This window comes from Coregonus lavaretus (genome assembly GCF_964263955.1).
Source record: "Coregonus lavaretus genome assembly, chromosome: 24".
NCBI classification, from domain to species: domain Eukaryota; kingdom Metazoa; phylum Chordata; class Actinopteri; order Salmoniformes; family Salmonidae; genus Coregonus; species Coregonus lavaretus.
This window is the reverse complement of record NC_140011.1, coordinates 30820588-30964766: the sequence shown is the minus strand read 5'-3', so window position 1 is coordinate 30964766 and position 144179 is coordinate 30820588. Positions and strand designations below refer to the sequence as shown.

The window sequence follows — 144179 nt, the reverse complement described above, 5'->3', positions numbered from 1 at the left end:
ACGACAGGTACAAGTGCTGAGCAATCAGACATTCAAACAGCAATGATTAACTAGGCTACTAGGTAAAAGCACTTACATTAAATTGCCCTCGCAAGACAATACCAACAGATACTTATTGAATCAAAAAATATACTTGCTGATCTTGTAAGAGTTGATCCCCTTCCAAACTAAGACTGGGGCCAAGTAAGACTCCTTAAACAGTCAGGGAAGACAGGTAAGGCCACTCCCTCTTAAAACACCCAACAGTTACCAAGGGCTATTACACAAATTGGCCTGAAACTAATCCAAGTCCACAACGACAGTCACAAGTTCTGAGCAATTGGACAGTTCAAACACCAATGATTAACTAGGTGAAAAGATGGAAGCTTGTACAGAATAAAACTATTGCAAAACATGCATCCTGTTTGCAACAAGGCACTTAAGTAACACTGCAAAAAAATTGGCAAAAAATGAACCTTTTGTCCTGAATAAAAAGCATTATGTTGGGGAAAAATCCAACACAACACATCACTGAGTACCACTCTTCATATTTTCAAGCATGGTGGTGGCTGCATCATGTTATGTGTATGCTTGTCATCAGGGAGTTTTTTAGGATAAAAATAAATGGAATACAGCTGTGGAAACGCACAGGCAAAATCCTAGAGGAAACCTGGTTCAGTCTGCTTTCCAACAGACACTGGGAGACGAAATCCCCTTTCAGCAGGACAATAACCTAAAACACAAGGCCAATTCTACACCGGAATTGCTTACCAAGACAACATTGAATGTTCCTGAGTGGCCTAGTTACAGTTTTGACTTAAATCGTCTTGAAAATCTGTGGCAAGACTTGAAAATGGCTGTCTAGCAATGATAAAAAACTTCACATAGCTTTAAAAAAATACGAATAAATGGCCAAATATTGTACAATCCAGGTGTGCAAAGCTCTTAGAGATTTACTCAAAAAGACTCACAGCTGTAATCGCTGCCAAAGGTGCTTCTACAAAGTATTGACTCAGGGGTGTGAATACTTATGTACATTTAATATTTCTGTATTTCATTTTCAATAAATGTGCAAAAATGTCTAAAAACATGTTTTCACTTTGTCATTATGGGGTATTGTGTGTAGATGGGTGAGAGAGAAAAATCAATTTAATCCATTTTGAATTCAGGCTGTAACACAACAAAATGTGGAATAAGTCAAGAGGTATGAATACTTTCTGAAAGCACTGTAGTTCTCAAAATCTGTGGTAAACAAACCAGTTTACATGTAAAATCTATAGGTTTACAAAACGTCACTGAGCTCTTCAGTAAGGCCATTCTACTGCCAATGTTTGTCTATGGAGATTGCATGGCTGTGTGCTCTATACACCTGTCAGCAACGGGTTTGGCTTAAATAGACGATTCCACTTATTTGAAGGGGTGTCCACATACTTTTGTATATATAGTGTATATACAGTACCAGTCAAAAGTTTGGACAAACCTACTCATTCAAGGGTTTTTCTTAATTTGTAAAATTTTCTACATTGTAGAATAATAGTGAAGACATCAAAACTATGAAATAACACATATGGAATCATGTAGTAAGCAAAAAAGTGTTAAACAAATCAAAACATATTTTACATTTTAGATTCTTCAAAGTAGCCACACTTTGCCTTGATGACAACTTTGCACATTCTTGGCATTCTCTCAACCAGCTTCATGAGGAATGCTTTTCCAACAGTCTTGAAGGAGTTCCCACATATGCTGAGCACTTGTTGGCTGCTTTTCCTTCACTCTGCGGTCCAACTCATCCCAAACAATCTCAATTGGGTTGAGGTTGGGTGATTGTGTAGGACAGGTCATCTGATGCAGCACTCCATCACTCTCCGTCTTGGTCAAATAGCCCTTTCACAGCCTGGAGGAGTGTTTTGGGTCATTGTCCTGTTGAAAAACAAATGATAGTCCCACTAAGCGCAAACCAGATCGGATGGGGTATCGCTGCAGAATGCTGTGGTAGCCATGCTGGTTAAGTGTGCCTTGAATTCTAAATAAATCACAGACAGTGTCACCAGCAAAGCAACCCGTACCATCACACCTCCTCCAACATGCTTCATGGTGGGAACCACACATGCGGAGATCATCCATTCACCTACTCTGCGTCTCACAAAGACATGGCGGTTGGAACCAAAAATCTCAAATTTGGACTCATTAGACCAAAGGACAGATTTCCATCCATGTCCATTGCTCGTGTTTCTTGGCCCAAGCAAGTCTCTTCTTGATTTGAGATGGTTTGGGATGAGTCGGACGGCAGAGTGAAGGAAAAGCAGCCAACAAGTGCTCAGCATATGTGGGAACTCCTTCAAGACTGTTGGAAAAGCATTCCAGTATATATACTGAACGAAAATATAAACACAACATTCAAAGATTTTACTGAGTTACAGTTCATGTAAGGAAATCAGTCATTTGAAATAAATTCATTAGGCCCTAATCTTTATATTTCACATGACTGGGAATACAGATATGCATCTGTTGATCACAGATACCTTTAAAAGAAAAGGTAGGGGCGTGGATCAGAAAACCAGTCAGTATCTGGTGTGACCACCATTTGCCTCATGCAGCTCGACACATCTCCTTCGCATAGAGTTGATCAGGCTGTTGATTGTGGCCACTTCAATGGCTGTGCGAAGTTGCTGGATATTGTCGGGAACTGGAACACGCTGTCATACACGTCGATCCAGAGCATCCCAAACATGCTCAGTGGGTGACATGTCTGGTGAGTATGCAGGCCATGGAAGAACTGGGACATTTTCAGCTTCCAGGAATTGTGTACAGATCCTTGCGGTGTGGGGCAGTGCATTATTATGCTGAAACATGAGGCGATGGCGGCGGATGAATGGCATGACAATGGGCCTCAGGATCTCGTCACGTTATCCCTGTGCATTCAAATTGCCATCAATAAAATGCAATTGTGTTCGTTGTGCGTAGCTTATGCCTGCCATTACCATAACTCCACCGCCACCATGGGGCACTCTGTTCACAATGTTGTCATCAGCTAACCGCTCGCCCACACGACGCCACACACGTGGTCTGCAATTGTGAGGCTGGTTGTCCATACTGCCAAATTCTCTAAAACGACGTTGGAGGCGGCTTATGGAAGAGAAATAAACATTAAATTATCTGGCAACAGCTCTGGAGGACATTCCTGCAATCAGTAGGCCAATTGAACGCTCCCTCATAACTTGAGACATTTGTGGCATTGTGTTGTGTGACAAAACTACACGTTTTAGAGTGGCCTTTTATTGTCCCCAGCACAAGGTGCACCTGTGTAATGATCATGCTGTTTAATCCGCTTCTTGATATGCCACACCTGTCAGGTGGATGGATTATTTTAGCAAAGGAGAAATGCTCACTAGCAGGGATGTAAACAAATTTGTGCACAACATTTGAGAGAAATAAGCTTTTTGTGTGTATGGAACATTACTGGGATCTTTTATTGCATATCATGAAACATGGGACCAACACTTTACATGTTGCGTTTGTATTTTTGTTCAGTATTTTCAGTTGAAGTCGGAAGATTATATACACCTTGGCCAAATACATTTAACCTCAGTTTTTTACAATTCCTGACATTTAATCCTAGTAAAAATGCCCTGTCTTAGGTCAGTTAGGATCACCACTTTATTTTAAGAATGTGAAATGTCAGAATAATAGTAGAGAGAATGATTTATTTCAGCTTTTATTTCTTTCATCACATTCCCAGTGGATCAGAAGTTTACATACACTCAATTAGTATTTGGTAGCATTGCCTTTAAATTGTTTAACTTGGGTCAAACATTTCGGGTAGCCTTCCACAAGCTTCCCACAATAAGTTGGGTGAATTTTGGCCCATTCCTCCTGACAGAGTTGGTGTAATTGAGTTAGGTTTGTAGGCCTCCTTGCTCGCACATGCTTTTTCAGTTCTGCCCACACATTTTCTATAGGATTGAGGTCAGGGCTTTGTGATGGCCACTCCAATACCTTGACTTTGTTGTCCTTAAGCAATTTTGGAACTTTGGAAGTATACTTGGGGTCATTGTCCATTTGGAAGACCCCTTTCCGACCAAGCTTTAACTTCCTGACTGATGTCTTGAGATGTTGCTTCAATATATCCACATAATTTTCCTTCCTCATGATGCCATCTATTTTGTGAAGTACACCAGTCCCTCCTGCAGCAAAGCCCCCACAGCATGATGCTGCTTCACGGTTGGGAGGGTGTTCTTCGGCTTTCAAGTGTCCCCCTTTTTCCTCCAAACATAACGATGGTCATTATGGCCAAACAGTTCTATTTTTGTTTCATCAGACCAGAGGACATTTCTGCAAAAAGTACGATCTTTGTCCCCATGTGCAGTTGCAAACCGTAGTTTGGCTTTTTCATGGCGGTTTTGGAGCAGTGGATTCTTCTTTGCTGAGCAGCCTTTTAGGTTATGTCGATATAGGACTGTTTTACTGTGGATATAGATACTTTGGTACCTGTTTCCTCCAGCATCTTCACAAGGTCCTTTGCTGTTGTTCTGGGATTGATTTGTACTTTTCGCACCAAAGTACGTTCATCTCTAGGAGACAGAACGCGTCTCCTTCCTGAGCGGTATGCTGGCTGCGTGGTCCCATGGTGTTTATACTTGCGTACTATTGTTTGTACAAATGAACGTGGTATCTTCAGGCGTTTGGAAATTGCTCCCAAGGATGAACCAGACTTGTGGAGGTCTACAATGTTTTTTCTGAGGTCTTGGCTGATTTCTTTTGATTTTCCCATGATGTCAAGCAAATAGGCACTGAGTTTGAAGGTAGGCCTTGAAATATATCCACAGGTACACCTCCAATTGACTCAAATGATGTCAATTAGTCTATCAGAAGCTTCTAAAGCCATGACATCATTTTCTGGAATTTTCCAAGCTGTTTAAAGGCACAGTCAACTTAGTGTATGTAAACTTCTGACCCACTGGAATTGTGATACAGTGAATTACAAGTGACATAATCTGTCTGTAAACAATTGTTGGAAAAAGTACTTGTGTCATGCACAAAGTAGATGTCCTAACCGACTTGCCAAAACTATAGTTTGTTAACAAGACATTTGTGGAGTGGTTGAAAAACTAGTTTTAATGACTCCAACCTAAATGTATGTAAAATTCCGACTTCAACTGTATATAGTGTATATACAGTGGGGGAAAAAAGTATTTAGTCAGCCACCAATTGTGCAAGTTCTGCCACTTAAAAAGATGAGAGAGGCCTGTAATTTTCATCATAGGTCAACTATGACAGACAAATTGAGATTATTTTTTCCTGAAAATCACATTGTAGGATTTTTAATGAATTTATTTGCAAATTATGGTGGAAAATAAGTATTTGGTCACCTACAAACAAGCAAGATTTCTGGCTCTCACAGACCTGTAACTTCTTCTTTAAGAGGCTCCTCTGTCCTCCGCTCGTTACCTGTATTAATGGCACCTGTTTGAACTTGTTATCAGTATAAAAGACACCTGTCCACAACCTCAAACAGTCACACTCCAAACTCCACTATGGCCAAGACCAAAGAGCTGTCAAAGGACACCAGAAACAAAATTGTAGACCTGCACCAGGCTGGGAAGACTGAATCTGCAATAGGTAAGCAGCTTGGTTTGAAGAAATCAACTGTGGGAGCAATTATTAGGAAATGGAAGACATACAAGACCACTGATAATCTCCCTCGATGTGGGGCTCCACGCAAGATCTCACCCTGTGGGGTCAAAATGATCACAAGAACGGTGAGCAAAAATCCCAGAACCACACGGGGGGACCTAGTGAATGACCTGCAGAGAGCTGGGACCAAAGTAACAAAGCCTACCATCAGTAACACACTACGCCGCCAGGGACTCAAATCCTGCAGTGCAGACGTGTCCCCCTGCTTAAGCCAGTACATGTCCAGGCCCGTCTGAAGTTCGCTAGAGTGCATTTGGATGATCCAGAAGAGGATTGGGAGAATGTCATATGGTCAGATGAAACCAAAATAGAACTTTTTGGTAAAAACTCAACTCGTCGTGTTTGGAGGACAAAGAATGCTGAGTTGCATCCAAAGAACACCATACCTACTGTGAAGCTTGGGGGTGGAAACATCATGCTTTGGGGCTGTTTTTCTGCAAAGGGACCAGGACGACTGATCCGTGTAAAGGAAAGAATGAATGGGGCCATGTATCGTGAGATTTTGAGTGAAAACCTCCTTCCATCAGCAAGGGCATTGAAGATGAAACGTGGCTGGTTCTTTCAGCATGACAATGATCCCAAACACACCGCCCGGGCAACGAAGGAGTGGCTTCGTAAGAAGCATTTCAAGGTCCTGGAGTGGCCTAGCCAGTCTCCAGATCTCAACCCCATAGAAAATCTTTGGAGGGAGTTGAAAGTCTGTGTTGCCCAGCGACAGCCCCAAAACATCACTGCTCTAGAGGAGATCTGCATGGAGGAATGGGCCAAAATACCAGCAACAGTGTGTGAAAACCTTGTGAAGACTTACAGAAAACGTTTGACCTGTGTCATTGCCAACAAAGGGTATATAACAAAGTATTGAGAAACTTTTGTTATTGACCAAATACTTATTTTCCACCATAATTTGCAAATAAATTCATTAAAAATCCTACAATGTGATTTTCTGGATATTTTTTTCTCATTTTGTCTGTCATAGTTGACGTGTACCTATGATGAAAATTACAGGCCTCTCTCATCTTTTTAAGTGGGAGAACTTGCACAATTGGTGGCTGACTAAATACTTTTTTTCCCCACTGTATTTTTGTCTAGGGTCTGGTCTTGTGTTTGTGGTTTACCCAGAGATCTTCTCCACCATGCCTGTTGCCCAGCTGTGGACCTTCCTCTTCTTCCTCATGTTGATATTGCTTGGCCTGGATAGTCAGGTTTACCTCAGAACCACACCAAACACACACACACACACACGCTTATCTCAAAATTAGTAATATTTTACTGCACAGCAAATAATCTCATCCAAGTTTTGAATGTTTTGAATGTTTTGAATCATGCTGTATTGTACTGTGAGTTTCACAATTATTTTCCACCCCAAAATCTGGTGCTAAGGAAAATGTCACAATGAATCTGTTTTTCCTGAAAGATGTTGTCACTTCTCCTCCTGTTACTCCCCTCCGGCGCTCTGATTCGCCGGTCTACTGAGCCACCGGTCTGAGCGCACCACCTCGGCAACACTGGAATGGAAACCCAACGCACCCTAATCACCTCCAGCGCACCTGCACCTCATCATCTCATCACCACCCCTATATAGCCCTGGACTGTTCAGTGTTGTGTTGTGTGTGATTGTTAATGTCATGTTGTGTACTCACTCTTTGTTGTTTTCTTGCGCAGTGTTAAGTAAACATTTACATTGTTGATTCCTGCGTCTGTGTCTGTGTCCTGCCTCTTCGTATCCTCAGTACTCGTCACAGATGTAACGTTTTTGGTTTTGTCATGATTGCACATTTGGAGCTCCTGGTGACTTGCATTATGGATACCTTGGATCCTAACATTGTCTGCACCCTGACGCATAGGTAGCTGATGGCTCTGTTACTCTGCCTCCTGACTTTTCTGCTTGGACTTCCCTGTGTGTGTGTGTGTGTGTGTGCGTGCCTCTATGACATTTGTATGCTACTCCACTTACTGTAATGTAATGTAATACTAGATATTATATCCTACCAGGGTAGTTAACCTACAGGGTGGTTACAAACAGCACAGGAATGAAATCATCAACATGTATTGATCACATCTTTACTAATGCTGCAGAAATTTGCTTTAAAGCAGTATCCAAATCCATAGGATGTAGTGATCACAATATGTTAGCCATATCTAGGAAAACCAAAAGTCTGTGCCTAATATAGTGTATAAGAGGTCATACGATAAGTTTTGTAGTGATTGTTATGTTGATGATGTAAATAATATTTGCTTGTCTGTGGTGTGTAATAAGGAGCAACCAGACGCTGCACTTGACACATTTATGAAATTGCTTATTCCAGTTACTAATAAGCATGTACCAATTAAGAAAATGACTGTAAAAACTGTTAAATCCCCTTGAATTGATGAGGCATTTTAAAATGGTATGGTTGAGATGGCAAAAGGTATGACAAATAAGTCTGTCAGCACAACCAATTGGCAAACGTACTACAAATTGAGAAATCATGTGACTAAACTAAAGAAGAAGGAACTATACTATGAAACAAGCCTCCTGTAGCTCAGTGGTAGAGCATGGCGCTTGCAACGCCAGGGTTGTGGGTTCGTTTCCCACGGGGGGCCAGTATGAAAATGTATGCACTCAAACTGTAAGTCGCTCTGGATAAGAGTGTCTGCTAAATGACTAAAATGTAAAATGTAATATTCTTATGTTCCTTTTGGTCTTTATTACAGGGCGGGGTTTATGTCTTCCAGCTGATGGACCAGTCTGATGTTATGTCAATGATGGTTATTGCTTTATTTGCAGTTGTTGCTCTCAGCTGGATGTTTGGTGTGTGCTCCATTATTAGCGCATTGTATCTGTTTTCCTCACCTGGCCCTAAATGATTGTGGACTGTTGTACAATATGACATTATTCATTGGTTTCTATCTAGAACAGCTATGTTTGCAAGGAAATGTCTGGCAATTATAAACTTTTCCTCAGACCTCATTATTTTTATGTAGACATGATGATGATGATGCAGTTCTTCTGTTTGACTATGTACCATTTGAACGCCTTTACTCAATATTATTGATTTTCAGGAGTACAGCGGCTCTCTATCATGGTAATGAGGATTCTGGGAAGGCCTCCAAACATCTTTAAGGCCTGCTGGTTGGTGATCTCCCCACTGCTCATTGTGGTTAGTCTACTAGATTTTCATTCATGCACTAACTATCCTATCCACTAACTATCTACACTTACAAAGGACCTTTCTTTAGAATTATGTTCATAAATCATATTTCATCAACTTCGTTGCCTATGAATAGTATCCTTTGCTTATGAAGTCTTGGCCATAAGACAAAATCTGAATATGCTTCTTTTACCTGCAGATTCTATTGGTCACGGCCATGGTCCAGTACACTCCGCTTCAATATGGGAAGACGTATCGCTACCCAACACGGGCAAACAGTGTTGCATGGATCATCTCCATGCTGTCCATTCGGTGGATCCCTGTAGGAGCCGTGCATGAACTGCTCAGCAGGAAAGGCTATTTTTTGGCAGTAAAGACTGACAAGCTTCTATGTGAAGGTGCATGAATCCACATCCACTGTATTGTATTATAATATACTCTGTCTCTACACATGGAGGGTCTGATCCTCTGTACAGCCTATCTGAGATCATTCCTCTTCGCCAGGAGAAAGACTGACCATTACATTTTGAGACATGGGGTCTCAAACCACTGAGGCCCCATTTATAATATCGCCCTACAGTATTTCATGTTGGTTTATTGCAAGATGATTTTGATATTTAGGCTATGTGGTGTGGTGGATGGTGTTGCAGCTTGTATTGTTGAATGTGGGTTTCATACTCTATTCATCCCGACAGTCTAATTAATATGAGATGGTTGTTTCTTAGCATCTTTATTAGTACCAAAGTCTGTTAAAAATGTCCACTGCCTGTGCCTTATGTGGACAGCAGTAGGATATTTAGTCTGCACACACTCGAGACCAACAATGTAGTTATATGTCTACTATGATTTAGGGCAGGCCTATGTGTTTATGTACAGTTTGTGTCGGTCATTGGATGCGCTCTACTGCTAGAACTCAATAGTACAACATATAAGGCATCCTGGAGGTCTGTCTAGATGTACGGTGGGGAAAAAAAGTATTTAGTCAGCCACCAATTGTGCAAGTTCTCCCACTTAAAAAGATGAGAGAGGCCTGTAATTTTCATCATAGGTACACGTCAACTATGACAGACAAAATGAGAAAAAAATCCAGAAAATCACATTGTAGGATTTGTAATGAATTTATTTGCAAATTATGGTGGAAAATAAGTATTTGGTCAATAACAAAAGTTTCTCAATACTTTGTTATATACCCTTTGTTGGCAATGACACAGGTCAAATGTTTTCTGTAAGTCTTCACAAGGTTTTCACACACTGTTTCTGGTATTTTGGCCCATTCCTCCATGCAGATCTCCTCTAGAGCAGTGATGTTTTGGGGCTGTCGCTGGGCAACACGGACTTTCAACTCCCTCCAAAGATTTTCTATGGGGTTGAGATCTGGAGACTGGCTAGGCCACTCCAGGACCTTGAAATGCTTCTTACGAAGTCACTCCTTCGTTGCCCGGGCGGTGTGTTTGGGATCATTGTCATGCTGAAAGACCCAGCCACGTTTCATCTTCAATGCCCTTGCTGATGGAAGGAGGTTTTCACTCAAAATCTCACGATACATGGCCCCATTCATTCTTTCCTTTACACGGATCAGTCGTCCTGGTCCCTTTGCAGAAAAACAGCCCCAAAGCATGATATTTCCACCCCCATGCTTCACAGTAGGTATGGTGTTCTTTGGATGCAACTCAGCATTCTTTGTCCTCCAAACACGACGAGTTGAGTTTTTCCCAAAAAGTTCTATTTTGGTTTCATCTGACCATATAACAGTCTCCCAATCCTCTTCTGGATCATCCAAATGCACTCTAGCAAACTTCAGACGGGCCTGGACATGTACTGGCTTAAGCAGGGGGACACGTCTGGCACTGTAGGATTTGAGTCCCTGGCGGCGTAGTGTGTTACTAATGGTAGGCTTTGTTACTTTGGTCCCAGCTCTCTGCAGGTCATTCACTAGGTCCCCCCGTGTGGTTCTGGGATTTTTGCTCACCGTTCTTGTGATCATTTTGACCCCACAGGGTGAGGTCTTGCGTGGAGCCCCAGATCGAGGGAGATTATCAGTGGTCTTGTATGTCTTCCATTTCCTAATAATTGCTCCCACAGTTGATTTCTTCAAACCAAGCTGCTTACCTATTGCAGATTCAGTCTTCCCAGCCTGGTGCAGGTCTACAATTTTGTTTCTGGTGTCCTTTGACAGCTCTTTGGTCTTGGCCATAGTGGAATTTGGAGTGTAACTGTTTGAGGTTATGGACAGGTGTCTTTTATACTGATAACAAGTTCAAACAGGTGCCATTAATACAGGTAACAAGTGGAGGACAGAGGAGCCTCTTAAAGAAGAAGTTACAGGTCTGTGAGAGCCAGAAATCTTGCTTGTTTGTAGGTGACCAAATACTTATTTTCCACCATAATTTGCAAATAAATTCATTAAAAATCCTACAATGTGATTTTCTGAATTATCTTTTCTCAATTTGTCTGTCATAGTTGATGTGTACCTATGATGAAAATTACAGGCCTCTCTCATCTTTTTAAGTGGGAGAACTTGCACAATTGGTGGCTGACTAAATACTTTTTTTTCCCCACTGTACATCATTGGAGGAGATGTACTCTAAGGTACTATACCTTACTGAAGTCTGTGAGATGTACTAACTCCTACTATATCATTGTCTTTTTAACTATGGACAATAATCAATAAAGATAATAAAGACATCTAATTGAGAGACCTTCAAATGTCAAGTCTTCTCTATTCCCTGTCGTTAAGGTCAGTCACAAACATAAGAGCACATGCTGTTCTGTCACCATGACAGGAACAACTGCCAGGAAGTGTGGGGGTGTGGGAGAGAAAGGACAGATGCCAGGCAATGAAGAGTGCTGCTAGAAATGTGGAGCATCATTGAAATAATGACTCAAATTGTACACTAAGATCAAATGCAGACCTTGCATTGGTTGAGCGAACAATGAGCAGAGGAAGTGGGTGAGAGAAAAAAATGACAATTAGCATAAACAATTAAACAATTAATCGTGAGCAAATAGTAAGGGGGATATGTTTTTCTAGAGAGGAGCAATGTTACCATTATGAGGCTGTTGACTGGATGCTGTTGTAGTGTCGAGTCAATGTCGCTAGTTATTGCTGATAAACAAAGGAGTCCGCTCATACTGAACCTTTGATCATACGTTTTATTCATATCACAAGATTCCAGCATAAGTTTACAGATGTCATGACCACCCGGAGAGCGGCGTCCCAGATTGCAATGGCCGCTCTAACCTATTCTTCGTTTTTACCCAGTATATATAATCTTCCCAAGATATGGGTGGCTCCCTCTACTGTCCAATCCCCTGTCTACAACACACACTTCCTGTCTGTTGTATGTGGCGTCACACTAAAACAATTCCCTCTGACACTAAAATAAACATCCTCTCAGGTTCCACTGAAAACATTAACAAAGTCATAATCTTAATACACTACACTGTAAACATGAATGGCAGTTGTGTAAGGTAACCATTGGAGACCCAGAGCAGTCTAATGCACTCTGGAGACAAAACAGACTGATCCACTCCAGCATCACCAGGAAAGGTCCTCTCAGTGACCATTCCAGGTAGGCTCTAAAATATAACACCTCTTTGCTTTGACAATTATACAATCCCTGATGCAAATATGGTTATATACAGGATGAATGTGTAATTTTGTGTTGATTGGTATAACTATGCTATTATTGTGTTATATAGTACTGTTAAATAAAATATAATTGGAAAGATCACTACTTTTCCAAAAAAAAGTAGTACTGTTGTGTACCGGAGTCCTAGCTAGCAACCAGTGTCCTTCGCTAACACCTGCCAAACACCTGCCTCGCCGTCATTAACAGAACTGAGGGAAAACAGTGCCCGACATGAGGGACGAAGGACACTGTCTACCGTTGTCCCTAGCTAGCTAGCTATCGGCGTTGTCGCCCATGCCTCTTCTGTGGAGTTTATCCAGAGCGACTTAAGTGCATACATTTTCATACTTTTTTGTACTGGTCCCCCTTGGGAATCAAACCCACAACCCTGACGTTGCAAGCGCCATGCTCTACCAACTGAGCCACACAGGATGTTGGATTCCAACATTATAGTGCATTACCGCCACATACTGTACTGGAACGCTCATATACTGTATATATTTCTTTCTCAGTTTACTCCATATTGGCTTAAATGTGTATCTGTTTTTTCGCTTCCCTCTGGAAAATCAGCTGTTAATATGAAATAAATACTAATAACTACATTATTTCTGTTGCCATTTGTCATTATTGTGTATTTTTACTTTGCTGTGTTATGCTGTATTATAATGTTGTAGAATAATGTTGCATAATCGCCTTCTGGTGTAAAAACAAAAAAATATGTTTTAAGTGAGAAGTAGGCATTGGTCTGAAGCTGAAAAAGAAAGGAAATTGGATACCTACTAACCCCAAAAAATATTTTACGAAAACAATTTTTTCCCCAATGACATGTTATGCTAAGTAAAAAGGTTTAAGTAAATGCATGCAGGCATCACATTACTACAATACAAAACAGCTCGCTCAATCAAGCATGAGCTTGTTTTCATATAATTCAAAAAAGCTTGAAAAGGTAGTGGAATGGGATTAGTGTGGTGTGTGAAGAATCCAATACTTGAACTTGTATGGGGTACAAATGTTTGAGAAGGTTTGAATGCTAAGCAACCTGCATACACATTGTTTGAAGTAATAGACCAACATAGCTACTGTAGTAGGTCAAAGCCGTGTACTGGAAAACCTTTGTAGAGCATGGGTGGAATAGGCATTGTGGTGCTCCTGAATTTCCTTTATTCTTTGGCTTCAGACCAATGCATACTTCTCACTTAAAACATAGTTTTTTGTTTTTAATACACACAGATATGTCAGACCAGATGGTAACCTAATTTTCTTGATACAAACTCAAAACAGACTTCATTAATTTGGAAAGGTTAGCATGACTAGGATTAGTGTGTGCACTTACATATGAAAAAAGGTCAGCACGCACATGAATGTGATTTGCAATTGAAGCTTCTATTGAATATGATTTGCAATAGAAGCTTCAATTGCAAATCATGTTCAAGTGAGTGCTGGCCTTTCTTAATTTGTATATGATTGATTCATTTGTTCCAAGCACCCAAATTACTTTTTTCTACAAGAGGATTTGGAGTTCTCTATCTTCACTTAGTGTGTGCACTATCTTACCGCCACATTTTTCATTAGTCGAAATGCTCTTTCGTAACCTGTTGATTGGAACTGGGCAAACAGGTCACTTGTGTACAGTCAGTTGTGGAAAAAGTACCATTAAAGATACCTTAATAGAAAATGACTCATGTAAAAGTGAAAGTCACCCAGTAAAATACTACTTGAGTAAAAGTCTAAAAGTATTTGGTTTTAAATATACCTAAGTATCAAAAGTAAATGTAATTGCTAAAATATACTTAAGTATCAAAAGTAAAAGTAAAACTATAAAAAATCCTTATATTAAGCAAACCAGACGGCACCATTTTCTTGTTTTTAAAATGTAGGGATAGCCAGGGGCGCACTCCAACACAGATATAATTTACAAACGAAGCATGTGTGTTTAGTGAGTCCGCCAGATCAGAGGCAGTAGGGATGACTAGGGATAAGTGTGTCTGTCCTGCTAAGCATTCATAATGTAACGAGTACGTTTGGGTGTCAGGGAAAATGTATGGAGTAAAAAGTACATTATTTTCATTAGGAATGTAGTGAAGTAAAAGTAAAAGTAGTCAAAAATATAAATAGTAAAACAGATACCCAAAAAAACTACTTAAGTAGTACTTTAAAGTATGTTTACTTAAGTACTTTACACCACTGTGTACAGTATAGTAGTGCTGTGTCGGCAGAGCATGGGGAATGTTCTAGACCTCACATTCAATGAGGTGCCATTTGTTGTCTTGTTTGTTTGTTGCCGTGTGCAGCCTTTGGTTTTGAAGTGCAGTGGCGTGTGTAATCATCAGCTTTAATTCCTGTCTTAATGACATAGATTACAATGGACTTGACGGACAGTCTCTGTACTGCTGAGTTTGTTTTGGTTCCCTACAGCTACAGTACATTGAATTGAGCTGTGCATTACTACTGTTCCTGTGCCTTCATCTCATTCAGAACATATCATTGACAAAACTCTAAAACATACAGTATATTAGAATTCTTCTTACCTGGGATCATTTTCTAACACTTGAACAATAGATTGTGCTCAGATTTGCTTACATAACATTTTACCAGTGTATTTTGTCTTTGCAGGAATCTCAGGTCATGATTGGCCAGCAGAAGCTTCTCCTCCTGTGGGCATGGATGTTGCTGGTGGCAGCGCTGTACCCAGGTGTCCTATGCAAAGGCTGGGGTGGATTCAGGGGCTGGGGAAAGAGTGTAGGGGTGGGAGGCAAAGCGCCCACCTCCCAGAGCGGTGGCTCCTCCAGACAAGGGCTGAAGATGGCAGAGGCAGCAGCCACCGGGGCACTGGGTGGGGCTGCCATTGAATACAGGCTGGGGTCACTCGGTAGGCCAAGACATGGCTACGGGGGGGTATGGCTACGACGCATTCTCATCTGAGGAGGACCAGAGATTCTACAATCCTGAAGGCCAAGTGCTTCACAACCAGTCTGACTGGCGCCGCTACAGAAACACTGCTGGTCCCGGACATGGCCCCATGAGTAACATCCTCCTCACACTGGGATCAATGGTGCCTTTCTTCTTAGGGGACTGGATGAGGGGCATCTGGTCATAAACCATTTCCTTGGAAGTGGATTCTATCTGAATTACTGGTCCGAAAGACTAGTGAGTGGACTGAATTTGAATTCAAACTCATTTTGAATAAGTCCTGATCTTGTTGTCCTTTGGCATAGGCCCACCACCCTTTACAAAGCTATACTCATAGGAACTTCATTAGGGAGGGGGGCTCCTGTCATATTGTGTTGTAAAATCATGTGTCACTTGTCACTGTCAAAGATCCTTTTTCAGCTTCATCCACTGTAATAACTGGATTAACTAAATTAGGATGCTGCCAATATGTTCCTATTAAGATCTACTTTGCTGTGATTTTGATAATGTTATTACTCATATTTGGTCATTGCAATAAATGTGTGATTATTCACTGGCTTTTATATCTGCAAAAAGCAAACATATGTTTTTTAAATTTAATATTATTTTCTATGGATTTGGTAATATGGGATTCTTCACAATGCTTGATTGATCTACTCTGGTCCACTAATAAAATGTAGATTTGTGTGTGTGTGTGTTGCTTTATTACGCTCATGTTCATTATGATGCATGTGACAGTAGTTAAGTTCAGGACCAAATAGAGACAACATGGATAAGTATAGGAGGAGCAGTAAATATTAAATAAAGAGTGTTTCCCTCCGCATTTGGATTAAATAAATAATAAAAGAATGTAAGGAAATCTCAACATAGTACTTTCAAATATAAGCCTTGTGTGCAAGGCTTCTGCGAAGAGAAAACATGTTTTTTTTTAACGTATCCCAGAAACACAAAAACTGGTTTTGATTGAATAATAGGGCCTTAGCTCACAATAAAATACATGTTTTTGTGTATGAGATGACTTGAGATCTTTGTGTTCTGTTGTAAAGATAGCTTAAGGATCATTTAACAGACAGTAATGGGAATTGTAATGCTGCAACTAGCAGGCAGAAACCCTGTCTGTTCGATTTTCTCACAGTAGTGACTGTTCTGTAACAATTTCCCTTGAGGCAATTAGACTCCTAGCAACAGATGTGTCTTTTAAAGCTTCAATGTGCTCTGTGAGATTGTCACGGTAACTGCCTTCATGTTTTTCTAAAGAGAGAATGGCTGATCATGTGTTTTATTTAGTTTTTATTCATCCTGTACCTGGAAGAATACATCAGTCAGATTTCAGCAATATTTAAAGGCCAAGTAACATTCACCATTTAGTTCTAGCATGGCAAAGTGGTTATTTTAAAGTTCCAAAACACATTAAAAGAATGCATGTTGTATGTTCCTCACTAAATACATGCTTGGGAAAAAAGGAAAAGAGTCGTTTATATCCATTCGGCAAGAGAAATAAGTGCACTTCTGATAACCAGGGGACAGGAGGACATGGAGAGGGAGACTAGATGGGGAGGTAGAGAGGTATGGGACAAGGTAATAGGACATTTTTTAACCAATTGCTGCAGACCACATAAGATGGACCCTTTACAGTACAAATATAAACATCACAGCAGAGTATAATGTACCGTTTAGTTCACAAAAAAACATTTCTGACCAAATTGATTTCCAGCTAATATCTGGCAGACAGGTGACATAATGCTTTATGTAACGTGGAACCACACTGGCAAAAGACACTGAATCCCCAGTCAGGTGATAGCTTCCTTATTTCATGTTCTATCACATAATAACACATAACAGGTTACAATTGGCTAAAATTGAAATTGGTTAGTGCCTACGTACAACCTGATAGATATCCAGAGTCAATAGAAAGCTTTATACTGTATGTCCTTGTAGTGTTTGTGTGTTAGTGTTATATACAGAGATATATCGTAATAGATACACAGATACAATATTAAAGCATCATGCATTTGGCATGACCTGACCAAATTAGTGTTTTACAGAACAAAATACAGTGATCAACAGAGTATTCTACCAGAAACTGCTCTGAAACAATGCAATGAAAAAATAAGTGCAATAGAAAAGAAGTCTAGAAGTACTACAGCGAAGATCCAAATTGACAGGGGATCAGTGCAAATGTTAGAGACACAAATGAGATGGGCCATTAGACAAACAGTAAAACTATATTTAAGCTCAAATGTCCCCATACAATCTGGAGGAAATTGACCTTATCGTGCACCTGTGTCCCTGGAAGTTATTTTCCACTGACTTCCTTTCCATCATAATGACACCTGATAAGTGAAAGGAGTGGTTATATCTCCACCTTACTTATTTAACCTATTCTCACAAGATATCAGTGGCATGATGAGGAAGGGGGACTATGAAATGAAGCTATTCCAGACAACAGGGACACACCTAATGTATGTCTCAGTGCAGCAGAAGAGTGCTGCTCAGGACCATGAGGAGGCTGGTTATCAGCTGTACCAGCCCCTGACCGAGGGGGTTGCTGCGACTGTTCAGATTTTTGTTGTTGTTGTTGTTGCTGCCGCTGCTGCTGCGTTCAGCTGTCTGCTTCTCCAGGAAGATCTCTGAGTAGTTTATGTACAGCTCCACACACTTCCGGTTCTTCAGCTGCTCCACCAACGCAGGGTAACCAATCTCTTCAATGCTCACTGTGGGGCCGTCAACCTCCTCCTTATCTTCTCCAGCTATCTCCCCAGGAGCAGGGGTGAGAGGCTTCACTTTGTCTGTTCCCTCCTGGTTGCTAGCTGGACTGCTGTTCCCCACCTCAGGAGTGATGGGTATGCTCTGGCTGTTGGATCCCTGGGGGTTGTTCATCTGGTTGTTAGGTGTGGCCTGGGAGTCTCTGCCCTGGTCCTGCAGAAGGTCTTTTCTCTTCATGCAGGTATCCATGAAGCTGTCGTAGGACTCTGCCCGCGGTGGTACTTTGTAGGTGTAGTCCCGGCCATAGTCGTTTTCGTCTGTGGAGCGTTCGCCGTATTTGCTGTACATGTAGTTGTTGTAGGACTGCTCCTCCTGAGGGTTGCGGAAGTTGAAGTGTGGACGAGGGAAACGCCCAAGGCCGTAGCCAACCGCCATACCTGCCACGGCCCCAACCCCTGCAGCCATAAGAGCCTTCTTAGCAAAGCCCTTGGACTGAGTAGAGGGGTAGTGTCCCATACCCTGAACTGAGCGTGAGAAGGGAGAGCCACCTCCCATACCTCCGTGCCCACCTCCATAACCATAGCCTCCACCATAGCGGGGACTGAGGATCTTATTGTTTGGGTTCCAGTTGGGTTGGTAACCTCCTCCCATCCCTCCACCAGGGTAGCCCCCTGCCTGCCCCCAGCCAGTATTTCCCCCTCTTACTGGGTAACCTCCAGCTGGGTAACCTCCGGCTGGGTATCCCGGATTGACTCCTCCTCTCCCTGGGTTCTGGTTGGGGTAGCCTCCTGCTGCAGGATAACCACCAGCTGCAGGATAACCACCCGCGGCGGGGTAACCTCCAGCTGCTGGGTTCTGGTTAGGATATCCCCCAGGATTTGCCCGGCCTGGATACTGCTGGTTGGGATAGCCACCTGCTGCAGGATTGCCACCAGCAGCTGGGTAACCTCCAGCTGCAGGATTCTGGTTTGGATATCCCCCAGGATTGGCTCTGCCTGGATACTGCTGGTTGGGATAGCCACCTGCTGCAGGATAGCCACCAGCGGCTGGGTAACCTCCAGCTGCAGGATTCTGGTTTGGATATCCCCCAGGATTGGCTCTGCCTGGATACTGCTGGTTGGGATAGCCACCTGCTGCAGGATAGCCACCTGCAGCAGGGTTTTGGTTAGGATATCCTCCTTGGTTGGTTCCCTGGCCTGGATACTGCTGGTTGGGGTTTCCACCTGCTGCAGGGTATCCACCGGCTGGGTTCTGGTTCTGATTGGTACCTCTCCCTGGATAACTACCTCCTGCTGGGTACGGGTTGGGGTTCCTGTTGGGGCTCTGGGGTTGTCTGGGGTAGCTTCCCGTCTGTGTGTTTGATGTTTTCGGCGGATTTTTTTCTGAGCCCCTGTTGTTGGATGATGTCTTTTTGCTGCTACTGCTGCCACTTCTCTTGGCCCATGTAGAGTCAGTATGAAGCAGAGCCAGGAGGGCCAGAGACACCAGGGCCAGCTCACACAGCTTTCCCATGATGACTGCCCTGGAAAAAAATATGATGATGTCATTAACAGTAAGTACTTGGACCAATATTTTTTCTGAAGCCTCATCTCGTTATTCCTGTTGACTTAAAACTGAGCTAACCCTCTCATGTCACTGACACTCCTGTCACTGACTGTATAATTGATTTGCTTAATTAGTTTTCTGGATATCAAATATAAGCCAAAGCCTACCATGTTCTGTTGCCAGAAGATTAACCTTAAAGTAGCCTAACAGAAAATTAATGTAACATAATATTATTAGGGACAAGATTTCCCTGATTGTTCAATAGGCTGCATAGAATTCCAGAGAATTCCCGCAGTTAGGCCTATCTTTTTCAGCTTTTATTTAGGCTAATCAGTAGGCTAAACATAATAAAATAGGCTACCACGGTGCCATAAAAGCCAACAAATATCCAGGGGCAGTTTGGCAGTTTTATTAAAAATAAAATATGAAATAGGCTATATATAATTTGCTTAATTCGTTTTCTGGATATCAAGTATAAGCCAACGCCTACCCTGTCCTGTTGCCAGAAGATTAACCTTAAAGTAGCCTAACAGAAAATTCATGTAACATAATATTATTAGGGACAAGATTTCCCTGAATGTTCAAAACGCTGCATAGAATTCCAGATAATTCCAGCAGTTAGGCCTATATTTTTCAGCTTTTATTTAGGCTAATCAGTAGGCTAAACATAATAAAATAGGCTACCAAGGTGCCGTAAAAGACAACACATATCCAGGGGCAGCTTGGCTGTTTTATGAAAAATAAAATATGACATAGGCTATATATAACTGGACGTGAAGGCAAATTACGCTATATGCGCAGTTCTATTTTTCGGAACCGGACCCGATATTCGCATATTATGTTACGGTCTTTTTCAATAAAATGGCGCTCTAGCGCTTTTACGCAGGACAGCCCGGGCTGTATGGTCACCTGCTACTCCTTTATAACTAATGTGAATATCGTAAAATAACCTACCGTTGGTGATTCGAGACGATTCTGTACCCTTTGTAGAAAAGTAGTATTTTTCATCCGTTTCTCTGTTATGGTTCTGTCGTTCGCTCACTACTTTCATTCGGAGGGGAGGTGTTCCTATTTATCACCGCACATAGGCTAGCCTGGCTACGTCAGTCATCATGGCATTACTAGCTATAATAAGTTTCATGTTTTACAAACAAAACCACATTTTCTTACCTTACACAAGAAATTGAACTATATTTTAAGACAATTAAATACTCTACCAACAAAAAAGCTGTTAGAATTATACATGTGTGTATGCCCCTTAAGATCCTTGTGTAATGTGATATTGTCCCCCTAGCCCAGGGTTTCCCAAACTCGGTTCTGGGGACCCCAAGGGGTGCACATTTTGGTTTTTGCCCTAGCACTACACAGCTAATTCAAATAATTAACTAATCATCAAGCTTTGATTATTTGAATCAGCTGTGTAGTCCTAGGGCAAAAACTCAAACGAGCACCCCATGGGGTCCCCAGGACCGAGTTTGGGAAACGCTGCCCTAGCCCAATTGTCCTTTGTATAGTCTTTATATATAATAATAATAATAATAATAATAATAATAATAATAATAATAATAATAATAATATGCCATTTAGCAGACACTTTTATCCAAAGTGCCTTACAGTCATGTGTGCAAAATTTTTACGTATATATACTTGTGTTCCCCCATGTACTTTTTGTATTGATTTGTTGTTAATAATAATATATTTTTTCATGCTTGCTGAGAGAATGCGAAGACTGTGCTAAGCTGTCATCAAGGCAAAGGGTGGCTATTTGAAGAATCTCAAATATAAAATATATTTTGATATGTTTAACAATTTTTTGGTTACTACATGATTCCATATGTATTATTTCATTGTTTTGATGTCTTCACTATTATTCTACAATGTAGAAAGTAGTAAAAATAAAGAAAAACCCTTGAATGAGTAGGTCTGTCCAAATCTTTGACTGGTACTGTATGTAGGCTGTTCATGAAGCGCTGATGTGTAGCCTAGATCAGGGGTTCCCAATGTGGGGTCCGCGGACCTCCAGGGGGTACTGCAGGAGGTCCAAGGCCAGATCTCAAAATATAAAATAAAAACATGTAGGACAACAATAATTTGTTCATGAATATTGCTAGCAACAACAGATTAAACAAATTTTGGACAAGGGATCCGTGGAAAACGTTTTGGTGCAATACAATGTAGGCTAATATTATTCATCCACAATTTATGTTCTTAACCCTTAAAGCTCAGACGCATAGGGTTGTCAAATCTTTGCCTGCCGACAGTACTTAGCACCTCTTAGTCTCGACAGTCAATTTATTTTGTGTTCACACAGCAAAGACCTTGCAAGTCGTCAGCCTTGTTAAAATACTCCAAACCAGAAGTTGGCAATAGCTTTGTTTGGCAATGCATATCATTGCGTATTGCTTATGGTCTAGATTCCAAGCTATCTGCGCCAATGTTGCTATTTTGCAGAAAGACCCTTGTTGATACTAGCCAGATGCCCACAGCTATATAACTACCTAGCAAGATGACGAGGAAACAATTTAATTCACTCTCCATAATCGCATACTGCCAGTGCCAGCCCATAGCCAAATGTTTAGCTAGCTAGCTAACGTTAGCATATTTGCTAAATAGCTAAGGACACTAACTCGACAGTTAACACATGCAGCTGTTTCATGGAAACTAGCTAATCCTGTGATTTAATTATAATGTCAATACTAGCTACAGTGGTTAGCTAGCTTGGAGAAAGTATTTAATATTGTGTGTATTGCATCTGTGCACTTAGCTAGCTACCATCCCATAGCCTACATAGAGCTCGCCAGCTTGTAGTCCTAAAATCCGGAAATGACTGGTTCGTTCAGCCATTCCTATGGGGAAAATTAATGTGGAAAGAATAGGGTTTGGGGATGAACGCCGAAAATAAGGTCTGAGATTAACAGAGGCTTAGAAGATCTAATACGTTTTGTTCTATGAGATAATATCAGTCAGTTATAGCATGACCTTTATGAATTATGAAGCCTTTATGTGCTTTTTTTAAATTACATAAATGCTTTACAATTTTACAAAAAGTGACATTGGCTGATAAAGATTATCTCACAGGATATTGGTATCCACAGTACTCCAACTTAATTCTTCTTGTATTCCCAAACATTTTTGTTTTGAACATAATGCACTGTAATTCAATCTTTAAAACAGCAAAATGTTATCTCTTCCCCAAGGCAAACATTTGTAGAATTGCAAAAAATTCCTTTAAAGCTGCAACATCTTCTCTCTGATGCGAAGACAGGGGCCTTTAAAATGTTCTTTCCCAGGGCCTGTCTTGCTTAGTCTGGCCATGCACTGCAGAAGTAATTGTACAACTTTTATTGCACTCTATGGACAGTGGAGACGTCATAATACCCATAAAACCTAGCAGTCAAACACAGAAATATTCAAATCATTTTTTCACTATTCATTTTTCCCATAGGGGATTTTAAAACCACTTCAAATAAGGTCTGTGTTTCATGTAGGCTTTCTCTGACGTGACGTTTTGACAACAGTGTAAATCTCTCTCGGACAAGGTGACTTTTATCAATATATTCGGCTCCATTTACTTTCAGATTCGAAAATTCTAATTTGCATCAAAGTAGACATAATGCAAGACTACAAATCCCTGCAAGTTCCTGCATGTCATCTCTAGCTAGCTACTACCTACCTTGATCCAAAATGAAAGATATATTGAACATTTTCATTTATTGTTCCATATTTGATATAACTAATATTTGTTGGCTTGTTTATGAATTTGGTTATGTCTTTTACAGAATACTATCCTAGTAGCAGTCAGATATTTACAATGTGCCATGAATACCAGGCTAGTTTTTTGCAAAGAAGCTAGCTAGCTACCTACATGATATTAGCAACATACCTTTATTTTACCAGATCCTTTTCTCCTTCAGCTGGTGGAGGAGTATACCAAACATTATGAGGATCTTCCTAATATTGAGTTACAAATGGAGAAAAACTGGATGTGTAAGGTAGGTTTAATATAAAATACTAAGTTAACTCCAGCAGAATGACAAACACACTTAACAGACCCAAAACAAGGAAGCCATGCCTAAACACAGCTATATCAACACCATTCTTGTCAATTTAACACTGTCCATGTTGCTGCTGACAATTGTGAGCAGCACATTTAACACTGCATTCAACGGGAAGGGAAAGGCGATACCTAGTCAGTTGCAGAACTGAATGCATTCAAACGAAATGTCTTCCACATTTAACCCAACACCTCTTCAGTCTGAACCCCAGAATAAGCAGGAGGACAGCATTACACAGGTGAAAAAAAGGTAGCAAAAACAGTACACCACAACACTTAAACGTGTTACTGAGTCTAGATGTTATCCAATTAGGAGAAGAACAAGAGAAGGAAGCAGCATGGGGAAAATGGGAGAAGGTAGGGTGGGTTTATAGAGATAAGATGGAGAGTTCCAAAGTGTCTGAAGTTGAGGGACCATGGGGCATAAAAGGCATAGTGTGGAATAAGGGGTAGCTAGAGGGATGGTTGGCCATGGAATAAACATAAAATGGGGTGCTGATGTGCTTCTGCACCCCTTTTAGGTTGTTGTCACAAATATCCGGCCCATGTCCAGTCATACTCGGGGTCTCAGCATGTGTCCCTCGACGTCATTCTGTCTCAGTTGCAACATTCATCGTGGTCATCGTGTGTCTGTGAATCACAACATTAAAGACGATGAATGATCACAGCATTTCCACAAATTGAGCCATACACAATACAATTTAAGCATTGAGGACAGCATTTTGTTGACTACATGGTGGTTTACATTATGTCTACTGTGTGTGAATGATGGAAGAATCTTGCCCCAGCTGTAGTGCTGCTTAAATGTCTTCGGGTCTGCATCTATAAAGGTCAAGTACAAAATGGAGGAAGTTAACAATCAGTGGCTTAGATTGAATTCAATGTTGACACTAATGATAAACTAAGCAATAAGATGCAACAAACTACTACACATATGAAAGACTGTACCACACAAGCTAGTACATTGACCTATAGATGGAGAGGAACCTAAAGGTACATACAGTAACAACCAATACTACTCACCGACAGTGCTGCCTTGGCTGCAGTTTTCTGGTCCGCAGCTGCTCCCTTCTTCTTGGCAGCCACCGCCTTGGCATCAGTCAAGTTAAACTTTAACTTGAGAATGGATCATGCATTATATATCAATACCATCTAAATGAATCCCACTCCCACCCTCAATTGTACACTAAGTAAGGTGGAATATTTTGCTGGTATTTTACAAATGTTCCGTCCCCAAAATAAATAACTTTTCTCCGGGGTAACCCAGTATTTCCCGCCAAAACCAGAAGTGTCATTCAAAAGCATTATAAAGCATATAAATAGGCCTATGTCTGGATTTGATTACAGCTTTGATCAAAAATTCAAGCCTGATGCTACCTGAGAAAAACATAAAAGCCCATAGACGTAGCTAGCTACATTCTCTCTTGGGTAAATAAATGAAACAAGCTCAAGTAAGCTAATCTTTTTGAGTGTGAACTGTATTACTGTACTGATCGAACCCGGGTCTGTAGTGACGCCTCTAGCACTGCGACGCAGTGCCTTAGACCGCTGTACCACTCGGGAGGCACCGCAAATTCTATTTTAATTTTGAAATATAATAGGGCCTATTTGTATAATTAGTAGGTTGACACATACAGTGCATTCGGAAAGTATTCAGACCCCTTGACTTTTTCCACATTTTGTTATGTTACAGCCTTATTCTAAAATGGATTGAATAAATAAAAATGAATCATCATCAATCTACACACAATACCCCATAATGACAAAGCGAAAAAAGGGTTTTAGAAATGTGTGCAAATGTATTAATATATAAAAAAACGAAATACCTTATTTACATAAGTATTCGGACCCTTTGCCCTAAGACTCTGAATTGAGCTCAGGTGCATCCTGTTTCCATTGATAATTCTTGAGATGTATCTACAACTTGATTGGAGTCCACCTGAGGTAAATTCAATTGATTGGACATGATTTGGAAAGGCACACACCTGTCTATATAAGGTCCCACAGTTGACAGTGCATGTCAGAGCACAAATCAAGCCATGAGGTCGAAGGAATTGTCCGTAGAGCTCCGAGATAGGATTGTGTCGAGGCACAGATCTGGAGTAGGGTACCAGAAAAATATCTGCAGAATTGAAAGTCCCCAAGAACACAGTGGCCTACATCATTCTTAAATGGAAGACGTTTGGAACCACCAAGAGTCTTCCTAGAGCTGGCTGCCCGGCCAAACTGAGTAATCGGGGGAGAAGGACCTTGGTCAGGGAGGTGACCAAGAACCCCCTGGCCAGACGGAAGTCACTCCAAGTAAAAGGCACATGACAGCTCGCTTGGAGTTTGCCAAAAGGCACCTAAAGACGCTCAGACCATTAGAAACAAGATTCTCTGGTCTGATGAAACCAAGATTTAACTCTTTGGCCTGAATGCCAAGCTTCACGTCTGGAGGAAACCTGGCACCATCCCTACGGTGAAGCATGGTGATGGCAGCATCATGCTGTGGGGATGTTTTTCAGCGGTCTCTGAATGTCCTTGAGTGGCCTAGCCAGAGCCCGGACTTGAACCCGATCCAACATCTCTGGAGAGACCTGAAAATAGCTGTGCAGTGACGCTCCCCATCCAACCTGACAGAGCTTGAGATGATTTGCAGAGAAGAATGGGAGAAACTCACGAAATACAGGTTTGCCAAGCGTGTAGCTTCATACCCAAGAAGACTCAAGGCTGTAATCGCTGCCAAACATGCTTCAACAAAGTACTGAGTAAAGGGTCTGAATACTTATGTAAATGTGATATGAGTTTTTGATTTTTAATACATTTGTAAAAATGTCTAAAAACCTGTTTTTGCTTTGTCATTATGTGGTATTGTGTGTAGATTGATGAGGGGAAAAAACAATTGAATCAATTTTACAATAAGGCTTTAACGTAACAAAATGTGGAAAAAGTCAAGGAGTCTAAATACTTTCGGAAGGCACTGTACACCTTTCATAATATTTCCCCTTATGTTATTAGCCTACCACCTCTTTTTCTCTCTAATGTTGCTTCATTCCTTCCTCGCTTTCAACAGTTAAATTAAATACGTTTCGTTGTCCTTATCTTCATCATTCGAATGACATGCTTGAATAATATATGACTAGAATTAGAGCAAGTCTCTTCTTCTTATTGGTGTCCTTTAGTAGTGGTTTCTTTGCAGCAATTGGACCATGAAGGCCTGATTCACACAGTCCCCTCTGAGCAGTTGATGTTGAGAAGTATCTTGTTACTTGAACTCTGTGATGCATTTATTTGGGCTGCATTTTCTGAGGCTGGTAACTCTAATGAACTTATCCTCTGCAGCAGAGGTAACACTGGGTTTTCCATTCCTGTGGTGGTCCTCATGAGAGCCAGTTTCATCATAGCGCTTGATGGTTTTTGCGACTGCACTTGAAGAAACTTTAAAAGTTCTTGAAATGTTCCAGATTGACTGACCTTCATGTCTTAAAGTAATGATGGACTGTCGTTTCTCTTTGCTTATTTAAGCTGTTCTTGCCATAATATGGACTTGGTCTTTTACCAAACAGGGCTATCTTCTGTATATCCCCCCTACCTTGTCACAACACAACTGATTGGCTCAAACGCATTAAGAATGAAAGAAATTCTACAAATTAACTTTTAAGAAGGCACACCTGTTAATTGAAATGCATTCCAGGTGACTACCTCATGAAGCTGGTTGAGAGAATGCCAAGTGTGTGTAAAGCTGTCATCAAGGAAAAGGGTGGCTATTTGAAGAATCTCAAATCTCAAATATATTTGGATTTGTTTAACACTTTTTTGGTTACTACATGATTCCATATGTGTTATTTCATAGTTTTGATGTCTTCACTATTATTCTACAATGTAGAAAATAGTAAAAATAATGAAAAACCCTGGAATGAGTAGGTGTTCTAAAACTTTGACTGGTACTGTATATCTTTACCATATCTATGCAAACTAGTATTCTTCCTGAAGATTTGAAAATTGCCAAAATTATCCATCTTTATAAATCTGGGGATCCAAGATATTTTACAAGTTATCGCCCAATATCTGTACTACCATGTATTTCTAAAATCCTAGAAAGATTGGTTTATACGAGAATGTTGAAACATTTAAATAAACACTGTATTCTATATGAGCACCAATATGGTTTTCGTAAAAACTACTCCACAGATATGGCTCTTTTGCAACTCGGGGATAAAATCTTTACAGCCCTTAACAACAATTAACACGCTCTTGGCATCTTTTTAGATTTATCAAAAGCGTTTGACACGGTTGATCATGAAATATAACTTTCTAAATTGCATTATTACGGTTTTCATGATTATACATATAATTGGTTATATAGTTATGTTTATGATAGAGAACAATTTGTTTATGCAAATGGAGGTGCATCTACCAAGGGCAAGATATCCTGTGGTGTGCCTTCTACCGTACTTCCCATTCTCTTTGCTGATGATACCAATTTGATTTTATCACACAATAATTTTGATTCACCAATTAATGAAGCCAACACAGGTATGGCCAACATTTCTGAATAGTTCCAGATAAACAAATGATAATTAAATGCTAAAAAAAAAAATCAACTTTATTGTATTCACTAGTAAGAATAAGAAATATTGTATAAAAAAATAAAAAGAATAAAAATAGGAGCCAGAATCTCAATTGTTGGGAATGAAATGGAACAAGTCACATCCACTAGATTCATTGGAGTTCTAATTGATTCAAAGTTATCATCTCGGAAAGATCATATTCTATTTGTCTGTAGCAAAGTGATGAAATCTGTTGGTGTCATCAGAAAGATGTGGTTTGGCTCATCATGATTGCTTCCTAACTCTATACTATAGCTTCATTTACCCATATATCTCATTTACTGTAATCATGTCTGGGCCAGTACATATGCCTCCTACCTACACATATTACTCATCATACAAAATACATTTGCAAGACTAGCCAACTCCTCTAATTACCTGGCTCTATCTGCACCTTTGTTTAAGAAACTCAATATCTTGTCTATTTACGACATTAATGTACGCCAATTATGCACTTTCATCTACAAATACTCATACCTCCCAGACAGTTTACCTGAACCCTTCAATGGATTCTTCCAGGTTAATTCTGAAATCCATCTATATAAACACAAGACACTGCGATAACCTTCACCCTCCCCACTGCCGCACCTCACATAGTCAATTCTCTATCAGATACAGAGGTACCATACTCAGGAATTCTTATCTTCACATTGCCAAAGCCTCATCATCCCTCAATAACTTCAAGCGAAGACTGGGGGTCAGCTTGATGAACCAAACTACCCAATAATCCCCTCCATGTAGCCTAACTCACACACTCACACATAATCAAACATTGTTTTTCTTTAACAGATTGAACAAACTTTTTTTAAAACTTATACAGTGGGGAGAACAAGTATTTGATACACTGACGATTTTGCAGGTTTTCCTACTTACAAAGCATGTAGAGGTCTGTAATTTTTATCATAGGTACACTTCAACTGTGAGAGACGGAATCTAAAACAAAAATCCAGATAATCACATTATATGATTTTTAAGTAATTAATTTGCACTTTATTGCATGACATAAGTATTTGATACATCAGAAAAGCAGAACTTAATATTTGGTACAGAAACCTTTGTTTGCAATTACAGAGATCATACGTTTCCTGTAGGTCTTGAACAGGTTTGCACACACTGCAGCAGGGATTTTGGCCCACTCCTCCATACAGACCTTCTCCAGATCCTTCAGGTTTCGGGGCTGTCGCTGGGCAATACGGACTTTCAGCTCCCTCCAAAGATTTTCTATTGGGTTCAGGTCTGGAGACTGGCTAGGCCACTCCAGGACCTTGAGATGCTTCTTACGGAGCCACTCCTTAGTTGCCCTGGCTGTGTGTTTCGGGTCGTTGTCATGCTGGAAGACCCAGCCACGACCCATCTTCAATGCTCTTACTGAGGGAAGGAGGTTGTTGGCCAAGATCTCGCGATACATGGCCCCATCCATCCTCCCCTCAATACGGTGCAGTCGTCCTGTCCCATTTGCAGAAAAGCATCCCCAAAGAATGATGTTTTCACCTCCATGCTTCACGGTTGGGATGGTGTTCTTGGGGTTGTACTCATCCTTCTTCTTCCTCCAAACACGGCGAGTGGAGTTTAGACCAAAAAGCTCTATTTTTGTGTCATCAGACCACATGACCTTCTCCCATTCCTCCTCTGGATCATCCAGATGGTCATTGGCAAACTTCAGACGGGCCTGGACATGCGCTGGCTTGAGCAGGGGGACCTTGCGTGCGCTGCAGTATTTTAATCCATGACGGCGTAATGTGTTACTAATGGTTTTCTTTGAGACTGTGGTCCCAGCTCTCTTCAGGTCATTGACCAGGTCCTGCCGTGTAGTTCTGGGCTGATCCCTCACCTTCCTCATGATCATTGATGCCCCACGAGGTGAGATCTTGCATGGAGCCCCAGACCGAGGGTGATTGACCGTCATCTTGAACTTCTTCCATTTTCTAATAATTGCGCCAACAGTTGTTGCCGCCTTCTCACCAAGCTGCTTGCCTATTATCCTGTAGCCCATCCCAGCCTTGTGCAGGTCTACAATTTTATCCATGATGTCCTTACACAGCTCTCTGGTCTTGGCCATTGTGGAGAGGTTGGAGTCTGTTTGATTGAGTGTGTGGACAGGTGTCTTTTATACAGGTAACGAATTCAAACAGGTGCAGTTAATACAGGTAATGAGTGGAGAACAGGAGGGCTTCTTAAAGAAAAACTAACAGGTCTGTGAGAGCCGGAATTCTTACTGGTTGGTAGGTGATCAAATACTTATGTCATGCATTAAAATGCTAATTAATTACTTAAAAATCATACAATGTGATTTTCTGGATTTTTGTTTTAGATTCTGTCTCTCACAGTTGAAGTGTACCTATGATGAAAATTACAGCTGTGTTGTTTTGATATTTTTTTGTGTGCTTTTGTTTTGTACTAAATTGCAAAAGAAAATACTTTAAAACTAAACACACACACACACACACACACACACACACACACACACACACACACACACACACACACACACACACACACATATATATATATCCCTTCCCTGGTGGACAGCTAGCATGTCACCACCCGTGGGGTCTGGGGAAAAGTCTACACAAACGATGAGCTAAAGTAACTAGCTAGCTAAACGTTAGCTAAATACCTCTGCCCTGGTGGGCTAACATTAGCTAGCATGTCATCATGTCGAAAAATGTGACTACACGAACGGTGAGCTAACGTTAACTAGCTGGCTAGCTAGCTCACAAAGGACTTGTGGGCACAATGTTTTCCCATACAAAACACAAAACGGTTTTGTTCCATGAGTGCATCTGTTGTACATGACTAATCAAATGACCTGTGAAGTCAGTTATACATGTCAGCAGGGATGAAAATTAAGCTAACCCGAGGCTAGTACTTTTCAGACTGGGCTAATAGACAATGTGCCAAACTAGCGTGACACAGCAGTGAAATGGCTAGTAGAAAATGTGCCAAACAAGCCTGACACTGCAGTGAAATTTTGCCTTTACAAACATTGCATCCCCCATTCTCATCGATGGGGCTGTAGTGGAGCAGGTTGAGAGCTTCAAGTTTCTTGGTGTCCACATCACCAACAAACTAACGTGGTCCAAGCACACCAAGACAGTCGTGAAGAGCGCACGACAAAACCTATTCCCCCTCAGGAGACTTGGCATGGGTCCTCAAATCCTCAAAAGGTTCTACAGCTGCACCATCAAGAGCATCCTGACTGGTTGCATCACTGCCTGGTATGGCAACTGCTCAGCCTCCGACTGCAAGGCACTACAGAGGGTAGTGCGTACGGCCCAGTACATCACTGGGGCCAAGCTTCCTGCCATCCAGGACCTCTATACCAGGTGGTGTCAGAGGAAGGCCCTAAAAATTGTCAAAGACTCCAGCCACCCAAGTCATACACTGTTCTCTCTGCTACCGCACGGCAAGCGGTACCGGAGTGCCAAGTCTAGGTCCAAGAGGCTCCTAAACAGCTTCTACCCCCAAGCCATAAGACTCCTGAACATCTAATCAAATGGCTACCCAGACTATTTGCATTGCCCCCCCTCTTTTACGCTGCTGCTACGCTCTGTTTATTATCTATGCATAGTCACTTTAATAACTCTACCTACATGTACATATTACCTCAATTACCCCGACTAACCGGTGCCCCCACACATTGACTCTGTGCCGGTACCCCCTGTATATAGCCTCGCTATTGTTATTTTACTGCTGCTCTTTAATTAATTTGTTACTTTTATTTATTTCTTTTTTTAGGGTATTCTTTCTTAAAACTGCATTGTTGGTTAAGGGCTTGTAAGTAAGCATTTCACTCTAAGGTCTACACCTGTTATATTCGGCGCATGTGACAAATACAATTTGATTTGATTTAGGACCTGAATGTTACACGGGCTAGTAGAAATTGTGGTCTGCTGGCCAGTGCCCAAAATCCTTATGTTCCATCCCTGCATGTCAGTCCCTTTCAGACGATCCCCCATCACTGTTGGTCCTCCTCAGTGACCTCACGGCTGATATTTTTAACTTTCCTCTTGAGAATTAGAAGAATCAGAAGTACAGTCGTATAGCTCATCGCAATATTTCACCTCTTCCCGCAAATAGTACCCTAGACTGTCCTGATCATCTAGTTGAGCATTTCAGATAATTCCTCCATCCCAGCAGAAATGTCCCATCCACATAGTAGGATTTTATATGTGCAGACCAAAGCCCAGTCTATTTGACAGTTACTATAGTCAAGTCTGTGGGTTATGGTATTTTAATATAGATGTTACCATTTTAGTAATCATCTTAGCTAGCTAGTAAAAGTAACTTCTTTTTTTTGTCTTTCAGATGGGCGGACTGGAAACCCAGTGACAGCACTCGGGTCTGCAGCTGCCATTTTCCGGTGGGAATGAGAAATGGCCCTGTATTTACCAGAAAGGTAGCGAATCCACCATTACAGAAGAGGAAGATCCAGACTGTTGATTGGGAAACAAAAACAAACAATGAGGCATGTTTGTCCAAGATGGGTTTGGTGTTATGATAAACAATGCATTTTTTGTCCAGATAAAGATGTTGATACGGCATTGAAAAAGACCCACCACTGACCAAACGTCTCTTTGTTTTCCAGTCCAACAGGAGTGCATCCCTCAGGCCTTCCGGTGCATGGGCATCCTGTGTCAGTGTGATCCGAGAGCAAGAGTCCAGTTGTAATGTCAAGGGGTGCTGAAGGTGGGTGTGGTGCAGGAATCAAGCGCAGGACGCAGAAGCTCAGTCCAAAAGACTTTAGTGAAATATTCACGCAGTAAATGAGCACAATAAGCCCGGAGGCGAAATAACGGCGCACACAGGCGTCAAACAAACGGCGCACTAACATGTGCGAAAACCTCTCCAAACACTGGAGGGAAGTACGTAGCTCAAACACCAAAACAGAAGAGCAATCACACACAACCACAGACACACACAACGAGAACTAAATAGGACACTAACGAGGACTAACTAGACACAGGTGTACAACATCAAGACAAAACCAAACGAACATGAAACATAGATCGGTGGCAGCTAGTACTCCGGCGACGACGACCGCCGAAGCCTGCCCGAACCAGGAGGAGGAGCAGCCTCGGCCGAAACCGTGACAGTACCCACCCCTTGACGCGCCGCTCCAGCCGTGCGCCGACCCCGGCCTCGGGGACGACCAGGAGGACGCGGAGCAGGGCGCGCGGGATGGTCCCGGTGGAACTCCGACAGGAGAGATGGGTCTAGGATGTCCCTCCGCGGCACCCAGCACCGCTCCTCCGGGCCGTACCCCTCCCACTCCACGAGATACTGGAGACCCCCCATCCGGCGTCTTGAGTCCAAGATGGACCGAACGGTGTACGCCGGAGCCCCCTCGATGTCCAGTGGGGGCGGAGGAGTCTCTCCTATCTCACCTTCCTGGAGTGGACCAGCTACCACCGGCCTGAGAAGAGACACATGGAACGAGGGGTTAATATTCTTATATTCAACAGGTAGATGTAACCTATAACACACCTCGTTCAATCTTCTCAGGACTTTAAAAGGCCCCACAAACCGCCGACCCAGCTTCCGGCAGGGCAGGCGGAGGGGTAGGTTTCTGGTAGAGAGCCAGACTCGATCTCCGGGTGCGTACACCGGCCCCTCACTGCGGTGGAGATCGGCGCTCGCCTTGTGACGACGGATGGCCCGCTGCAGGTGGACGTGGGCAGCGTTCCACGTCTCCTCCGAGCGCCTCATCCAATCATCCACCGCAGGGGCCTCGATCTGGCTCTGCTGCCAAGGTGCCAGAACCGGCTGGTAACCTAACACACATTGGAAGGGGGTTAGGTTGGTAGAGGAGTGGCGGAGAGAGTTCTGGGCCATCTCGGCCCAGGGAATGTACCGAGCCCACTCCTCAGACCGGTCCTGGCAATACGACCTCAGAAACCTACCCACATCCTGGTTGACACGTTCTACCTGCCCGTTACTCTCTGGGTGGTACCCTGAGGTAAGGCTAACCGAGACCCCCAAACGCTCCATGAACGCTCTCCATACTCGGGAGGTAAACTGGGGGCCTCGATCAGACACTATATCCTCGGGTACACCGTAATGCCGGAAGACGTGGGTAAATAGGGCCTCTGCGGTTTGTAGGGCAGTAGGCAGACCCGACATAGGGAGAAGACGACAGGCCTTAGAGAACCGGTCCACAACGACCAGGATGGTGGTATTCCCCTGAGAGAGGGGAAGGTCTGTCACAAAATCCACCGAGAGGTGGGACCATGGTCGTTGTGGAACGGGCAGGGGTTGTAACTTACCCCTGGGCAGGTGTCTGGGCGCCTTACACTGGGCGCACACCGAGCAGGAGGAGACATAAACCCTCACATCCCTGGCTAACGTGGGCCACCAGTATTTAGTGCTAAGACAATGCACTGTCCGGCCAATACCCGGATGTCCAGAGGAGGGTGACGTGTGAGCCCAGTAAATGAGTCGATCCCGAATCTCGAGCGGAACGTACTTCCGACCCTCAGGACACTGTGGAGGGCTGGGGTCGGTACGCAACGCTCGCTCGATTTCAGCATCGACCTCCCACACCACCGGTGCCACAAGACAAGACTCCGGTAGTATGGGAGTAGGCTCAACGGACCTCTCCTCCGTGTCATACCGCCGGGACAGCGCATCTGCCTTACCATTCTGGGACCCAGGGATGTACGTGATTTTAAATACGAACCTGGTGAGAAACATACTCCATCGAGCCTGGCGAGGGTTCAGTCTCCTCGCTGCCCGGATGTACTCCAGGTTCCGATGGTCAGTCAAAATGAGGAAAGGGTGTTGAGCCCCCTCAAGCCAATGCCTCCACACCTTAAGGGCCTGAACTACAGCTAACAGCTCCCTGTCCCCGACGTCATAATTACGCTCCGCCGGGCTGAGCTTTTTAGAGTAAAAAGCACAGGGGCGGAGTTTAGGTGGCGTGCCGGACCGTTGAGAGAGAACGGCCCCTATACCAGCCTCAGACGCGTCCACCTCAACCTGAAAGGGTAATGCGGGATCCGGATGCGCCAGCACCGGAGCCGACGTAAACAGGTCCTTCAGTCTCCTAAAGGCCCTGTCCGCATCAGCTGACCACTGCAGGCGCACCGGACCCCCTTTCAGAAGGGACGTGATGGGAGCTGCCACCTGTCCAAAACCCCGGATAAACCTCCGGTAGTAATTTGCAAAGCCCAAGAACTGCTGCACCTCTTTGACAGTGGTTGGGGTTTGCCAATTACACACAGTGGACACACGATCCACCTCCATTCTCACCCCTGACGCGGACAACCGATAACCCAAAAAGGAGACCGACTCCTGGAAAAACAGACATTTCTCTGCCTTGACATATAGGTCGTGCTCCAACAGCCTCCTCAATACACGACGCACCAGGGTTACATGCTCGGCTCGGGTAGACGAGTACACCAGAATGTCATCAATGTACACGACCAACCCTTGCCCCTGCATATCCCGGAAAATGTCATCTACGAAGGATTGGAAGACTGATGGAGCATTCATCAACCCATATGGCATGACGAGATACTCGAAATGACCTGACGTGGTACTAAACGCTGTTTTCCATTCGTCGCCCTCCCTAATGCGCACCAAGTTATACGCGCTCCTGAGATCCAGTTTTGTGAAAAACCGCGCTCCATGCAATGACTCCTTCATGGTCGCAATTAGAGGGAGTGGATAACTGTATTTCACAGTAATCTGATTGAGACCACGGTAATCAATGCACGGGCGCAACCCTCCATCTTTTTTCTTCACAAAAAAGAAGCTCGAGGAGGCGGGAGAAGTGGAGGGCCGAATGTATCCCTGTCTCAAAGATTCTGCTATGTAAGTCTCCATAGCTTTTCTCTCCTCTTGAGACAAAGGATACACGTGGCTCCGTGGGAGCGCTGCTCCTGCCTGGAGATCAATCGCACAATCCCCCTGTCTATGAGGAGGCAACTGCGTCGCCCTAGTTTTACTAAACACGAGAGCTAAATCCCCATATTCAGGCGGAATGTGCAGTGCGGGCACTTGGTTTGGACTTTCCACCGAAGTCGCCCCCACGGAAACACCCAGACATCGCCCCTCGCACTGAGCAGACCACCCATCGAGAGCCCTCTGTTGCCACGAAATAGCAGGGTTATGGGTGCTTAACCAGGGAATCCCCAGCACCACTGGGTACGCAGGAGAGTCGATCAGATACAGCTGTATAGTCTCTTCATGACCCCCCTGCGCACACATCCTAAGTGGTGCTGTGATCTCCCTAATCAACCCCGACCCCAACGGGCGGCTATCTAAGGCATGAACGGGAAAAGGTTTGTCAACAGGTAGGAGAGGGATCCCTAAATCTAAACAAAACGTTTGATCAACAAAATTCCCAGCTGCGCCTGAATCTACTAGCGCCTTATGCTGGGAATGAGGTGCAACCTGTGGAAAACAAACAGGTATACAAAAGTGCGCAACAGAGAGCTCTGGGTAAGTGGGGCGTCTACTCACCTGGGAGGGCTCCCCAGTGCGTGGCCTGTTGTCTTCTCCCCCGGAGAACCCTCCCCAGCACCTGGCCGCAGTGTGCCCTCCACGACCGCACTTGGTGCAGGAGACAGGCCCCCTCGGGCTCCTCCTCCTCCTTTCTCTAGCGCCGGCACCCCCAAGCTCCATAGGGCTCGGCTCGGAGGTGCCGGAGGGCGGAATGGATGGACCCCCCTCGGGACGTCCACGGGTGGCCAGCAGGGTGTCCAGACGGATGGACATATGGACCAACTGGTCGAAGGTGAGATTGGTATCCCTGCAGGCCAACTCACGTTGAACGTCCTCCCGTAGGCTACATCGAAAATGGTCGATGAGGGCCCGTTCATTCCACCCTGCGTCCGCCGCTAGAGTCCGGAACTCCAGCGCAAACGCCTGTGCGCTCCTCCTCCCCTGTCTCAGGTGGACTAGACGCTCCCCCGCCCGGACACAGGCGTCAAACAAACGGCGCACTAACATGTGCGAAAACCTCTCCAAACACTGGAGGGAAGTACGTAGCTCAAACACCAAAACAGAAGAGCAATCACACACAACCACAGACACACACAACGAGAACTAAATAGGACACTAACGAGGACTAACTAGACACAGGTGTACAACATCAAGACAAAACCAAACGAACATGAAACATAGATCGGTGGCAGCTAGTACTCCGGGGACGACGACCGCCGAAGCCTGCCCGAACCAGGAGGAGGAGCAGCCTCGGCCGAAACCGTGACATGTAAAGACTACAGCAGATCGAGCCTGTGGACGGACAAGTCAGTAACTCAAATGTGATACAACAATGAATTTGTAGATAAACAGTGTCTGAGCAGTATGTTTGTCATGTTTGTGTATGGCTCTCATTTCCTAAGATTGGGTGTTGAGGGACCACTTGTCACATTGCCCAAGGTGTGATTTTGTTATGATAAACAATGCGTTTTCTGTCCAGATAAAGATGGTGATACAGCATTGAAAGACCTACCACTGACTAAACGTCTCTTTGTTATCCAGTCCAACAGGAGGGCATTCCTCAGACCATCCGGTACATGGACATCCTGTGCCAGTGTGTTCCGAGCGCGAGCATCCAGTTGTGGAGACTACAGCACATCAAGCCTCTCTCTCTCTCTGGGGGTAAGACATAATTTAAACATCACAGATATAAATTCCCACTGTGCCCATGATAAAATGCAATGTGAATTGTGTTGTACTACTGAATGAAACTGAGGAGATGCACTCAGACCAGCCTTTGTGATTGAACTTACGTTAACCAATACTTTAGTTGGCTGCTTTGAGTAAAACTTGTATGTAATATAACCTATTCTGGGAGCATGTGTGTATGAACTATGCAGAATATTTTTGGACCATTGGCTTCTCTGAATTCAGGTACTGACAGGAGGACCTCTGAGTCTGTCAGAGGTCAGAGGTCATCACGCTGGATGGGAATGGTGGTGGAGGCTTTGGTGGTCCACACAACGAAGAAGCAGGTGTCCCTTCCAGTGATGTGCAGCTGACCTTGGACCTAGTGCCAGTAAGGATGGTCTTCACGGAGGCAGTAAGACCCTCCCTCCTTGATATAGAAATCCTTTGACTTAACTGCCTCTTCAATGGTAAGGTCCCTTGCACCATAGGGACACTTGACCTCGACCACTGCTGTGGTGCCACCAGACCATCCGGTTAGGCACCCAGGAACCCAGACCCCTGACTCCTGCATATCCATCCCTGTAGCCATATTGAATGATGCCTTTGATGCCCTCCTCTTCGTTATCTGTGCCCCACTTTACAGACAACACCCCATCCAACGACTTTGATCTGAGGACCCTTTTTAGCAGTGACAGAGTAACGCGTTTGGCCCTAACCATTGATCCATAATTGCTGGCCGTCAACCTCCCTCTTTTCATGGTGTGCCAGTTGGGGTTGGTGCGCTGTCCAACTGTTGCCTGCCATATAGCCTCCTGCTGCTCCACCGACAGCGCCATGCCAGCCAGGATGCCTGCATGCCCCAGGTGCCCTTGTTTTTTAACAATGTCCGGTACAGACAGGGATGACAGGGAGGGTAACAGTTGTTCTGCCTCAGGTTCAAGGAGACATTGCATTCCACTGAACCTGTCCCGGAGACGGTTCCTTAGCCACTAAAGATCCTCCTTGTAGTCTTTGGCCGGGTACAGGTCCTCCACTAACTGCACCTGGTTGGGCACGGCTGGCTTCCTCCACTCACATTTCACATCCGTACGGCTGATATTGTGAACCATCAAAATAGGCTGCATGGCTACACTTATGAGCTCCACGGAGGCATTTGCATGTGGTAAAGGGAATCAATCAATCTAATATATTTATAAAGCCCTTTTTTCATCAGCAGATGTCACAAAATGCTTATACAAAAACCCAGCCTAAAACCCCAAACAGCAAGCAATGCAGATGTAGAAGCATGGTGGCTAGGAAAAACTCCCTAGAAAGTCAGGAACCTAGGAAGAAACCTAGAGAGGAACCAGGCTCTGAGGGGTGGCCAGTCCTCTTCTGTCTGTGCCGGGTGGAGATTTTAAGAGTACATGGCCATTAAGGACAGATTGTTCTTCAAGATGTTCAAACGTTCATAGATGACCAGCAGGGTCAAATAATAATCACAGTGGTAGAGGGTGCAACTGGTCAGCACCTCAGGAGTAAATATCAGTTGGCTTTTCATAGCCAAGCATTCAGAGGTTGAGAGAGAGAGAGAGAGAGAGAGAGAGAGAGAGAGAGAGAGAGAGAGAGAGAGAGAGAGAGAGAGAGAGAGAGAGAGAGAGAGAGAGAGAGAGAGAGAGAGAGAGAGAGAGAGAGAGAGAGAGAGAGAGAGAGAGAGAGAGAGAGAGAGAGAGAGAGAGAGAGAGAGAGAGAGAGAGAGAGAGAGAGAGAGAGAGAGAGAGAGAGAGAGAGAGAGAGAGAGAGAGAGAGAGAGAGAGAGAGAGAGAGAGAGAGAGAGAGAGAGAGAGAGAGAGAGAGAGAGAGAGAGAGAGAGAGGCCAAATGACTTTGAACCTCGAGACTTCCTTAATATTAGAGATTGGGCACCAGCTGTTGTTAACAAAGAGACACACACCTCCCCCCTTAAGCTTACCCGACGCTGCCATTTTGTCCTGCCGAAGCATAGAAAAACCAGCTAGATGTACAGTGGGGAAAAAAAGTATTTAGTCAGCCACCAATTGTGCAAGTTCTCCCACTTAAAAAGATGAGAGAGGCCTGTAATTTTCATCATAGGTACACGTCAACTATGACAGACAAACTGAGATTTTTTTTCTCCAGAAAATCACATTGTAGGATTTTTAATGAATGTATTTGCAAATTATGGTGGAAAATAAGTATTTGGTCACCTACAAACAAGCAAGATTTCTGGCTCTCACAGACCTGTAACTTCTTCTTTTAAGAGGCTCCTCTCACAGACCTGTAACTTTTGTTATTGACCAAATACTTATTTTCCACCATAATTTGCAAATAAATTCATTAAAAATCCTACAATGTGATTTTCTGGAGAAAATAATTTCTCATTTTGTCTGTCATAGTTGACGTGTACCTATGATGAAAATTAAAGGCCTCTCTCATCTTTTTAAGTGGGAGAACTTGCACAATTGGTGGCTGACTAAATACTTTTTTTCCCCACTGTAGCTGTAGAATATTTAATAAACTGCAATTTTCACATGAGGACAAACTTTTAATTGGTAACTTGGGATTTTATCACTTGACATATCAATCATACAGTGGGAAGGATCCTATAAATCAAGACTGTGTGAATGCATGTACCACTCCAAATAAATAAATACTGTGCCTTTGAAGATTTTTCTTTGGTTATGCAACTACAATACAGGCTGGATGTCTAAACAAAGTCAATAATTGTGAATGTCAATAGATTTTTACATTCATTCACATCAATGACAACGTTCTGGAACGGACCAATCACTCACCTAAATGTGGTATCCGGGGTAATCTGGTTAATGATTTATATAATTGATTAAGTGGTTCCAGTGGCGGCTCCTGAAAAAATTCTCAGGAGGGGCAATTTTTCTGATGATTTAGGTGACCTACACACATTTTTAAAAAGATATGTCCAGCAACAACATGAAGACAGGGGCAGCATATAAGTCAATACCAGAAGCATTTATTGACTGATCTCAAAAGTGTTGGCTTACAAAAGCAAAATAAGTTATCACAGTAAAAATAATCAAGGGTGTTCTTTCACATTCCTCAACACTGCATAAACAATATGTATGGCTTTGTAAAAATGAACAACCATATTCTGGCCAATTGTATAGATTTGTAAATATGAACAACCATATTCTGGCCAATTGTATAGATTTGTAAAAATGAACATGAACAGATTTTTTTATTTTTTTATTCCTCTTTTTAGTCAGCTTTAGAATGTGTTCATACACTTATGAGCACCACTGTACAGTACACATAGTATATAAAATAAGATAGATTACACCACTGGCCATATATAATGACAATAATGTAATTTCAAACACAAATGCAGTCTCCTTTCATGCATACATTTTCAAATAAAGCTCTGCTTTGAGAAAGATCGAATTATATTGTTTAATCTTTATCTTACCTTATGGCCTGCACACTGCTTGCGAAGCTGTCGAGGGCACGTTTGATAAAGACAGCATCGATGTCCTTATTCTGTAGCTTCTGGTACGGTGGGCTGGTCAAATGAACCCAATGAACCCGTCCGGATGGCTTCAAAACATTCTATGAGGTCGTCTCGATTCTCGTAGACAGTGTTCACGACTCTGCTGTTGCTAACCTCATCGTTGTGGCGGCGGACAGCTAGCCTGTATCCCTCATCCAGTTGAGTGGCAATATTCACTCTCACCAAAGCAGACAATCTCAAACAGCTATCAATGTGGGTCTTTGACAGCTCATTTTTCTTAATCTTTTCTGAAAGATGGTGCATGTCGGTTACACCAGTCGCTGTCCAAGCGTTGCTGTCTGCCGTTCATGGTTACGTTACGTTACGTATGACGAAAGCGCGTAAGTGCAAGCCCTCAGACACCCATAGAGAATGTATTGAAAGCTCAGAAATTTGAAAAAAAAATATTTTACATTAGAGGCTATGAGAGACTTCTGGGCGATTTTCAACCTGACTGAAATCGCCCCAAAACGGGCGGGGACATTTGAAGCACGACTTTAGCCTGATTGGACATTTAGTGGCTGGCAGATCAGACGTGAACACTGAACTACTGTTGCCATGATATAATTGATTAGAAAAAAAATCCCTTCCTTTTCCCGTTTGGCAGTGCGTCGCCCATATCGCCCTATTGAACACACCGCCCATGAGTGGTTCTATCCTTGTTGAATGTTGACAGCTGTATAGAACACATTGTATTGCTAAGATGCTCAAACTTAACTTAATAGCTACTCTCACCAACACAGGATAAACTTTATCCCTCATGCTGGCCCTGACCAAACCGGTAAGTTGACCCTCACTATAGCTGCACTTCTCCACATGGCCAGACTTATAGTGGTCTTCTCCCCTTTTAATGCTCTTCTGCTCATCCTTGAAAAATGCCATAAGGTCTGAAATCGATACCAAAGTCGATATACTGTACAAACAATGATCTAGGCTAAGTAAAACAAAAGTATTTTTTGATCTACTGCCCTGCTTACTAGCTAGCTAAAGTGTAGTCAGTGGCTAGCTAAGACAGAAAGGGGATATAAGAAGTTCAACACTTTATTCAATTCATTTCAATACAGCACATGGGTTCATCACAGATTGGGCACAGAAGGTCTAATCGCACTGGTGAGTGAATGGTAGCTTACATTGTCGGCTAGAGATGACGTGCAGGAGCTTCTGCAAGAATTTGTAGACTTGCTGAGGACTCCTCTGTTGCTAATTAGCATTTCAAATATTTTTGAGTAAATTGAGGCGAATATATTGATAAAACTCACCTTGTCCGAGAGAGAATTACACGGTTATCAAAACGTCACACCAAGTTAAGCCTACACCAAACACATATTTAATTTGAAATGTTTGTCAAATTCACTATCTGAAAAATGAATGGTGGAAAAACGATTGGATCCATTTCCATGTTTGACCGCTAGGTTTTATGGGTATTATGGCATGCCCACTGTGGGGGACTATTGTGCAAATTTCAAACTTGCCCAAGACAGTCCACAGAATTGTCAATTTCTTCTTCTCTGATATAATGGCGTTCACACAAATTTTATGTGAATGCCGCCACCAACTGTACGGGTAGTGAACTGGAGAAAACATTTAAATCCATTACAGAAATGGAAAATAAAAACAACATCATACAAAATAAAATAAAATAATCTATCAAAAACCCCATCCCACTCATTCAGTTATAGTCCAATACAAATCACACCCCTGCACAGGCTCAGGAGCCTGGGAAAGGGGATCATCTTCAGTCAGTATTCCCTGCAATGTTTTAGCTGTTAATTCTTGAATAACCAAAAACCTTGCAGCCGCAGATACAATTATGTCCAGCTTCTTGGACTTCTTGCTCGTTTGGGCAGTACAATTAATCACTTGCGCAATAAATGGCACACAATCCACCTTCTTCACTATCAATGTATCTGTATCCTACAACTGATGTATGATATTCTGAATCTCAACTGGCTGCTGGGCATCCACTGCCATAGCTTCCTCAGCTCCACTCGCTCCTTCAACAATTTTCTGTGCCTCTGTGTAGGAGACCTGCTTTACAGCCCTGATCAGTGCTACTTCAAACTCCTTCACTCTAGCGGTGCACTCCATAAATTCGGCGACGTGATTTCCACCACAATTGCATCACCGTAGATCATCACGTTCTTCACCAACATATTGCTTCTGTCGTCACACACTTGATACATGCCATACCTTTTGCAATTTCGACACTGCAAAGGTTTATTCAGAAACGCTCTCACTGCGTATCTTATGTATCCCAGCTTCACATGAGTAGGCAGGTACTCCTCTTCAAACACCGATTCACTTTCCTCCTTCTTTCCATCTACTACACGGTTTAGGCGATGTGCTCCAACGACTCCTGGAATCTGCTTTGTCAGATAACTAGTCATAATGTCCAACGAGACTCCAGATATAACATATTTTATTGGTGCTTTGCTCCGAAAATCTAAACTTTCCACTTCAGATCCTGATCATTTATAGAGCCATAATGCTTTCTCCTTCTGCTCTTTCGAGATGCAGGAAATCAAAACAAAAACACTGCTGGTCACTCTGACTGACTCTACCTTTCCTAATGCCTCCTTTACCATCTTCGTGACCTGAAATGCATCCCCCAGAAATACATAATTGTTGATTAATCGCACTCCTACAAAAAACTGATGTTCGTTTACAACTTTCGCTCTTTTTGCTTCATTTTCCGTTGTCACTGTCTTCCATTTATTCGCACCGACTTCACTCAACTGCACGCCATGGACCAGCACTTCTGCCATCTCCTCTGACCCCGACAATCACATTTGAAATGCGTTGATCATTTATATCGCTGCAGCATAAACCATGGGGTAGTGTTGGTGAAACCATACAGGAGAGGAAGTACAGAACCAACGACGCTAGACGGAGAGGAATATGCTTAAGCAAAAGGCAGTTTATTAAACACAGAGATAGCTGGTACTGCTCGAGCTACATGCATGGGATCCTGCTAATTAACATGCATGGACCTAATCATATGCCACGCTAATGGTGTCAGCTGAGAAGGATCAAAAACAGAGTTTACAGCATTACATTATACAATGCAACATAAAGAAAGGGGTCCTTCTTCTAGTCCTTTGATTGGTTCCCGAGGCTTAGGAGGCGGGTCTGCTCTGTCCAGAGCAGAAGCCCCATTGGTGCACAGCAGAGTCCTCTGCCCTTGACACCCGACCAGTAGAAGGGGGGGTTGAGAATGAGTGTGCGTATGCATGGAGATGTGTGTGTGAATGTGTGTATGTTCTCAAAGGAAAGACTCGTGGTGAGCAACCAGATTGTGGCCTGTGGCGTGGGTGTTTGTCCTTGAGAAGATATTGGCTCTGTCCATTGTTCTTGCATAGGAACAGCATTGATTGAAAACAAGCTCCTAACATTAAAATGGGTCATGCACAAGATTTTAGTCAGACCAAGCTATAACATTTTAATATTTACTACGACAGTAGCAACTAAATATGCCGTAAACTCCACAACACATTTTTCGAACGGGGGTGGTGTCCGTCAAACTAGGAGACCGAATTATCAATTTAAACAAATGTAGGCAATTTTATTTATTACTAAATTTAGCTAACATTAGATAGTTAATCCAGAGATTCTTACCTTTGCCTCGATTCAGCAGTCTCGTCCAGCTCATCATGGCCCTGGCAAGTAATGTGAAGCTTGAGACAGGCATTTGTAGTTCTGTGTGATAGCCACATTATCCGCTAATTAGCATTTCATTTTGGGGGGGTTGGCGAATATATTGATAAAAGTCACCTTGTCCGAAAGAGAATTACACGGTTATCGTTATTTAAGTCATGTTTTTAACTAATCTGAGGGTAGATCTTTTGCATTTTGACTCAGAAAGTGATCTTGACTCAGAAAAGGTTGGTAACTATTGCCCTATGGGAAAAATGTCTGGTGGAAAAACAATTGGAACCATTTCTGTGTTTGAATGACTAGGTTTTATGGGTATTGTGGGGATCTATTTTCTTATAACTTGATGTGATGCCTAGCTTAGAAAGAATACATTAATGATTAAACATAATAGGTTTGTGCTGTACTGATATAGATTGTTTAACATAACAAGCTGTGATTAATGTGAGGAACCGTTATGGGGGTAGGCTGAGACAGACTTGTGACTCACATACACACACACACTGCCTCTTTGTTAAACCGCTCAAGGACGTGTTCTGCTACAAAGATGTCTGAGGTTGCTGACTCGAGACAAGTTGTGGAGATAACAACTAATGCCTGGCAACAGTGAAGCGCCAAGGGGCTGGGATCAGCCTGTGCGCCAACGATAGGCTGAGTAAGTCTAAAACCACGCTCAGTCTCTACTCTGATAGTTCCTGCTCTAAGCAGGCCTATCTCTGTCAGAGTATTTAAAGAAGAACTTATAACAGTGGCTCAGTTCTCTGACTGCCCTGCGTGGTTTTTCAGTGGGCCCGTATATACGAACATCATATTTACCATTCAAGTGTTTGCATTAATTAAAATACTAGTATATCTTAGAAGTCGTGTTGACCTCTTTTGTTCCAATACCAGATTTGAATTGACGCAACTTAACAGTATTATGACTCATACTGTGGTACTCTATAGGGCAGTGGTCACCAACCTGTTCTGAGTCAAGATCACTTTCTGAGTCAAAATGCAAGCAGAGATCTACCACTCAGATTTTTTTGGAACATGACTTAAAAAACGTAATCCTATTAAAAACAGTACTGTAGCAATGAGGTTTGTGAGGTAGGCTATAGGCCCAATACATTATCACCGCATATTAGCTTTGCTTGAATTGCCCTGCCAATGCATTGCTGTTTAAACCATTAAAAAATATATATATAATTTTTTTTCAAAATTTGAGGTAGGCTATATCATCACACCAGTAATAGATCCGTTGTTGTTGTATTACTTGTGAGGCACAGCTGAGTGAGCATACATTTAAATAATTTGCTTTTTATTTTTATTTTACTGGGCTGAAGGTGCCTGCTCCATCTGATGGTCAGTCTCAGTGGAGGGGAAGAGCACCAGACTGATAAAGGTCCACCTCTCAACATCCCTCCACTCTCCCTTTCCTCTGCTGATGCTGACCCGCTGATGCAAATGACACACTGTCTTCCAGCTGATGGCGAAACTCGAGTCGCACCGCATTATTTCTGCCTCATGCACAAATTCATGTTGTTACTCCTATGAACAGAGAAAGTGAAATATTCCTTGATATAAAAAAAAACACAAACCGATAATAATAACAATGCAAGCCTATCCATACACTTTACTACTCATTCATTACAGCTGCAGTACTGGTTGTCCCGTGAGTGGAAGTACGGAGAATGCACATTTTATGGCTTAAAAAAGTACTGAATAAAAAGTGTTGATAGTGCTGAGTAACAAAAACATGAGGGCACCGGTAAAAGGTGTTATTTCTGGAGTCCCGTTGGACATTGATAATCAATATCTTAGGCTAAAAATTCCAGGAGTAGTTAATGCACGTCGCTTGACCCGTATGGAGAATGGGAAAAAGGAGCAAAGTTTATATGTATAATTTATGTTTAATGAGTATTTATCACCCTATGTAAAGTTGGGATATATAAGATACGCCATATGAGCGTTCCTGCAAAACTGGATGAAGAACATTGAAGGGGCAAGAGGCCACAGTTCTGAAGAAGATATGGCGGTGGCTGCACCACAACCAGTTGCAAATGTTATACTTCAATCAAGTGATCTGGATACACTTATTGTGAAAAAGGTGGCTTTTGTAGCATTTATAGCCACAGTTATTAATTGTACTGCACAAGTGTCACAGAAGTCCAAGAAGCTGGACATCATTATAAATGCAGCCGATTCGTTTTTGGGCCTCCAAGACTTAACGGCAGAAGCACTACAAGGACCACTGTCGCCTGGAAATGTCCCGCCATCACAGAATCCTTCTGAGCCTGTGTAGGGACCTGATTAAAACAGAAAAGCAGGCAGATTTAGTTTAACATTTCGTTACTGATAGTTTGTATGTCATTTTTAAAATTTATTTTTATGTTTTTAGACCCTTATTATCCACCTGTACAGTAGGTGGCGGAATGCATTTATAATTGTTGTGAACGCCATTATATCAAAGAAGAAGAGGAAGAGGCGAAGCGACAGGGTCGACTCCGCCCAAAATCTGTCCGCGCAGATTAAGCAGACCAAGGATGGTGTTTTTTTTATGGGGGCAATGAGTGTTACATTTGATCAAGTGAATTGCTATTTTGATAGGTGAGGCTTATTTGATCGAATAGAAGCTGAATAATGCTTAGGTTGTTACGAGTGTATTGGTATGTTTTCTACAACAGATCATTAACTAGACCGTTCCCACCTGATCTCGCCTGACATTCGCCTTTGCGGACATGTATTTCCATTGTTAGAGCGGTCAGTCGACCATCTTGTCAAGTATAATAGATCATCTTTGATTAATGTAGAGAGAGCCTGCATTTGCGTGCGCAGATGTGACGTCTGGCGGAGGAATCACAAGACTGGAGGACCGGTATTGCGCTGTCGGCGTGCATTTGTGTGTGACTGGAAACATGTCCGCAAGGATTGTGCACACCGGAAAATCAATGAAATCCACCAAAACCTAAAGAACCAGTGCAATTTGACCCTTCAAAAGAATTGGACATACTCCGGGACCCTTTTCTACGGTTGTGTTACCTCTCTGACTCGCGTTTTAGCCTATACAGTGGCAGAAGTATCCAAAACGAATGGTGGAAGTCGAATAGTCTCCAAAAGTAGGCTAGGCCGAGAGTGGAGTGGAGAGTGAAGGGCTCCGCAGGTAGATACGGGCGCTCGCTCTTGAGGAATGTTATCCGTACTCTCCTATGGAAGACTAGTTGCGAGGGCTGTCCTTAGCGGACTCTCTCAAACTGATGGTCGGGATTACAGCCTGGTCACAGCTAGTTGTGGGTTTGGGAAAGACTTTCGTAAAGGGATCTTGAAGAAAGGAATGTGCTACGGGGATGACGCTTGTTTCATTGCCCGGCATAGGTCCGCCGATGTATTGGGTAAGTCTCACTTTAATATTCCCATTATCTGTTTGGTAAAGACACCGTTAAAGTAACCTAATCGTTTATTATAAGAAAACAAAAGCCACCGTGAAATATGCAAGGTATTTTGGGGGATAATAGGCCTATAGCATTTTCCATATTTTACCTTAAATATGTAGCCTAGCACGTGTCGCCAACCCATGTCACGAAAACAAGGGGATATTCCCTATCCCTACCCCTTACCTGATTTAACCTCTATCGTCTTAAAAGTTGGCACTGTGTTTTCCGATGCTTGCCTTCTACGGTAGGCTACAGCTGTGGTCTGTAGGTCTATAAACCACCGAGAAACATTGCGCTAAGAGTTACAAAAAATTTATACTTTGTTGAAGATGAATTGTAAAGACCTTTCACCTAAATACATTTTTTCTGGACAAGCACTCCTACCAGCGCTACTAGTGGCGATACTGTGAACATGTATACAAAGTTATACAATGTATACACAACTATTTCATAGCGTGACAAATGTGGAAGTCGCAGGTTGATTGTGGCTATAAATTGTTAGCCTACAAATTGTGCCGCCATTCGATGCTAAGAACAATACGGTTTGTTGGAAGAGTTAAACAAAATGTATCGTTCTGTTATGATAGCCTATAGCTTAATATTCATTAGCCGTAGCCTATTTTGCTGTGGATTTTACACATTTCACACACGCTTAGGGGAAACTCGCTATCCCATGTTTTCTAAAGGTCAGAATGGTTGAGCATGGAGGCAGCCATGTTTCCAGGACACATTCACGTTTCACAGACTCATGAGGGGGAAGTGCTTTTGTCCTTACAGCAATCGACCGTGTGTTGTCGTTTTACCGGTTGTCCGACCATATCATTATCAAGATCTTATTTACCAGATGTCACACTTCACATTCAGAACGGTGCCTAAAGCAGGGTTGCACCACTGCGATATAATAAGGACTAGAGACTACGTCCGAGATGTCCGCCTGTTGTTTTCAAGGTAATCTACTGACGTTTGCATACGACGATTCATGGACCGTCTATATCCGGGTTGCATCCGGTGTATACGGACCAACATCACATAGGGCGGATTCGATTATGCTAAGCCACGGGGCACAAGTCTATGGCCCGTTAAACAATGGGCGAAAGGGGGAGGGAGGAGAGCCCTTCTCCAATCTAACAGTAATCTGTGTGGCTCGGTCATTTTGTCAACAAGGCTGTATGGTACATCATCCAGAAACATACAACATCTCTTTTCCATAAAATACATGTTTGAATTTCAAATTTTCATTGGGAAGGCAGGTAAAGACTTTTTATCAAAAAGCAATATTTTTTGCATGGGAACTCAGAATCCTAGTAATTACTACACATGCTTAATTACTTTTTTTGAGCGGACTTTGCCATGGGCATTGAAGGCGCATCTGGCTCACGCCCCGGAGGCAGCCAGGTTCCAAATTGGATGCCATCAACTTTCAGCCGATGCAAAACACGCCTACACGGGCGCCCAGGTGGGATTTATCGAACCCACTCATAGATACACAAAGGAGGCAGGGCTTAACGTGACCACGCCCCCGAGTAGGGTACAGCTGTAGGGTACTCCCGTTACTCCTGTTGTTAAATTGCCTACTTTACTCATAATCCGACAACAGCTTTATTCTTTTTTTAATCATTTGTTTATTTTCTCCCCCTTTCTCCCCAATTTTGTGATCTCTAATTGCGATCCAATTACGATCTTGTCTCATCTCTGCAACTCCTCAATGGGCTCGGGAGTGGCGAAGGTCGAGTCATGCGTCCTCCGAAACATGACCCGCCAAACCACGCTTAACACCCGCCCACTTAACCCGGAAGCCAGCTGCACCAATGTGTCGGAGGAAACACAGTTCAACTGACGACTGAAGTCAGCCTGCAGGCTCCCGGCCCACCACAAGCAGTTGCTAGAGCGAGATGAGCCAAGTAAAGCCCCCCCGGCCAAACCCTCCCCTAATCCGGAAGACCCTGGGCCAATTGTGCGCCGCCCTATGGGATGCCAGGTCACGGCTGGTTGTGACACAGGCTGGGAACGAACCCCGGTCTGTAGTGACGCCTCAAGCACTGCGATACAGTGCCTTAGAGCGCTGCGCCCCTCGGAAGGCCGTTTAATCATTCTATAAACATTTTGGATATGCTTGGTAGCCATTATTTATTTTTTTACATACTTCCATGTCATCTTAATCAACAAACTAAATCATACCTAAAAAACACTTTCATTCTAAACGTAAAAATGTTAGCATGAACAGATAGACTGTCGCGTGGAATGTACATCACGATTATCAACTGCCCTGTTCAGAATGAGCAGAATTACACATTTACATTTCAGTCATTTAGCAGACGCTCTTATCCAGAGCGACTTACAGTTAGTGAATACATTTTTTTTTTTATACTGGCCCCCCGTGGGAATCGAACCCACAACCCTGGCGTTGCAAACGCCATGCTCTATCAACTGAGCTACATCCCTGCCGGCCATTCCCTCCCCTACCCTGGACGACGCTGGGCAAATTGTGCGCTGCCCATGAGTCTCCTGGTCACGGCCGGCTGCGACAGAGCCTGGATTCGAACCAGGATCTAGTGGCACAGTTAGCACTGCGATGCAGTGCCTTAGACCACTGCGCCACTCAGGAGACTTACACAACATCCATGTGTAACAAATAACTAGCAGTTTTATGGAATACATTTCTATCTGTAACACTCTTTTGTACCTCATTGAATATAGTTAGGGTTAGGCTAGTTCATCATTTTAGCTTGGTTTAAGTTGCCCTGTTTTCTTGATAGGATGTAGGCCTAACTCTGCATTATGTTAAGGCAGTGAATGAGATGCCTTTCAAAAACATGCCCTATTTGACTGGTAGAAGAGCAGGATGAGACATTGCAACAAGTCGTGCCGAACTAAAATGAAATGGTTGGATGTCTAGTGTAGGCTACTGCCTGCCTCTACCAGCGGGAACCTTGGACCTGAAACATTACTGCAGCAAAGCTCTTCAGTATGCTCATTGTGTCTAGTGATGATACTTTTGGGAGTTTTTACATGGATAGCTTTAGTCTGCTCATGCTTTAGGGAAATACAGTGGTGCTCACATTCAGGTCTACTGATTTCTCATGATGGACCACATCAGGTCAGGGGCTGAGGCTGAGCTGCTTTCCTCTGTGGCTAATTAACTGGTCATGGAGACAGGAGACAGGATCAAACACCCACAGAGACTGCTGGCTCTGGGCTTATGTATACAGTGTCCCACCTGGGTGCTATATTACTTGTGTTTGGCTAACAAAATCTGTGGACGGGGAGGATTCCAACCTGGCCTCTGCTGATCATTATAGACCTCCCTATACCCAATATAGTTTTAATGTCAATGTAGTTTTTAATCTCTTGGAAATGCCCGTTTTGCCATGGCGAGAGTAGCGTTGGGCCTGTACTATGTGCTGCTGTGGAAGGTGGTGTAGGACATGCATCTGTGTGTGTGTATATGGAAGTGTGTGTTTGTGTTTTAGGCACCAACAAAGAGTGTTGCTAAGCTAGCAGAGGGGGCTCCGTGTCAGTGTTGCCAACTCATTTTCAGGGGCAGTTTCAAATAAAATAAAATACATTTTTATTGGCCCATGCGCCGAATACAACAGGTGCAGACATTACAGTGAAATGCTTACTTACAGCCCTTAACCAACAGTGCATTTATTTTTAATAAAAAAGTAAAATAAAATAACAGTGTTGAGGAAAAAAAGAGCAGAAGTAAAATAAAATAACAGTAGAGAGGCTATATATACAGGGGGGTACCGGTGCAGAGTCAATGTGCGGGGGCACCGGCTAGTTGAGGTAGTTGAAGTAATATGTACATGTGGGTAGAGTTAAAGTGACTAAGCATAAATAATTAACAGAGTAGCAGCAGCGTAAAAATATGGGGTGGGGGTGGGGGGGCAGTGCAAATAGTCCGGGTAGCCATGATTAGCTGTTAAGGAGTCTTTTGGACCTAGACTTGGCACTCCGGTACCGCTTGCCGTGCGGTAGCAGAGAGAGCAGTCTATGACTAGGGTGGCTGGAGTCTTTGACAATTTTGAGGGCCTTCCTCTGACACCGCCTGGTATAGAGGTCCTGGATGGCAGGAAGCTTGGCCCCAGTGATGTACTGGGCCGTACGCACTACCCTCTGTAGTGCCTTGCGGTCGGAGGCCAAGCAGTTGCCATACCAGGCGGTGATGCAATCAGTCAGGATGCTCTCGATGGTGCAGCTGTATAATTTTTTGAGGATCTGAGGACCCATGCCAAATCTTTTCAGTCTCCTGAGGGGGAATAGGCTAGTGGCAGGTCAATTTGTTGCTAAAAGTTGCATAATGACGTTGTCATTGCGTCATTACGTAGAATACACAATAACGTTACTCAAATTGACTGGCCATCTTGGTGGAAAATATGATTTGACATTTGTTAGTTTAGATTTGTTTGTTTATTATCACATATTTTTATTTGTAAAAGTTATAAACACAACACTTTATATGATCAACAATTCTTTTTAAAAACACAACACGTTGAATTATTGAAGAATTACACATTACATATTATTGAACAATTACATTTTATTAATTTTCTTTTTAACTAGTAAACCTACACATTCTGAACAAGTATAGTTTTAAGCAGTGTATTGGTAGTTAGTTAACATGCTACCTAACTGATCAACAATTATAGGTATAAGCTAATAACAAGGTATATATGTGATCTTATTGAACAAGCAACTTAACTCAAATAATGATGTGTGCGCTAGGCATCTCTCTCCAGGTTGTTGTGCTGCTTGGCTGGCTAGCTGCTCAATGGTTTCCTCCAGATATTGCCACTGTTCTCGCTCACACTGCAGTGCACACTGCCACCATCAGCTGTGTGTCTCCGCCAGTTCCAGGAAGTCCACTCCTTGCATACATCATTTGGCTGAACAGCCGTTCAACCTCCGCATTTGAGTGTGGCAAGGAGAGGGCAGCGAGTGCAGCTTTGCACAGTTCTTCAAATGGATTTGACCCAGAAGAGTCTGTGTAGTTATTTACTTCACTCCAAAACTCGACTGTATTTTCAGTTGAGTCCCACCTAAACAGATGGATGTTTGTATCAATTGTTTGTGGCTGGTACCCCAGTAGCTCAGCTACTTTAAGAATTTCAGTGGTGCCTTTATTGTGCTTTAGCGTTTCCTTAACACTGAACAAGGCCATGTTTTGCAAGGCTTCTAGGTTGTCTGGGAGCCTTGCTTGCTGCTCCTTGCTTAAAGCAACAATGTAGTTGGTGCACTGTCTCCGAATGACCTTTTCGTCCTCTGGCGCAAGACTGAGTTGGTACACTGTGCTCTCGAAAAGGTACCCAAGGTATGGTTATGGACTGAGATGTCCATCAATGGCAACCTTCAGGACATCAATTTTTGCCATAGGGTTGATTACTCTGCTGCAAGTTGATGTTAAGAGGTGTACCAGATTGTCCAAAAGCTTAACAGAATATGTTTGCTCTCCCTCAAATGACTTCACGGCAACTTGTACATCGGACAGGATTGATTTCAAGAATGTCAGGTAGACATAGTTGGTCTTGTACATGGCGTGGAGCACATCCGCCATGTAGCAATGCTCACTGGCCTTGGTCAACTCAAAGTGGAGTTTCAGTTCTTCCCACTGGCTCAATAAACGAGTTACCGCAGGCTCAATCGATAGCCAATGTGTGGCACACACTTTGGTGATCTGCAGGGATTTCTGGCCACAATTAATGGTGGCATACACTGCTTTGTACGCCTCGCGCCGTTTTGGGGAACTCGAAAACCAGTTGTAGGTTTCCCTGATTAAGTACTCAACACTCCTAGGGATGGTTTCTTTGGATAATGTACTGACAGCCAATTGTAAAGAATGGCACACGCACCGGATGAGTACCAAATTGGGCAATGCACATTCTTCCTTTAAAATCTTGTGCAACCCAGTCATCACGGACGCATTATCAGTGCCAATACCCTGAATATTCTATTTTTTAAGGTTACACTTCTCAAGAAACTCAACTACCGCCTTTGCTATTGATCTGGCATCGCCCCCTCCAATTCAACCAGCTCGAGAAATGTGGACACAACAGTTATTGTTTTAGCACTGAAATACCGAATCACCACACCCAGGTATTTCGAGACACTGACATCAGTGGACAGAACTTCTCATCCCCCACATCTGATGTTACCCTTTTGAGAAAAGAAGGAGCCTGTACTCCCCTAATCATTTCTGTGCACTTGGTGCATTTGGAAGTTTGTTGCTGCCACAGAATCTGAAAAGGCAGCTTTACAAGTCATAGCTAAATGGTCGCATGCTAGCAGCGAACAATGCTCTGCAATGGCCATTGCCATAGTAACATCTGCGCTTTTGCAGTTATCCACTTTCTTAACCAACTGATTTATTTATATGCTTTGCTGTAGCACAATGTTTTTGGATGTCATACATTTTTGCAAGCATATCTGATTTGCAGTACGCACAGTATGCCTGACAATATGCCTCAGTTATGACTGAGTGTGACAGAGAAAATTGTTTTAATGTTTGGCCTGTCTGGTGACATCACCAGGCAATACATTAGATAATAGACCAATAAGAAAGTTCCAAACCTCTCTGCCAATAAAAACTAGTTTTCAGTTTTCCCCTCCCAACCAGACTACTCCCAGACAGTCCTAGAAAAGTTATTGCTTGAGAAAATGCTCTTTGCTAAGAAGCTATTTTTGTTTCTTTTTTTACCATTTGAATTGAAATCATAGTAAGGTACTTAATTGTTACCCAGAAATGATTTCATAATGAGATAAAAACAGCTGCATTTAAACTTTTAAACTTAGCATTCATTGGTTTTTGTTTGGCAGACATTTTAAAGTGAAAAATCTGAGTCTCCGCATCATTCTGTTAACGTGGAATTGCCTGCATGTTATCACCGGGTGGGTCAAACAGCTGTAAATCAAGGCAGGGGCCCCTGATTTCACTCTGAACTCACTCACTCCTCCTTTGTCGGTGAGTTAAGCATCAGCAGGTTGTTCAACAAATGTCCATAATTTTCTATTTGAATCGAGTTGTGTAATTCGATTTGTTAATTTTGTGTCACTCGTGTACCTTTGGGTAATCTGCAGTGATATGCCTAGGTCCAGGATGAGCGGTTTAGAGCAGCTCATGGCTTGTATTGTTTTGTACTATTACTTGGTGTTGTTTAAGGATTGGTTATTTCTCTTTCTTGCTGTAGTCCAGACAGTGATGTGAGTTGATGAGTAGTTTGTCTGTTCAGTGGTAACCAGAGGATGGATGTCTGGTCTTTGTCTCTTGTCACCATGCAACTGGGAACAGCGAACAGCTGCAACTTACAATGACAAAACACAATGCCCAGCCAGACAGCCAGGGTGTGTGAAAGAGAGCGTGAAGGCGGGGTTTGACCTCTAACCCCTTTGTGCAGGGTTTGACCTCCAACCCCTTTGTAGGAGTTGACAACATTGGTACTTTACTTGGTGGTATTACAACATTGATGGTAGAATATGGCAAAGATAATCATTCACTGTTCTGATACTTATACACTTTCCTTTTGCTGTGTGTGCCTCAGGTGTGGCGGATGGTGTAGGTGGATGGAGGGACTACGGGGTGGACCCATCCCAGTTCTCTGCTACCCTGATGAGGACGTGTGAGCGGCTGGTGAAGGAGGGCCGCTTCACCCCCAGCAGCCCTGTGGGCATCCTCACCTCAGGCTACTACGAGCTCCTACAGAACAAAGTACCCCTGCTCGGTGAGCAAACACAAAACACACATTCTCTCTCTTTTGATATTTACACTATTAAAATAATAATAATCAATATTGTCAATGGGACAACAATAACCAAGGGTCAAAATAACCATTGAACAATAACAATATAGAGGACATGTGCAGGTTGGTTGGTCTGTCAGACGCTGTCCCTCATCTTATGGCAGGCAGCAATGTAGTGCGCTGCCAACCCACAGCTCTCGGCGTCCTCCCCCAACAGGACGGGTAGCCTATTCCCATCAGAGAGGTCTTTGAAACCTTGAAAAATTGTTTCAAATTTGGGTAAATGACACTAATGACACCATGTTCAAATAGTTAGCCACGGTGTACTGTCAGTTTAGGGCCAGATAGCACTGCATTTTACTTTGTGCTTGTGTTTCCCAATAAGCAATGTCGTTTTGTTTTGACTGTGTTGTAATTTGGTTTATTCTGATTGATTGGATGTTCTGGTCCTGATGCTTCAGTGTGTTAGTAGAACAGGTTTGTGAACTCAGCCCCAGGACCAGCTGGATGAGGGGACTCTTTTCTTTGCTCAGCTCTTGGCATTGCAGGGCTTGGTAATGATATGAGAGGGGGTCACTGTGTTTTATATGTTTCCAAAACTTAATTGCTATTTTTTGAGTTTTTATTATTAGTGGATATTGGCCTAATTCTGCCCTGCATGCATTGTTTGTAGTTTTCCTCTGGACATGTAGGAGAATCTTACAGAACTCTGCATTTTTAAATAATTTTTATTTATTTCACCTTTTATTTAACCAGGTAAGCCATACCTTAAATGATATAATTATGTCATGTGTTTTACCCCCTACACCACCTTCAATAACTTTGTAGAACAGTCCTGAATGCCAAATAGAATCAAACCCTTTTTGGAAGTCGATAGAGCAAGCGTACATTTTGGTATTATTTTGGTGGACATGTTTATCTATCAGGGTGTGTAGGGTGTAAATATGATCGGTCTTGCGACGTTTTGGTATAATTCCAATTTGGCTTTTACTCAAGATATTGTGCTTATTAAGGAAGTTTAGAACTCTTACATTTATAATACTACAGAAAACCTTCCCCAGGTTACTGTTCACACAAATGCCTCTGTAATTGTTAGGGTCAAATTTGTCTCCGTTCTTAAAGATTGGGGTTATGAGTCCTTGATTCCAGATGTCAGGGAAATAACCTACACTCAGGATCAAATTCAACAGTTTTTTAATATAGCCAATTGACATTTTGCACTAGTGAATTTGAGCATCTCATTTAGGATGCCATCAGGTCCACATGCTTTTTTAAATTTGAGGGCCTGAAGTTTCTTATAGAGCTCCTGGTCAGTTACTGGGGTGTCCACTGGATTTTGATTGTCCTTTTATAGCTTTTTCTAATCCATTCAACTTCTAATGAATTTGGCATTGTTCTGCGTTTGTGTCAATTTGAACGGTGTTGTATAGTGTTTTAAAATGGGTTAATTTTACAATCTGCACCAAACCAGTTGTCATCTGTGGTCTTTTTTGTTTTGTTTTGCCTAAATATACACTACTGTTCAAAAGTTTGGGGTCACTTAGAAATGTCCTTGTTTTCGAAAGAAAAGCAATTTTTCTGTCCATTTAAAATAACATCAAATTGATCAGAAATACAGTGTAGACATTGTTAATGTTGTAAATGGCTATTGTAGCTGGAAACGGCTGATTTTTAATGGAAAATCTACATAGGCGTACAGAGGCCCATTATCAGCAACCATCAGCCCTGTGTTCCAATGGCACATTGTGTTTGCTAATCCAAGTTTATCATTTTAAAAGGCTAATTGATCATTAGAAAACCCTTTTGCAATTATGTTAGCACAGCTGAAAACTGTTGTGCTGATTTAAAGAAGCAATAAAACTGGCCTTCTTGAGACTAGTTGACTATCTGGAGCATCAGCAATTGTGGGTTCGATTACAGGCTCAAAATGGCCAGAAACAAAGAACTTTCTTCTAAAACTCGTCAGTCGATTCTTGTTCAGAGAAATGAAGGCTATTCCATGTGAGAAATTGCCAAGAAACTGAAGATCTCATACGATGCTGTGTACTACTCCCTTCACAGAACAGCGCAAACTGTCTCTAACCAGAATTGAAAGAGGAGTGGGAGGCCCCGGTGCACAAATGAGCAAGAGGACAAATACATTTGAGTGTCTAGTTTGAGAAACAGATGCCTCAACTGGCAGCTTCATTAAATAGTACCCGCAAAACACCAGTATCAACGTCAACAGTGAAGAGGCGACTCCGGGATGCTGACCTAGGCAGAGTTGCAAAGAAAAAGCCATATCTCAGACTGGCCAATAAAAAGAAAGGATTAAGATGGGCAAAAGAACACAGATACTGGACTTTTTCTTTGCAACATTCTCTCTACTATTATTCTGACATTTCACATTCTTAAATAAAGTGGTGATCCTAACTGACATAAGACAGGGAATTTTTACTAGGATTAAATGTCAGGAATTGTGAAAAACTGAGTTTAAATGTATTTGGCTAAGGTGTATGTAAACATCCGACTTCAACTGTGTATATACAGTGAGGGAAAAAGTATTTTATCCCCTGCTGATTTTGTATGTTTGACCACTGACAAAGAAATGATCCGTCTATAATTTTAATGGTAGGGAGAGAGACAGAATAACAACAAAACAATCCAGAAAAACACATGTTATAAATTGATTTGCATTTTAATGAGGGAAATAAGTATTTGACCCTCCTCTCAATCAGAAAGATTTCTGGCTCCCAGGTGTCTTTTTATACAGGTAACGAGCTGAGATTAGGAGCACACTCTTAAAGGGAGTGCTCCTAATCTCAGCTTGTTACCTGTATAAAAAGACACCTGTCCACAGAAGCAATCAATCAGATTCCAAACTCTCCACCATGGCCAAGACCAAAGAGCTCTCCAAGGATGTCAGGGACAAGATTGTAGACCTACACAAGGCTGGAATGGGCTACAAGCCCATCGCCAAGCAGCTTGGTGAGAAGGTGACAACAGTTGGTGTGATTATTCGCAAATGGAAGAAACAAGAAAGAACTGTCAATCTCCCTCGGCCTGGGGCTCCATGCAAGATCTTACCTCGTGGAGTTGCACTGATCATGAGAACGGTGAGGAATCAGCCCAGAACTACACAGGAGGATCTTGTCAATGATCTCAAGGCAGCTGGGACCATAGTCACCAAGAAAACAATTGGTAACACACTACGCCGTGAAGGACTGAAATCCTGCAGTGCCCGCAAGGTCCCCCTGCTCAAGAAGGCACATATACATGCCCGTCTGAAGTTTGCCAATGAACATCTGAATGATTCAGAGGAGACTGGGTGAAAGTGTTGTGGTCAGATGAGACCAAAATGGAGCTCTTTGGCATCAACTCAACTCTGCCGTGTTTGGAGGAGGACGAATGCTGCCTATGACCCCAAGAACACGTCAAACATGGAGGTGGAAACATTATGCTTTGGGGGTGTTTTTCTGCTAAGGGACAGGACAACTTCACCGCATCAAAGGGATGATGGACGGGGACATGTACCGTCAAATCTTGGGTGAGAACCTCCTTCCCTCAGCCAGGGCATTGAAAATGGGTTGTGGATGGGTATTCCAGCATGACAATGACCCAAAACACACGGCCAAGGCAACAAAGGAGTGGCTCAAGAAGAAGCACATTAAGGTCCTGGAGTGGCCTAGCCAGTCTCCAGACCTTAATCCCATAGAAAATCTGTGGAGGGAGCTGAAGGTTCGAGTTGCCAAACGTCAGGCTCGAAACCTTAATGACTTGGAGAAGATCTGCAAAGAGGAGTGGGACAAAATCCCTCCTGAGATTTGTGCAAACCTGGTGGCCAACTACAAGAAACGTCTGACCTCTGTGATTGCCACCAAGTACTAAGTCATGTTTTGCAGAGGGGTCAAATACTTATTTCCCTCATTAAAATGCAAATCGATTTATAACATTTTTGACATGCGTTTTTCTGGATTTATTTTGTTATGCTGTCTCTCACTGTTCAAATAAACCTACCATTAAAATTATAGACTGATCATTTCTTTGTCAGTGGGCAAACGTACAAAATCAGCAGGGAATCAAATACTTTTTATATTACTGTTCATTGAACAAGTAAACTTTTAGTACAATAGGTATGTGTGCGCATTTAGTGCAGATGTGCGCACTCCGCGTAGCTGCGCTGGTCCTGCTGTTGGGCCCTGTGGAGTGGAGGGGGGCCAGGTCTGGGCCGTGGGGCTTCCTCTCTGGTCTGGTAGAGGTGGTGGTCTAATGCGTGGTAGTAGGCTGGGCCTGGTCCAGTCTGGCTAAGCCGATGGGAGTGGTGATGCTCTGGTGGTGGGTGGGACCTGAGGAAAGTGCTGGGTCTGGTGGGGCTATGAGGGGTCCTGGGGCTCCTTGGTGGTGCAGTGGTCTGGTAGGGGTCTCTGAGTGGTCCTCTGTCCAGTGTGGCATGGGGTGTTTGTCTACCAAGTGCCACATCCTTTAGAGACTTGGCAAACATCCCTACTCACTGCTTCCTCAGGTGGGAGTGGTCGTGCAGATGGTCTGGGGTGATTGTTGGGTGGTGAGCAATGTTCGGGAGTAGGCCACACCCTCTGGTGATGTCAGCGTTGACTTTCTGAATAGTACAGGGATGAAAGTCTTGGCGGGGCAGCAGAGTGGAGATGGTGATGTGGGAGTTGGGGAACCTCTCAGAGGCCCTCTCTGCTACTCTGTTGACCAGGCTGGGTACTCTCTCCTGCTCCTCTCGTTGTTGGTGCCGGTGTGAAAAATAATAATGTGGCCTGGTTTGCCAATGTCAGCCTGGGACAGGATGTGGAGTGCATCCTGCGTTTTTGGGCACCATATTTTGGACACCTTGTGGTGGGGGAAGAGTTTATCCTCTTGGATGAATTTCCCATTTGAGTCAATGAGGATGGCCACCTCAGTGGGTTTTACCAGAGTAGTGGGTTTACGGTGTGGGGCTAGGGCTGGGGTACACAGGGCCTTTGTACAAGGAGGGGTGTGTCGGGGTGTGTCGGGGGGCCAGAGAGCTTCTCTCTGTAGTAGGTGTCCTCATGTGAGCCTCCTTGTTGACTGGGGGTGTGGGTAAAGGGTGATCGGTTTGGGGGGTGGGGGGGGGGTGTTAGGGGTGGTGAGGGGCTGCAGCTTCTCTCTAGGGGTCTCTACAGTCTGTTCTCTATGCTGCAGCACCCTCTTGATGACAGACAACTCATTTACCATCTCCTCTTTTACCTGCACCAGCTCTCTCCTCATGGTGGCCTTTACCTCCTGAAGCTCTGTGGTGAGGCTCTCTCCTCATGGTGGCCTTTACCTCCTGAAGCGCTGTGGTGAGGCTCTCTCCTCATGGTGGCCTTTACCTCCTGAAGCTCTGTGGTGAGGCTCTCTCCTCATGGTGGCCTTTACCTCCTGAAGCGCTGTGGTGAGGCCCTCTCTCAGCTCCTGGACAGAGTTCTTCAGCTGGGTCCTGCACTGGTAGATCTGGTCATATAGAAGCTCTGTGTCTGGGCTGGAGGTGGTGTAGCTGGGGGGCTGCTCCTTTAGCTCAGTAACCCATACCTCTAACAGAGCCAGCCCGTCTTTCAGCAGGCTGATGGTACTGTGGTCTTGGCTCTGGTGGTCGTAGGCAGGCAGGGGGGAGGACAGACCTGTTGTGTGGCCTGGGCACCTGCTGTTGGAGTGCCTGAGGTGAGGGGAGAGGTCGCTGTGCTGTCCTTGTCCTTTTTGGTTTCTGCTATCTTCCTTAGGATGGGGAAGTCCTGTACAAAAAAGCTGAGTGCAGCCTCACTGCCCTGGACCATGACAGTGCCGTTCTGGTACATGTTTACCGTCAGAAACCTGTTTTCCTGGTATTTTTCGCTGTCCTAAAAAATGGATTTGCCTTCCCTTGCAGATGCCTTTCTTTGTCCTATAGCTGAAATGCCTGGTTACAGCTGTATGCCAGGCAGTAGTGTGGTCTGTGTAAAATAACCGTTTTGTAACAGTCCTGTTGTGTGAGCAGTCGTGTTTGCCGGGTTCTCCCTCAGAATTCTGTGTTTAAAATTGATTCTTCCCTTCTCTGATTTGATTTCTGCTGGAAATTCAAAAGTGCTCACACGTGCTCAGGTAAGTAGATAACATACAGTATCTGCAGCATGAGTGTTTGCCGTTGCCTGTGGGTATCCCTGCCCACTGAGCTGCACTCCTATCAATCCATCCAAAAATATAATCATACAAAGCTGAAATGTCTTCCATCCTAAGCATTAGGGCTGGGATTTGCCAGGGACCTTACAATATTATCACAATACTTGGGTGATGATACGATATGTATTGCGATTCTCACCATTTCATATGTATTGCGATTTGATGTTCCAAACATATTGTTACGTATATATCTGCGGCAGAGAGACGAGAGCACATGAGAAAATGAGTTTTGATCAGTCATGGAAGTAAAAGTGCTGAAAACATGTTGGCTCACAATTTAAAAAGAAGATTGAGAATAAGCTATAGGATGACAATACCGGAGTTCTGGTGCAGGTACAGCCGACTAGTGCTACCTAGCAACAAGAAAAGGTGTGTGTGTGTGTGTGTGTGTGTGTATATACAGTACCAGTCAAAAGTTTGGACACACCTACTCATTCCAGGGTTTTTCTTTATTTTTACTATTTTCTACATTGTAGAATAATAGTGAAGACATCAAAACTATGAAATAACACATGGAATCATGTAGTAACCAAAAAAAACCAAATACATTTTAGATTCTTCAAAGTAGCCACGCTTTGCCTTGATGACAGCTTTGCACACTCTTGGCATTCTCTCAACCATCTTCACCTGGAATCCTTTTCCAACAGTCTTGAAGGAGTTCCCTCATATGCTGAGCACTTGTTGGTTGCTTTTCCTTCACTCTGCGGGCCAACTCATCCCAAACCATCTCAATTGGGTTCGAGGTCGGGTGATTGTGGAGGCCAGGTCATCTGATGCAGCACTCCATCAATCTCCTTCTTGGTCAAATAGCCCTTACACAGCCTGGAGGTGTGTTGGGTCATTGTCCTGTTGAAAAACAAATGATAGTCCCACTAAGCGCAAACCAGATGGGATGGCGTATCGCTGCAGAATGCTGTGGTAGCCATACTGGTTAAGTGTGCCTTGAAATCTAAAATAAAACACTGACAGTGTCACCAGCAAAGCAACATCACACCACCTCCATGTTTCGCGGTGGGAACCGCACATGCGGAGTTCATCCGTTCACCTACTCTGCGTCTCACAAAGACACGGTGGTTGGAACCAAAAATCTCAAATTTGGACTCATCAGACCAAAGGACAGATTTCCACCGGTCTAATGTCCATTGCTCGTGTTTCTGGGCCCAAGCAAGTCTCTTCTTCTTATTGGTGTCCTTTTAGTAGTGGTTTCTTTGCAGCAATTTGACCATGAAGGTCTGATTCACGCAGTCTTCTCTGAACAGTTGATGTTGATGTGTCTGTTACTTGAACTCCGTGAAGCATTTATTTGGGCTGCAATTTCTGAGTCTGGTAACTCTAATGAACTTATCCTCTGCAGCAGAGGTAACTCTGGGTCTTCCATTCCTGTGGCGGTCCTCATGAGAGCCAGTTTCATCATAGCACTTGATGGTTTTTGCAACTGCACTTGAAGACACTTTCAAAGTTATTGAAATGTTCCGTATTGACTGACCTTCATGTCTTAAAGTAATGATGGACTGTCGTTTCTCTTTGCTTATTTGAGCTGTTCTTGCCATAATATGGACTTGGTCTTTTACCAAATAGGGCTATCTTCTGTATACCACCCCTACCTTGTCACAACACAACTGATTGGCTCAATGAATTCATACTACAGAATAGCAGGCTGAAACACAGCCAATACAGTAGGTGGGACCTATAACATTGCACCTATAACATTTGGAAAGAAATTCCACAAATTAACTTTTAACAAGGCACACCTGTTAATTGAAATGCATTCCAGGTGACTACCTCATGAAGCTGGCTGAGAGAATGTCAAGAGTGTGCAAAGCTGTCATCAAGGCAAAGGGTGGTTATTTGAAGAATGCCAAATATAAAATATATTTTGATTTGTTTATCACTTTTTTGGTTACTACGTGATTCCATATGTGTTTTTTCATAGTTTTGTTATCTTCACTATTATTCTATAATGTAGAAAATAGTAAAAATTAAGAAAACCCTAGAATGAGTAGGTGTGTCCAAACTTTTGACTGGTAGTGTATATATAATTGTCTATTATTTTTACAAATCGATACTTGGAGTCAGTGTCAATATAATATCGTCCAAAATGATATTGCGATATGTAACTGTATCGATCATGTAACTGAAATGGTGCCGTCCTTTAGTCTGCCGCCACCCAGTTCTAAGGTCCAACTCCACAGAAGTCATTGGAACAAACATTTGGCAAAGTCCCTACTCCCGCAGCCCCCTCCTCGTGACCATTTCACCCCATTGCAGAGCACCTAAAAGGTCAGTGGAAGGAGCAGTAACTGACACTGCTCACGGGTCCACACGTTTGTTTGAAGGCACTGGCATGTGACAGACTTGGGCCACATTTCAACTTAGACCCAACACCACAGGCAAGGCTGCCTGCAAAGAGAGCCACCGCTATCCACCAAGTCACACAATGTTTGTCTTTCAAAAGTGACCCGTTTCTTATTTTGGGATAGTGGGAGAGCAGCTAAAGGTCTGTGTTTGACTGTCCCTTCAAGGTCAGTGGCAGTCTAGGAGCTGCAGAGTGGGGACAGGGGAAGGACATGGCATTTGTTTTTGGTCTCTGTGCCAGACTGACTGATCCAACATGATCTCACACACTCCTTGCTCACAAGGAGAAAGGCTATCAAGTGATGGCTAACCATATGTTTTTCTATTCCCCCCCTCTTCCCCAGGGAGCAGCACAGCCTGTATCGTGGTCCTGGACCGACGGAGCCATCAACTGCACACATGTAATCTAGGTGACTCTGGTTTCCTGGTGGTGCGGGGGGGAGAGGTGGTGCACCGCTCGGACGAACAGCAGCACTACTTCAACACCCCTTTTCAGCTGTCCATCGCTCCCCCAGGTGCAGAGGGAGTAGTACTCAGTGACAGGTCAGACTACCTCCCTCACTTCTCTGACCCTCCACCTGGTCTCAAATTAACATTTCTGTAGAGAACTGGCTTTAGACCAGGGGTGTCAAACATACGGCCGCATTTAATTACTATTATTATGTTGTTGTTTTTTTGCTATTTGAACGGTTATTACTGTGACCAGTGTAATTTGGCTGACCAATAACCGTCATCCAAAATTCCACGACAGTCACAGCCCTACTCGCCCAGACCCCTTTCCGCTGGGCATGTTCTTTTTCTGTCTCCAAGAATCTTGGAAGAAGAGGCATTCTTTTGAGCTCCTCCATGTGTTTCTACACCTTTCATGTTTTATATTGCAGTCTCACTTTGCATGAACACGCACACTTGCACATTGTCACAATTCATGCTCCCATGCATACCACTCAGCAAACTCACACACACCGACTCATGTGTTCACATTTACTCTCTTTCTGGCATGGAGGGGGTTTAATAGAGTGAAACTGTTATTTCAGGAGGAGATACAGTACCTATCTGACTGACGAAGCGCAGTTAGAGTCCCATCTTGTAAAATTCATTTTTCACATCATTGAATTACTCAGACTTTTCCAGGCAGCCTGTTGACGCAAACTGTCCTCATTGACGCCAAGGCCCAAGATGGCCAGGTCAACTGAGACGGGTTAGAATAAAACAACAGTCTTGGCTTAATCAGGGGCAGAGGGTACAGCCAGCTCCCATGAAATGAACCTTACTAGGAGCCAGTGAGCATGCTGGGCCTGGGGGGTGGGGCTGGAGCAGGGCAGGCTGCACTGTGTTCCAGGAGGAATCAAGTGTCTTATTACCCAGGCATCAGCTGTCCCTCTGGCGCACAGTCACTTTTGACCTGCTTCCTCCTGATCATATTTCTGTTTGTGAGGAGCACTAGTACTGTCTGTCTGGTAGCAGCTTTCTAGGGCCCTCTGACTGGTCCTGACTGACAGTCCTGTGTTTTCTTCGCCAGCCCTGAGGCCGCTGACAGCTCCTCCTTCGACGTCCAGCTGGGTGACATCATCCTGACCGCCTCGGATGGCCTCTTCGACAACATGCCCGACTACATGATCCTGCAAGAGCTCAAGAAGCTCAAGGTAACACATTACAGTACCTCATAACTGCTTGCACACACTCTTATATTTACAAATTCACTTTAGTAAATACCTGCACACATTTCTTTGGTCCTAATGCTAATGGTTGTATTTCTCAGAGCACGAACTATGACAGCATCCAGCAGACGGCACAGAGCATTGCAAAGCAAGCCCATGAACTGGCCTATGACCCCAACTACATGTCCCCTTTCGCTCAGTTTGCCTGTGACAATGGTCTGAATGTAAGAGGTACGTATCGGGTTCTTGGGAAGTCCTTTACGTCCCTAATAACACCTCCAGCATCACTGTCAGTTTGAAGATTGGGCCATTCAAGGTTGACTTTGATCTCTGGAAAGCCAATTGACACATTCTCTTTTGTCTTGTGTCCTGCAGGGGGGAAGCCTGATGACATCACAGTGCTGCTGTCCATTGTGGCAGAATGCACAGACTAAGTGTGTGTGATGTTTATTGGAACTGTTTACTTCCTTCCCTCTGTCAGTCTTCCACCTGCCTCCTTCTCAAATGCATTGCTTCCTGTCGGACGGACTGGGGAGCCCCCCCTATCCCTTCACTGACCTTCCCATCTCACCGCCACAAAATAGAACACGCGCTCCTCACCACAGAATTGGGCTCCATCTCTATTCTTCCATTTTGTTTTGGGACTGTAGTGAGGAGGCAGGCAGCTAGGACTTTCTCATGTTGATCGTGATGCAGGAGGAGCAGAACGGCATGTTGGTTCCCCATTTCATTGGGACTGCGACTGAATGGCAGTCCTGAATGCAGGAGAGTTTGCTTTTGCATGGAGTTGGGCTTGGTAGCCCTGAAACAAGCAGCGGGTATTATAAGTCAAGTAAGCCATGGTTTGGGGTTGGGGAGATGTGGTTGTGTTGCCTATATATTTTGAATGTCTGTGTTGTACGTGTTGTAGCTGTGTGACTGTCTGTTCCAAGTTGTCTATGTGTGTGTGTGTGGATGAATACTAAGACTGGGGAATTGAGAGAGACTGGGTTGTGGGGTTTAGAGAAGTTGCAGTGACTTGTGATCAGAAAGGATGTAGATCTGGGTTTGGTGTCAGTGTCTTGGATTAGGATAAAGGGGTAGCTGGACAGTGTAATTTACTAGCTCAGCTAGCAGAGATCTCTCCAGAGTGCCACCTATAGGCTAGTCTGAACTGTTACCACATTGAGGGTACTGAAAAGTTCTGTCGCTGCACACATCCTCATTGGTTAGTAAATATTGTGTGTCATGTACAGTGAGGGGAAAAAAGTATTTGATCCCCTGCTGATTTTGTATGTTTGCCCACTGACAAAGAAATGATCAGTCTATAATTTTAATGGCAGGTTTATTTGAACAGTGAGAGACAGAATAAAATAAAAAATCCAGAAAAACGCATGTCAAAAATGTTATAAATTGATTTTCATTTCAATGAGGGAAATAAGTATTTGACCCCTCTGCAAAACATGACTTAGTACTTTGTGGCAAAACCCTTGTTGGCAATCAGAGATCAGACGCTTCTTGTAGTTGGCCACCAGGTTTGCACACATCTCAGGAGGGATTTTGTCCCACTCCTCTTTGCAGATCTTCTCCAAGTCATTAAGGTTTCGAGGCTGACGTTTGGCAACTCGAACCTTCAGCTCCCTCCACAGATTTTCTATGGGATTAAGGTCTGGAGACTGGCTAGGCCACTCCAGGACCTTAATGTGCTTCTTCTTGAGCCACTCCTTTGTTGCCTTGGCCGTGTGTTTTGGGTCATTGTCATGCTGGAATACCCATCCACGACCCATTTTCAATGCCCTGGCTGAGGCAAGATTTGACGGTACATGGCCCCGTCCATCGTCCCTTTTGATGTGGTGAAGTTGTCCTGTCCCTTAGCAGAAAAACACCCCCAAAGCATAATGTTTCCACCTCCATGTGTTCTTGGGGTCATAGGCATCATTCCTCCTCCTCCAAACACAGCGAGTTGAGTTGATGCCAAAGAGCTCCATTTTGGTCTCATCTGACCACAACACTTTCACCCAGTTCTCCTCTGAATCATTCAGATGTTCATTGGCAAACTTCAGACGGGCACGTATATGTTCTTTCTTGAGCAGGGGGACCTTGCGGGCGCTGCAGGATTTCAGTCCTTCACGGCGTAGTGTGTTACCAATTGTTTTCTTGGTGACTATGGTCCCAGCTGCCTTGAGATCATTGACAAGATCCTCCCGTGTAGTTCTGGGCTGATTCCTCACCATTCTCATGATCATTGCAACTCCACGACATGAGATCTTGCATGGAGCCCCAGGCCGAGGGAGATTGACAGTTCTTTTGTGTTTCTTCCATTTGCGAATAATCGCACCAACTGTTGTCACCTACTCACCAAGCTGCTTGGCGATGGTCTTGTAGCCCATTCCAGCCTTGTGTAGGTCTACAATATTGTCCCTGACATCCTTGGAGAGCTCTTAGGTCTTGGCCATGGTGGAGAGTTTGGAATCTGATTGATTGCGTCTGTGGACAGCTGTCTTTTATACAGGTAACAAACTGAGATTAGGAGCACTCCCTTTAAGAGTGTGCTCCTAATCTCAGCTCGTTACCTGTATAAAAGACACCTGGGAGCCAGAAATCTTTCTGATTGAGAGGGGTTCAAATACTTATTTCCCTCATTAAAATGCAAATCAATTTATAACATTTTTGACATGTGTTTTTCTGGATTTTTTATTTTATTCTGTCTCTCACTGTTCAAATAAACCTACCATTAAAATTATAGACTGATCATTTCTTTGTCAGTGGGCAAACGTACAAAATCAGCAGGGGATCAAATACTTTTTTCCCTCACAAGGCAGAGAGTGTCTTCACTTTGTCACTGATAAGGATGCAAAGGATGATTATTTAGCTATTGTGCCAGATGTGTACACAAGCATTCACAATCTATAAAGGGTTGAACCTTAAGTAAATATTCTCAATCCCTCCCTTCCATGGGCCAAAAGAACCACGACGTTGAGATGTCCATACCATGTTCGACTCGGTAGTAGTGTGTCAGGGCAATGACATTAGCATGTCTGCGTGGCATGTCTTTGTCAACGTGTTTTTGTGTGTGTGTGTCTATGTATGTATGTATGTATGTATGTATGTATGTATGTATGTATGTGTGTATGTGTGTATATATATATATATGTATATGTATATGTATATATATATATATATATGTATATGTGGGTGTAGGTTCTTGTTTGAATGTTGTTGATATGTGTTAACTTGCAAAGCGAATGGTAGCATCTGGGAATGCTTTCAACCGAAACAATAGGTCAGGTATGAATTATTAAACAAAGTTTTATTTTTATAACTTAATGTTATTAGTTTGAGAGCCATGATGTGACAGTTGAAATGTTATCCAACATATGGATTCACCGTTTGATTATTTTGTGAAGCTATATTTTGCTTAATGGATGGCAAATAAGAATCATGCCATCTTACTATTAAGCAAGAATCAGTCTTTGTGTGGTGGGTGTCATCTCAAAATTGTAGTTTTGTTCTAGATTTGTTCTGTCTCCCAATAATAATTACCTGCTGCTTTTATTTTGTCAATTAAATGTGTTTAAGACTGTACATTTATGTGTGTCTGTGTGTGCGCAATTTCATTATTTCATGAAAGCTTGAAGTTGATCATCCTATTCTGGTCTTGGCATGCTGTTGATTCTTCTGCATAATAGCAGAATACACACCCGTCTTCATTGTTAGCCAATGTTTGCTCTGTTATGAAGCCGGCGCACCAAAGAGGAGTACTTGCTATCTTTTCCCTCTTGTGTTCATTTTGGTTTGGAGACTAATCTGCACCAATACTGTAACATAAAATGTATTTTCTATTTGAAAATTGAGAGCATATCTGTCAATCAGTTTGACAGGTAAACCGTCATTCTGCTTGTGGGGAATGATGCCCAGTCGTATTTACGGTGCAAAAACAGTCAAAGACCACTAAGGTGTCTTTTTAGTTGTGCCTAGAATACAATGTAACCAGAACGGGTTTGAACGTATGTGTGGCTCTAGTTACATGTGACAGGTAGTATGTGAGAAACAAACAACAATGCAGGTTTTTGAATCCTTAAAGAAACCAAATAAGGAAAGCCATAGCTTCACAAGCATGACCAGGGTACAGCTTCTAATCTAAACCCTGCAGTCAGGCTAACAGTGTAATGGAGACCAATGTTGTCACTGTATTGATCATCTAGCTTACTTTAGTATACAAATAATTGAAAAGAACGTCAATGGTTACATTTACGTTTGTGGAGTAAATACTATTTCAATTTGGTTTAAGTACGTTTTCTGTAGCCTTTGAGACTTAATTTCATGAATATCATCTGTCCTATGCATTCTATCTTTGCATGACAAGCTATTTGTACTACTGGAATTTTCTTACCTGCAAATGTGCCCCCTAATACCTGATCTGATTTTGAGACGAGAAGTCATCCTCTATGGTTTAAGGACACTTATCTGTTACATGTGCTGAACCAGGAAGGGCGGGGCAGGTTGTAGTGCTGTTTATTGATAATGGTGAGGACCGATTCCGCCTTAACAAATAGATCTGTACCATCCTATCAAGAGGCCTTGTCTGGCAATGCAAGCCTGTCTCGTTTGGACTTGTATGTTGCTCAGTGTTCAATATCAATTATGTCCCCCTCCTCTCTTTCTGTCCACGCTCTCATTAGTTTTTCGATGGTGCTTCTGCAGTCAAGACAAGGATTTTTTGTTCTCTAAGCAAGCAATGTTTGAGTATGAAAGCTATGTGTGTGTAAAGTGTAATAATGCAGAACTAGATTCTGCAAATATGTTTTCAAAGTTGTAAAATATTCAAATAAAGAATATAGTATTTGTACTAAAATTCATGCCTCTGACTTTTTGTGACTATGCGTTATGAGTAGAGGCTAAAACCGGTTTCCCACAAAACCCCAAAACAGTATGAGACTGTCATGAGATTATGCACTTCTGTTGATTGCAGCATTCCATGTGATGGCATTGCCTGTGACAAATTTCACTAGCAGTGTGAAACATTGCCCAGCCTGCAGATTAACCTCCACTGGTGAGGTCAGCTCTATGAAGATGGGCTATTTTAGGCCTGTCTTGATAAGTAAGGGCTTAATGAGTTTGCCTTACTGTCATGGTCAAATGCTGGTCTCCTTTTCAACCCTTCAGGGATAGCGTGCTGTCAACCCCCTGCAATATCCTTGAATACCTCCCAAGCATTCATCAAAGGACTTTGGCATAATGTAAGAGCTAACCTGACCCTCAACTGTGTGATGATCTTCCTTTACGTGGAAGACGGCCTACCAAAGCCCAAAGCCACTAGTCCAGATTAGTCACCATTTTATTTTTGTTTCTTGTTTGTGTATTTCTTGCAATTATGTGACCAACCAACTATCCCTCTCTCTGTCATTGTCATGCACATCCCTTTTTTGTAATCCTATTTCCACCATGTCATTCTCTTTCTCAGTTCATCTCTATCTTCCTCTCTTTTTCACTCACTCTCTCGCTCTCTTTTTCCACACGTGTCAGACATGGCATATGAGCCTGTGTGACCTTGAACACTGTAATGTGCCACTGTGTGTCACCACCAAAACAGGCCCATATCTGCAGGCTATGTATTGAATACAGATGCCAAACCTATTTCCATATCCACCCACATGATGAACAATGCTGCATGTGATGTGTTGTGATCTGAGCTCTTCACAGTCCAGTGGAGGCAGAGCATGAAAGGAGTGCCCTTCAACCACGAGACGGACACGTGCTAGCCGACCTATAGTATTTGTGCCAGTGCCAGGGTGCCACAGACTGGTAGGCGACTGTGGTCAACTCATGGGTTTTCTCTCATGCACACACAACCCCACTCACACTACTAAAGTGGGGAAAAAAGAGGACTGAGCACGCCCCCATTCTCATCGACGGGGCTGTAGTGGAACAGGTTGAGAGCTTCAAGTTCCTTGGTGTCCACATCACCAACAAACTATCATGGTCCAAACACACCAAGACAGTCGTGAAGAGGGCACGACAAAGCCTATTCCCCCTCAGGAGACTGAAAAGATTTGGCATGGGTCCTCAGATCCTCAAAAAGTTACACAGCTGCACCATCGAGAGCATCCTGACTGGTTGCATCACCGCCTGGTATGGCAACTGCTCGGCCTCCGACCGCAAGGCACTACAGAGGGTAGTGCTTACAGCCCAGTACATCACTGGGGCCAAGCTTCCTGCCATCCAGGACCTCTATACCAGGCGGTGTCAGAGGAAGGCCCTAAAAATTATCAAAGACTCCAGCCACCCTAGTCATAGACTGTTCTCTCTGCTACCGCATGGCAAGCAGTACCGGAACGCCAAGTCTAGGTCCAAAAGGCTTCTTAACAGCTTCTACCCCCAAGCCATAAGACTCCTGAACAGCTAATCATGGCTACCCAGACTATTCATTGCCCCCCGACCCCAACCCCCTCTTTTACGCTGCTGCTACTCTGTTTATTATTTATGCATAGTCAGAAAGGGGAGTTTCACGGGACTTGTCTGAAGGTAACCCATACAAATTAATGGAAATATGGAGGTAGGTTTGTGCCAACAAAAATAAAGGGTTAAATATGTCCCAGAAAATATTTCCTAAGCTTTCTTATATCTCCTAGATATAGGACAGACACTTCCAACTCTTAAGAGTGCAAATAGCTGACCTGATATCAACTAAAGCACCTCTGAGCAAATATGGGATACACCTTCAAGGTTAATTATTGCAAAATTGTCTTTGATAATGCCTGATGAAATAAAATAATATAATGAAAATGCATTTTATTAGTAAATAAAGCTAATAATAAATAGATAAATAATAATATTAGCTAATAATAAATCACTCATAGTGCTCAGGGCTGTCTGGCTGGAACATCACTAATCATCCTGGACAATGTCCCAGCTCAGATTACACACATCCAGGGGCGGTGTGTTCATTAGGGCGATATGGGCGACGCACTGCCAAACGGGAAAAGGAAGGGATTTTTTTTCTAATCAATTATATCACGGCAACAGTAGTTATCAGTGTTCTAATCTAGACGTCTGATCTGCCACTAAATGTCCAATCAGGCTAAAGTCGTGCTTCAAATGTCCCCGCCCGTTTTGGGGCGATTTCAGTCAGGTTGAAAATCGCCCAGAAATCTCTCATAGCCTCTAATGTAAAATCAATTTTTTTCAAATATCAGAGCTTTCAATACAATCTCTATGGGTTTCTGAGGGCTTGCACTTACGCGCTTTCGTCATACGTAACATAACCATGAACGTAACTAAGAAAAGAGCGGGTAGCCTCATCAATCAATTCACTATTACTGTCAAAATGGTTAGCCTTCAGTGCAACTCGATTGTCTCTTTGAAAGAAGTTCCTTTTTGTCGGCGAACAAATCAAGATAAATTGGCAACGAAACAATTAGGACCTCCCAGACCAAATTTAATAATTCAACAGGTTTCTACTAAGCAGAGTCGTGAAAACTGTCTACGAGAATCGAGACGACCTCATAGAATGTTTTGAAGCCATTCGGACGGGTTCATTGGGTTCATTTGACCAGCCCACTGTGAGAGAGGCATCTGGCTAACGTTACATGATGAAGATTTTATTTTTTTCCTGCGGCTTTTTCACAAAATCATGCCCCACGTCGACATTCTGTACCAGAAGCTACAGAAGAAGGACATCGATGCTGTCTTTATCAAACGTGCCCTCGACAGCTTCACAAGCAGTGTGCAGGCCATAAGGTAAGATTAAACAATATCATTCGATCTTTCTCAATGTTCATTTTTACAAATCTATACAATTGGCCAGAATATGGTTGTTCATATTTACAAATCTATACAATTGGCCAGAATATGGTTGTTCATTTTTACAAAGCCATACAGATAGCTGTGTTTACCTTTTCTAGAAATTACTTTCAAATTCTGTTTTCAGGCAAAATGTCTATCACTGTTCATTTTCACAAATCTATACAAGAGGGCAGAATATGGAAGTCTATAAAAATGTCTTATTACCAATAACTTGCATCAATGTTTTCAGTAGCCTCTATCAAAAGCTCCTGCTTGCTTGTTGTGAATTATGCTCAGGTGCACATATTTCCAATTCAACCATGAGGCAAAAAATGTGGTAAAAGCTCTTGATGATCCTGCAATCTGAACAAATACCAAGATGCTGTATTTTCAGCTGATATTTCATTTGTTTATGGAAATGCATATTGTTTATGCAGTGTTGAGGAATGTGAAAGAACACCCTTGATTATTTTTACTGTGATAACTTATTTTGATTTTGTAAGCCAACACTTTTGAGATCAGTCAATAAATGCTTCTGGTATTGACTTATATGCTGCCCCTGTCTTCATGTTGTTGCTGGACATATCTTTTTAAAAATGTGTGTAGGTCACCTAAATCATCAGAAAAATTGCCCCCCCTGAGAATTTTTTCAGGAGCCGCCACTGCACACATCTCACATTGGCTCTGTACTGCAATTGAACTGCAGTTATACTGCACTGTTACTGCAGTTACACTGCAAAATTACTGCAGTATTTGCAGCATACATTTTTACATTTACATTTTAGTAATTTAGCAGACAATCTTATCCAGAGCGTCTTACAGTAGCGAGTGCATACATTTTTCATACTACAGTGTACTTCAGTTATACTGCATTCTGACTGCAATATGTTTTCTTAAGGGAGACAACATATACTTTGGCGAACCTTGGGACTAACAGTATCCCCTACTACCTGCACCAGTCATTTTGGAAGGATTGAAGCCAGACAAACATTTTGAGAATCATCGAATGAGTTTACCATTTAATTTCTGTGGAATCATTTACCCCAGTGCACTCACAATTAAGTATAGCCACTGCAAAATAGACATGTATTTTTAGCCCATCTCTTGGAGCATTACTTTGGGACATGTAGCTAGCTAAATGCATCGAAAGGTGGCGACAACTATAAGTTAAGAGAGTGGTAGTCAAAGAACAAAACAGCTGATGCAGCAGCAGAGATTTATGGGCACGTTTCGGCTGATCTTTGTTGTAGTCGCTCTGCGCAGAAGATCGCCCAACCTCAGGACAAGTGTTTAGCTTGTCTGGAACCACATCCATATGATATGCACACATCACATGCAGAATCATTCTTTACCATATTGATGTGGTTTCCGAGAACTAAAGGTATCCAATCTTTTTCATATTTTACTAAATAAGAAACGACCTGGAACGTGGTCTTTGCCTCCATGACAGTCAGCTGACGCTAGCAGTTCCGAAACATCAACCGAAGATATTTATAACTAACCCAAAATAGTTCATCTGTGTCGTTTACAATGGTAGCTAATGAAGCATAGTGGGCAGAACAAGCAAGGAGGTGGCTAAGCCAAGCACAAGCTAGCGAGATCATATTGGCGCGTTGTAGCATGTATTTGCATATTTCCGTTTGGGAACGCCCCCTCTGTGTAGCGCGCGTGTGCACAAAGTCAATTCGACCTTGCACTCCTTTTTTTATTTCACCTTTATTTAACCAGGTAAGCCAGTTGGGAACAAGTTCTCATTTACAACTGCGACCTGGCCAAGATAAAGCAAAGCAGTGCGATAAAAACAACAACACAGAGTTACATATGGGGTAAACAAAATATAAAGTCAAAAATACAAACAGAAAATATATATACAGTGTGTGCGAATGTAGTAAGTTATGGAGGTAAGGCAATAAATAGGCCATAGTGCAAAATAGTTACAATTTCGTATTAACACTGGAATGATAGATGTGCAAAAGATGATGTGCAAATAGAGATACTGGGGTGCAAATTAGCAAAATAAATAACAATATGGGGATGAGGTAGTTGGGTGGGCTAATTTCAGAATGGCTGTGTACAGGTGCAGTGATCGGTAAACTGCTCTGACAACTGACGCTTAAAGTTAGTGAGGGAGATAAGAGTCTCCAGTTTCAGAGATTTTTGCAGTTCGTTCCGGTCATTGGCAGCAGAGAACTGGAAGGAATGGCGGCCAAAGGAAGTGTTGGCTTTGGGGATGACCAGTGAGATCCTTCTAAACAAAGCACTTTTTAAAAAACGTTTGCAAAGCGTCAAGTCTATAAAAATTAGTACACTGTGTTCGTAACACATTTTAGTTTTGGGAACAGAAAAAGGTATTGAAATCAGATGTTTCATCGATGAGAAAATTAGCAGAATGTCGGCCTAGTTTCACCTAGTTCCATCCTCTCCCACTACCTGCGCCTGGACTTCTTCTGACTACCATATTTGGTGGTGAGAAAACGTTCTAAACGGATGCTTCCGCTTTATAGCCCTGTGACATGCCTGGGTTACCCCTTCTGTCTGTGCATCAACTCTTCAGACTTGCCAGGCCTGTGAGAGGTTGATTGTCATTTGATTTAAATTGTTTTATTGGGCTGAACAGTCGTTAGAAGTAGACCGATTTTTGTGTTCTGACTTGTGGTGTTGTTGTTGTTCGACAGCTAGTGGCATGCTTCTCACTGGCAGTGCTAGCGGTTAGCTAATATAGCCAGTTAGCTATCTAGTTGCCATTCATTGATTCTGACTTTCTGTTTTTAATTTCGCTAACGTTAGTTGGTTGGTGAGTTAACGTTTATTAACATATTAGTTAGTCGAGCTAGCTAGTTGCTTTGATTAAGGCTAGCTAGCTAGGTCACTGATTTAACTGCGACGATGCAATGGTCAGCTTATGACATGATGTTGGACGACCAAAAACTAGCTACCTAGCTAAAGTTTTCACTGAAATGTTTGAGTTAGAATTCAATAATGGAAGGTTTACTTGACTAATTATATTTTAAGAAGTAAGCTAGAGAGAGCTAGTGGTTTAAATGGCAAGAATAGAACCAGGTAATGGACTTAAGTCAACAGAGTCCCACAAAAGTTTGCGGAGCACAAGAGAAAGTCTGGCACTGACAGATGGAGAAGGCAACTCTTTCAGCTCGGACTCTGAACTAAATGGCTATACCAGTGAGAGACAGACGGATAAATATGGATTTATTGGGGGTGCACAACAATATTCAGAACAATCGTAAGTATGACCCATCTGTTTAGAATTGTCCATCAGAAATGACGTAGCTAGCTAGCTCGCTCTGTCTGTGGTTGACAGACATGACTGTTCTAAATTGTCAAAACGTTTTCATAAGAAGTGCGTCTTCCTTCATTACAGATTAGTCATCTGATTGACCCCTTGTCATCTGTTTGTCATTTTCTAATATGCAATCCATATTTTTATCAGTAGCCTGTTATTTGTTACCCCTGGAGGCCAACAGAAACAGTTATTCCTCTTGCTCAGTGTTACACTCCAGACTGGTCTCATAGACTAGACGTAACATAATAAAAGTAAATCCGGAACACTCAAATTAGTATGATATGTTACGTTTGGTATGGTTGCATAAGATAGAAGGATACTTAAGGCCTATAATGCGAATGTCTAGTAACCCAAAGGCTGCGCGTTCGAATCTCATCACGGACAACTTTAGCATTTTAGCTCATTAACAACAACTTACTACATTTTATAAACTTTGCAACTACTTAGCATGTTAGCGACCCCTTCCCCTAACCTTAACCCTTTTAGCTAACCATTTCCCTAACCTTAACCCTTTAACCTAACTCCTAATCTTAACACTTAACCCCTAACTCCTAGAGCTAGCTAAGGTTAGCGTTAGCCACAACAAATTGGAATTCGTAACATATTGTACATATTATGCTTCCAAGGAGACTTGACAGCCTTTGTGTTGTATGGCATTGTTTTTCCCTTTCTCATTTTGTTTACCAATGTGTGTTATGTTAGGCCGGGTACTGCTGCCTTGTAAAGTGCTTTTGACTTTACAGTTGTAAGTGGCCGTGGCTGAAATCTGTCTTGCCTACTACTTACTAAAACGACATAGCCTACTGTGTGCTAATATACTACATACTATCTAGAACGTACTGTTTAGTAAAAACGTAGCCTATGTAGTAAGCAACAAATATGAACAAAATGCTCATCCACACTGAGAAGGCGTCATCTAATGCGCAATCAAACTTGTTCCCCACCATTTGTTCATCTGATTATCAACTGTTGTCAAACCCGTGTGTGAAAAGATGATTCTCTTCCTCAATAGCGTGCAGCGATTTCTACTTTATGAAAAGCCAAAATGAGTATAACATCCTGGCATTTAAAGACCCAATGCAGATGTTTTCATCTCATTATCAAATCATTTCTGGGTAACAATGAAGTACCTTAGTGTAATTTTTTTCTATTAAAATCAATCAAATTTGATATCAAATATATCTATAAAGTCGTTTTTACATCCGCAATTGTCAGTGCTTATACAGAAACCTAGACCCAAATAGCAAGCAATGCAGATGTAGAAGCACGGTGGCTAGGAAAAACTCTCTAGAAAGGCAGGAAACTAGGAAGAAACCTACAGAGGAACCAGGCTCTGAGGGGTGGAGATTATAAGAGTACATGGCCATTAAGGTCAGATCGTTCTTCAAGATGTTCATAGATGACCAGCAGGGTCAAATAATAATCACAGTGGTTATAGAGGGTGCAACAGGTCAGCAACTCAGGAGTACATGTCAGTTGGCTTTTCATAGGGGGGAGAGAGAGGGTCGAAACAGCAGGTCCGGAACAAGGTAGTACGACCGGTGAACAGGTCAGGGTTCCATAGCCGCAGGCAGAGCGGCAGAAACTGGATGAGCAGCACGACCAGGTGTGCTCGGGACGGTTTTGGTAAAAACAGTAGGATAAATACACATGTAGGTAGAGTCCATTCCATTCAATTTTTTTCTCCTTTTCTTTTAAGATTGAGTGAAGGAAAAGTATTTTGAAACTTCTTAATGATTTAGTATATTTACTGGTGGCTGAAAGGCATATTTTTGTTGAAAAATAAACAAAAATAGCTTCTTAACAAAGAGCAATTTCTCAAGCAAGAATTTGCTAGGACTGTCTAGGAGTGGGGAGGGGAAAACTGAAAACTAGCGGTTGTTGGCAGAGAGGTTTGGAACGTAACTTTTGTTTTGTACATATGTTTCCGCCATCGTTTCCTATGACCGAAAAGAGCTTCTGGACATCAAAACAGCTATCACTAACCTAGATTTGGACGAGGACTTCTACTTCAATGAGTCAAAGGCGAAGGACATATAGATTTTTCCAGACCAGGCCCAAATCCCCGACTCTCGAAGAAGGAGGAGATGGCGCTATAGAGGCCGGCGCGCGGGCACACTGATGAAACTATGGCGGCAAGTAAATAAATCGCCTCTACCCACTGTATTGGCGAATGTGCAATTTCTGGAGAATAAACTGGATGAGTTCCATTCGAGACTATCCCATCAACGGGACATTAAGAACTGTAATAAACTATGCTTCTCGGAGTCATGGCTGAACAAGGACATGGATCATTTACATCTAGCTGGTTTTTCTATGCATTGGCAGGACAGAACGGCAGAGTCCGGTAAGATCGGGGGGGGGGGGGGGGGGAGTTATTTGTGTCTTTGTCAACAACAACTGGGGTGCGATCTCTAACATTAAGGAAGTCCCAAGTCTAGAATACCTCATTATAAACTGTAGACCATACTATTTACCAAGAGAGTTTTCATCTGTATTTTTCGTAACTGTCTATTTACCACCACAAACCGATGCTGGCACTAAGACCACACTCAACGAGCTGTATCGGGCCATAAGCAAACAAGAAAATGCTCATCCATAGGTGGCGCTACTGGTGGCCGGTGATTTTAAAAACATGTAGGCGTTGAGGATTATACCTTTATATTCTTAGCTACCAGTGGGAGGCTGCTGAGGGGAGAGCGGCTCATAATACTGGCCGGAATGGAGCAAATGGAATGGCATCAAACACCTGGAAACCATGTGTTTGATGTATTTGATACCGTTCCACTGATTCCGCTCCAGTCATCACCACGAGCCCGTTCTCCCCAATTAAGGTGCCACCAACCTCCTGTGGTAACTACGTCCATCGTAACAAGAAATAGATGACCGTGGTGGTCATGTCAACTCTTAGTATGTTTTTCCCAACTGCTGTGACAGGTGGCGCAGTCCGCTAGTTCAATGGTTGTGAGTTCTAATCCCACATTATTTACAATATGCATCCCGTGCTCACACACTTTTAATTCTGAAAAGTGAAAGTATACCCGCAAGAGGTGTCGCTCTGGTAGTAGTTGTAGGTTTTTATACAGTACCCAAGACCAATCTGTGAGTTAATTTGACAATTGGAAAAATAGCTACTATGTAAATACTGCAATGCGGGTTGGATTGAATTGAGGCCCTAATCTTCATTTTCAAGGTGATGATTGCACTTTCTTCCCAACACAATACCGCAATACATGTGAGTCCACATTTCAATTATTTTTTTATAGCGCCCCATGGAGGATTTGAACTTACACCGCAAGTGGCAATCGATGTCAAAAACTCACTCTTACCACTGTGAGGTAACTGTCCAAAGCTGTATTTGCTCACGATGCACTTAATTTGATTATCAGAGCGTGCCAGTGGACTTCGGGTATGTTTTAGTGAGAAAGTGTTGGGATCAGGTACAACTATGTTTACCCACCCCCAAAATTAATATTTATGAGCAATTCCCCCCCACCCACAACTTCTCAACTGAATAGATTTTTATTTTTTATTTTTTTGAAGGGGTTGGGTAAAGGCTGAAATTGGGGTTGAGAGTTACCCTTTAAAGCATACTACATTTTTGAAATGTCACATATTATAAAATGTTCTATTTTCGAATAGAAAAGGCCATTCAAGACGGTCAAAACCCTTTTCGGCATCAACAGCCATTGATAAATCTATAACTTGTTTTTTGGTGTATTGTATTAAACTGAAACATGTTATTGTATTTGTTTGTCTATTTTTAATAAACCCTGTTTGATATGTGTCAAGTCTGGTAAGATGGTTGCCATTCTATTGCTAATAAGCTTTGTTATTATTTTGTCACAATTTTATTAAACTTATGGTTCTGTAATCAGCAGTGGACTCTCCAGATTTTCCTGGTTTTAATATAACTGAAATAACTGTTTGATACATGGAACTAGGAAGCACTGAATTGAGTGACATGTTGTCATTTGTCTAAATAGGGGTGCTACTTTGTCCCAAAATGTTAAATGGAATTCTATGGGAAAGCCGTCCTTTCCTGGTGTTTTTCATCTGCGCCAATCTTTTAACAATGTCTCTGTTTTATTGATTATTTTTTGTCTGCTGATAATTGATTCAGGGTTGTTGAGTCTAAGAAGGCTGTAGGATCAGATAAAAAAATTTGCTTGCCCAAAAAGCCTACTATTTAGAACACAAGTATGGGTATTCGGACACGGCCATTGTCTTTTCTACACTAATATGGATTTTAGCCACTGAGTGCAACATGAGCCGCTGGTTCCCTGCAAAACAGAATACCTGCCTGATCTGTCACCACTTGGTCCAAACAAACGCCTTCTGACTCTACATACAACCTATTGTGATCTGCATTTCTCTCGTGTTTAGGCCCCCTGTGAGTGGTTGATGAGCACCAGGAGAAGGAGTGGGGAGGGAACAGAACTAAGGGAATGTTCTCTCAGAGCTTCCTGTTTTCTGTGTGCTTCACAGGCTGTGGCAAGTGTTCCACTGTTTTGTCTGAGGATTAATTTCCTTTGAGGAGTAGGAAGAGCTCAGACGCTGCTCCTCCCCCACCAATGACAGGCCCTTCCTCCTAGAGTGCTAAGATGTGATAAAAAGCATGCCACATCCTAGCACTCTGAACTGTTTGTATGGTGTTTTGTATTTGAGAGTGAGTGCTCAAAATGATAGTATTTGGACTACACCTGTCCCTGTTTGCTTAGAGCTTCCTGAGATCACCCTCGACCCGGGATAACTGTAATCTGATAGTCTGCACTAATTCAGCCAGGCTAATGCCAATCCCTGTCTGTCTGTGCTGTGCTCAGCCCTTTGTACTACCTGGTATTTGTCTACCTTGTAAAGCAGGTGCTTGTGTGAGGCACTGCTGTTTGCACGGCATGAGTGACCCCTTGTCTTTCATTCTGGCTTTTTAGGTCCTAGTATCTGTCATGTCATATGATCTGCTGGAGTTTGAAAGAGAATGCAGGCCTAAATGTTCAGCCCATTTTTGTTGGATGTAGACTAATGACTGCAAGGCAGTCCCTAGAAAAAATGTAAAAAATCACAACATAAAGGGGACTTGTCAAAGCCTCTTAGGCGAAGAGCTTGTTAGTTTTAGCCTGTCCAAACTGTATTTTTTTATTATGAAGCCTTTTTGTGATGGGTTCTGCAGAATGATTATCTGGCTGTTTGGTGTGCTCCGTTGGAAGGGAAAGGTCATGTTGTCCTTTGACTAATGATGCTACTACGGCTACCACAGTTGCTGCCACTGTGACAGAACAGTGGTATCTGTGTGTTCATGGATCTGTGTGTGTGTATGTTCTATTGCCTTGTATGCTTGATATTTCTGAGGTCTGTGCCTCTCCTTAGGTTTTTATTTATTTATGTAACCTACAACATACGACCTCGTTTCATTCATCGCTGAGAAAAAGGAGAGGCTATTTATAATGAGGACCATGACACAGTATAATTCAAAATCAAATGCAGAGTTAAATAAATATATATATATATTTTTTTTTTTTTTAATAAAATAAATACACAGTGAATAACAATCAAAATAACATGGCTATATACAGGTCGATCATTGTCAGTTTATAGTCTCTGCTCTGTGTGTGTTGGTGTAAGTACAGTATATGTGTGGGTAGAGTCCAGTGTGTGTGCATAGTCATCGAAGGGTAAATGGAGGTAGCTATTTAGCAGTCTTGTTTAGAAGTCTTATGGCTTGGGGGTAGTGATGTGCAGATCACAAACGATTTGTTCTTTTTGAATGACTCTTTACTGACTCGAGAGTCATGATTCGTTTTTTTCCGAGTGACTCATTCATTTTAGTCATTAGTTTAACCTGCTAGTCCGGTTGCGGCCACAACTAGACCTCGTTTCAAATGTATCAAATAATCGTATTTGTATGCCTAGCAATCAACAAATGTACATTGTTTAAAGCTCCACTACAGCCCCATCGATGTGGATTGGGGCATGCTCGCCCCTCCATTTCCTGTAGTCCACGATCAGCTCCTTTGTCTTGCTGACGTTGAGAAGTTGTTGTTCTAGCACCACACTGCCAGGTCTCCGACCTCATCCCTATACGCTGCCTCATCGTCGGTGATCAGTCCTACCACCGTCGTGTCGTCAGCAAACTTGATGATCGTGCGCAGCCACGCAGTCGTGGGTGAATAGGGAGTACGGGAGGGGACTAGGCACACACCCCTGAGGGCCATCCATGTTGGTCAGCATGGCAGATGTGTTGTTGCCTACCCTCACCACCTGGGGGCGGCCCATCAGGAAGTCTAGGATCCAGTTGCAGGGGATGTGTTCAGTCCCAGGGTCCTGAGCTTGGAGGGTATTATGATGTTGAATACTGAGCTGTAGTTAATGAACAGCATTCTAACATAGGTATTCCTTTTGTCCAGGTGGGTGAGGGTAGTGTCTAATGCAGTAGAGATTGCGTCATCTGTGGATCTGTTGGGGCGGTATGCGAATTGGAGTGGGTCCAGGGTGTCTGGGATGATGGTGTTAATGTGAGCCATGACCAGCCTTTCAAAGCATTTCATGGCTATAGATGTGAGTGCTATGGGGTGATAGTCATTTAGGCAGTTTACCTTGGCGTTCTTGGGTACGGGAACTATGGTGGTCTACTTGAAACAAGTTGGTATTACAGACAGACCGGGTTAGGGATAGGTTGAAAATGTCAGTGAAGACCCTTGCCAGCTGGTCAGCACATGCTCTGAGTACGTGTCCTGGTATTCCGTCTGGCCCCGCGGCCTTTGCGAATGTTAACCTGTTTAAAGGTCATACATCGGCTACGGAGGGCGAGATCACACAGTTGTCCGGAACAGCTGGTGCTCTCATTCATGGTTGTGTTGCTTGCCTCGAAGCGAGCATAGAAGGCACTTAGCTCGTCTGGTAGGCTTGTGTCGCTGGGCAGCTCGCGGCTGGGTTTCCCTTTGTAATCCTTGATAGTTTGCAAGCCCTGCCACATCCGTCGAGCGTCAGAGCCAGCGTAGTAGGAATCGATCTTAGTCCTGTATTGACGCTTTGCCTGTTTTATGGTTTGTCTGCGGTCTTAGCGGGATTTCTTATAAGTGTCAGGATTAGTGTCCCGCTCCTTGAAAGCGGCAGTTCTAGCCTTTTAGCTCAGTGCGGCTGTTGCCTTTAATCCAAGACTTCTGGTTGGGGTATGTACGTACGGTCACAATGGGGATGACTTCGTCTATGCACTTATTAATGAAGCTGGTGACTGATGTGGTAAACTCCTCAATGTTATCGGATGAATCCCGGAACATATTCTAGTTTGTGCTAGTGAAACAGTCCTGTAGCTTAGCATCCGCTTCATCGGACCACTTCCGTATTGTGTGTCACTGGTACTTCCTGTTTAGAGTTTTTGCTTGTAAGCAGGAGGATAAAGTTATGGTCTGATTTACCAAAGAGAGGGTGAGGAAGGGCCTTATATGAGTTTGTGTATGGAGTAAAAGTGATCTAGAGTTTTGTCGCCTCTAGTTGCACAGGTGACATGCTGTAAAACATTTGTTAAAAGGATTTAGTTTTTCTGCATTCAAATAACTGGCCACGAGAAACGCCCCCTCTTGATGTGCATTTTCTTGTTTGCTTATGGCCATATACAGTTCGTTGAGTGCGGTCTTAGTGCAAGCATCAGTTTATGGTGGTAAATGGACAGCTACGAAAAATAAATAGTATGGTCTGCAGCTTATCATGAGGTATTCTAACTCGGGCGAGCAAAAACCTGAGACTTCCTTAATATTAGAGATTGCGCACCAGCTGTTGTTAGCAAAGAGCCACACCCCTCCTCCCTTCGTCTTACCCGAGTCTGCCGTCCGGTCTTGACGATGCATAGAAAAACCAGTAAGATGTACATTATGTCCTCATTGTATATTATCCGTGTCCGCCCTGAGAAACATAGAATATGACCGTTTTAAAGGTCCTGTTTGCTCTCCATTGACTGCACGTTCGCCAATAGAACAGAGGACAATGGCGAACTATTTGCTTGCCAACATAGTTTAATCAGGATGCCGCCTCGCCTGCCTCTCTTTCGTCGCCGCTTCCTCTTTCGAGTCCCAGGGATTAGGGCCTGGTTTGGAGGAAGCAGAACTTCCAGAGCTGCCGACTCGTTGAAGTAGACATTTTCATCCAAATCGAGGTTGGTGATCGCTGTTCTAATGTCCAGAAGCTGTTTTCGGTCATAGGAAATGATGGTGGAGACATTACCTACAAAAAAAGTTACGACCAGCGTAAAAAAACACAAAATAGCAGAATTGGTCAGGAGCCCGTAAGACTGCCACTGCAGCGCCATCGACACAGTTCACCCCTCCTTCCTCCATCCCCCTTGGCTAATTTGACCACAGTCGTTCCAGTTTACCTGGTGTGTCTGTCAGATGGATGCAATAAAGATGCTCTTTCTCAGAGAGGCCTCTTGAGGGTCCCTTCTGAACTGCCCTCGACTCTACTGTCCTCGCCTCCATCCACTGCCTTCTCTCTTTCAAGGGAAGGAGCACAAGCCCAACTCTCCTCCTATGTCTCTTGTTTTCATCTGGAGAGGCGCTACAATAGCAGCCATTGTCCTTGTCTTTTTTTATATTTTCTTCCATTTCCGCTCGTTTCAATGGACACTACGATCATATGGCTCAAGTTTTCTAGCGAAAGAATTGTTTCTGAAAGAGAAACAATGTAGGCTCCTCTGGCGAATGATTTTCAGAAGCTACAGGAAGCGGCTTGTATTTTTGTTTTTCTCCAAGACAACTTCCTGTGTGAGGGATGGCACTTCCTGTTTGGCCCTCGGCCCGCCCTCCCTCACTCTGCTCTTGTTTCACTGTTGTCTGTGTTGACTACCTTTTTGCTTTTCATGTCTCAAGTAATACATCAGAGTTTTTGTTTGGAGAGACAGATGTATGTAGCTGTAGTATAACCCTGGGTCTGTCTGTCACTCCCTGATTCCCACAGAGCTGAAAACATCCCTCCTGAGGTGCTGAGACAGAGGGAGGCCAAATGGCTGGACATGCTCAACAACTGGGACAAGTGGATGGCAAAGAGACACAAGAAGGTAAGTCAGTCAAACGCTGGCTGATCTACAGAAATCCCATTGCTGACGAAAACAGCAAATTCATGTGTTGGTCTTTATTAGAAACATGTTAAGGTAGCCTTGCAAGCTGTTATGTGCCACCCCTTTTACTCCTGTTGAGTGACTGCTTTGGATGCTGCAGTATGTCAGGTCACAATACAGTCACCACAGCCCCACCTGTTTTGCAATGTGTAACTCAGAGCTGATTTATTATTACACACATAGTGTACACAAACCACCCTGGAGAAAAGGCCTAAGGGCATGAACTGTGGAAGGAAAGTAATTGAACACATACAGTGCCTTGCAAAAGTATTCAACCCCCTTGATGTTTTTCCTATTTTGTTGCATTACAACCTGTCATTTAAATTGATTTTTATTTGGATTTCATGTAATGGACATACACAAAAAATGAAAAAAATAACTTGTTTAAAAAAATTCCAATAAATAAATAACAGAAAAGTGGTGCGTGCATATGTATTCACCCCCTTTGCTACGAAGCCCCTAAATAAGACCTGGTGCAACCAATTACCTTCAGAAGTCACATAATTAGTTGAGTAAAGTCCATCTGTGTGCAATCTAAGTGCCACATGATCTGTCACATGATCACAGTATATAGACACCTGTTCTGAAAGGCCCCAGAGTCTGCAACACCACTAAGCAAGGGGTACCATGAAGACCAAGGAGCTCTCTAAACAGGTCAGGGACAAAGTTGTGAAGAAGTACAGATCAGGGTTGGGTTCAAAAAAAATATCCGAAACTTTGAACATCCCATGGAGCACCATTAAATCCATTATTAAAAAATGGAAAGAATATGGCACCACAACAAACCTGCCAAGACAGGGCCGCCCACAAAAGCTAATGGACCAGGCAGGGAGGGCATTAATCAGAGAGGCAACAAAGACTGGGACGGAGGTTCACCTTCCAGCAGGACAATGACCCTAAGCATACTGCTAAAGCAACACTCAAGTGGTTTAAGGGGAAACATTTAAATGTCTTGGAATGGCCTAGTCAAAGCCCAGACCTCAATCCAATTGAGAATCTGTGGTATGACTTAAAGATTGCTGTACACCAGCGGAACCCATCCAGCAGTTTTGCCTTGAAGAATGGGCAAAAATCCCAGTGACTAGATGTGCCAAGCTTATAGAGACACACCCCAAGAGACTTGCAGCTGTAATTACTGCAAAAGGTGGCTCTACAAAGTATTGACTTTGGGGGGGTGAATAGTTATGCACGCTCAAGTTTTCAGTTTTTTGTCTTATTTGTTGTTTGTTTCCCCCTTCAAAGTGGTAGGCATGTTGTGTAAATCAAATGATACAAACCCCCCAAAAATCCATTTTAATTCCAGGTTGTAAGGCAACAAAATAGGAAAAATGCCAAGGGGGGTGAATAATTTCGCCAGCCACTGTACTGGAACAACCTGTCCCCCTTGCTTGATATCTAATCTATTACGCTGATGGAATTCCCATGATTTTGAAACGATTCTCACCGTGCATGATAATGATGAGTGGCTGTGACCGTAGCACTAACTTCCTATCCCCAGATGAAGCTGCGCTGTCAGAAGGGCATCCCCCCCTCACTGCGAGGCCGGGCGTGGCTTTACCTGTCAGGAGGAAAGGTGAAGAGGGAGCAGCACAAGGGCAAGTTCGAGGTCAGTCATTATCCTCACTGTTAATACCTGTCTCTCTCTATCTCACACACACACACACACACACACTTACTCATACTTTTACACATAGTGTAAGCATGTAAATAACTGTGTGTGTGTTTCTTTTTAAGGAGCTGGACAGCCAGGCAGGAGACCCTAAGTGGGTGGATGTGATAGAGCGGGACCTCCACAGACAGTTCCCCTTCCATGAGATGTTTATGGCAAGAGGAGGCCATGGGTAAGAAATGTGAATGGGGCATTGGGTTTCTGTCACTGTGTTTCTGTTGATGTTACTTGTGCCTTTGTCTCAGTATTTTTCTGTTAGTTTTTTAGTAACTGAATTGTGCTTACTGTGTATGTAGGCAGCAGGACCTGTACCGTGTCCTGAAGGCCTATACTCTGCACCGGCCAGAGGAGGGTTACTGCCAGGCCCAGGCTCCCATCGCTGCTGTGCTGCTAATGCACATGCCTGCTGAGGTGAGCCTGCACACACACACACACACACACACACACACACACACATATATACTGTTACTCACGCTACAATAATGTTTTCTGATAATGTTGCATGCATACGCCAACCGTCATGTTTAATTTATGTTTGTGCTTTATTGACAGGATGCATTCTGGGGTTTGGTCCAGATCTGTGAGAAGTACCTTCCTGGATACTACAGTGCAGGGCTGGTAAGACACATTACTTCAAACTACATACACATTCTCTCTCCTTCACTCACACTTATACTCAAAATGAACACATAGACACAAAAATACAATGAACCAAGATCACGTGCTTTAGAGAATTTGCTGACTGTTGGCTGTGACAGGGTGAGGTCTTTTACTAGGGTTTAAAGATCAGGCATACAGGATACAGTTTGATAAGGGCAGAGCTAGAGAGTAACTCAAAGAGCTTACCTGTCACTAAAATAAAGTCAAACATTCATTCAGCATGTTTATCATTGTCAGGAACACCCGTGTCTTGGAAAAGGAAAGCTGTACAATTTTAGGTGACAATCATGTTGAATGCAGGCAGGCAGGTCATATTATTGGACCAGCTCTCTAGCTGGCATGTGCTGCTGTCATTGCATGCCTGTAGCTTGTTGTCTGTGACCGTGACAAGCTAATGACCTGAGTGAACGGGTGACCAGACAATGTGGTCCAGATAATGAAACTATTAGATTTAACAAATGAAGGAGTCTGTTCTCGTGTCCTCTCACACTCTCTCTCACACTTTCTTTCTCCCTCTCGCCCCTCCCTGCCTCTCTCCCTCGCCCCCTCTACTCTCCTTTCTGACTGTTCTTCCTGTGTGCTCCTGTAGGAGGCGATCCAGCTGGATGGAGAGATCCTGTTTGCTCTGCTGAAGCGGGTGTCTCCTCTGGCCCACCGCCACCTGAAGAAGCACAAGATGGATCCTATCCTGTACATGACAGAGTGGTTCATGTGTGCCTTCTCCAGAACCCTGCCTTGGGCCTCCGTGCTGCGCGTCTGGGACATGTTCCTCTGTGAGGGTGAGATACAGAGTAAACATACGCACATTACATTATGGCCACATGAGAGCACTCTCAGAGAGGCAGGGTCTTTAGACAGACAAGCACACATGCCAGCATACTCATCATTACATACATCATAGACACATTCAAACATACAAAGGAACACACACACTTATCTCAGGATCTCCTTCTGGTGTGTGTTCGTCCAGGAGTGTTATCTCAGGATCTCCGTCTGGTGTGTGTTCGTCCAGGAGTGTTATCTCAGGATCTCCGTCTGGTGTGTGTTCGTCCAGGAGTGTTATCTCAGAATCTCCGTCTGGTGTGTGTTCGTCCAGGAGTGTTATCTCAGGATCTCCGTCTGGTGTGTGTTCGTCCAGGAGTGTTATCTCAGGATCTCCGTCTGGTGTGTGTTCGTCCAGGAGTGTTATCTCAGGATCTCCGTCTGGTGTGTGTTCGTCCAGGAGTGTTATCTCAGGATCTCCGTCTGGTGTGTGTTCGTCCAGGAGTGTTATCTCAGGATCTCCGTCTGGTGTGTGTTCGTCCAGGAGTGTTATCTCAGGATCTCCGTCTGGTGTGTGTTCGTCCAGGAGTGTTATCTCAGGATCTCCGTCTGGTGTGTGTTCGTCCAGGAGTGTTATCTCAGGATCTCCGTCTGGTGTGTGTTCGTCCAGGAGTGTTATCTCAGGATCTCCGTCTGGTGTGTGTTCGTCCAGGAGTGTTATCTCAGGATCTCCGTCTGGTGTGTGTTCGTCCAGGAGTGTTATCTCAGGATCTCCGTCTGGTGTGTGTTCGTCCAGGAGTGTTATCTCAGGACTCTGTGTGACTTAATCTGTCCGTCTGGTGTGTGTTCGTCCAGGAGTGAAGATTATCTTCCGGGTGGGCCTGGTGCTGTTGAAGTGCATGCTGGGCTCCCAGGACAAGCTGAAGACGTGTCAGGGCCAGTATGAGACCATGGAGTTGCTCAAGACCATAGATACACGCTACATGCAGGAGGGGTTCCTAGTGCGGGAGGTACGGCCATGCACAACCACCCACAGCCATAATTCTAGAACCAGAAACATCAAATACTGGAAAATGCTGTGTCATAGTTTTTAGCCACTTTGAGAATAGCTGACATGAATGTGATGAGACTATGTCATGGCCACATTGCATGCTAAGGGCTATGGTGTAAACTGAAAAAAAGTGTTACTTTAATAAAACAGTATGATATTAGTCATGATTTCTGCTACCTTGTCAAGCTGACAAGAGTTTAAGACCACTATGGTTAACCACTACCCCTTTTGCTCTGTCCCAGATTATAGAGCTGCCGGTGTCAGAGCGGAACATTGAGAAGGAGCACCTGGCATCAGTGCGGCGCTGGAAGGAGACCCGGGGTGAGTTGCACTGCAAGTCCCCTCCAAGAATGCACGGCGCCAAAGCCATCATGGCCGCCGAGCCGCCCAGTCACCAAGACCTGAGACAGAACCCTACCATCATAGTCGAGTCGCCCCTGGCAACCAAGCGCAATGGGGAGGACAAGGAGAGGAAAAAGACCAAAGAGGAGAAGAATGGGAAGAAGAACCACTCTCCGACCCCAGTCGCAGCCAACCCCTTCCCTGAACCCAGCGAGCCCTCCCCCCTCCTCAAAGACACAGCCATGCAGGGCTCCAATCAGAGCCTGAGCAGCACAGAGCATGACACCTACCTGTAGCAGATGGAAGGAGCTGGGACAAGCTGGGGGTTACAACACCTGTTTACTGCTCACTGACTCCATATCCCCAGTATACCTGTACCCTCTGACCCATCCCCACCTCTGCCCTGACCATCAGGTCCCACACCTCTTGACCGACACTTTCCATTATAGCCAAATGCATCCATAGCAAAACACTCTAAAATAATGGAAGCCTCTGGCGTAGACCAAGTAGTAGTTGTTTTTCACACATATATGGGAGATGACAATTCAATCATCAGTTGGGAGAGTGCAGAACTAACCTTCGTTCAGTTGGCCATACGGGTATACATGCACTTGGGCTGAGGGTAGATTATACAGCCTGCCGCTGAGATCAATCATATCAGTTGATTATTTCAATCTTTTCTCACTAAAGAAGTCTTAGACTGAGTCAAGATTAGGTGACATAACTATGAAGTCTGCTTAGCCAAGAGTCCTGGATCTGTCCTACAAGATCTGGGGGTCTTTTGCTAGAGGCTGGAGCACTACCTATTTACATCTTGCACCTAATATATACTGTAGTATGAGGCACTACACTGCCAACACACACCAATCCAGAATTGTTAGATTAAGTTCTCAGTCACAGGGAATGTCAATTCAGTTAAATTGTAATCACAGCAGAATATGGCTTGAATCACATACGTTGCCAACATACTGTATAAAGATTAATGCTATTGTCATTCACTCATTGGTGCATCCTTTCTCTCTGATTGTAGTTGATGTTGATTAACACTAGAGGGCTCTGTGGGGCAATTTTCCTGCCCTGACCAATGAAGGAACTTGAATGACCGTGGTTGAGGGGAAAATCAATGATCTGTTTATCATCTTCATAGTTTCAAATGAAGGAAATGAAAGTTTGCAGGACAATTCCTGTCACTAGACCAAAGCTTGTTGATTTGATGTTTTGACATATATTATGTGTTGTAAGATCCATGCTGTCTGAATTATTCCTGAGTGTGTTGATTCTTTGCTGAGCTCCAGAGAACAGACAGTGAGTGTGTGTGGTTATGCAGTGGGAGAAACATGGGAGAATGCCAATCGATGGACCACTCGTATCATACTAAGCCATGTTGATTCATCTAGCCATGTCTAGTTGATGAGATAAGTATAAGCTATTTGTGTATACCTGTTTATTAACTCTGTCCATAATTGCTTTATATGCAATCATCAATGTTTTACATAAATGTGTGTCAAGGTCAAATATCTGCCTTTAGATCAGATTAGAACCGCTGAAGTTGATGTTTCTGAAGGGACTATTTGTATGAAAGAACATTGTCCATTTTTGAATGGTAAAAGGATGATTTCTGTAAAAATTGCTGTAGATTTTCACACTTGCACAGAGCATAGTATAACACTACATATACAATAGGTTTATATTTGTCTAAGATTAAGCACTTTGTCCCTGGTCAAGCCCTTTAAGAATAGAATGAACAATAACATTTTGTTTGTCTTCTGTAAAATTGGCCGTGTGTGTATATACACTGAACAAAAATGTAAACGCATCATGTAAAGTGTTGGTCACGTATCATGAGCTGAAATAAAAAATCCCAGAAATCTTCCATATGCACAAAAAGCTTATTTCTCTCAAATTTTGTGCACAAATTTGTTTACATCCCTTTTAGTGAGCATTTTTCCTTTGCCAAGATAATCCATCCACCTGACAGTGGCATATTAAGAAGCTGATTAAACAGCATGATCATTACACAGGTGCACCTTGTGCTGGGGACAATAAAAGGCCACTTTAAAATGTGCAGTTTTGTCACACAACACAATGCCACAGTTGTCTCAAGTTTTGAGGGAGCGTGCAATTGGCATGCAGGAATGTCCACCAGAGCTGAATGTTAATTTCTCTACCATAAGCTGCCTCCAATGTCATTTTAGAGAATTTGGCAGTACGTCCAACCAGCCTCACAATCGCAGACCACGTGTAACCACGCCAGCCAGGACCTCCACATCTGGCTTCTTCACCTGCGGGATCGTCTGTGGTGGGGTGCTGAGGAGGATTTCTGTCTGTAATAAAGCCCTTTTGTATGGAAAAACTAATTATGATTGGCTGGGCCTGGCTGCCAAATGGGTGGGCCGTTGCTCTCCCAGGCCCACCCATGGCTGCACCCCTGCACAGTCATGTGAAATCCATAATTTAGGGCCTAATGAATTGATTTCAATTGACTGATTTCCTTATATGAACTGTAACTCAATAAAATCGTTGAAATTGTTGCATGTTGGGTTTATATTTTTCTTTAGTATACAGTGCATTCGGAAAGTATTCTGACCCCTTCCCTTTTTCCACATTTCATTACGTTACAGACTTATTCTAAAATTGATTCAATTATTTTTTTCCCTCATCAGTATACACACAATACCCCATAATGACAAAGCGAAAACAGGTTTTGCAATTTTATTACAAATAGAAAACATAAATACCTTATTTACATAACTATTCAGACCCTTTGCTATGATAATCGAAATTGAGCTCAGGTGCATCCTGTTTCCATTAATAATCCTTGAGATGTTTCTACAACTTGATTGGAGTCTACCTGTGGTAACTTCAATTGATTGGACATGATTTGGAACGGCACACACCTGTCTATATAAGGTCCCACAGTTGACAGTGTATGTCAGAGCAAAAACCAAGCCATGAGTTCGAAAGAATTGTCGGTAGAGCGCCGAGACAGGATTGTGGAGAAGGTACCAAAAAACTTCTGCAGCATTGACGGTCCCGAAGTACACAGTGGCCTCCATCATTCTTAAATGGAAGAAGTTTGGAAGTACCAAGACTCTTCTTAGAGCTGGCCGCCCGGCCAAACTGAGCAACCGGGTGAGAAGGGCCTTGGTCAGGTAGGTGACCAAGAACCCGATTGTCACTCTGACAGAGTTCCTCTGTGGAGATGGGAGAACCTTCCAGAAGGACAACCATCCCTGCAGCACCCCACCAATCAGGCCTTTACGGTAGAGTGGCCAAACGGAAGCCACTCCTTAGTAAAAGGCACATGACACCCCGCTTGGAGTTTCTCTGGAGAGACCTGAAAATAGCTGTGCAGCGACGCTCCCCATCCAACCTGACAGAGTTTGAGAGGATCTGCAGAGAAGAATGGGAGAAACTCCCCAAATACAGCTGTGCCATGCTTGTAGCGCCATACCCAAGAAGACTTGGGGTTGTAATCGCTGCCAGAGGTGCTTCTACAAAGTACTGAGTAAAGTGTCTGAATAATATGTAAATGTGATATTTCAGTTTTTCAAAAATAATCTGTTTTTGCTTTGTCATTATGGGGTATTGTGTAGATTGATGAGGGTAAAAAATAAGGCTGTAACAAAATGTGGAAGTAAATGTCTATTGTAGCTGGAAATGACTGATTTTTAATGGAATATCTACAGAGGCCCATTATCAGCAACCATCAGTCCTGTGTTCCAATGGCATGTTGTGTTTGCTAATCCAAGTTTATCATTTTAAAAGGCTAATTGATCATTAGAAAACCCTTTTGCAATTCTGTTAGCACGGCTGAAAACTGTTGTGCTGATTTTAAAGAAGCAATAAAACTGGCCTTCTTGAGACTAGTTGAGTATCTGGAGCATCAGCAATTGTGGGTTCAATTACAGGCTCAAAATGGCCAGAAACAAATAACTTTCTTCTGAAACTCGTCAGTCTATTCTTGTTCTGAGAAATGAAGGCTATTCTATGCGAGAAATTGAAGATCTCGTAGTGTACATTTTAGTCATTTAGCAGACGCTCTTATCTAGAGCGATTTACAGTTAGTGCATACATTTTTCATACTGGCCCCCCGTGGGAATCAAACTCACAACCCTGGCGATGCAAGCGCCATGCTCTACCAACTGAGCCACAGGAGGCCTGTACTACTCCCTTCACAGAACAGCGCAAACTGGCTCTAACCAGAATAGAAAGAGGAGTGGGAGGCCCCGGTCAACAGTGAAGAGGCGACTCCGGGATGCTGACCTTCTAGGCAGAGTTGCAAAGAAAAAGTCCAGTGTCTGTGTTATTTTGCCCATTTTAATCCTTTCTTTTTATTGGCCAGTCTGAGATATGGCTTTTTCTTTGCAACTCTGCCTAGAAGGTCAGCATCCCAGAGTAGCCTCTCCACTGTTGACTGGGGCCTCCCACTCCTCTTTCTATTCTGGTTAGAGCCAGTTTGCGCTGTTCTGTGAAGGGAGTAGTACACAGCGTTGTACGAGAACTTCAGTTTCTTGGCAATTTCTCGCATAGAATGGCCTTCATTTCTCAGAACAAGAATAGACTGACGAGTTTCAGAAGAAAGTTATTTGTTTCTGGTCATTTTGATCCTGTAATTGAACCCACAATTGCTGATGCTCCAGATACTCAACTAGTCTCAATAAGTTCTATTGCTTCTTTAATCAGCACAACAGTTTTCAGCTGTGCTAAAATAATTGCATAAGGATTTTCTAATGATCAATTAGACTTTTAAAATGATAAACTTGGATTAGCAAACACAACGTGCCATTGGAACACAGGACTGATGGTTGCTGATAATGGGCCTCTGTACGCCCATGTAGATATTCCATTTAAAAATCTGCCGTTTGCAGCTACAATAGCCATTAACAATCTCTACACTGTATTTCGGATCAATTTGATGTTATTTTAATGGACAAAAAAATCGCTTTTCTTTCGAAAAACAAGGAAATCTCTAAGTGACCCCAAACTTTTGAACGTGTGTGTGTCTGCGCTCATCACTGGGGCCAAGCTTCCTGCCATCCAGGACCTCTATACCAGGCGGTGTCAGAGGAAGGCCCTAAAAACTGTCAAAGACTCCAGCCACCCTAGTCATAGACTGTTCTCTGCTACTGCGCAACAAGCGGTACCGGAGTGCCAAGTCTAGGACCAAAAGGCTTCTTAACAGCTTCTACCCCAAGCTGTAAGACTGTTGAACAGCTAATCAAATGGCTACAACATTCTACTCTGTTTATTATCTATGCATATGTAACAGTGTTGCTTCTGTCCCTCTCCTCGCCCCTACCTGGGCTTGAACCAGGGACCCTCTGCACACATCAACAACAGTCACCCTCGATGCACCGTTACCCGTCGCTCCACAAAAGCCGCGGCCCTTGCAGAGCAAGGGAAACAACTACTTCAAGGTCTCAGAGCGAGTGACGTCACCGATTGAAACGCTACTAGTGCGCACCGCTAACTAGCTAGCCATTTCACACCGGTTACACATAGTCACTTTAACTATACCTACATGTACATATTACCTCGACTAACCTGTGCCCCCGCACATTGACTCTGTACCGGTACCCCCTGTATATAGCCTCCCTACTGTAGTTTTTACTGTTATTTTACTGCTTTTATTTTTTATTTTTTATTATCTATTATTTACTTAACACTTATTTTTTTTAGCTGCATTGTTGGTTTAAGGGCTTGTAAGCAGGTCTACACCTGTTGTAATCGGAGCATGTGACATAAGATTTTATATATATTAATTACTACCAGTCAAAAGTTTGGACACCTAATCATTCAAGGATCTTTCTTTATTTTTACTTTTTTCTACATTGTAGAATAATCGTGAAGACATCAAAACTTTGAAATAGCACATATGGAATCATGTAGTAACCAAAGAAGTGTTAAACAAATCCAAATATATTTGAGATTATTCAAATAGCCACCCTTTGCCTTTATGACCGCTTTGCACACTCTTCGCATAAAATATATTTTGATTTGTTTAACACGTTTTTGGTTACTACATGATTCCATGTGTTATTTCATAGTTTTGATGTCTTCACTATTATTCTACAATGTAAAAATAAAGAAAAACCCTTGAATGAGTAGGTGTGTCCAAACCTTTTACTGGTAGTGTATAACATTTACATTTTAGTCATTTAGCAGACGCTCTTATCCAGAGCGACTTACAGTTAGTGAATACATATTTTTTTTATACTGGCCCCCCGTGGGAATCGAACCCACAACCCTGGCGTTGCAAACGCCATGCTCTATCAACTGAGCTACATCCCTGCCGGCCATTCCCTCCCCTACCCTGGACGACGCTGGGCCAATTGTGCGCTGCCAATGAGTCTCCCGGTCACGGCCAGCTGCGACAGAGCCTGGATTCGAACCAGGATCTCTAGTGGCACAGTTAGCACTGCGATGCAGTGCCTTAGACCACTGCGCCACTCAGGAGTACAATATATTAGTGGACAATCTATATCCACCTGAGTTCTGACACATTTAACCAACACTCTGACACAATAGAAGGTGAACTGTGGAGAAGGCTACCTCAGTGCTTCAAATACTGGTCTGTACAGTAGGTGGTACCATTGAGCTTTGGCAAAAGGAAAGTCTAGCATGGGTCTAATCCTTCTCAAATGTGCTAATGATCCTGGGTGTTGAACCTGGGTCATATTTCTACAACAACGTTAAGTGTGCATGGATTTTTTAGGAATAGGGGGTACGTATGGGAAAACGGTTATAAATTAAGCACATTTGGGAGATTCTCTGTTGCTGGAACCTTACCTGTAAGAAGAATTGTGAATGTTTGGAACCTAAATGCTAACATATTAGGCCTTGTGTTAGTCTCATTGTAGGTTATATTTAGGAGGAACCAGAATAATCTAGCTATCAACTTTCCACATGGCCATCAGTGATGATGATTAGATAGTAAAGGCACTCCTCTCCATTTTTGTTTTCTTATTAGACTACATCTCACTGTATCTACTGGCTGTTTATGAACCAAGGCACTTGCATTTACATGAATGAAATGTGATACCCTTGGACTAATCGGTTTTGTCTGTTTCTCGTTCAATGTAGTAAGACATTTGGTGCAAAAGAGACTGATGGCAGAACAGAAGACGACTGGATAGAGGGTAATGTGATCTCCGTATACTCTCCCATACGCACATTAGCGCACTTCCTTGGACACCTGTTTCTCTGGGTCTTTCAGCTCTGAGCGGTATTTGCATCTCAATGACGGCGGATTCCCACAACACGCCTCGCCCCAACTATTTCCCATCGCCCGTTAATGGATGTGCAGAGCCTGTTAAATGTGCAACAGCCAAACAATAAGGATAGCCATGTTCCTCACTCTGATGCATTTATCTAGACGGTCATAATGACCAGAAAAGCCCGTTTCATACTCTGCCCTGAGGCTATGTTATTCTCTTCAACATAATTTGCATCTAAAGATACTGTACCAAAAAATAATTGGGCTTTTTCATGTTGCTGTCTCCCTGCCATAGATGCACTGAAACTTAAGGTAACGCAGACCTGAGAGATATACGTTGGCTCCTTATTTCGTGATGTCTCCTCTCCACACACTTCCGATCCTTTGTAACAGAATACATTTTAGGGCCTCTGTGGATCGCCTCTTCCCTTGAGATGATGAAGAAGAAGATTTATTTACTATACCCCAAGGAAAAGGAGAGCGGGATCCTCTCTTCTACAGATGGCCAGAAGACAAGATTATATGAATTTGAGATCAGATGATGGAGTCTAATTCTTTCTCTTTCCTCTGTTTGGCATTGGTAAGCTGCCCTCAGAGCCACCATCATTGTGTCTATCAGAGAATAGCAGTCATTGGAAGCTTTTGCATGGTTTCTCTTGTCTCCTTTTGACCATTCTCCTGATTACTGGGGTAAACAATGCATCTCCTTCTGCTTTCCACCTGTCCCCTCTGTTGCTCAGGGACATTCAGACAGGGGCCCAGATTACAGGGAGTGTAATAGAAGACCAGTGAATAGCATCAGAGCTAATCTGTGGAGGACAAACGACCCAGACATGCCTCTAGAACCAACCCAACCTACAGGACATACTGTAACAGTGTAGGTCACTGTAACCAGCCAGAGACTCCACATTTCCTTGTCATTAAGTATATCCCAGTAAATCAAGGCATTGATACCGGTACACTCATGTTTTATAAGATTAGGATCCTTTGTTATGAATCCCTTGCTCATCATCTTTCCATGATGTGTTTGTGCATTGTAGCACTTTATAGGGGTATGTCTGTATGTATGGTGTGGCGGGATGATCTCATAGGGCCATATGTGGACATCGTCTGTCTGGGGGATTACAGTCTGGCTTAATGAGCCCTAAAGCTCCTCAAGCTTTTTGGTGACTGAGTGTCTCCCTCTTCCATTATCCTAGTCAGTCAGCCCCTTCTTAGCCCACTGTCTCACAGCCTATGAAGGGGTGCAGAGAGAAGCTAGAGTTCAAGGGCACAGGTCAACGTTATTATGACAATCTTATTGTCTTTATTGGTTGATCTAGCATGCAACATCTGACACTTTTTTTCTTCCCTTTGTAGTGAGGATCACACTATTGTGATGCTATCTGAAATGTGCAAAAGTGCAATTATATACAATATACCAGCCATAAAACACAACAGCATATAACTGCAGTTGTCACATGCAATAGAGTTCAAGGTTATCTTATTTTATCTTTACAAATGTAAAATGGAACACTCCCACTGAGGAGGGGGTAAGTTTACTGTAACTCTGACTTTGTTAGTCAACGTCTGATTGACCTAAACCAAGCGGTTGAGACTCAACGCCGCCACTGGATGAAATGGAGTTCCCCAACCCATTCATGTGATGTTTCCATGTCCTTCATGTCTGTGGGAAACAGCTTTGATGAAACCAGATTCCAGTAGTCTCCTCCTGAGCATGTGGGACAGGAAGCTGGTTCAGACTAGTAAAGTGTCAGGGGTCAAACAGATGCTTTTACAGTAGACAGATGATGATGCAGATGATACAGTCTTATACTCAGCTGGCCCCTCCCTGGATTTTGTGTTAAACGCTCTACAACAAAGCTTTCTTAGTATCCAACAAGCTTTCTCTGCCCTTAACCTTTTTCTGAACACCTCCAAAACAAAGGTCATGTGGTTTGGTAAGAAGAATGCCCCTCTCTCCACAGGTTTGATTACTACCTCTGAGGGTTTAACGCTTGAGGTAGCCACATCATACAAGTACTTGGAGTATGGCTAAATGGTACACTGTCCTTCTCTCAGCACATATCAAAGCTGCAGGCTAAGGTTAAATCTAGACTTGGTTTCCTCTATCGTAATCGCTCCTCTTTCACCCCAGCTGCCAAACTAACCCTGATTCAGATGAACATCCTACCCATACTAGATTACGGAGATGTAATTTATAGATCGGCAGGTAAGGGTGCTCTCGAGCGGCTAGATGTTCTTTACCATTCGGCCATCAGATTTGCCACCAATGCTCCTAATAGGACACATAACTGCACTCTATACTCCTCTGTAAACTGGTCATCTCTGTATACCTGGTTGATGCTTATTTATAAAACCCTCTTAGGCCTCACTCCCCCCTATCTGAGATACCGACTGCAGCCCTCATCCTCCACATACAACACCCGTTCGGCCAGTCACATTCTGTTAAAGGTCCCCAAAGCACACACATCCCTGGGTCGCTCCTCTTTTCAGTTTGCTGCAGCTAGCTACTGGAACGAGCTTCAAAAAACACTCAAACTGGACAGTTTTAGCTCCATCTCTTCATTCAAAGACTCAATCATGGACACTCTTACTGACAGTTGTGGCTGCTTCGCATGATGTATTGTTGTCTCTACCTTCTTGCCTTTGTGCTGCTGTCTGTGCCCAATAATGTTTGTACCATTTGTGCTGCTACCATGTTGTGCTGCTGCCATGTTGTGTTGCTACCATGTTGTTGTCATGTGGTGTTGCTACCATGCTATGTTGTTGTCTTAGGTCTCTCTTTATGTAGTGTTGAGGTGTCATGATGTGTGTTTTGTCCTATATTTTTATATTTAATCCCCCGTCCCCGCAGGAGGCCTTTTGGCAGGGCTGTCATTTAATTTGTTCTTAACTGACTTGCCTAGTTAAATAAAGGTTAAATAAATACAAAATTAATAGACAGAGGACAGGAAGTGTATTTGCCTTTTTAATTGTGCTAGATAACACTAGGTTCCCCATGCCTCACTTACAGTGCATTGGGAAAATATTCAGACCACTTGACTTTTTCCACATTTTGTTACATTACAGCCTTATTCTAAAATTGATTAAATTGTTGTTTTCCCTCATCAATCTATACACAATACCCCATAATGACAAAGCAAAAATAGGTTTTTAGAAATGTTCGCAAATGTAATATCACATTTATATAAGTATTCAGACACTTTACTCAGAAATGTGTTGAAGCACCTTTGGCAGCGATTACAGCCTCGAGTCTTCTTGGGTATGACGCTACAAGCTTGGCACACCTGTATTTGGGGAGTTTCTCCAATTCTTCTCTGCAGATCCTCTCAAGCTCTGTCAGGTTGGATGGGGAGCGTCGCTGCACAGCTATTTTCAGGTCTCTCCAGAGATGTTCGATCAGGCTCTGGCTGGGCCACTCAAGGACATTCAGAGACTTGTCCCAAAGACACTCCTCGTTGTCTTGGCTGTGTGCTTAGGGTCGTTGTCCTGTTGGAAGGTGAACCTTCGCCCCTGTCTGAGGTCCTGAGCGCTCTGCAGCAGTTTTCATCAAGGATCTCTCTGTACTTTGCTCTGATCATCTTTCCCTCGATCCTGACTAGTCTCCCAGTCCCTGCCGCTGAAAACATCCCCACAGCATGATGCTGCCACCACCATGCTTCACCATAGGGATGGAGCCAGGTTTCCTCCAGATTTGACGCTTGGCATTCAGGCCAAAGAGTTCAATGTTAGTTTAATCAGACCGGAGAATCATGTTTCTCATAGCCTGAGAGTCCTTTAGGTGCCGTTTGGTAAACTCCAAGTGGGCTGTCATGTGCCTTTTACTGAGGAGTGGCTTCCGTCTGGCCACTCTACCATAAAGGCCTGATTAGTGGAGTACTGCAGAGATGGTTGTCCTTCTGGAAGGTTCTACCATCTCCAAAGAGGAATCTGGAGCTCTGTCAGAGTGACCATTGGGTTCTTGGTCACTCCCCTGACCAAGGCCCTTCTCCCCCGATTGCTCAGTTTGGCCAGGCGGCCAGCTCTAGGAAGAGTCTTGGTGGTTCCAAACTTCTTCCATTTAAGAATGATGGAGGCCACTGTGTTCTTGGACTTTCAATGCTACAGAAATGTTTTGGTACCCTTCCCCAGATCTGTGCCTCGACACAATCCTGTCTCGGAACTCTACCGACAATTCCTTTGTCGTCATGGCTTGGTTTTTGCTCTGACATGCACTGTCAACTGTGGGGCCTTATATAGACTGGTGTGTGCCTTTCCAAATCATGTCCAATCAATTGAATTTACCACAGGTGGACTCCAATCAAGTTGAAGAAACACCTCAAGGATGATCAATGGAAACCGGATGCACCTGAGCTCAATTTTGATTTTCATAGCAAAGGGTCTGAATACTTATGTAAATAAGGTATTTGTTTTTTATTTCTAATACATTTGCCAACATTTATAAAAACCTTATTTTACATTGTCATTATCGGGTATTGTGTGTAGAAATTGAGATTTTTTTTTTTATTTCATCAATTTTAGAATAAGGCTGTAACGTAACAAAATGTGGAAAAAGTCAAGGGGTCTGAATACTTTCCAAATGCTCTGTATGTGCTTCTGTAGTTCTAAACTTTAGACGTGTGTGTGTGCGCATCTGCTTAACACATCCATTTGTTGTCCAGGTTTGTGTTCATTAGCAAGATATTGATCAACAGTAAGTGGTGATTGGTATCTTTTGAGGAATGTACACACTGGGCACAGATGTCTAGTTTTTACTTAATTTTGGTTGAGTTGTCAAGTCAATTCAACATGAAATCAACAAAAAAAATCACAATGTCATCGGATTTAGCTTAAAAGTTGGGTGAAAAAAAGACAATTGCATTACGTTGACTTTTTGCCAATCCAATCAGTTTTCCACATTGATTCAACGTCATCGCATAGATTTTCTGTTGTTGTTGAAATTACGTGGAAACAATGTTGATTCAATCAGTGGGGTTGAGGAGTATTTGTCTCCGCTAATACAAGAGTAATAAAGGTCTAGGTCACTAAGAATGTGGAATAATATTAAAAAATATATATTATTATATATCTTTTGGGGGTGTAGCAGCAACCTACTTCCCGCGGCTATGACTGTATGTTTCTCGTAAATAAAGTACATTGCTTTGGCTCTGTGACTACTTGCTAGGAGTGGTGGAGTCAATCTGTTGTAGTTTAGCAGGTGTGAAAGGTCAGGTGCTTATCTGTTCATTTAGGAGCAAATTCTTGTGATAATCTGTTTGTTTGGAGAATCGAATCTGCTCATTAGAGGAGTGTGTTTTCTGATTGCTTAACAAGGATGAAACTGTCCATTGGATGAGTGTCTGGCGAGAGGAGAGTATGATTTTTGTTGATCTGTCCTTGGGGGAAGTTTGTTTGGTGTTTATCTGTCTGTGTGTTTGGTGCTAATCTGTATTAGATAGTCACTTTCTGCCATTGTTGTGTCACATCCCCTCTTCCCGTCCACCCAGTCCTCTGTCCCCCAGCAAGGAAGCCAAGGGCTCAGAGAGGAGTAGGGTGGGGGTGTGTGTGTGTGTGTTTTCTTCTCCATGGAACACTTGCCCTAATAAAGCTAGGACCGGACAGACAGACAGGACTGACTGACTGACATTTAAGGGTTGAAGAGGTAGATACAGGACCTGAACATGAGTGGTAAAAGCAGTCACTTCAGAGCTCTGTTATAATTGAGACTGATGACAAAACCATATGGACAGCAGGACCTTTGGTCTCAGGGTACAATAGCTTATTGTGTTCCAACCGATGTGGTCATGGGTGTTACGTACAAACACCATAACACTGTGTGTGTGTGTGTGTGTGTGTGTGTGTGTGTCAATAGAAAGCTGTTATGGAGTGCTTGGCACCACCTATACAGAGCAGTAGAGCCTGGTAGATGAAGATAATGAAGAATGATGGTGTTCAAGGTGAAAACCCGCTCTTTAGTGTTACGTTCATCTGTCTTCCCTCTCTCATCTGCAGAGGATGAACACATGACTGTTTCCCGAATAGGGTTGCAAAATTCCGCCAACTTTCAATAAATTCTCTGGTTTTCCCAAAATCACGGTTGGAGGCTGCCCAGAATCAGGATGGAATCAGCAGGAAATCCAGAATCTTCCAACCAGGATTTCTGGAAAACCCAGGGAATTTATTGAAAGTTGCCGGAATTTTGCAACCCTAGTCCCAAATTACACCCTATTCCCTATTTAGTGCACTACTTTTGACCAAGGCACTTAAGGTTTCCCATAAGGCTCATAGGATGCCATTTTGAAAACACTACAGCTCTGTCTGTCTCTTAACCAGCCAGGAACACAGTTCTGTTTAGGAACTAATGAAGTTCCAGATGGCCTACTGTCATCAACATGAAATAAAGTAGACAAGGAACAAGACACACATAGCTAGAACACCCCATGACGCCTAAAAAGAACATGACAACCGGGAGGAAAAATCAAGGACACAAAGATGAAAAATCTTTCACAAAAACTGGTTAAATGGGTCAATGTGCTGAGTATTTGAGCGGTTTGTATTATATTGAGCCCAGCAGGGAAGGAAGCAGCAGGCTTCTCTTGGCCATAACAGGGAGGGATATGATGGACCACACCACAGAAGACCTGGATTCATATCATATTCAAAGTCAAATCCTTCAAGCGGTTGCTTTAGCCTGCCTGGAGTGCCAGAAGGGCAGGGTATGACGTTTACTGACTATTTTATTGGTTGCATTGTGCTAGGCAAGCTCAATCAACCACAGATAAAGTATTTGAAATAATTAAAAATGGTATTTGAACCCAGGTTTGGACCATGGGACTGTTCTGCTATGTTCTATTCCCCCCATAGCCCTCCAAAGCCTCTCCTCAATCAGACAGATACTCCAGAAATGGATTACCACCTCTCTCTCTCTCTCTCTCTCTCGCTCTGTGTCTCTGTCTCTGTCTCTCTGTGTGTGTGTGTGTCTCAATCTGCTAAATCTAAATTGTGACTCCAGACACGAAGAAACCAGCCCATGTTCCTAGAGCACACTAAATCACTCTCACACACTCCCTCTCCTCCCCCCTCCCCTTCTCAACCTCTCCATTCCACTGCCACATAAAGAAACACCCAACAACAGAGAGCAGACAGAGCTCCGGAACTGAATGTAGAATAATGCTGCCGTACTGAAAAATGAATGCTGCTCTACTCCCTATATGTCCTTATAATCGAAGCAAGGAAAATGTCTGTCTCCCCCCCCCCCCCCCCCCCCCCCTTCTCTCTCCTTCTCCATCTCAGTCTCTCTCTCTTCCTCTATATGTGGTTTTGAAGGTTTTCATTACATTGGGTTTCCTGGACACTGAGGCCTTCTTTAACCCTGAACCTCCCAGCTGAGTGCAGATACGCCCTAGTCATGACAGTGTACATGTGCACACGTACTTGTTCTCTCTCTAGAAAAAATTATATATTTTTATTTCTGACATGCTTCATGAACAACAGGTGTAGACTAACAGTGAAATGCTTACTTACAGGCCCATCCCAACAATGCAGAGAGAATAAATAAGAGAAATAATAGACTTGGGTGGCTGGAGTCTTTGACAATTTTTAGGGCCTTCCTCTGACCTCCTGGCAGGGAGCTCGGCCCCAGTCATGTACTGGGCCGTATACACTACCCTCGGTAGCGCCTTGCTGTCGGATGCCAAGCAGTTGCCATACCAAGCGGTGAGTCAAGATGCTCTCAGCAGCTGTTTAACTTTTTGAGGATCTGAGGGCCCATGCCAAATCTTTTCAGCATCCTGAGGGGGAAGAGGCATTGTCGTGTCCTTAGTGATGCGGACACCGAGGAACTTGAAGATCTCGACCTGCTCCACTACAGCCCCGTCGTTGTGGATGGGGGCGTGCTCGACCCTCCGTTTCCTGTAGTCCATGATCAGATCCTTTGTCTTGCTGACATTAAGGGAGAGGTTGTTGTCCTGGCACACCACACTGCCAGGTCTCTGACTTCCCTGTAGGCTGTCTTATCGTCGTCGGTGATCAGGCTTACCACCAATGTGTCGTCTGCAAACTTAATGATGGTGTTGGAGTCATGCGCAGTCGTGGGTGAACAGGGAGTACAGGAGTGGACTAAGCATGCACCCCTGAGGGGCCCCCATGTTGAGGGTCAGCGTGGGGGATGTGTTGTTGCCTACCCTCACCACCTGGGGGCGTCCCATCAGGAAGACCAGGATCCAGTGGCAGAGGCAGGTGTTCAGTCTCAGGGTCCTTAGCTTAGTAATGAGCTTGAAGGGCACTATGTTGATGAACGCTGAGCTGTACTCAATTAACAACATTCTCACATAGGAGTTCCTCTTATCCAGGTGGGAGAGGCCAGTGTGGAGTGCAATAGAGATTGTGTCATCTGTGGATCTGTTGGGGCTAGGGCTGTTACGGTGACCGTATTACCGCCAAACTGGCGGTGTCACCGCCACACCAGCGGTCACGAGTGATGAAGGCAGTCACATTCCACGTGACCGTTTAGTCACGGTAATTAGGCTTCTCCAAGCCTACCAAACTTGCTAACTGCCTGGGACTCAACAGTCTCTACTGTCCCTCTAATCACCCTGACATCAATGCAAATAAAATCAAAAATCTAATCAAACACTTAATGAGAGCCCATGAGCTCATGTTGCGCAACATTTCTATAGGCTATGCAATTGCGTGAGAAAACAGAGTGATGGCCTCTATTAAAAAGAGGAGGATCCCATCAGCTTTCCATAGGCTAGGCCTACTATATTTATTTCTCAACTTTCCTAATATTAAGCACATTGCTTCTCTTTACAACAGGAGTATAGTCTATCTGGCTGGCATGAAAGTGAACCACGGGAAAAGCGTCCTCCATTCACTATTTAAGTGCATAGATGACATGTATTTTTTCCCCTGCCCCTGTTTCAAGAGAGGTGCATGTTAATGGTCCATTTGAAATCAAAACAGATTTCACACATATATTATTTAGTATATGTAAAGACCAGATTAAATCAAGAATAGTCTGATGGGTGACAATATTAGCCTATCACTTGTGATTTATATATTATCACTGGTGAATGATGCCCCTCGTAAGGCAAGAAACCAAGTCTTTTTTTTGCGACTTTTTCTAATCATAGTCGCACACCTCATGTAGCCTAGCCCATAGGCCTATATGTTTTGAAAAGGTTTATATCATAAACTAAAGTGGCAAAATAACTTCTTAAAATTAAGCACATTAATCTGCTTTACAAGGAGTGTAGAGCCAAACTGGCATACATAGTCCCTCCTATAGCTCAGTTGGTAGAGTGTGGCGCTTGCAACGCCAGGGTTGTGGGTTCGATTCCCACGGGGGGCCAGTATGAAAAATGTACGCACCCACTAACTGTAAGTTGCTCTGGATATGAGCGTCTGCTAAATGACTAAAATGTAAATAAGCAGCGCATAAGTTTGGGGAAGATATTTTTCACCATAAAAATGCACTTTTATAATAAAAGCATTACATGCATAATCGCATTTGCGGTCACTTTTGATAATGGTGTTTTCCCGCTAATGGAACATTCGTGCTTATAGCCTACTGCCGTGTGCGTATTGCTGCGGTTATAATGTGAAGAAATAGCCTAATAGTTTATCAACATTTTAAGCTAAACGTTCTGATCTGTTGCGTCAGCCTCATTGCATTTTTTTTTTTTGTTGATGCTAGTGGTTGTATTAATTTGGGATCGATCGCATCCCACAACAGTCCCAGACTATGTTTGGAATATTTATTTCTCGCACAGAATAGAATAGGTTAACTTTTGTACTACGGGGGATAGTAGATTGACATAGGCTAGTGCTTTTGCTGTTTGTTAGGCCTACTCATCTTGTTGGCTGACGAAAAGTAAATGTGGACAGTTCTTCCAATATCTTCAATATGCACCTCGAAATTGGATAAGGACGTGCGCAGTTGCGTCCCCGATGTGTCTGTCTTCACTTGTAGCCTGTGAGAAAGACCCGATCAGGTGATGGAGAGCCATGTGAGTGAGAGGTACTTCGGAGCATGCAGCACTCAGGGAGAAGGGAATTATAATTATTATATTTAGCTTTGGATAAAAGCGTCTGCTAAATGGCATATTATTATTATTATTATTATATATTTAGCCCAAGTGCTTGTCACATTTTTTATGAGAGACTGATGAAGTGTGTACAGCCTGCGCAAAAAACAACAAAGCAGAGCACATGCCTTTCAAGCGATAAAAAACAAACAAACATTAGAGTCGCATCATGCAGCCTTACAGCGGCGGTGTGGCGGTAATACGGTCACCGTAACAGCCCAAGTTGCCCCAACAGATCCACAGATGACACAATCTCTATTACACTCCACACTGGCCTCTCCCACCTGAATAAGAGGAACACCTACACTACCGGTCAAAAGTTTTAGAACACCTACTCATTCAAGGGTTTTTCTTTATTTTTACTATGTTCTACATTGTAGAATAATAGTGAAGACATCACAACTATGAAATAACACATATGGAATCATGTAGTAACCAAAAAAAGTGTTAAACAAATCAAAATATATTTGAGATTTGAGATTATTCAAATAGCCACCCTTTGCCTTGATGACAGCTTTGCACACTCTTGGCATTGTCTCAACCAGCTTCATGAGGTAGTCACCTGGAATGCATTTCAATTAACAGGTGTTCCTTCTTAAAAGTTCATTTGTGGAATTTCTTTCCTTCTTAATACGTTTGAGCCAATCAGTTGTGTTGTGACAAGGTAGGGGCGGTATACAGAAGATAGCCCTATGTGGTAAAAGACCACGTCCATACTATGACAAGAACAGCTCAAATAAGCAAAGAGAAACGACAGTCCATCATTACTTTAAGACATGAAGGTCAGTCAATACGGAAAGGTTCAAGAACTTTGAAAGTTTCCTCAAGTGCAATCGCAAAAACCATCAAGCGCTATGATGAAATGAGGACCGCCACAGGAATGGAAGACCCAGAGTTACCTCTGCTGCAGAGGATAAGTTCATTAGTGTTACCAGCCTCAGAAATTGCAGCCCAAATAAATGCTTCACAGAGTTCAAGCAACAGACACATCTCAACATCAACTGTTCAGAGGAGACTGTGTGAATCAGGCGTTCATGGTCGAATTGCTGCAACGAAACCACTACTAAAGGACACCAATAAGAAGAAGAGACGTGCTTGGGCCAAGGAACATGAGTAATGGAAATTAGACCGGTGGAAATTTGACCTTTGATTTTTGGTTCCACCCGCTGTGTCTGTGAGACGCGGTGTGGGTGAACGGATGATCTCCGCATGTGTATTTCCCACCTGTAAAACATGGAGAAGGAGGTGTTATTGTGTGGCGGTGCTTTGCTGGTGACACTGTCTGTTATTTATTTAGAATTCAAGGCACATTTAACCAGCATGGCTACCACAGCATTCTGCAACGATACGCCATCCCATCTGGTTTGGGATTAGTGGGACTATCATTTGTTTTTCAACAGGACAATGACCCAACACACCTCCAGACTGTGTAAGGGCTATTTTACCAAGAAGAAGAGTGATGGAGTGCTGCATCAGATGACTTGGCCTCCACAATCCCCTGACCTCAACCAAATTGAGATGGTTTGGGATGAGTCGGACCGCAGAGTGAGGGAAAAGCAGCCAACAAGTGCTCAGCATATGTGGGAACTCCTTCAAGACTGTTGGAAAAGCATTCCAGGTGAAGCTGGTTGAGAGAATGCCAAGAGTGTGCAAAGCTGTCATCAAGGCAAAGGGTGGCTATTTGAAGAATCTCAAATCTCAAATATATTTGTTTAACACTTTTTTTGGTTACTACATGATTCCATATGTGTTATTTCATAGTTTTGATGGCTTCACTATTATTCTACAATTTAGAAAATAGTAAAAAAAAATAAGAAAAACCCTTGAATGAGTAAGTGTTCTAAAAAGTTTGACCGGTAGTGTTTTCGAGAATGTTGTTCATTGACTACAGCTCAGCGTTCAACAACATAGCACCCTCCAAGCTTATCACTAAGCTAAGGACCCTGGGACTGAACACCTGCCTCTGCAACTGGATCCTGGATTTCCTGACAGGCTGTCCAAAACATACAGTTGAAGTCAGAAGTTTACATACACTTAGGTTGGAGTCATTAAAACTCGTTTTTCAACCACTCCACAAATGTCTTGTTAACAAACTATAGTTTTGGCAAGTCAGTTAGGACATCTACTTTGTGCATGACACAAGTAATTTTTCCAACAATTGTTTAAAGACAGATTATTTCACTTATAATTCACTGTATCACAATTCCAGTGGGTCAGAGGTTTACATATACTAAGTTGACTGTGCCTTTAAACAGCTTGGAAAAGAACATTATGTCATGGCTTTAGAAGCTTCTGATAGGCTAATTGACATGATTTGAGTCAATTTGAGGTGTAACTGTGGATGTATTTCAAGGCCTACCTTCAATCTCAGTGCCTCTGCTTGACATCATGGGAAAATCAAAAGAAATCAGCCAAGACCTCAGAAAAAACATTGTAGACCTCCACAAGTCTGGTTCATCCTTGGGAGCAATTTCCAAATGCCTGAAGGTACCACATTCATCTGTACAAACAATAGTATGCAAGTATAAACACCATGGGACCACGTAGCCGTCATACTGCTCAGGAAGGAGACGCGTTCTGTCTCCTAGAGATGAACGTACTTTGGTGCGAAAAGTGCAAATCAATCCCAAAACAACAGCAAAGGACCTTGTGAAGATGCTGGAGGATACAGGTACAAAAGTATCTATATCCACAGTAAAACGAGTCCTATATCGACATAACCTGAAAGGCCGCTCAGCAAGGAAGAAGCCACTGCTCCAAAACCGCCATAAAAAAGCCAGACTACGGTTTGCAACTGCACATGGGGACAAAGATCATACTTTTTGGAGAAATGTCCTCTGGTCTGAAGAAACAAAAATAGAACTGTTTGGCCATAATGACCATCGTTATGTTTGGAGCAAAAAGGGGGTCGCTTGCAAGCCGAAGAAAACCATCCCAACCGTGAGGCACGGGGGTGGCAGCATCATGCTGTGGGGGTGCTTTGCTGCAGGAGGGACTGGTGCACTTCACAAAATAGATGGCATCATGAGGAAGGAAAATTATGTGGATATATTGAAGTAACATCTCAAGATATCAGTCAGGAAGTTAAAGCTTGCTCGCAAATGAGTCTTCCAAATGGATAATGACCCCAAGCATACTTCCAAAGTTGTGGCAAAATGGCTTAAGGACAACAAAGTCAAGGTATTGGAGTGGCCATCACAAAGCCCTGACCTCAATCCTATAGAACATTTGTGGGCAGAACTGAAAAAGCGTGTGCGAGCAAGGAGGCCTACAAACCTGACTCAGTTACACCGGCTCTGTCAGGAGGAATGGGTCAAAATTCACCCAACTTGTTGTGGGAAGCTTGTGGAAGGCTACCCAAAACGTTTGACCCAAGTTAAACAATTTAAAGGCAATGCTACTAAATACTAATTGAGTGTATGTAAACTTCTGACCCACTGGGAATGTGATGAAAGAACTAAAAGCTGAAATAAATAATTCTCTCTACTATTATTCTGACATTTCACATTCTTCAAATAAAGTGGTGATCCTAACTGACGTAAAACAGGGACTTTTTACTAGGATTAAATGTCAGGAATTGTGAAAAACTGAGTTTAAATGTATTTGGATAAGGTGTATGTTAACTTCCGACTTCAACTGTAGCCCAAAATTTGTAGAACAACTATAGTTACATTAATAACTCTAAATTAAGCATATAGGAGTACCTATTTATTTGTTAACCACTCCACACAGAATACCCACATGTGCGCACTCCCTCAAATCGTTTGGAGAAAATATCCTTTCTATTTTATTCAAATTTGTTCAATTGTATTCTTCAGACTATAAAATAATATAAAATAATGTCATGGAATTCTAAGCAAACCTTGTCTGCTAAATTAACTAGTGTAGCCCACAGCCATATGGCATAGCCAGATCAGGACCTAACTTAAGGACATCACATAGTATGCTATTCTGTTCTTCTGAAATAGACTACATTTTCTTCATATCATGTTTCTTTAGACCTGTCTAAAATAAATAATGGGTTTATTGTGAAGGTGTAGGCTATATTACATGGATTTATTAGACTTTTTTAAATGTAGATGTTCCAAAGGTCTGCATCAGTGGCTTGTAGGCTATGTGTGGAAGCCAGGAGATGCTAAATGTGTTTATGTTAATTAACGGTCAATTACCTTTATTTGGTTGACAATCACTGGCTGACGAAATGTCATGACCGCCAAAGCCCTAGTTGGGGAGGTCTGTGAATTGGAGTGGGTCCAGGGTGTCTGAGATGATGGTGTTGATGTGAGCCATGACCAGCCTGTCAAATCATTTCATGGCTACAGATGTGAGTGCTATGGGGCGAAAGTCATTTAGACAGGTTACTTTGGCGTTTTTGGGCACAGGGACTATGTAGTCTGCTTGAAACATGTAGGTATTACAGACTGAGTCAGGGAGTGGTTGATAATGTCAGTGAAGACACTTGCCAGCTGGTCAGCGCATGTTCTGAGTACGCATCCTGGTAATCCGTCTGGCCCTGCAGCCTTGTGAATGTTAACCTGCTCAAAGGTCTTACTCACATCGGCTACGGAGAGCATGATCACACAGTCGTCCGGAACAGCTGGTGCATTCATGGATGGTTCCGTGTTGCTTGCCTCGAAGCGAGCATAGAAGGCATCGTCTGGTAGGCTCGCATCACTGGGCAGCTCAGCTCGCGGCTGGGTTTCCCTTTGTAATCTGTGATAGTTTGCAAGCCCTGCCACATCCGACAAGCATCAGAGCCGGTGTAGTAGGATTCGATATTAGTCCTGTATTGACGCATTGCCTGTTTGATGGTTCATCGGAGGGCATAGCGGGATTTCTTAAAAACATCTGGATTAGTGTCCCGCTCCCTGAAAGAGGCAGCTCTAGCCTTAAACTCAGTGTACAATGACTGTAATCCATGCCTTCTGGTTGGGATATGTACGTATGGTCACTGTGGGGACGATGGCATCGATGCACTTATTAATGAAGCCGGTGGTTGGTGTGGTAAACTCCTCAATACCATCAGATGAATCCCAGAACATATTCCAGTCTGTGCTAGCAAAACAGTCCTGTAGCTTAGCATCAATTTCATCTGACCACTTTTGTATTAAGGGCCTCACTGGTCCTTCCTGTTTGAGTTATTGCTTGTAAGCAGGAATCGGGGGATAGAGTTATGGTCAGATTTGGCAAATGGAGGGCGAGGGAGAGCTTTGTATGTGTTTCTGTGTGTGGAGTAAAGGTGATCTAGAGTTTATTTTGCCTCTAGTTGCACAGGTGACATGCTGGTAGAAATTAGGTAAAAAGGATTTCAGTTTCCTTGCATTAAAATCACCGGCCACTAGGAGTGCCGCCTCTGGATGAGCATTTTCTTGTTTGTTTATGGCCCTATACAGCTCGTTGAGTGTGGTCTTAGTGACAGCATCGGTTTGTGGTGGTAAATAGACAGCTACGAGAAATATAGATGAAAACTCTCTTGGTAAATAGTATGGTGTATAGCTTATCATGAGGTATTCTAACTCAGGCGAGCAGAACCTCGAGACTTCCTTAATATTAGAGATTGCGCACCAGCTGTTGCTAACAAAGAGACACACACCTCCCCCCTTAAGCTTACCCGACGCTGCCGTTTTGTCCTGCCGAAGCATAGAAAAACCAGCTAGATGTACAGTGGGGAAAAAAAGTATTTAGTCAGCCACCAATTGTGCAAGTTCTCCCACTTAAAAAGATGAGAGAGGCCTGTAATTTTCATCATAGGTACACGTCAACTATGACAGACAAATTGAGGGAAAAAAAATCCAGAAAATCACATTGTAGGATTTTTAATGAATTTATTTGCAAATTATGGTGGAAAATAAGTATTTGGTCACCTACAAACAAGAAAGATTTCTGGCTCTCACAGACCTGTAACTTCTTCTTTAAGAGGCTCCTCTGTCCTCCACTCATTACCTGTATTAATGGCACCTGTTTGAACTTGTTATCAGTATAAAAGACACCTGTCCACAACCTCAAACAGTCACACTCCAAACTCCACTATGGCCAAGACCAAAGAGCTGTCAAAGGACACCAGAAACAAAATTGTAGACCTGCACCAGGCTGGGAAGACTGAATCTGCAATAGGTAAGCAGCTTGGTTTGAAGAAATCAACTGTGGGAGCAATTATTAGGAAATGGAAGACATACAAGACCACTGATAATCTCCCTCGATCTGGGGCTCCACGCAAGATCTCACCCCGTGGGGTAAAAATGATCACAAGAACGGTGAGCAAAAATCCCAGAACCACACGGGGGGACCTAGTGAATGACCTGCAGAGAGCTGGGACCAAAGTAACAAAGCCTACCATCAGAAACACACTACGCCGCCAGGGACTCAAATCCTGCAGTGCCAGACGTGTCCCCCTGCTTAAGCCAGTACATGTCCAGGCCCGTCTGAAGTTTGCTAGAGTGCATTTGGATGATCCAGAAGAGGATTGGGAGAATGTCATATGGTCAGATGAAACCAAAATAGAACTTTTTGGTAAAAACTCAACTCGTCGTGTTTGGAGGACAAAGAATGCTGAGTTGCATCCAAAGAACACCATACCTACTGTGAAGCATGGGGGTGGAAACATCATGCTTTGGGGCTGTTTTTCTGCAAAGGGACCAGGACGACTGATCCGTGTAAAGGAAAGAATGAATGGGGCCATGTATCGTGAGATTTTGAGTGAAAACCTCCTTCCATCAGCAAGGGCATTGAAGATGAAACGTGGCTGGGTCTTTCAGCATGACAATGATCCCAAACACACCGCCCGGGCAACGAAGGAGTGGCTTCGTAAGAAGCATTTCAAGGTCCTGGAGTGGCCTAGCCAGTCTCCAGATCTCAACCCCATAGAAAATCTTTGGAGGGAGTTGAAAGTCTGTGTTGCCCAGCGACAGCCCCAAAACATCACTGCTCTAGAGGAGATCTGCATGGATGAATGGGCCAAAATACCAGCAACAGTGTGTGAAAACCTTGTGAAGACTTACAGAAAACGTTTGACCTGTGTCATTGCCAACAAAGGGTATATAACAAAGTATTGAGAAACTTTTGTTATTGACCAAATACTTATTTTCCACCATAATTTGCAAATAAATTCATAAAAAATCCTACAATGTGATTTTCTGGATCTTCTCATTTTGTCTGTCATAGTTGACGTGTACCTATGATGAAAATTATAGGCCTCTCTCATCTTTTTAAGTGGGAGAACTTGCACAATTGGTGGCTGACTAAATACTTTTTTTCCCCACTGTATATTATCCATGCCCTTGTTCAGCCACGACTCTGAGAAACATAGGATATTACAGTTCTTCAGGTCCCGTTGATAGGATCGTCTCGAACGGAGCTCGTCCAATTTGTTCTCCAGTCATTGTACATTCACCAATAGAATGGATGGTAGAAGTGGTTTATGTACTCACGGATGTAGTTTCGTCAGGGTGCCCGTACATCGTGCCTTTACTTTTTCGAGTCTCGGGGATTAGGGCCTGGTCCGGGGTGAGCAGTATGTCCTGCACCTCTGATAAATTGAATTAGACATCTTGATCCAAATCGAAGTTAGGGATTGCTGTTCTGATGTCCAGAACCTATTTTTGGTCATAGGAAACGATGGCGGAAACATTATGTACAAAAACAGTTACGATCAGTGCAAAAAAACACACAAGAGTCCAATGGCGAGCTTTACACCACTCCAGCCGACGCTTGGCATTGCGCATGGTGATCTTCGGCTTGTGTGTGGCTACACGGCTATGGAAACTCATTTCATGAAGCTCCTGACGAACAGTTCTTGTGCTGAGGTTGCTTCCAGAGGCAGTTTGGAACTCGGTAGTGAGTGTCAGCACTCGGCGGTCCCGTTCTGTGAGCTTGTGTGGCCTACCACTTTGCGGCTGAGCCGTTGTTGCTTCTAGATGTTTCCACTTCACAATAACAGTTCTTACAGTTGACTGGCAGCTCTGGCAGGGCAAACATTTTATGAACTGACTTGTTGGAAAGGTGGCATCCTATGATGGTGCCACGTTGAAAGTCACTGAGCTCTTCAGTAAGGCCCTTCTACTTCCAATGTTTGTCTATCGAAATTGCATGGCTGTGTGCTCGATTTTATACACCTGTCAGCACGGGTGTGGCTGAAATAGCAGAATCCGCTAATTTAAAGGGGTGTCTACATACTTTTGTATATATGGTGTAGCTAATTTAGCCTAATCAAACAGCAGTTACGCCCGCCGGTGTAAATGCTAAACTGCTTGCTGACTGTACACTGTACTGCGTGATTGTAGCAGGTTTACTAACGCATTAGTTCTAGTAGTTATGTTGACTATGACGTTAGCTAATATGTTGACAACAATGTAGGCTGCGTGTAGCGGTTAGAGGTTATGATATGAAGGTTTGGCTTGGAAAGGTTTTTTCGCCTGGTCACAGACAGCTGATGTTTTGTGCACTGAAGTCCACAAGCGAAGGGAAAAGGTGATAGGAGAGCGCGTAGAAGCGAGAAGGAATTATACAACGAGCTAAATGATCATCCTGTTTGTATGTGGCTGCTATGAAAGTGAACTGTGTTTGCATGTGATCAGGGGTGTATTAATTCCTCTGATTCTGTTGAAAAACGTTTCTTAAATGGAAGCAAACGGAACGAAACGAGGATAAACACATGAATTTGTCCAATGGAAACTCTCATTTGCAAATGTTGGACTAAGGATTACACCCTAGATACTCTAGATGCAGGCAAAAGTGTGCAAGGCAGTATTGAATGTGTCACTGTCTGTCACCTTGATTACTCTGTTTCTCTGGACTTGTGCACCTCCGTTGTAAACTTTCATTCATAGGCTAGGTTGTAGCATGATGGGTATAGGGAAAATTCGAGTAGCCTAAACCTATCGATGTTACATTGTGCTGGGTGAACGGAATATGAATGACAGTCATCCAAAATGCTGTAATAGAAATAAGGCCATGCTCATCTTAAACATCACGGATGCCACTGGTATAAATTCTAATATATCTGACATTGTATTTCCATTTGAACTTTGTTGTGTTTTTAAATGGTTGAAAGAGCATTGATAACACATTTAGATGACAACTAAACAAAAAATCAGACATTGTTTTCCATTAGAATTTCTTTGTGCTTTTAGATGGTTGAAAACATAGTGATAACACATCAGGAATTCAAAAAACTTCTGGCTGTCTTTTTTAGTGTGTGAATAAAGGTTGAAATCTCATTGATCAATGTCTCAACCAAATATTACCCAAATTTCCACGGTGAAATTACGTGGTGTGCCCAGTGGGAAGACATTGTTAACAATAAATTATATATTCTCCTGTCCTAGAGCCTAGGCTATTTTTCTATCCAGTCCTAATCCCACTGAAACCGAAAATCCGGACTCCGGTCTCGCATGAAAATTGCTAACTTTATTCTGTAATCCACAGGTTGCATTATCAAAGCACTTCTCTCTCCTATGCATGTCAACCTACCGCTATAACATTTCCCTCGCTTCTCTGCGCTGTCTACTTGCTGCCCATATGAGAGCCACTGTAGAGAATGTGTGATCAACAAACGGTATGAGAGTAGATCTGGATATTTTTTAACAGAGTTGGTCCTCGTTATTCATTAGCTGATCTGTCCTTTGTATAATCATCAACTCGATTTTGCCAAATATAGTTGATATTCTGTAAATTCGTTGGAGGTTATCTAGCAAGATTAGCAACTTTGGTCATTTGACTTTTGTTTGACTGCCTTTACAAAGTTTTTATGATTCGACAAGGCTATACTCCGGGTGCGCTGTATGAATCCTAAACGCGCTGTGTCGAGATAGCCTACTGCTGAACTGCGCATAATTAATTGAGGAACATGATAACGCTCGGAATTTATGAACTGCCTGTTTGGCAGTTCACAACAATGTCTTTGGTGATCAAAGATGCTTACTCTATCATTACTAAATATCAGTCTCATTTGCTCTGAAGTCTTTACATAGTGGGGCAGTCAAGCCGACAAGGTGGCGCAGCGCTCCTCTTACTGTATTTGTGGAGAACCCTGGCACAGTAACCATATCCTGGATTTAAACGCTTTAAATGGGCATTTTCGATTATTTTAGCGGTATTTCCCGCGACTCTCAGGATAAATATGAACTATCCCCGGTATTGAAACTTGGTAGATTTTCAGGAAAATATTAATCCCTAACATATATCCATTAAGTCTTGAAGAATATAAACTAAACATGACTCATAAACTTAGCGCAACTGTCATACCCCATCAGGACCCAAAATATAAACTGTATAACCTCAAAACATGGTTAAAACTAAAATGTTGATCTCATGGATGATCAGTCCTTGCATCCATAGCTTTATCTATGCTGAGGTAGCCATGCTGGAGGGAGATGTCTGTCTGTCTCTTTCATTCTGTCTGTCTGTCTGTCTACGTGTGACTGCCATTATGTCTGTCTGTTGGTCTGTCTGTCTGTCTGTCCGTCTGTCTGCCATTTATCTGTCTGTCCATCCATCCATCTGCCTGTCGTGCCTCTGTCTGTCCTTCTTTCTCTGTTTGTCTTCTGCCTGTCATTTTCTTTTCATCTGTCCATCTGTCCATGTGCATATGTGTGTGTTATATGGCCTATATTAGAAGGCAGGGTGGAGTGCAGTGGTGTAAAGTACTTAAGTAAAAATTTATTAAAGTACTATTTAAGTAGTTTATTTTGGGTATCTGTACTTTACTATTTATGTTTTTGACAACTTTTACTTTTACTTCACTACATTCTTAAAGAAAATATTGTACTTTTTACTTCATACATTTTCCCTGACAACCAAAAGTACTGGTTACATTTTGAATGCTTAGCAGGGCAGGACAATTGTCAAATTCATGCACTTATCAAGAGAACACACGGCCATCCCTACTGCCTCTGGCCTGGCGGACTCACTACATTTTTACATTTTAGTCATTTAGCAGACGCTCTTATCCAGAGCGACTTACAGTTAGTGAGTGCATACATTATTATTTTTCATACCCCCCGTGGGAATCGAACCCACAACCCTGGCGTTGCAAATGCCATGCTCTACCAACTGAGCTACATCCCTGCCGGCCATTCCCTCCCCTACCCTGGGCCAATTGTGCGCCGCCCCATGGGTCTCCCGGTCCAGAGCCTGGATACGAACCAGGATCTCTAGTGGCACAGCTAGCACTGCAATGCAGTGCCTTAGACCACTGCGCCACTCGGGAGGCTCACTAAACATATTTTGTAAATAATGTCTGAGTGTTGGAGGATGCCCCTGGCTATCAGTCAATTTTAAAAACAAGAAAATGCTGCTGTCTGCATTGCTTAATATAAGGAATTTCAAATGATTTATACCTTTACTTTTACTTTTGATACTTAAGTATATTTTAGAAATTACATTCACTTTTGATACTTAGGTATATTTAAAACCAAATCCTTTTAGACTTTTACTAAAGTAGTATTTTACTGGCTGACTTTCACTTTTCCTTGAGTAACTTTTTATTAAGTTATCTATACTTTTACTCAAGTATGACAATTGGGTACTTTTTCCACCACTGGTGGAGTGGAGCTACTACCATAAGATGCTGTTTTTTAACCCTTTTTCATAACCACTGGTTGTTGCTGTTGGATCGAGCATCATATTCATGCAGCCCTCATAAGTTGCAGAACTCTTCAGACCACAAAGTTTAAAATACCCACTTGTTTTTCCATCATCATCCACATGTTTTTATCTGTGGTATTTTACCACATCTGCTAGCTCTGCTCTGACACTTCGGTCCTCCAGCTACTCAAAGGAAACCAGATCGTATGATTGCCAGGGTAGGAGCTAGGTGTTGTCTAGTGGTATTTAAAGGAAAAATCTGCGTTCGGTACATCCATTTCTTACTTTTAAATTAATGTTAAATACCCATTATTGAAGTCTTGAAGAATATAACCTACACATACCTCATACATGTAACTCAACTGTCACATCCCATCAGAACCCCAAATATAAGCTGTATATCCTCAAAACATGGTTAAAATTATCCCTTTGATCTCATGGATGGTCAGTCCTTGCATCCATAGCTTTGTCTATGAATTTGAGAGTGATTACATTTCTCCAACCCATCCCTCAGCTGTTTACTAAAAAAGTGGTGGGGTGGCAGTTTTGTTGTTGTTTGCATTGCAGAATGCCCCTTTAAGATGTTGAGGTAGCCATGTTTAGGGTTGCAAAATTCCATGAACTTTCAATAAATTCCCTGGTTTTCCAGAAATCCTGGTAGGAGGATTCGAGATTTCCTGCATATTACATCCTGATTTCTGGAATCTCCAACCAGGATTTTGGGGAAACCAGACATGTTGAAGGGAGGGGGTAGAAATATGGAGGAAGAGATGAGTGATGAGATTTCTGTCTGTCTGTCTGACTGACTGCCTGTCTCTCTGTCTGTCTGTATGCCATATGCCTGCCTGCCTGTCTGTCTGTGTGTGTGTGTGTGTGTGTGTGTCTGTCTGTCTGTGTGAGTGTGTATGTTTGTTTCCACAGTGAATTGGGTTGTTAGACAACATGAACCTGGTCCTGATTATTTCTCTGTTTGTCTCTCTGCATTGTTGGGAAGGGCCCGTAAGTAAGCATTTCACTGTTATTCCACACCTGTTGTTTACGAAAATGTGACGAATAAAATTTGATTTGATACTCACTCTAGTCTCTGTGCCTAATCTTTCCTGTGAGTTGCTGCTGTATTTCTCTCCTGTTTTCATCTAGACAATTGGACATTATTCCAGCAGGAAGACTATTTGTGCGTCCCAAACGTCACCATATCCCATATAGTGCACTACTTTTAACTAGAGCCCTATGGGCCATGGTCAAAGTAATGCACTAAATAGGGAATATGGTGCCGTTTGGGAGGAAGACTGTGTTTAATTAACCGCTGTCTTTCCATTCCACTGATTTCCATTCTTACTGTTCTAACTATACAACTCACTGCGTTTTAAACACAGGGAGAAAAACACTACTTTAAATGCAATGATTAGAGGGATATCATCAGATTTGGAGAATAACGTAGCCACTGATGCATAAATCATACCAACACAGTGGTGTGCATGCGTGTGTGTGTGTGTGTGCATCTGTGTGTGTGTGTGTGTGCATCTCTGTGTGTGTGTGTACATCCAATGTGGGTCTGACTCTGTAGGTATCATCTGTAATATGTTTCACCACAGCTCTGTCATTAATGTCTCCTTATCTGAGTGCGTACCAAATGGCAACCTATTCTCTACATTGTGCACTACTTTAGACCATAGCTGTATGGGCCCTGGTCAAAAGTAGTGGACTAGGGAAAAGGGTGCCAGCCCTTATCACCCTCTCAAACAAGCCACTTAACATGAGAATGAATCAGAGACCTTGTCCTTATTGAGAGGCTCTGCCATTATCTGGAATGGATCTATTTTCTGTTCTCTCTGTCAGCTAGTTGGAATGCATTACATTACCTGTGGCAGCATTGAAATTCTCTGTCTCTGTCCCAAATGGCACCCTTTAATTTGTGTCTCTCCTAACTGCCTGACTGACTGGTGTGGCATTCAAGTACAAGAGCCAAAGCACTGTCATTGTGTGTATTTTACACATGCACGCACGCACACACACACACACACACACACAGAAATGCGAGGGCTGAGATTGAATCTATATGATGTGCTTTTGGTTAAACATCGTTATTGTAATCTCTGCTATAGTATTATGGCTAACGAGACTAGACATCTTCATTTACATAAATATAATGTCATTTCATATAACTTACTTCTCTCAGCAGACATGGTTGTGTCTCAAATGACACCCTATTCCCTACATAGTGCACTATATAAGGAATAGGGTGCCATTTTGGAGGCAGAGGATATCTGTTTTCTAAGGAGAAGTATCAATATGATGAATGGAGATGATTATGGTGGGAAAAGCAATTGAAAGAAGGGTAGAAGACAATGATGTCATCCATCCATTCCTCCACGAGGCCTTGTGAGGCATCTATCGATTGGGTCTGCATCCCTAATGGCACTCTATTCAAATTAAATCAAATCAAATGTTATTTGTCACATACACATGTTTAGCAGATGTTATAGTGGGTGTAGCGAAATGCTTGTGCTTCTAGCTCCGACAGTGCAGTAATATCTAACAAGTAATATCTAACAATTTCACAACATATTCCTAATACACACAAAACTACACAGTAAATTTTGAAGTGTTAAAGTAACACTTAAAGAGTTAAATTTAACACTATTTCTGAGTGTATATGGTCCCACCCTGAAATAGTGTTAATTTGACTCTTTTCATAGTGTTAACATTTTAGAGTTAAATTAACTCTAAATAGAGTAAAAATTTAACACTCGCTTACACTGAATAGTGTTATTTTAATTTTACACTAAAGGTTAAATAACACTGGAGAGTGTAAATATTACCCTTGGAAGAGTTAATCATTTACTCTTCTAAAATAACAAATCAACTCTGATTGAGTTTGATTCCAGTCCAGTTTAACACTGCATGGAGTTGACACTCAAGGTTAAAATAACTCTGATAAGTGTTGATGTTACACACTATTGTGTTGATAATTGACTATCTTGCAGTGAAAAACAAGCTCAAATAGAGTCAAATTCTAACACCGTATAGTGTCACGGAAATAAATCTCAGCAGTATTCATTTTACACTTTTTTAGTGTCAAATTACACCAAATACTCCATTAAGTGAGTAAAAATCACAACTTACCACAAAATAATGCATTTCAAATTTTTATTAACAGCTCAACTATGTCAGGCTAAAATATATTAAGAATACAAATCCCTTTTTAAAACATTGACCTTAGGTTTCCATAAAATGGCAATAGGGAACAACATACAAGGAGGAATCTGTCGTTCCATACTTCATTTGAACATCAAAAGGTTTAAAGTAACACAGTTCAGTAATGTTGATCACCTTTTGAACCCTGTCTGGATGCATCCTGACCTTAAAGGCATAGTAATGGTAATCAAAACACACTGTTTCCATCAGTTTTCCACAGAGCAATACACAGTCATCTTTCACAGCAATAATTTTGATTTTACAAAATACAGGCATCTCAAATGCTACCTCAGTACAGATAATGAAGTCACGGCGGTACTCTGTACCATGATGTTTGATCCACTTGGCAGAAAACACACTGGTAGACAATACAGACCCACATTTTAAAGCAATCTCGGGACCTTCTTTGAGCTCACTAAGTGTTACCATCTTCCCCGAACCTAAAGTTAATCTTTCCTTGCTAAAGGACTCTCGATACATTGCCATACAACTTTGGTGCTTTTTGGCTAATGTTTTTGTTACATTTTTAAAGCTTTTTAATTGCTTCTTAAAAAAATTATGTTTAGCTTCATAACGCATGCACCACATGTGCAGAACTGGGCCGATGTTTTTTATATTACGAGGGTAATGAATCATGAAGTGATGCTTTGGTAAGAGATTGATTGCAGGAAACAACTGCTTGAAGAGCTGATGATGATCAATGATTAAATGTTTGAGGTAAATGGTCATGCCTTCTGTAAGGACTGGGGAAAATACAATGTTAACAATGTGTAGAAGCAAAAGTAGAAGATGCCAGTGCTGGTCATCTGACTGTATTAAATCACCAAATAGCAAAGGCATATTACGTAATAAGCACCAAGACTGTATAGCATTCAACCCCAAATCATTACTTCCATCAAACAACTTTACTCTAGGTGGACGGTTTCGCTGCTGATTGTATCCATAGTCAAAAGCATGTATTCTACCAGCCAGTTGTTCAGCATTTAGGAAGTTTTCCTTAATGTACTGCAGGACAAGTTTGACTTCAAACTGAGCAACTCCTTCTAAAATATCGTGCATTATATCTACAGAAAAATTGTTGGCTGTATTAAAATACTGTAGTGAATTCAGCAGACAAATGCGTTTGACACCATAGATATGAGGTAGTGTAGGATCTGTTTGTAAAGTTTGACAGTGCAGTTTGTGCATCTCGATAGTTCGTAGTACAACTTTTGGATCATCTTCACAGAACACAGTTTGAAAACAATCTTTCTCAAGGAGACAGAAACGACAACAATACCTTGCCCCAAATGACTCCACAAAGCCAAATAAACCATGCAACCCAAGATTATCACCAGTGACCTGAACTATGGTACCGTGAATCACATCTTTCAATCTGGGAACTTTAAGTCCCTCTGTCTCGAGTACTTTAAGATCACTGACAAGTGGCTCAAGTATCAAATTAAAACCATAACGCTTGATGTCCTGCGCATGGAAAAGAGCACCCAAATGAATATTTATCAATGATGAATTAAAGATTGGGGGAAAATTCCTTAATGTAAAGTATATAGCACCTAATTTGTGTATACCCTTTTTAGACCCCAAGGGGTTTGCTGTTTCAAAGTCGTCATAAAATAGCTGGATCTGTATGGCATCTTTTTCTATAGAGAATAAGGGACTTTTTTTAAAATAGGCGGCATCTCTCAAGTCTGCATACACACCTTCCTTGGGCATGTGCCTGGGCTTGAACATGTCTGCAAGTTCTGGGTTTTGAAAAATGGCCTTTAGTGTTTCTAAAATAGGAATATATGCAAACTTGTCAGTTACAACGACCTGATCGTATGTCCCAGTTGTTTTGTTTCTTCTGCTGTCAAATCTTGTGCCAAGCACCTTTTCAACAGGTTCTACGATTCCCCATTTCTCTTTGAAGTGTTTATTTCGTTTAGCTTCTGAATTTAAGGGTGTGAAAGGGTTTTCCAACTTTTGCAAAGATTGTTCTATTCTGTTCTTATTTTCAGTTTCCTGTGGAGATAAGCACTGCAAAGCTGCATCTGTAGCTTGACTTTGAATCTCAAAAAACACTTCTTCCATGGAGGAAACAAAACTATTTACAGTAAATTGACTTAATCCAGCTGCTTTTAGTTGTGCAACAGCAGAGGCACACATATCTAGAGTGCTCCTGTTGGACTTTTTCAACAGAGTAGATGTGGCTACCTCGTGTTCATTAACTGTCCGTGACGTTGTAGCTGTCTCCTCTACATTAGTGGTCACTGCCTCTCCAATGCTGCTTAAATAAACATCAGGGTCAACCTGTTGGTCAATATACTCAGTGTGTTTTGTGTTTAAATGTTTCCTAAAACCAGAAAACGTACCAAACGCACAGCCACATCCAGTCTGAGCACATTTAAGCCGGAGATTTTTTCCAGGCAAGTAACCGTGAACTAATCGTAAATGCCTAACAAGCATATTTGAACTCGATAACTCAGCCTGACAAACAAAACACTTCATGTTCGAGGAGAAACTTCAAGCACTAATGAAGTAACCTCGCCCTGATTTCAGCAACACGAGGGCTCTCTTTGACCTTGCCAGCATCGATGCTGTACACTGTAGTTTGGATGAAAGTGTACATGTTGTGGAGCATGGTGTTGTAGGATGTGCCAAACACAAAATGTGCCTTAAATAGTTCGTCAAAAGCAACAAGAGAAGAGGTTGACCTGCAAGGTATGGCATTCTTGTCGATAATGATGAAGAACTGGTGGATTGCATTCTTCTTAACTCCAACAGCTAGGAGATAGGGCTGAGCGCTAGTAGTGATGGCATCGAGATGCTCTTGAATGTTTGTTCCGGTCTGCGAAGACAAATGAGGGAAAACTGTAGTTAATGGCCAAGTAGTTGTAGAATATGCAGAAAGAGCCAATACACTACTCTTATTGAATATGAATATTGAATGAATACTTGTAGCCTAATATTAGGTGTTCATACCACAAATTAGAAAAAATACAAACCTTCTTGAATACCACAAGATGTTTCTCTGCTTGGGATGCGGAAACCTTTCCTGGTCTCTTCCGACCCTGAGCGGAGGGTGGAATCAGGTGTATAAGCAGTAAAACCGATGACAGATCACTGTCCCAACCTGTAACAACACAAGTTCAATGTTAACACACTTCAGTTACGTTGTTTTCTTTACAAAAGACCCCCCAGACAAACAGCAGTTCTACATCACAAGAAGTTCTCTAACTAAAACATCCACAGGGCTGAGTCAAATCTCAAAAGTTTTGTTCAATATACTGCTACAGAACGTACTCGTAAATCTTTCACAGATCCAGCTTCTTAGTATTATGTTGATATTTAAATGTTTACACATAATGTTGATATTGCAATACAACACAAAAGGTAGGCTTACAAGCATCTTACCAAAGTCAACATCCAATTCAGTGCCATCCTCAGGAGGATCAGCTGCCAGCAAGAGTTCTTCAAGCTCACTTGTGGATGGAAGCTTTCTGCATTGTTTGATGATCTTTTTCTTGAACGTGACCGGCCACCTTTCCAGAAGCTTGCTTGAGGTATCCTCTCCGAACATTAGAACAAAATCCTGTTCAACCTGGAGTGGGGTGGTGTTGGTGACAATTTCAGTTATTTGACAGCCAATCAAATTGTATTGCGTGCTAGTTTAGCTAGCTAGTATCACTACAATGTCTTACAAAACAATTCACTTGTCATAGTATTTTCAAAATAACATAATTACCAAGCTTTTGACGTCTTTAAAACGTGGAAACTCAGACAGTATGTTGCTTGACTGCTGGGGGTCGAGGATCATTTTGCGGCGATACACAAACGTCAGTTCCATTTTCTTCTTGATTGTGTCTGCATCAGCAGAATGTTTCATCAGTGAGATTGCTTTGTTGCACTCATCATCAGTCAGGGCAGTCTCTGGAACAAACTGGGATTCTCGTCTGACAGTCGGTCCTCCAGACATGTCTTCACCAGTTGATCCTTTGGCTGATTCTACACAACACGGGAAAATTTCAATCATGTCAAAAGTTTTAGTAGCCTGGCTAACTTTTAAAGGAAGTACTCCACTGTAAAATATACTTTTTGAGCTGTAAACTAAATGATATGAATGATATGTTTGATGCTAGGGAGTGTGGCAAGCTGGTTTAGCCAAGGCCAAATGGGAAGAAGGCCAAATTACAGGTGTTGGCCATCTGAGGGGCAGAGGACAGCAAAGGGGGGGGGTGGTTACATGATATATATGAATGTATATGGAGCGTGATAAAAAGGTGACCTTGAAATTGTGGCGTTAATGGCGACGCAAGGAAAAAATTTGGGTGCACCTACATTTTGTGCTGGTGCACCTAAATAAAAAAGTTAGGCGCACAAGTGCAACCAAGACAAAAAGTTAGTGTGGAGCCCTGCATCAATGCTGGTGTTAATATTGACATTATTTCTTCACAATTTATGAAATCTGCAGTTTGTGGGTTGAAAAATGTATGAAAATGCCATCTACTGGTTTAAATCACCCTAAAGTTTGCAAGGCCAGTTTGCCAGGGGTTGCCTCGACCAGTCAGTGTCGAGGCAACCCCCCCTTATGTCACAGTCCTTTGTAGGTCTCTGATGCATATTTTCTTTAAATTTGCTAAGAGGGAGGGAGCTAGCAGAATTGAAGGATGTAGTTACACATTATACTATATGTCTGAGAAATAGTGCAACAAATGCAATTATTGATCTAGCAACTGTTTTGTTCCATACATTTTCCAGTATTACCTCCGAATGATGATCGCCTGTCTTTGGCGGTGCCTCTCTGAATAGTTTTAATCCTCCAGGCCAAGTACCCAGTTCCACTCTCGCCATCATAATAATGCTCCTTGAAGGATGAAAGGATAACAAAAATGGATACTTCATTGAAAACAACATGGTCTGGTAGGATTCAAAAACTTCCAATAATATTTAACATTACAACTATTACTGTGTGCAACTCACATAGCCATTCTTAGAGAATGGGTCACTGAGGTACGGGAATAAGGTCACTATTCCTTTGGCATACATTTCTTTCACCTGTCTGGGTGGAGATGTACTGCAAAATTGAAGAAGAAAGGATTGTGCAGTCATATTCACTTAGATTCAGATTTAGATTTACAGATTGAGAACACAAGGACTATTAACAAATTACCCATTCATTTCTGTCATGTCAGCTGCCAGCATGTTCACCATTTTGCGTCTTGTTTCATCCGTCAAGGACTTGGTTCGGTTGTATTCATTTATTATACGTTCCCCACCGGTTTTGTTGGTAAGAGCTGATTCCACCAACTTAAAACAAAATGCATAACAATTCTGCATGTTATGTCCACTGCAAATAAACTGGAAATAAACTAATATGATGTCAGAGGATGTCCCGATCCAATCTCAAAGATTGCAAGTGCTACAAAAATCCAATGAAAAAGCCAATAATGGTAAGAAACTCCCTCCAGACAGCGACAATAACTTGAATGTACTCGAAGTGTGCACTGTATTATCAATAAATAAATAAAAGTATCTGATCAGGACTCAATATCAGCAGATACTTTTTTTAATCGGATAGGGCACTTAAAAAAACTTGATCGGGACATCCCTAATCAGGACTTCAAAAATGTTTTGAAACCATGTAATTTACAATGTATATTAATGTAATTTTAATTCTCTGAGAACAGATTCAAGAACAGAATTTAAAATGTCAGAATTGTCTTACTTGCTTGGCTTCTGTATCCAGCCTCTGGCGTTTTCTGGAGGGGCTATCTGAAATAATGACTGTATCCTCAGAGTCCAAGGTATCAAGGGATGATGGTTGGGATTGCTCAGAAGAGGCCACCATGGAGACAGATTCTAACCATGATTTTTAGAAGAAAAAGAATTATATATAGTTCCCTCATAATCTAAGACACTTATTTAATAGACACCATGAACTTCATAAAACAAAGAAATAACGTATTCATTAATTAGTCTAATTAACTGAAACAAACCTGAGTCATATTTGATGGTTAGCACCCCAGTTGAGGGATCCTTTATAATATCCTCAAAAACATCATCATCCAATTCAGTCCCTGAACTGTCAACAATTTTCACACCTTCTGTTACAGCTGGGACACCAAACTTTGCAAATGCTAGAAAAAACAGGGATAAAAGCTTGTGTAAACAAAAGTAAATCATTATTTATATAATAATTTCACTGTGTACACCTACCTTACCCTATAAAATAGGTTTTAAACAAACACTATTAAGTGATTAAAATGTTTTTTTTTGTAGCATCATAACTATACCTTAAGCAATGCATCCACAATTAAAGTGTAGTTACCAAGGGCAAAACAGAAGAAATTTAGACGTACAAAAATGGACCAGTTCCAAAAACCTGAGAACTTAACATGTCCCATCATTTTAGGAATATTCCAGTATATCAATTTTAAACAGCTAAATTCAGACAGTTATTACTAACATTGTCAAATTCTTACCTGCAATCAAAAAGTCTTTCAGATTTGGCTCAGTTATTCTGACAAATTTTTGGACATCTCCAAGTTTAGCTTTAAGCAGCATGCTCCCTGCAAATAGTATCAGTACAATTTCTCACAGTTAAAAAGTTGATGGTCTTATTTTAGCAGTATTTCCTCAAATATAAGAAAAAATATTGTTTCAAGCCACCAAAGTGCTGAGAAATGATCAGCACTTTTGCAGAAATGGCCAGTTAAATTGAAGTTACTGTCAAACACATTAAAAAGGATAACGTCTGATTTTCATCCTTGTAACATTAATGTTACCGCCTTGCCCGCACAATTACTGCAATTGTTGGGTCTTGGTATATTATAGAGTGTGGTCTAGACCTACTCTGTCTGTAAAGTGTCTTGAGATAACTCTTGTTATGATTTGACAATATAAATAACATTGAATTGAATAATGTTAGCTAAACGTTACACCATAAGTGTGTGCTAAGATAGTGCTTAAGTATTTTAACAGTACTGCTGCTGCTTTGAAACCCGAAAGTCATTTTGTATAATATCCAGGAAAAAAATAAAGGCACACCGCTTAAGCAGTGTCCAAGGTTAATGTCTACCCGCCGTTAACATAATAAATCCATGCCACCCGCACATAGTTAGCCAGTCAAGCTAACGTAGCTAACTGTAGCTAGTTTAGCCAACTCCCCTTAGTCTTTGCTATGTTCCTGTAATATCTGAACGTTAACAAGAAGTACACAATCCCCCCTCCACGTTGTATTAACATAACTTACAATAAATCGGGCTGACATTGTCTAGTTTGAACGTTATGTTCGTCAGTTAATGTTAATTAACGTTAGCTTAATACTGCTGGCACATGGACTGGACAGAAGTCAGTCACAACATGTTAACGTTAGCCTTTTTAAAATTCGACATTTTAAGACCTAAAACCAACTAGAGTGCACTGTTAGCAACGATATAAAGTAATTCTTAAATGCTGCTTCTGTTAAAATGACAAATAATGTGTGTATAGTCGCTTAGGAGAAACTTACCGCAGTCATTCCACATGAAGAAAATGGCGCCGTGAAAATGTGTGGTCCGTTTGAGACGAGTCGTAGGTGGGCGGAGCTTTCCAGAGTACGTCTGACACTGCGTCTTTTAACAACGTACTTTTTCACCAACACTGGGCGGTATCTTACTCCAACTGTTGTAGTAATAACTCTGTAAGAGTCAATGTACTTTGACACTGCATATTTAACACTATGGAATTTACTGTGTAGTAAGGAATGGAATTTAAGAAAATATACATATATGGACAAGCAATGACAGAGTGGCATGGACTAAGATACAGTAGAATATTATAGAATAGAATGCAGTATATACATATGAGATGAGTAGTGCAAGATATGTAAACATTATTAAAGTGACTGTAAACATTATTAAAGTGACTAGTGTTCCATTTCTTAAAGCGGCCAGTGATCGCAATAGGCAGCAGCAGCCTCTAATGTGCTAGTGATGGCTATTTAACATTCTGATGGCCTTGAGATAGAAGCTGTTTTTCATTCTCTCTTTCCCAGCTTTGATGCACCTGTACTGACCTCGCCTTCTGGATGATAGCGGGGTGAACAGGCAGTGGCTCGGGTGGTTGATGTCCTTGATTATCTTTTTGGCCTTCCTGTGACATCGGGTGCTGTATGTGTATTGGAGGGCGGGTAGTTTGCCCCCGATAATGTGTTCGGCAGACCGCACCACCCTCTGGAGAGCGGTCCAGTTGCCATACCAGATGGTGATACAGCCCGACAGGATGCTCTCAATTGTGCATCTGTAAAAGTTTGTGAGGGTTTTAGGTGCCAAGCCGAATTTCTTCGGCCTCCTGAGGTTGAAGAGGCTCTGTTGTGCCTTCTTCACCACACTGTCTGCGTGGGTGGCCCATTTCAGTTTGTCGGTGATGTGTACGCCAAGGAACTTGAAGCTTTCCACCTTCTCCACTGTGGTCCAATCGATGTGGATAGCGGGGTGCACCCTCTGCTGTTTCCTGAAGTCCACGATCATCTCCTTTGTTTTGTTGACGTTGAGTGAGAGGTTATTTTCCTGGCACCACACTCCCAGAGCCCTCACCTCCTCCCTGTAGGCGGTCTCGTCATTGTTGGTAATCAAGCCTACTACTGTTGTATTGTCTGCAAACTTGATGATTGAGTTGGAGGCGTGCTTGGCCACGCAGTCATGGGTGAACAGGGAGTACAGGAGGGGGCTGAGCATGCATGCATGAAGTGTTGAGGATCAGCGAAGTGGAGATGTTGTTTCCTACCTTCACCACCTGGGGGCAGCCCGTCAGGCTCAGCATTCAACACCATAGTACCCTCCAAGCTCATCATCAAGCTCGAGGCCTTGGGTCTGAACCCCGCCCTGTGCAACTGGGTCCAGACCCAAGGCCTCGAGCTTGATGATGAGCTTGGAGGGTACTATGGTGTTGAATGCTGAGCTATAGTCAATGAACAGCATTGCTTAAATGTCTTACTCACGTCGGCCACGGAGAAGGAGAGGCCACAGTCCTTTTTAGTGGGCCTCGTCAGTGGCACTGTGTTATCCTCAAAGCGGGCAAAGAAGGTGTTTAGCTTGTCTGGAAGTGAGATGTTGGTGTCGGCGACGTGGCTGGTTTTCCTTTTGTTGTCCATGATTGTCTGTAGACCCTGCTACATACGTCTCGTGTCTGAGCCGTTGAATTGCGACTCCACTTTGTCTCTATACTGATGTTTTGCCTGTTTAATTGCCTCTCTAAAATGTGCAGTTTTGTCACACAACACAATGTCACAGATGTCTCAAGTTTTGAGGGAGCTTGCAATTGGCATGCTGACAGCAGGAATGTCAACCAGAGCTGTTGCCAGAGAACTGAATGTTAATTTCTCTACCATAAAAAACATTGTTTTAGAGAATTTGGCAGTATGTCTAACCTGCCTCAGAACCGAAGACAACGTGTAACCAAGCCAGTCCATGACCTCCACATCCGACTTCTTCACCTGCGGGATCATCTGAGACCAGCCACCTGGAGAGCTGATGAAACTGTGGGTTGGCACAACCAAAGCATTTCTGCACAAACTGCCAGAAACTCTCAAGGAAGCTCATCTGCATGCTCGTTGTCCTCACCAGGGTCTTGACCTGACTGCAGTTCGGCATCGTAACCGACTTCAGTGGGCAAATCCCATTGTCATGCAATTCATCTGCCGACATCACCTCATGTTTCAGGATGATAATGCACGGCCCCATGTCGCAAGGATCTGTACCCAAGCTGAAAAGGTCCCAGGTCTTCCATGGCCTGCATACTCACCAGATTGAGCATGTTTGGGATGCTCTGGATCGACATGTACGACAGCGTGTTCCAGTTCCCGTCAATTTCCAGCAACTTCGCACAGCCATTAAAGAGGAGTGGGACAACATTCCACAGGCCACAATCAACAGCTTGATCAACTCTATGCGAAAGAGATGTGTCACACTGCATGAGGCAAATTATGGTCACACCAGATACTGACTGGTTTTCTGATCCACGCCCCTACCTTTTTTTTAAGGTATCTGTGACCAACAATTTCATATCTGTATTCCCAGGGTTGTGAAATCTATAGATTAGGGCCTAATGAATTTATTTCAATTGAGTGATTTCCTTATATGAATTGTAACTCAGTAAAATCTTTGAAATTGTTGCATGTTGTTTTTACATTTTGTTCAGTGTACTTTTGACAGAAGACCTATGGGCCCTGGTCAGAAGTAGTGCCCTACATAGGGAATAGAATGCCATTTGGGACACAGACTGACTCTCTCTACCCGCCAAGGATTCATATAGACAGAGAGACAGGAGGAGGAGACATTTCTGAAATACAAAAGCATAATTAAAGGGATAGTTCGGGATTTTGGCCTCAGCCAGATTGCTCAAGATTCACTTCAATATTGGACGTCAGTCCATGTACCGGCATTTAAAACCCGCCACTAGGGGCAACAGTGAGCGCTATTACCATCAAGTAGGCTTGGCTTTTGCTAGGGCGTCGTGGACGGGGATGACGGATGGGCGTAAGCCGTGAGCTCCGGCTCCAAGGGTCGCGTGTCCAATCCCAGTGCTAGACACTCCTTTTTTTAAACTTGTTTTTTTACCCTATGCCAAACATTAAACCTTAACTTAACCATTCGGAAATAATGCAGGAGGAGCCGCATAGAGGTGGAGCAACAGCAGGAGGTGACACCCAGGGTGTCCAAAACACCTCCTAATTTGATGTTTGGAGGAACTTTGAAATTTGACATTTGGAGAAATATGGATAAACGGCAGAATCTGAAGTAAAATTGGTCAAACCGTGAGATCTTGTTGTTTGGCCTAGCTTAGCATGCTAGCTGTACCCGAAGACTTCCAGTTTTTTGCTAAGATAGTTAGCAGTGGCGCACAAAACTACCTCTAACTTCCTTCATATTGGACGCAGATAAATAAATGGTATCCACGAGTTCATCTGACTCGCGGGAAGTAGATAAAGGTCCAAAATCCCGAACTATATATTGTGCATGTATAGTGCACTACTTTTGACCAGTTCCCATAGGAAATAGGGTGCCATTTGGGACGCACTCTAGAGGTCTTCATTGGTCTAAAAGACCCGAAATTCCAAGGTCTTGATACAGTTTTGTTGGCTAAATTAAGTTCAAACTCTCTTTTTAATTTTGTGCTATATTTAGTTAGAGATACAGTGCCTTCAGAAAGTACTTTTCCCACATTTTGTTGTGTTACAGCCTGAATTTAAAATGGATGAAATTGAGATTTTGTGTCCCAGGCCCACACACAATACTCCATAACGTCAAAGTGGAATTATGTTTTTAGAAATGCTGAAATGTCTTGAGTCAATAAGTATTCAACCACTTTGTTATGGCAAGCCTAAATAAGTTCAGGCGTACATTTGCTTAACAAGTCACATAATAAGTTGCATAGACTCTGTGTGCAATAATAGTGTTTAACATTATTTTTGATTGACTACCTCATTGCTGTACCATATGCTGCACCATACATCTACAATGGAGTTGCTTACCAAGAAGACAGTGAATGTTCCTGAGTGGCTGAATTACAGTTTTGACTTAAATCTTCTTGAAAATGTATGACAAGACCTTGAAATGGCTGTCTAGCAATGATCAACAACCAATTTGACTTTTGAAAAGAATAATGGACAAATGTTGCACAATCCAGGTGTGGAAAGCTCCTACAGGCTTACCCAGAAAGACTCACAGCTGTAATCACTGCCAAAGGTGCTTCTACAAAGTATTGAATACTTATGTGAATGAGATATTTCTATATTTCCTTTTCAATAGATGTGTTAAAATTTCTAAAGCAAGTTTTCTCTTTGTCATTATAGGTTATTGTGTGTAAAAAATAAATGTAATCCATTTTGAATTCAGGCTGTAACACAACAAAATGTAGAATAAGTCAAGGGGAATGAATACTTTCTGAAGGCACTGTAGGTTAAAAATAGGCCTAAATAAATTAGCCTATTGCTGTCATTGGTTGGATACGCCTACAGTAGGCACTCACCTTTTTTGGTAATTTTAGCAATATAGGTCTAGCCTTTTCAACATTTTTGTAAAGGTTTAAACCAGCTCTTTACATAGGCTATGCAACAAGTGTTTTTTTTTTTCATTCTGTTGATAAATTTGTATTTTACCTCCTTTTTCATCACTGCAACGGGCTCGGGAGAGGCGAAGGTTGAGTCATGCAGCCTCCAAAACTTGCCCCGCAAAACCGCACCAATGTCTCGGAGGAAACACCTTTCAACTGACAACCGCAGTCAGCCTGCAGGTGAGCCAAGTAAAGCCCCCCCATCCAAACCCAGACAATTGTGCACCGCCCTATGGGACTCCTGGTCACGGCCGGTTGTGACACAACCTGGGATCGAACCAGGGTCTGTAGTGACTCCTCAGCAGTGCCTTAGACCACTGCGCCACTCAGGAGGCCGACCCATTTTCTTTGTCCAAATTATGTTAATGTTGTGTTTGCCGTAATATATTTAGAATCACCAGTAGGCCAAAAGGGCTACTCACACTCAAACCATGAAAATGAGGGCAAGATGCAAAACCTAATTTAATGCAGCAATATAATAACCTCTTCATATTTTTCCTATAAACAATGACATAAAGTTAAGAAACTTTTGTGAAGGTTTGGTGCAGTATGGTTATTATTAGGCTTAGCTATGAAGGCCTACGAAGACAGTGCGCACCAGGGTTCCAACTGACAGTTGAACTTGAGGTGAGGAACAATGTTTTAGGCCTACCAGAGTTACTCCTTTAATCTAACAATATAATGCTTATCTTTATAAAAAATATTCTGATTGAACATTTTGGAATTATTATCCTTCTATATGCCTATTTCTGTATAGCAATAGCCTATCTGATAAGTAGCCTGTAAAGAAATGCATTTATCGATCAATAATATAAATAATACTTTTAGCAAAAATGTTTATTTTCAATTCACAAACTGTAGAAACAATGAGAATATAAAGGTTCAGAACTTTTGTAAAACATCACAGTACAGTTGAAAAAATATATGGCAAATAAAAATCCAATATGGATGGTGTTAAGAGATAGATGGAAGGTGTTGAATGGAGCTGAAGGATGGGACGAATAACAACAACTAATAACAACAAGATAACTAGTGTAAGACATGCTGTGTCCATAATAAGTATATAGGTTATATATTGTGACCTTTTGCAAATTTAGAAAGATATGGCATATAGAAGCATACCAGATGGACATCATGAAAATGATCGGAGGAAGTGCAGGAGTAAAAACAAACAAAATATAATGACTAACTGTGTCCATAAAATGTATATAGTATGTATAAGCATGAAGTAGAGGCCTAAGCATTGTTGTTCACTAGTTTACTCCAATTAGGGAAGGGATGGTGGTGTTGGAAAGTAATAAAGGGAAATATATATATTTTTAAAGGATATGTATGTATATATATATGTATGTATATGCGTATATGTATGTATGTGTATGTATGTGTATATATATATATATATATATATATATATATATATATATATATGCAAGAAGAAGACAAAAACATATGGGGGATTGGAAGTGATGCAGACAATTACATTGATGGAAGTTACAATCTATCTGCAATATTAAAGCTGATCTACCCCCTACATTTTTAAAAAAAGAAATAAAAGAAATTACAAAACAAGAAGAAAAAAACATACGAAATGCAATGATATATTAAATATTAAAATCATACAGTCGACGACTATAGGTGTCATGACTTCCTCTGAAGCTGCCTCCTCTCCTTGTTCGGGTAGGCTTCGACGTTCGTCGTCACCGGCCTTCTAGCCACAGCCACTCCATATCTCATCATTCCATTTGTCTTGTCTTGTCAATTACACACACCTGGTTCATATTCCCCTCATTAGTACGTGTTTAAGTGTTCCCTCTGCCCCCTTGTCCTTGTGGGTGATTGTTCATTGGGAGGATTAGTAGCTCGGTTGAGCTTAGTATTTTGTATTGCCGGGGTATTTTCCCCGTGTGCATGTTTGTTCCAGTGCGCCTGTTTTGCGCACTGGACTGGTTACGCTAGATTATGGAATAAACTCTGTATACTGTGATTTACCCTCCTGCGCCTGACTCCTTCTAATCACGCATCACAATAGGCCTATGTATGCAATGCCCTGATGCATTTAGCACTCAAATCTCTGACAGCTGAACCATGAGGTGGGCAATTATTGTTTTAGGAAAGTAAAAACCAATAAAACAATAGGCTATAAAGTTTTGAAAATGCTACACACTGAAACTTAAAACATGTTATAGGCAGTTTTTAAGGACACGTAACTGTGGATCATTTGGCCAATATCGCTCATTTATTGTTGGCGCTGGCAGCACCCAGTCTATTTCTTTCTCTCTCGGATCTGAACGGGTCTCTCGGATCCAAACCGGCACGGGTCTGTTTAGGACTGTTTTTCCACAGGCATTTTCGGAACGGGTCTTACTGTCCTCGGGTCCAATCGGAACGGGTCTCTGTTTTCTTTTTATTCATTTATTAACTACAGTAGATACTCAACTGAAATCTAGGTCATCCTCACTGTCTTATTGAGTCGGCTAAGCAACTATAGAGCTAGGCATTAGACTGAAACTTGTCCATCATATTCTACTCTATTCTATTCTAGATTATTATTCTCTATGCCCCCTGTTGACGGCACATGTGCAGATCAAACACACCGCTGGAACACCGATTAAGCTGTTTACATGTCCTAATAATTTGAAAGATTGCTCAGAAAAACTGTTTTTTTAATCTGCATATGCTTAGTTCGATTTTGACCTTACGCCTATTAAGATAAGCAGAGTGTTTACATAACTATTGCCATACTCGGCCTTACCCAGTCCCCCAAAACAACATCTTATGGTAACCAAACAAAGATAATCTCCTGAAGCACTGGTCCACATCCTGTGCCAGACAAGAAGTCCATATTTAACCTTTGACCCTGCTGCGGCCATTACATTTTACATTTACATTTTAGTCATTTAGCAGACGCTCTTATCCAGAGCGACTTACAGTTAGGGAATACATATATATTATTATTATTTTTTTATACTGGCCCCCCGTGGGAATCAAACCCACAACCCTGGCGTTGCAAACGCCATGCTCTATCAACTGAGCTACATCCCTGCCGGCCATTCCCTCCCCTACCCTGGACGACGCTGGGCCAATTGTGCGCCGCCCATGAGTCTCCCGGTCGCGGCCGGCTGCGACAGAGCCTGGATTCGAACCAGGATCTCTAGTGGCACAGTTAGCACTGCGATGCAGTGCCTTAGACCACTGCGCCACTCAGGAGTCAGCACTAACAGACCTGTGGGCTAGCTAGGTTGGGATGCTGCTGTGCTGTCCCTATTGTTATAGCTTACTAGCTCTGAATCTCTCTCTCCTCCTACCTCTCGGGTCTAGACTCTCTCTTCTCTCCTGCCTAAGAGACACATTGGCGCCCCACCTTCACATGCTAGTTGCTGTATTCTCAATGTTGACCCTGAGCAGTGAGCTATTTATTTATACCCAATATGAAAACAATGAATAGGCATTTCCCCTCTTGTGCACACATTTGCTCTAAATATTTGTATTACACTTTATAAAGACAACAACCGAGTGAAAGGAAGATGATTTATCTCAACAAGTTGGCCAGCGTCATGAAGTGTGGCCCACAAACAGAGACCGGATACTGGTGCGTCAGCAATGGTTTAAAGCAAAGCTCAAGATAGCTCCTGCTGTTTTGTCTGTCCGAAGGGCAGGAAGTGGGTATGGGGGCAATGAGGTCAGAAAAACACCTTGTGAACCTTATTCTTGGGGTGACAGAGGTGCTGAAACAGAGTGGTTACAGTGGATACACTCTATGAGGGTCTTTTTATGTTGTTTCCTGACATAGAAAGGGGTCTGGATAGCTTTGTCTGTACAACTTTGTCTGTACAACTGAGCCCAAACTGTTTAGGGGTGAACTTTATGCTACTAGGTTGTGGTGTATTGTCAAATGCAGAAATGGCATATCCTTACAAAGTAACAGGTAACAGTTATGTTGGCACTAACTTGTAAAGTTTAGTTTCACATCATTGTAACATACAAAATGCACAATGTCTATACACTGTATGCCTGTATTTATCTAAGTGTTTTTGTGTCTTACTTTTTGTGTCTTATTTTCTCTACTTCCACTTAGGATCACTGAAAGTTCTTGGCTAAACTGTCGCTCCCACCATACCCTCTCTGTTCTCAAGCACGCCATAAGAAAGCTTCAGTATGAGACAAAGAAACTATGCACCCATTGAGAGTGGACTTCCCTTTCCACTCGCATGTCGCTTGTGCACATGGAATGCCATAAAAAGCCAGGGAGGAAATCTTCTAGTAAGGGGACAGACTCTGGGCCCCTTCTCTCCTCTGTGTGTCCCAGGTAGGGTTGCAAAATTCTGGCAACTTTCAATAAATTCCCTGGTTTTCCTGCTCATGATCCCGGGATTCCGGGAATCCTCCAAACAGGATTTTGGGAAAACCAGGGAATTTATTGAAAGTTCCCAGAATTTTGCAACCCTAGTCCCAGGTCCTCTGACGGGGGCTGATAAGGGACATTTAAGTAAACAGAGCGCTGGTTGCATGCTTCCTCCTCAGCAGCTGGGAGCTTCCATCTTTCACCTCATCTAATTGGCAGAGGGAAAGGCCCAATCATGCAGATTTCTAATCACCGGTGCTCTGTCGTCAGGACGATGTAGATTGGAGGTCTGGGTGTGTGTGGTCATCCAGCCGCACATGTGTGTTTGGGATGTTGAGGGGCTTAAATGCACGGCTACTCCTTAAAGTGTATAGGGCACACAAGTAAGTCTTGCTGGAGAAAGCTGAAATGAAAATCCTCATGGTGCAGTACAATGATTTCATACGTTTTTATATATAGAGGAAGCAGAGAAAAAAAAACAGAGTTGAGCCTCAAAAAGCTCATTCAGGATTCTCAGCGCATGGGTCACTGTGGGACGAGGCCAAATCTACGAGAGAACATAGCTTTCTGTATAGCTCTCTGTCTGCAGGAAGCAGTTAAGAAAATAAGGAAATTATGCACATTTAATTGTAACTTTGCTTTTTCACATTCAACCCTCCAAAGCAGCCTGGATGAACTCAATAGAGAGGCCTGTTATGAGGTCAGTTATTCACATTTGATTAGATGACCTCTCTTTGACTCTCTTGTGGGTTCTTTCCTAACAAGTGAAACAAGACACAGGTCCTGGACAGTTTGTCCAGCAGTGGTCCCAGTCAATCAATCAATCAAATTGTATTTATAAAGCCCTTTTTACATCAGCAGATGTCACAAAGTGCTATACAGAAACCCAGCCTAAAACCCCAAACAGCAAGCAATGCAGATGTAGAAGCACGGTGGCCAGTGCTTAGCAGGCTGGTGTAAATCATCTCAACCCCCTAGTTGAAGGGAGGTGGAGAGGACAGGGGGATGGACCATAAAGGTGCCCAAATGTGCGCACTCCAACCGGGAAGGGGTGTTCGTTTTGGAGACTGTACACTATATCGATCTAATTTTGACATTGATGGTACTTCACTAGCGTGACTTCAATATTATTTTCCTCAGTGTTTGTTATGTGTTTGTACACTCTATATATAAAGTTATAAAACCGATATGTAATGTCACTGGCTGTAGTAGTGACTGACTGGCTCAGTGTTGGTCAGCTCGCAAATCAATCCCTGCAGAGCCAGCTGTCACAGTAAGTTACAGGGGGGGCAAATGTATGCGGTCTCTGACAGCTTAACACACACTCTCTGTCACACACACACACACATCGTACCAAAACACAAACACAACACACACACACCTGGCCGTATCACCTCCTGCTCATTTGGTGCAAAAAACACAACAGAACCCTGGCTCATAAACACACTTTAACACACATCAAAGGAGCTCTCAGCTGCCATGCAGACATATGTAGACCCTCTGTCTGTATGTGTAACGTGTGTGTGTGCATTTGTACATTTTTGCATTTGTGTGTGAGTGTATGCATGCGTTTGTTTGGTTGTGTGTGGTCTCCATTCTTATCCCTCTCCTTTTCAATATATTAAAGTTTTTTAACTTGTTCACAACTTGCTATGTAGACCAACGAATTATAGATCTTGGGTGAGAACAGGAGATGACATGAGATGAGATGTGGTCAGTAGCAGAACACATGTATAGGAAGCTTCATGGTGTCTTGCCTGTGCGTGGTTTACTACACAAGGCCACACAGGAGAGGATGAGAGCAAAATAAACTGCACACAGTAGCAAAAACAATCAATTAAAAAACAGGTGGGCAATTTAGGGAGAAAACACCAATGGAATGTTGGAAAAACAGAACTAAGCTCACACTGACTGACAAAATGAAAACGTAGAATTCCTTTGCATTTCAGTGAATCTTTCAGGGCTACATGGGTCAACACATTGGGCAACATTGCAATGGACATAGGAAGATTGGAAGTTGTCATTCATGTTAATCATCAGCCTTAGCCATCTGTTTCTTATCTCTGATTTCTGTCAAATTAGCCTATCTGCTCGTTAGTGTTGATAAAGTCTATGGTGCTGGATGGTGGGTGGGTGTGAATGGCATTACGTGTAATATTTTATTTAACTTTAGATTTCACGGCCTTGACCAGCATATCCTCCCAACGCCCCTACAATGCTGCACAAAACACAACCTCAAATATAAATAGAGCCCCATTAGAACAGGGGAAGCTTGCTTTGACTCAACTCACTCTGCTCCTTTCCTGCTCCGAGCTGCCAAATGTCCTGCAAGAGAACTCAGGAGACAGCTCTGAGGAGAGAGAGTGGGTTAGGAGAAAGAGCAGAGGGAGAAATCAATCAATCACATTTATTTATAATCAATCAATCAAATGTATTTATGAAAAGCGAACAGTTTTTTTAATTACAGTGGGGGAAAAAAGTATTTAGTCAGCCACCAATTGTGCAAGTTCTCCCACTTAAAAAGATGAGAGAGGCCTGTAATTTTCATCATAGGTACATGTCAACTATGACAGACAAAATCAGAAAGAAAAATCCAGAAAATCACATTGTAGGATTTTTAATGAATTTATTTGCAAATTATGGTGGAAAATAAGTATTTGGTCAATAACAAAAGTTTCTCAATACTTTGTTATATACCCTTTGTTGGCAATGACACAGGTCAAACGTTTTCTGTAAGTCTTCACAAGGTTTTCACACACTGTTGCTGGTATTTTGGCCCATTCCTCCATGCAGATCTCCTCTAGAGCAGTGATGTTTTGGGGCTGTCGCTGGGAAACACGGACTTTCAACTCCCTCCAAAGATTTTCTATGGGGTTGAGATCTGGAGACTGGCTAGGCCACTCCAGGACTTTGAAATGCTTCTTACGAAGCCACTCCTTCGTTGCCCGGGCGGTGTGTTTGGGATCATTGTCATGCTGAAAGACCCAGCCACGTTTCATCTTCAATGCCCTTGCTGATGGAAGGTTTTCACTCAAAATCTCACGATACATGGCCCCATTCATTCTTTCCTTTACACGGATCAGTCGTCCTGGTCCCTTTGCAGAAAAACAGCCCCAAAGCATGATGTTTCCACCCCCATGCTTCACAGTAGGTATGGTGTTCTTTGGATGCAACTCAGCATTCTTTGTCCTCCAAACACGACGAGTTGAGTTTTTACCAAAAAGTTCTATTTTGGTTTCATCTGACCATATGACATTCTCCCAATCCTCTTCTGGATCATCCAAATGCACTCTAGCAAACTTCAGACGGGCCTGGACATGTACTGGCTTAAGCAGGGGGACACTGCAGGATTTGAGTCCCTGGCGGCGTACTGTGTTACTGATGGTAGGCTTTGTTACTTTGGTCCCAGCTCTCTGCAGGTCATTCACTAGGTCCCCCCGTGTGGTTCTGGGATTTTTGCTCACCGTTCTTGTGATCATTTTGACCCCACGGGGTGAGATCTTGCGTGGAGCCCCAGATCAAGGGAGATTATCAGTGGTCTTGTATGTCTTCCATTTCCTAATAATTGCTCTCACAGTTGATTTCTTCAAACCAAGCTGCTTACCTATTGCAGATTCAGTCTTCCCAGCCTGGTGCAGGTCTTCAATTTTGTTTCTGGTGTCCTTTGACAGCTCTTTGGTCTTGGCCATAGTGGAGTTTGGAGTGTGACTGTTTGAGGTTGTGGACAGGTGTCTTTTATACTGATAACAAGTTCAAACAGGTGCCATTAATACAGGTAACGAGTGGAGGACAGAGGAACCTCTTAAAGAAGAAGTTACAGGTCTGTGAGAGCCAGAAATGTTGCTTGTTTGTAGGTGACCAAATACTTATTTTCCACCATAATTTGCAAATAAATTCATTAAAAATCCTACAATGTGATTTTCTGGAAAAAAAATTCTCAATTTGTCTGTCATATTTGATGTGTACCTATGATGAAAATTACAGGCCTCTCTCATCTTTTTAAGTGGGAGAACTTGCACAATTGGTGGCTGACTAAATACTTTTTATCTCCACTGTATATGAGAAAAAAAATTCCATTTTATTTGGAACGGCAAGCCAGACAAAATTAAACGGGCCTATTTATATAATGAATATGAATTCGGAGGACAGAAATGATTAAATATTAAAGCATTAGACCTATCACTAAAAGCTTCAGTCATACAAAAGTTATACTTAAATCCGAACTGGTTCTCTAGCAAATTAGTAAGATTGTCTCACCCTATGTTCAAGAATGGCCTTTTTCCCTTTATTCAGATTACAACCACTCACTTTCAGTTATTTGAAAAGGAAATAATCTCCCAAATATCACTATTTCTAAAACAAGCCATAGAAAGATGGTTGCAATTTCAATTTAATCCTCCAGAAACAACAGAACAAATAATGCAACAAGTATTGTGGTTAAACTCAAATATACTAATTGACAAAAAAACTTTTTTTTTTGACAGAATAAAAAAAAAAAAGGTATAATCTTCGTAAATGATATCATCGGTAGGACTGGTGGAGTTATGTCGCACATGCAGCTAACAAAAACATATGGAAATGTCTGCTCTACCCAAAATTACAACCAAATAATTGCAGCCTTACCGCAATAACGGAAGAGGAAAGTGGAAGGGGGAGAAAGTAAGGAACTTGTCTGTCGGCCT

At 42.7% G+C, this 144179-nt stretch overlaps 3 protein-coding genes across 3 annotated transcripts; 2 read left to right on the top strand and 1 right to left on the bottom strand.

The window, feature by feature from the left end:
* Positions 1-16619: 16619 nt before the first annotated feature.
* On the bottom strand, positions 16620-20654 carry LOC311099456 (uncharacterized protein). Its single transcript, XM_084140141.1, has 2 exons — positions 20552-20654; positions 16620-19574 (listed from the first exon to the last, which is right to left on the bottom strand). The coding sequence occupies exon 2, from the start codon at positions 19562-19564 to the stop codon at positions 17816-17818; it is 1749 nt and encodes a 582-aa protein (XP_083996267.1). The 5' UTR covers positions 19565-19574; positions 20552-20654; the 3' UTR covers positions 16620-17815.
* Positions 20655-47575: 26921 nt separating this feature from the next.
* On the top strand, positions 47576-67941 carry LOC311099700 (protein phosphatase PTC7 homolog). The gene is made up of 6 exons (XM_084140434.1): positions 47576-48402; positions 55983-56162; positions 65042-65240; positions 66217-66340; positions 66457-66586; positions 66731-67941. The coding sequence occupies exons 1-6, from the start codon at positions 48201-48203 to the stop codon at positions 66787-66789; spliced, it is 894 nt and encodes a 297-aa protein (XP_083996560.1). The 5' UTR covers positions 47576-48200; the 3' UTR covers positions 66790-67941.
* Positions 67942-76581: 8640 nt separating this feature from the next.
* Positions 76582-92886, top strand: LOC311099699 (TBC1 domain family member 10A-like). Its single transcript, XM_084140433.1, has 9 exons — positions 76582-77360; positions 86370-86469; positions 88028-88135; positions 88264-88370; positions 88495-88609; positions 88751-88816; positions 89448-89637; positions 90476-90630; positions 90914-92886. The coding sequence occupies exons 1-9, from the start codon at positions 77161-77163 to the stop codon at positions 91307-91309; spliced, it is 1437 nt and encodes a 478-aa protein (XP_083996559.1). The 5' UTR covers positions 76582-77160; the 3' UTR covers positions 91310-92886.
* Positions 92887-144179: the final 51293 nt, after the last annotated feature.

Coding starts and splice junctions, on each gene's coding strand:
- LOC311099699 (XM_084140433.1), top strand. CDS start 77,161: ATGGCAAGAATAGAACCAGGTAATGGACTTAAGTCAACAGAGTCCCAC. Junction 88,371..88,494: donor ATGGCAAGAGGAGGCCATGG/GTAAGAAATGTG, acceptor CTGTGTATGTAG/GCAGCAGGACCTGTACCGTG. Junction 90,631..90,913: donor AGGGGTTCCTAGTGCGGGAG/GTACGGCCATGC, acceptor GCTCTGTCCCAG/ATTATAGAGCTGCCGGTGTC.
- LOC311099700 (XM_084140434.1), top strand. CDS start 48,201: ATGTTATCCGTACTCTCCTATGGAAGACTAGTTGCGAGGGCTGTCCTT. Junction 48,403..55,982: donor TAGGTCCGCCGATGTATTGG/GTAAGTCTCACT, acceptor TGTGTGCCTCAG/GTGTGGCGGATGGTGTAGGT. Junction 56,163..65,041: donor GAACAAAGTACCCCTGCTCG/GTGAGCAAACAC, acceptor CCTCTTCCCCAG/GGAGCAGCACAGCCTGTATC.
- LOC311099456 (XM_084140141.1), bottom strand. CDS start 19,564: ATGGGAAAGCTGTGTGAGCTGGCCCTGGTGTCTCTGGCCCTCCTGGCT.